Source organism: Panthera uncia, assembly GCF_023721935.1.
Source record: "Panthera uncia isolate 11264 chromosome C1 unlocalized genomic scaffold, Puncia_PCG_1.0 HiC_scaffold_4, whole genome shotgun sequence".
NCBI lineage: Eukaryota > Metazoa > Chordata > Mammalia > Carnivora > Felidae > Panthera > Panthera uncia.
The window spans coordinates 13,666,805-13,807,408 of NW_026057585.1; the positions used below are offsets into that span (position 1 = coordinate 13,666,805).

At 39.1% G+C, this 140,604-nt stretch overlaps 3 protein-coding genes and 1 pseudogene across 3 annotated transcripts; 1 reads left to right on the forward strand and 3 right to left on the reverse strand.

Moving 5' to 3' along the window:
- Positions 1 to 3,594: 3,594 nt before the first annotated feature.
- Positions 3,595 to 60,667, reverse strand: STXBP3 (syntaxin binding protein 3). The gene is made up of 19 exons (XM_049616670.1): positions 60,547 to 60,667; positions 46,965 to 47,014; positions 46,301 to 46,382; positions 41,739 to 41,815; positions 38,982 to 39,060; positions 37,554 to 37,654; positions 33,427 to 33,581; positions 28,804 to 28,894; positions 25,600 to 25,724; positions 22,999 to 23,094; positions 22,807 to 22,864; positions 17,786 to 17,851; positions 16,941 to 17,021; positions 14,197 to 14,335; positions 13,799 to 13,905; positions 13,163 to 13,255; positions 10,702 to 10,787; positions 6,995 to 7,143; positions 3,595 to 6,210 (listed from the first exon to the last, which is right to left on the reverse strand). The coding sequence occupies exons 1-19, from the start codon at positions 60,593 to 60,595 to the stop codon at positions 6,116 to 6,118; spliced, it is 1,779 nt and encodes a 592-aa protein (XP_049472627.1). The 5' UTR covers positions 60,596 to 60,667; the 3' UTR covers positions 3,595 to 6,115.
- A 6,028-nt stretch (positions 60,668 to 66,695) lies between these two features.
- On the reverse strand, positions 66,696 to 95,636 carry FNDC7 (fibronectin type III domain containing 7). Its single transcript, XM_049616669.1, has 12 exons — positions 95,537 to 95,636; positions 94,994 to 95,012; positions 90,389 to 90,643; positions 88,898 to 89,158; positions 84,978 to 85,235; positions 82,309 to 82,563; positions 80,543 to 80,800; positions 79,702 to 79,956; positions 78,255 to 78,509; positions 74,998 to 75,258; positions 70,628 to 70,657; positions 66,696 to 66,727 (listed from the first exon to the last, which is right to left on the reverse strand). The coding sequence occupies exons 1-12, from the start codon at positions 95,597 to 95,599 to the stop codon at positions 66,696 to 66,698; spliced, it is 2,202 nt and encodes a 733-aa protein (XP_049472626.1). The 5' UTR covers positions 95,600 to 95,636.
- On the forward strand, positions 87,009 to 87,104 carry LOC125913806 (uncharacterized; annotated as a pseudogene).
- A 14,300-nt stretch (positions 95,637 to 109,936) lies between the features above and the next one.
- On the reverse strand, positions 109,937 to 118,547 carry PRPF38B (pre-mRNA processing factor 38B). The gene is made up of 6 exons (XM_049616671.1): positions 117,977 to 118,547; positions 115,049 to 115,117; positions 114,610 to 114,761; positions 114,469 to 114,529; positions 111,815 to 112,038; positions 109,937 to 111,518 (listed from the first exon to the last, which is right to left on the reverse strand). The coding sequence occupies exons 1-6, from the start codon at positions 118,256 to 118,258 to the stop codon at positions 110,657 to 110,659; spliced, it is 1,650 nt and encodes a 549-aa protein (XP_049472628.1). The 5' UTR covers positions 118,259 to 118,547; the 3' UTR covers positions 109,937 to 110,656.
- Positions 118,548 to 140,604: the final 22,057 nt, after the last annotated feature.

Below are 140,604 nucleotides of genomic sequence, written 5' to 3' on the forward strand. Positions count from 1 at the left end.
GGCAGCTGCTATTTGTCTAGAGCTGGCTAGAGAATAGGCTATTTTTAACTTTGGAGCTTGGAAACTGGTTAAGAGTGCCCTAGAAGAGATAAAGCAGAGCCAGCCTGAAGATGCTTCTGACTCTGTGGCTACAGGTACTTTAAGCTGTGGCATTATAAGGAAGATAGTGAACACTGGTAGTAGCACTGTAAGAGAAAAAAGGGAGTTTAAACTGTGTATATGCTCTTTCAAGAGGCTTTTAGATTCGGCACTTACCTAAGTTTAATCACCACTTGATAACCTGTTTTATGTGCCAAGCATCACTATCCTGTCCTCAAGTTTAAAATTATACTTCTCTGACTGGAAGGGTTCTTATATGATTCATTAGTTCTTAACCTTTTTTGAGTTCAACGCTCTTTGAGAATCTGATGAAAGCTTTGGAGTCTCCCTCCCCCATACTCCACTCTTGCAGGGAAAAGGGATGTAAGAACGCACAATTTTGCACACAATTTTTAAAAGTTCAAAGACACCTGAAGCAAATCCACGCAATCCAAGTTAGAAAGGACCACCATAAGTGAATGTTCCTAAGCCCTCAATTAACCTTTATAGAAAGTTAACCCCTGTAATCATTTATTTAAAAATATGGCCCACCTCTACTTTATTAAACTATATTCTAAATGTTAATTTTATATTTCCTTAATGACTGAGGATCATTATGAACAATCACTGTGACAGGCTTAATCCAAGAAACAGAAATAGGGCTATGTCCTTAAGAAGTCCTGGAAAAGTGCTAAGCTCTGATTTACAAAGGTAATTTTATATTTACTGATCATGTAGTCTTGGCTGTCTCCTCCCTTGTTTGTGTAAATTCTGACAGATCTCTCTTTTAATTCTGATGCAGTAATAGACCAGAAAAACGAGCTCGTTAACTGTTTATTTCCAATGCTGAGTCAAGGGACTCACCATTGTTGAGGGCAGCGGTGTGGTAAAAAAACATCTGGCAGCTTCCACTGTCCAGAGGCCTCTTCATGTCTACTTCCAATGTGTAGCTGTGCTCTGGCTGCTTCAGGTTGCCAGGAGCAAGCAAGCAGGATGAGGGGGGAATGCTTTTATCTCTTTAATAAAAAATTCTAGGGGTGCCTGGGTGGCTCAGTCAGCTGAGTGTCTCGATTTTGGCTCAGGTCACAATCCCAGGGTCATGGGATCAAGACCAGCGTCAGAGTGCGTGCTGAGTATGAAACCTGCTTGGGATTCTCTCTCCTCCCCCTGCCTCTCTCCCCAGCTTTCATTCTCTAAAATTATACAACTAAATGAAAATAAAATTCTAGGGGGCACCTGGCTGGCTTAGTTGGGAGAGTATGCAACTCTTGATCTCAGGATTTTGAGTTTGAGCCCCAGGATGGGTGTAGAGAGATTATTCAAAAGTAAAATCCTAAAAAAAAAAAAAAAATTCTAGCCATCCACTTTAACTATTAGATTATACAAATGAAAACCCATCTTTTTATCACTCCTTTCTACTGTAATCTTACTGATTTGAATCTTAATGATTTACGTAAAAAAAAAATTTTTTTTTTAACATTTATTTATCATTGAGAGACAGAGACAGAGAGAGCATGAGCATGGGAGAGGCAGAGAGAGGGGGAGACACAGAATCCGAAGCAGGCTCCAGGTTCTGAGCTGTCAGCACAGAGCCTGACGCGGGCTCAAACTCACAAACTGTGAGATCATGACCTGAGTAGAACTCAGACACTTTACCGACTGAGCCACCCAGGCGCCCCTGAATCTTAAAGATTTAAAACAGACCTAATTCATATTAAATATGAATATATTTAATGCCCAAATTGTTGTTTTGGTAGCAGAAATTTTATTGTGGGATGAAGACTTTTTTGGTCCTTTGATTTTAAAAGAAATCTGCCTGCAACCTGACAGAATTCACAGAAAGTTACAAATACCTACAGGAGAAGTGAGTTATGGAGGCATCACATCTTACAAAAATAAACTGCCAGGACTGGGCTTTGGGCTCAAATCCAAGAATTTTTGTCTTTGTGAACGACTGATATTTTTCTTATTTTTTTGTGAATATGGTTGAACAATGTGAATCCACTATACTTTGTAAGCCAAGCACACATCAACAGGAATTAATGTGGGCTTCAGAGATACTGAATAAATGGTTTCATTTAGTTGTAACAGTGAAATGTCTTCTTCAGGGTCTTGGTATCAGAATCTGTAATTGCTAATTCTGAAAGTGGAATTAGCTTATACTAAGAATTTATGTGAGATGAACACTTACATCTTCAAATTCAGTAAGAGATTTAGGAAACAAAGGATCACTCCAATTCTAAGACTAAAATACATGTAAAATGGAGGCCTCAAAGGATCTCACATCATTGTGATAGGACAAATCATCACTGAGGTGTTAAGTGACTCAATGAATGGGCCAGTGTTTGCTGTCATCACACTCTTGGTTCCATTTGTCACAGGGCATTGGATTAGTCTAAATCTCTGTTCCACACAAGTACTAACCTTGGACTGATAGTAACCAAGGCTTACAAGGACCACAAATAAAATGCAGACACCCAAAACCAGCCCTTTCACTGACAAAGTACTGTTCCCACGCTTGATATTCAAAGAGAGCTGTTTATTAATGTCAAGCCTTTCCTCTCCACATAAACATCGAGGTTAAATTACATAACCTTTATGTGCCCTAGTTTCCTCAGCTTTAAAATGGAGATGATAATAATAGTCCCTATCTTCATAGGATTAAATGAGAAGATTAAATGAGGTAATATAAGCACTTCTGCTTGGCACATATAATGCTCTAAGTAAGCACTTGCATATTGTTACTTAGTAAAACAGCAAGTTATGAAATTAATATATCAAAACAATAGCTTTCTTATATAAAAAATGTTTGAAAATAACATAAAAGATCCAGTTCACATGGAATCACAAAAGAAAGATATTATGGAAATATACAGTACCTATATGAGGAAAATAAAGGTTCTGAAGGTTATAAAGACTTAGGTAAATAAAAAGACATTATATATTCCTAAATTTCAAATTTCAATATTATAGGGGTGTCAATTTTTCCTAAATTAACCTACAAATTTACTGCAATCCTAATAAAAATACCAAAATAACTTGTGGTATTAACAAAATGATACTAAAGTTCATTTAGAAAAATGTAATAGCCAGAAAATTTCTGAAAAGTAACAGTGATTTAGGTAGAGATTATATCTATCACACATTAAAATACAGCATGAATTAAAATAGGGAAAAATACAAACTAATGGTCAATAAAACAGAATTCAGAAACAGACCAAAATGCAAATAAAGTCTATGATAAAGGGAGTATTTCAGACTAGTTGGGGAAGGAGAAATTGCCCAATAAAATCTGTACAATATCTGGGTATTTAAGAAGAAAGCTGGATCTCTATTAAATAATTTATCAGTCAGGGTTCACTGTAGGAACAGAAACTCTGCTAGGTATTTCAAAGAATGGGACTGAATATAGGTCCTTAAAAATCAAGAGAAAAAGCTGCAGGGGCAGAAAGTGGGGGCCGACATGTTTTAATTTAAATTTTTAAAAAAATTTTTATTTTGAGAGAGAGAGAGAGAGAGAGAGAGAGAGAGAGAGAGAGAGAATTTCAAGCAGGTTCTGAGCTGTCAGCACAGAGCCCAACTTCACAAACTGTGAGATCATGACCTGAGCTGAAATCAAGGGTCGGACACTTAACTGACTGAGCCACCCAGATGCCCCAGCCAACATGCTTTTAGACTCAAGGTTATATCACCTTCTGTGATCCAGATAATATAAATTCAGTGCTGCTACTGCCACCAGCATTGCCTCGTGCCCATGCAGCAGGTGACAGACACTAAAACATGGAGTCTGGTTGCTACAAACTTCAGGTGGCAGGAGCTTGCTTATCCACTAGCACAGCCGTGGTAGATGGTCTCTACCTTCCAAATCTTGACCAAATGCAAATCTCTGGCAGAACCTAACCTGTTCAGAACGAACCCTACTTACCTTGGAGTCTACAAAACTTCATTTTTGGCCTTTCATCCCCTTTGGTATGAGATGGGGAGGCATGGGACATAATGTCAAGTGCTAAGAGACTGTACCTAGCATATATTCTCACACTAAAGTCAATTCCAGATGGATGAATTATCTGTAAAAATAAAATGAGCTTATTGAAATGTTCCAGAAGAAACAGTGAATGACTTTATAATATTGAGCGTAAGAAGTATTTCTAAGTACAACATATGATACCAAAGCCATAAAGGAAAAGTGATGGATTTACTACATAACGGTCATACCTATCAGCACAGTTGACCCTTGAACAACATAGATTTTTTTAGATAAAAATACAGTACAGTATTGTAAGTTATTTTCTCATGATTTTCTTTCTTTCATTCATTCATTCATTCATTCATTCATTCAGAGAAAGGGAGAGAACGCAGAGGCAGGGGAGGGGCAGAGAAAGAGGGAGAGACAATAGAATGCCAAGCAGGCTCTGTGTGCTGTCAGCACAGAGCCCAATGCAGGGCTTGAACCCTAAGCCAAAATCAAGAGTTGGACACTTAACCAACTTGAGCCACTCAGGCTCCCTGTTTCTCATGATTTTCTTAACATTTTTTCTCTCATTTACTTTATTGTAAGAATACAGTATATAATACATATAACACAAAATGTGTGTTAATTGACTGTTTACGTTATTGCTAAGGCTTCTGGTCAACAGTATGCTATTAGTAGTTAAGTTTTTGAGGAGTAAATGCAGATTTTCAATTGTGTGGTTGGGGAGGGTGGGGGTCAGTGTCCATAAACCCATGTTGTTCAAGGGTCAGCTAGATTTTATTTATTTATTTATTTATTTATTTATTTTTTAACGTTTTATTTATTTATGAGACAGAGAGAGACAGAGCATGAACAGGGGAGGGTCAGAGAGAGGGAGACACAGAATCTGAAATAGGCTCCAGGCTCTGAGCTGTCAGCACAGAGCCCGAAGCGGAGCTCGAACTCATGAACCGCGAGATCATGACCTGAGCCGAAGTTGGCTGCCTAACCGACTGAGCCACCCAGGCGCCCCAGGGTCAGCTAGATTTTAAACGCACAAATACTTTGACCAGCTATGCCATTGCTAGAAATTTATATTATAAAAATTTGAGTGTTTGCGAAGGTTATGTACCCAAATAATGCAGCATTATATATAAGCAAAACTCTGAAGATGAGTAATATATAAAATTATGGTCCATAATGTGACAACACTAGGAGGACAGGTTAAAAGAGATATTTGAAATGAAGACATTCCTTTTGTGTAATACCTGTGCAAACACATCCTTATATTATCCAACCTATACAAATATTACATTGTTTTTACAGAATACCAACCCGGGCTATCTTGATGGGAAGATTATGGTGCATTCTTTTTTTTTTTTCGTAACTCTCTGATTTAGAATTTTTAAGTTCCCAACTTCCCTTTCCTCCCCTGCCCCCAAAAAGATAATTTTTGTAACTATACATTTATTTTCTCTTAGAATATTCACAATTAATTTTGGCTTTCTAATTTAAACATACATGACTCTGAAATTACATAAAATTGTGTTCTTTAGAAGTATCTGGGAAGACAGTATACACTGTGAAATTATTTCTATTAATGACAATACTATTTTACACATAAAAGAAATTATGAATTTCAAATGGAAAAAAAACCTGCACTTATAGAAAATCATTCTATCATACACACAAAGTTTTTACTTTTACTACCTTTTCACTTAAAATAATTCTTTCCCAAAAAACTATATTTCAGTATAAGACAGATAAGCATCTGGTAAGTAATTAATATGTACATAGGTAGTTGTGAAAAATTACCCACAATTCTAATATATTCAGTCCCAAAGGTGAAAAATTTCCTTTTAGAAAGCATTTTAACATTTCTTCTCATCATCTACAAAGCAACACTATTTAAATTATTAAACATGGCAAATCCAAAGATGTAATCATAAAGTCCCTTAAGAAGTATGTTTGAAAAATCATTATTCCATAAAATATTTACAGTGTTAAATTACATGGTAGCAACCTTGTCTTGATCTATTTTAGTTGAACATATTAATAAGAATCTCCAAAAAAAAAAAAAAATCCCTATTCATCCTTAATTAAGGAGACTTTATCCTTGGGTTTATTCAGCATCTTTATATCATCCAAAAGCTTTCTGGGTGTTAAAATATGCGTAGAACCTGGTAGGAGAAAAGATAAATTTTCAGAGGCCAGCACTTAAATAGATTCTTCTTGGTTAATTATATTGCCCTGTCCCTCAAATTTGCAAAGTGCCATAGCTTGGAGCAATTTAGCAAAATTTCTATAGGACACGTTCCTGAAATCTGCCTATACCACAATATTTCAAGTCCTTCCTCTTCATTGAACAGTAGGCTTAATAATTCACTCCTAGGGCTCTGTCTTCTTTGTGCTATATATTGATATGCTGAACAGCAAAACTGGAAGTTATTCTATCCCTGTGGCAGAACACAATAGTCACTGTTCAACCACAGGATCATTAAGCAGTGCTCTAGATTTAGACCTGGTGTACAAATGTTGCATTCCATAGACGAGGAGAGGTTATATATCAGTGGCTTTGATAAAATTCTTAAAACTAAATTCCACACAAGACTTGCCAATGTCACATCCACAAAAACATTCAAAATATTTCTGTAATAAAAATGTATTTATGTCTCAAAATTTACTTCATAAGAGCAGAACATAATATTTTAAAAGATACTTAATATTTAAGTCATATAGTATCTTCAAGCTTATTCCTTCAAAATCAGAGTATTTAAAAATCAAATTATCAAAAAGGTCAACCAGGAAAAACTAGTACATCACATAAAACACACTATGATTAATACCTTTTTGCACTGAACAATTTAGTCTTACATATAAAATACAACATGAAGTTTTACATATATATTCTTGCATTTAGAGTTTGTTTAAAATAAAATTGAAAAGTGGAAAAAAAAGACTTACCAATAATAACTTCACAGGATTTATGTGCCTGAGAAACTTCATAAGCACAACGCATTTCAGAGTATGTAATTCCTCCAATTACAAAAACAATCAGTTTTGAGCCATTTTTCCTGTCCTCTAAATAATTAGCTCTGGGCTTCTGGCGAGCACTAAAAAATAAACACAAACATGTTAGAAACATTTCCAAAACCATAGTGCTTGTAGATTTCTTAAAAAGGCTAATTCAAGCAAACTCAAATTTGGCACCAACTACACTGATTTTATGGCAATGACTTAACTATGGTATGACTGGAGGATCAAGAATTAGATAGGACAGCGTCACTTCAAGTTTAATTTTGATCAGGGGTGCCTGGCTGGCTCAGCTGGAAGACGGTGCAACTCTTGGAATTCTCTCTCCCTCTCTCTACCCCTCCCCTGCTCACTCTCTCTCTCAAAATAAATAAACTTAAAAAAAAAAAAAGTGGGGGGATGCCCGGATGGCTCAGTCAGTTAAGCACCTGACTTCAGCTCAGGTCATGATCTTGCAGTTTGTGCATTCAAGCCCTGCAATGGGCTCTGTGCTGACAGCTCAGAGCTTGGAGCCTGCTTCAGATTCTGTGTCTCCATCTCTCTCTGCCCCTCCCCTGCTTGTACTCTCTCTCTCTCTGTCTCTCTTTCAAAAATAGATTAAAAAAAAAAAAAAATTAAAAAAAATTTTTTTAAAAAGAGTGGTCTCTGAGGGCTCTCATAAAAAATAAAATATAAAATAAAAATAAGATAAAACTCTATATACCTGAAAAGTCTATGACTTTCTGGAGTCTTTAAAACCCTCTTGCTTCAGTGCCACTTTCCCCATTTTTTTTAACTTCACAAAGTCACAGACTTCTCAGGTATATTATTTCTTCATGTGAAATAAATGAGAGTGTCAGCTGTATTTATAGGTATAGGGAGGGAGGCACAGGTATGGATTTGCAGTTGATGTGGTACTGGGACATTCCATGCTGGAACTCACTGAAGTATGATGGCAGGAGATATTGAAGATATATCTGTACTTTTGTGTTACCTGCAGCATTATTCACAATAGCGACGATACGGAAAACACTTAAATGTCTGCTGGTAGAGAAATGGATAAAGAAAATGTAGTGTATATATCCAGTGGAATGTTATTCAGCCTTAAAAAAAAAAAAAAAAGGAAATTCTGCTAATGGCAACATGGATGAACCTGCAGGGCATTACGCTAAGTGAAATTACATTGGACTCAAAGACAAACACTGCATGATCTCACTTCTCTGTGGAATATGAAACAAATTCACAGAAGCAGAGAATAGATTACTGGCTGCCAGGAGTTGGGGGCGGGAAAGGGAAATGAGGTAGTGTTGATCAAAGGACACAAAGTTTCAGTTATGCAAGATGAATTAATTCTGGAGACCTAATGTACTGCCTAGTGACTATAGTTAACAAAAATTATATTGTATATTGAAAATTTGCTAAAAGGTTAGATCTTAAATTATTAAATTAAGCCTTCTCACCCCCCCCCACACACATGCGAAAGAAAATGATAACTTTGTAAAGGTAATAGATACATTAATTAGCTTGTGGTGATCATTTACAATATACATGTATCAAAATACCAAACTGTAGATCTTGAATATATACAGTGTTTCTAAGTCAATTACACCTCAATAAAGTTGTTTTAAAAAAAAAAAAAAGATAAAAGGAGTTAGACCTGGGTTACAATTCTGATTCTGTTGCTTTCTAATTCAGTTGCACTTTTCACCAAGTTACGGAACTTCTTTCTAAACTTCAAGGGTTGTTTCCGGATTAAATGAAAAAATGTACAGGATACACAAAGTATGCAATCTGGTACCAAGGAAACACTCAATAAATAATAGCTATTATTTATATGTCACTTCCTCCCCCAGATTGCTCTAGATCTGCACTGTCCAATACAGGAGCCACTAGCTCCATGAGGCTATTAAAATTTTTTTAAAGTTTATTTATTTATTTTGAGAGAGGGAGAGAGAGGGAGAAAGAGAGAGAGTGAGCAAGCGTGAGTGGGACAGGGGCAAAGAGAGAGAATACCAAGCAGGCTCTGCACTATCAGCACAGAGCCTGATTCAGGGCTCGAACCCATGAACCATGAGATCATGACCTGAGCCAAAACCAAGAGTCAGACGCTCAACCGACTGAACCACCCAGGTGCCCCAAAGCTACTTAAATTTAATTAAAATTAAATAAAATTAAAAATTCAGTCATACTAGCCACATATCATGTGCTCAACAGCCATATGTGGCTAGTGACTATCATACTATAGAGGACAGATATGTGACATTTCCATTACTGCAAGAAAAGTTCTACTGGATAGCACTGCTATTCACAGGAATCATGTTCCCACACTTCACTAGTAAAAATTTTGAGCTTTTACTTCAAAAGTAAATATTTCAAAATAAAATTTTTGTACATCTAGGGGCGCCTGGGTGGCTCAGTTGGTTAAGTGTCCGACTTCGGCTCAGGTCATGATCTCATGGTTTGTGGGTTTGAGGCTCTGTGCTGACAGCTCAGAGCCTGGAGCCTGCTTCCAGTTCTGTGTCTCCCTCTCTCTCTGGCTCTCCCGCACTCATGCTCTGTCTCTCTCTCAGAAATAAATAAACATTAAAAAAAATTTTTTTAAATTATATGTGTATTGGTGCATATTAATAAAGCTTTAATTTCTCCCTCTTTTATAAAAATAAATACCCTCAAATCATCTTGTCACCCACTTTGGAGACCATGTTCTAGAGGACCTCTAAGATCCTGCAATGTAGGATCCCATAGTAAACTTTTAATAATGTTCTTGTTTACATCATTTCCATCTGACATCTTAAGGAATGACGAAGGAGTCAACAACAGGAAAAAAAGTAAGAATCAGTAACTGGTTTTGAAAGATGAAACAGGAATTAAGATACACTCATGATTCCCATAAAAGATACATCAAGGAGATACTAAAAGTGCAATTTTGGTTTAAAAACTGTTTCCAAAGTAAGAGAATTAGAGTAAGGAAGCAAAAAAAAAAAAAAAAAAAAAAGGAAGAAAAATGGGATCATGCTGCTCAAAACAATTATGTGATTCTAACAATTTTTAAACTTCTGAATAGCAGTTTTGAGGGATTATATTTAATTTGTTTCACATATATGTATAAGATGCTGTGCTAGTGTTTTACATTCTATAGATTAAACAAATAGTAATTAAAATCCCTAGATCCTAAAAATCTCACTCTAGAAAGCATCTAGAAGCTTTGGTTAAATAAGAGTGAAACTCTTTTTAAAAGCACAGCTGAAAGTAAACAAGTAAGAGAAATCTCCCAAAGGCCAGCAGTAAAAAGGAAGCTAAAAACTAGGCTGGTAAACTGAGGTGAGGCTTGGTCTGCCTTGTAGAATGTCAGCTTAATCTTGGCAAACAAGGATGTTTACCAGTTTAACGAACAAAGGAGACAAAGCCTTAGGTATTGTGCAAAGTAGGGTCTGGGAGTTGACACCCCTGCATTACATAAGATCATGACATTCATTTGTTCTACAGTATGGTATGTTTTCATATTGCTTACCTAGACTCATTTAAAACAGGTCACAGTTAAAGAAAAACTGTCTTCTAGGTAACTATTCTTCCAGGAGAATTTTCAAAATAAGAGTACTTCTCAACGTAAGAGTACTTTCAATTATTAGTCTATAATATCATACTTCTATAGCTTTTACCTTACAGCCCCTGAGCCATTCCATACTGCTGGACACTGGGAACAATATGGCCATTCTTTTGAATCTAATCTATTATCGATGGCATCCTAGGGAAGAAAAAAATTAACACCATCAAAAAAATGTAAATTCCAGGATTTTTTTAATATTTATTTTTGAGAGACACAGAGACAGAACACGAGCCAGGGAGGGACAGAGAGGGAGACACAGAATCCAAAGCAGGCTCCAGGCTCTGAGCTATCAGCACAGAGCCCAACGCGGGGCCTGAACCCATGAACCATGAGATCATGACCTGGGCCGAAGTGGGACACTCAACCGACTAAGCCACCCAGGTGCCCCCTCCAGGATTTTTTATTTGTATGTTTTACATAAAACTCAAAATTTGTGTTAACAATTAAGGAACCTCAAGATATATAAATATTTAATAAAATAAGGTTAACCCTCTCTCTGAAACTTACAAACCTTACTTGCTTCAAAAATTAGTGCAATCCTTTATTTACTTACTAAATTAATATTTACTGAATGTCTAAGTTTCATTTGGAGGGTCTACTGGTGTAAGGATTACAGAGACTTTATCAAAACCTTTATCTCTAGAGCACTACAGGTTTCTAAATACCATCCTAGTCCTGACATACCTCTTAGGCTACTGGAGAGTCCAGGTTTTGCCCTTCATTGCAATGGCTCTAAAATAAAATGTGCGCTCCTGACCTAGGGGTAATCAAGACAATCCAAGGGGATGAGAGAAGTTTTCCTTTATGTTTAAAAAAAATTTTTTAAGGGTTACATTTTATAATATACTTATATGTATGGGTATACTATATACATACATTATGCTTTATCAGTACAGTAATGCATAGTTCACAGATAGTTCATATGCTATAACTCATGTTCATAATTTTTATGGTTAAGTGTACATGATTAAAACAGTTTGGAGACCACTGCTTTACAGCATGGTAGTATAATAGGTATCAGTAGGTGGGCACAAGGAATGAACACAAGGTACTGAGTAGTCCAAGAATATTTCATTAAGATTGTAAGAAGCCTAACTTGCATGTAAGTAAGTAAGTAAAGTAACTAAATAAATAAATACATAAATAAAAAGATTGTAAGAAGCAAAGAAACCAAGTTTCAGGAGAAATCTTGAAGGCCTTAGAATGTCACTGAGCCAAAAATAGACTATTGTTTAATTAACATGCAAATTCTTGTTACAGGGTTCAGGATAGTCAATTCTCATTTTAAAAGTACTAGCCAAGGGCCACCTGGGTGGCTCAGTCAGTTAAGTGTCCGACTCTTGATTTTGGCTCAGGTCATGAACTCAAGGTTCAAGAAATCAAGCCCTTTGTCAGGCTCTCTGCTGGCAGCGCCGAGCCTACTTGGGATTCTCTTTCTCTGTCCCTCCCCTGCTCATGCTCTCTTGCTCTCAAACATTAAGATATATACTTTTTAAAGTACTAGCCAAGAAAGACTACTTAATTCTACATCCTTGTTATGGATAGGGAAAAAAATCGTATGCTATATAACAAAGTCTAAATTCTTTAAACTTTTCATCTATGTTAAACATGTATGAATGACATAAAATTAGCCAAGCAAAACAGGAAAATCATAGTAATAAATTATAAACATTTAGTTCCCAAAGCAAAATAGAAATTGGGGTTTAAGTCAAAGGAAAATTGGAATAAATAGAACTATATGATTATAACTGAAGAATCAATGCCATGATTTTATTGTTCATAATACAATTTTTATTAGTTCATTTTCTAATTTCCTATAAATGAATATTAATTTCTAAAAGGAAACAGTATTAAAGGCATAAACCATCTGTTGGATATAACAGCAAACTACAATTTACAGTTTAATATCACAAATACATTTCCAAGAATACTAGAGTGTAACTTTTTTTTAATGTTTATTTTTGAGAGAAAGAGACAGAGTGTGAGCACGAGAGGGGCAGAGAGAGAGGGAGACACGGAATCCGAAGCAGGCTCCAGGCTCTGAGCTGTCGGCACAGAGCCCAACGCGGCGCTTGAACTCATGAGCAGTGAGATCATGACCTGAGCTGAAGTCGGATGCTTAACTGACTGAGCCAGCTAGGTACCCCTGGGGTCTAACACTTTCTAACAGTGGTAACATACAAATGTTATTTTGTTGAACTTTCATTCAAATAAATTATTTATATTTATGCTACATAGAGTTATTAAAACAATAGTTTTATTCATAAGGCAGTATGTGTACTTATTTTTATCTTGAGGCCATTAGTGTGTAAGTTTGTTTGATATCTTCACAGAAAGAATCTTCAAGTTTCCTTTCTCCCCCTGACCCCAGATACAGCCTTCTTTTGTGAACTCTCCCAGTAGTGCAGAAAATTCCTGACCCATAGATATGCTCAGACTGACAAATATACAAAGAGTAAAGAATACTCTACAGAAAGGCGCTTAGCGTATAAGTAAAATTTAATGAATTATACCTCCAAAATATCTTTGATAAAAGGTGTCCATCGGGAGAGTTGAAAAGTTTCTTCTGTAGACCTATCCTTTCTTAATGGTTTGCCTTGTTGAGACTAATACAAATAGAGGAAAAAATTAAAAACCAGTAATTTTATTTAATAATATTCACTTATTACATTTTCTTAAAAACATACGTAATTTACACCAAATACTATGTGTATTTGACTTAGAACTAAGAGTGGAAAATGCTTACTCAAAAAAAATCTGAATAGGAGTGGTCACAAAATTTCACAGTATTTTGTGCTCCAATGATACAATTTGTAATAGTGTCAGAAATTATATTTACTCAAAAGTGCTATAAAACTTGATGGTAAAGACTGGGATTCTAAACAGAATTCTTTCAAAATTTGCTATAAATGAATCATACAGAAAAGTATAAGAGCAAATTACAACAGAAAACAAAAGATACAAATTCACTAGAAAATGTACTTGTACAAATTACTCATATACAGAAAATGAAATTAAAATTTTTCTACTTACCAAATCTATCGAGTGAAATTAAGCTATCCACATGGATTTCCCATATGAGGAAACATATTTAATGTAAACACACACATGCATGTATATGAATATATACCAAATGTAAGATTTCTTACTGGGGGGACAATGGGAACACCAAGGTAACTCCAGTTACGGATCATGTCACTCTCATTTTCTATCTTTACATTCTGGATCAACCTGTCCAAATTTTCTTCTGTAGTTCCTTAGATAAAAATATATGAGTGAACAGTCACATAATTGCCACCACAATCATCTCTAGGTTCCAGGTAGTACCCATTAATAAAGCTTTTTAAATAAAAAACAAATGTTTAATTACATACCCCCTTTGGTGTTCTCCCAATTTCCTATTTTTCTTTGTGTTTATCTTAACCAACTTCAGCTACTATCTTTGAATTTTCTAAGACTCTCTTATGATGAATAGTAAAGTACTTAATTATAAAGTGATTTTAGAGCTGAGTATTTCAATATATTCGTGAAATAAAGTCTCAATTACCATTAATACTGAAGATGTAAAGTAGAATCGCTCTTATTTTATCATAATTATCATGATTTTTGTTGAGTAGAACTGGAAGAAGTACTCGCATAGAATCTTTCACTTTCTGTCCTTCTGCATCAGTTCCAAGTGCCAGGTCCTTGATGAAAATTAAATATAGTCAGCGGCCTATAATCCAAATTCATTTTTTTTAATTAAAAACATCTTAAACCCAAGGGTGCCTGGCTGGCTCAGTCAGTAGAGTGTGAGACACTTGATCTCGAGGTTGTAAGTTCAAGTCCCATGTTGGATGTAAAGATTACTTAAAAATAACATCTTTTTAAAAATACCTTAAATTATGCCAAATTTTAATGTAACACTGATGATACTTCACAAAAAAGTAGGCATCACTTGTAAACTACTGACTGTCTAAAATATAAAAAGTCAAAAAATAATTCAAAGAAAATCATTAATCTAAACCTATGCTAATATGGTAGCCTTGAGCCACATGTGGTCAATGAGCATTTGAAATGTGGCTAGACTAAATTAAGATGTGCTTACAAGTGAAAACACCAGATTCTGAAGACTCAGTTTTTAAAAAGGAATGTAAAATATTTCACTAATAATTTTATATTGATTACATGTTGAAATAACATTTTGAATTTATTATGTTAGGTCAAGTATATTACTAAAATTAACTATATGTGTTTCTTTTTACGTTTTAATATGATTACAGCTGACCCTTGAACAACACAGGTTTGAAGTGTGTGGGTCCACTTATACATGGATTTTTCCTTTTCCTTTTTTTTTTTTAAGTTTATTTATATTTAGAGAGAGAGACAGAGAGAGTGAGCAAGCATGAGTGGGGGAAGAGCAGAGAAGGAGGGAGAGAGAATTCCAAGCAGGTTCTGTGCTGACAAAGCCTGACACAGGGCTTGAACCCACAAACCCTAAGATCATGACCTGAGCCAAAATCAAGAGTTAGATGCTTAACTGACTGAGCCACTCAGGCACCCTGGATTTTTTCAATAAATATAGCACAGGACTTTATTTTTATTTTTTTTTAGTTTTTATTTAAATTCCAGTTATTTAACATACAGTGTATTAGTTTCAGGTGTAGAATTATGTGATTCATCATCACTTAAATACAATACCCAGTGTTCATCATAACAAGTACCCTCCTTAATACCCATGACCCATCTAGCCCATCCACCCACTCCCTTCCCCTCGCCTCCAGTTAACTATCAGTTTGTTCTCTAAGTTTCTTGGTTTGCCTCTCTCTATTTCCCTTCCCCATCAATGTTCATTTGCTTTGTTTCTTAAATTCCACATATGAATGAAATCATATGGTATTTGTCTTTCTTGGACTTATTTTGTTTAGCTTAATAGTCCCTCGCTCCATCCACATTGTTACAAATGGCAAGATTTCATTCTTTTTTTTATGGCTGGGTAATATTCCTGTATACACACACACACACACACACACACACACACACACACACACACTTCTTTATCCATTCCTCAGTCGATAGACACTTGGGCTCTTTCCATAATTTGGCTATTGTTGAACATGCTATAAATACTGGGGCGCATTTGGCCCTTCGAATCAGTATTTTTGTATACTGTGGGTAAATACCTAGTAGTGCAATTGCTAGATCGTGGGGTAGTCCTATTTTTAACTTTTTGAGGAACCTCCATACTGTTTTCCAGAGTGGCTGCACCAGTTTAGCACAGCACTTTTGTTTTATTTCATTTTAATTAATTAATTAATCAATTTAGAGGGAGAATGTATGTGTGAATGTGCAGGCACATGAGTGGGGGAGGGGTAGAGAGACCACAACCTGAGCCGAAATCAAGAGTTGGACACTCAACTGAGGCACCCAAGCACCCCAGCACAGTACTTTAAATGTATTTTCTTTTATGATTTTCTTAGAAACATTTCATTTTCTCTAGCTTACAATATCATAAGAATACAGTATATAATATGTATAACATACAAAATATGTATTAATCAACTGCTTATGTTATCAGTAAGGCTTCTGGCCAACAGATGTTATTAGTAGTTAAGTTTTGGGGGAATCAAAAATTTTACATGGATTTTTTACTGTGTGGGCAGTCAGCGCCCCTGATCCTTGTTCAAGAGTCAACTGTACTATAGTATTTAAAATTACATGGGGTATCTGGATGGCTCAGTTGGTTAAGCATCTGACTCTTGGTTTTGGCTCAGGTCATGATCTCACGGTTTGTGGGTTTGAGCCCTACATCAGGCACTGTGCTGATGATGCAGAGTCTGCTTGGGATTCCCTCTCTCCCTGTCTCACTGTCTCTCTCTCTCTCTTTTAATGTTTTTTAATAAACATTAAAAAAATTAAAATCACATATGGCTTGCATTCTATTTCTCTTTGCACTAAATAGTTTGGCGTTAAAGAGGGGCCTCTAAAACAAGTTAAATGTGCCAATGCAGTACTCTGCAGGATGCTGCATTAAATGTTGTACCTACTGAGAAAGGCCTGCCAACAGTGCTACTCTGAAACAATGTTCTAAATACTTAAATTATTCCATTTAACCAAAAACACATAATCACAGATTAGGAGGAACTGCTTACTATGATACTTATAGCTACATGATAATGTTGGTGAATAGTGATGTATTTAAATACTGCCTAGTTGAGTCCCCTTCTAAGAGAGATTTTGTGGTTTAGCACACCTTACAAAGTCCATTCCGGAAATGTATTAGGACATACGTATTTCTCACTCTGCACATACCTGTTCACTTTTGCAGAGCTTTTCTATATTAGGCTTGAATTTATTCATGCAATCTTCTGCTAAGTTAAGATGGACAACTTGCTGAAAAACAAATCAATCATTTAAATCATTTTAATTTCTTTTTAAGCAACTGATAATACTAAACTTGTAAGATGGGCCTGAAGGAAATTATGGGCTTAGGCAGAAAGTAGGTACCATGTAAAGCAAGGAAAATAGCTCAAGAAAAAGAAAAAAGTGACAATTAACATGGTCCACAGGAGACAATCAACAGACAGCAAAAAACAGAAGGGTTGAGTATGTGTTGGGTTTAAGAGTAATGAAAAAGAAGCAGAGAAAGAAAATCAGCTAAGTCCTTAAAGTTTGAATTTATATTATTGGTTCTTGATTAGGGTGCCATATGATAAAAAATGAGTTAAAATTATTCTGATAATGACTCATAAGAAAGAATGATACACCACCACCACCACCAACAAAAGTTTACCTACCAACGTGGCTTAACTGCTCTTAACTACTAACACATAACTATTAAGGAACCAAGTAGAGTAACAACCAATGGTCAATCCAATATTAAATTTTCTTATTAAGTTGATAAATACAAAATTCTCTGTCTGGCTGTTCAAGACAAAGATATAAAAAGTTTAAGCTGGATTTGGATGAATCTACATTATATACAGAGAATACTACTGAGAAGCTTAAGTATTTGGAAAATTTCCCAGACCTAGACTAAAATTTTAGAGGTTAACTAACACCAACTATCCCATGACACCCACTACTAAACCTGACTATAGAACTGGACGACTAATAAACTAAAAATGATAAAGTATCTCATATACAATACTGCTTACCTTAGTAATCTGTTTACGGAAATGGGGCATCTTTTTCATCAGTTGCGCAAGAGCACTAAGTGATGTCTAGAAAAAAATCAAACATTTTTAAAGCAAACTTATAATTCTGGTTTTTTATATAAAAATTGTTAAATCTTGTAGTTTTATTGTTAATTTTCTAAGTATTTGGCAAATTAAAAAAATTCAAGAGGCTTCCAGTTTCAGTCACAATAAAGTAGCTAATTTCAAAATTACTCTACCTCCATAAACAAAAATAGAATTGGACAAAGTAAATAAGACAACTCTCAGGCAATGGCTAAGAAAAACTGCTCACAGCTAAGATACGTAAGCAGAAGAAAGCACTGAAGGCGATCCCTGCACTTACCCTAGCTTTTCCCTTGAGCACTTTAGAAAACATGGTGAAAGGAAATAGAATTCAACTAAAAAGCACTAGTCTCTCCAGGCAGAGGAAAAAGAGGTCAGAGTTTGGGGCTGGTGAGACAGGGTTTGGGGGGCAGGGTGCTAGGAAAGAGGCAGTCACAACATAACTCAAAGATATAACTCAAAGAAGGGTTGTCTTTGGATCCCTGGCCAAACACCAACCTGCACATGTAAAGGGCAAAACTTTTAAAGGTCTAACACAGAGGGGCACCTGGGTGGCTCAGTTGGCTAAAAGCATCCGACTTTGGCTCAGGTCATGATCTCACGGTTCGTGGGTTTGAGCCCCACGTGAGACTCTGTGCTGACAGCTCAGAGCCTGGAGCCTGCTTCAGATTCTGTGTCTCCCCCTCTCTCTGCCCCTCCGCTGCTTGCGCTCTGTCTCTGTCTTTCAAAAATAAATAAAACGTGAAAAAAAAACTTCAAAAAAAAAAAAAAAAGGCCTACCAGAGAACAACGGCTGGGTGCCTAAATGCTGAACAGAGATTTCAGAGGGGTCTTAGTGCTAAGAAAATACTGGCATTCTCTGATCCAAAGAAGACAGTGTTAAGGGAATATCCCCAGAGATTAAGTTCTAGTCTAGGACTATGTCTCTGAACTAAAGGAAATATGCTAACCATAACAGTGCCTGACATGAAGTGGCAACAAAATTAAGATTATTCATCAGCAAATTAAATCCCTGCCAGAACAGAACTCAATACTCTTTGCAGGGAGAACATCATCTAGAGCTTCTGCAATGTAATCTGTGATGTCTAACATACACGAAAATATTACTGGACATATAAGACAAAAAAAGTGATCAATATTGAAGTGATAAAATAGTAAAAGTAGACTCAGGACAAAGAAGATGCGGTATATATACACAATGGGATACTACCAGATGTAAACAAAGAATGACATCTTGCCGTTTGCAACAACATGGATGGATCTAGAGGGTATAATGCTAGTGAAATAAGTCAGAGGAAGACAAGTATCATATGATTTCACTCATGTGGAATCTAAAAAACAAAACAAAAGAACAAAGAAAAGAAGACACAAACCAAAAAAACCAGACTCTTAACTGCAGAGAACAAACTGATGGTTACCAGAGAGAACATGGGTGGAGGCATGGGTGAAACAGGTGAAGGGGATTAAGAGTACACTTATCATGATGAACACTGAATCATATATGGAATTGCTGAATCACTATATTGTATACCTGAAACTAATATAACACTGTACGTTAACTATACTGGTATTAAAAAAAAAAAAAAGGTAGACCCAGGACAATCCAGATGTTGGAGTTAGCAGACAAGGAATTCAAAAATAGCATATTTATGTTAAAGAAAACAGAGGAAAAGATGGACTAAATGGATAAAAAGATACAGTACTTCAATAAAAAATTAGAATTTATTTAAAAAATTCAATGGATGTCTTGGAACTAAATGCAATATTAGAAATCAAAAACAGGGGCGCCTGGATGGCGCAGTCGGTTAAGCGTCCGACTTCAGCCAGGTCACGATCTCGCGGTCCGTGAGTTCGAGCCCCGTGTCAGGCTCTGGGCTGATGGCTCGGAGCCTGGAGCCTGTTTCCGATTCTGTGTCTCCCTCTCTCTCTGCCCCTCCCCCGTTCATGCTCTGTCTCTCTCTGTCCCAAAAATAAATAAAAAACGTTGAAAAAAAAAATTAAAAAAAAAAAAAAAAAAAAAGAAATCAAAAACATAGTGATTCCTTTACAATGCTGGAGGGACTATAAAATAGTACAGCCACAGTATTTTGGAATTTTCTTATGAAGTTAAACATATATTTACTGTATGGCCCAGCAATCTCACCCTTAATGGTCTATCCAAGAGAATGAAAACATCTTTTTACACAAAACCTGAATGTTTTATAGTGGCTTTATTCATAATTGCCAACAACTTGAAAAAAATTTCAATGTTCAGCAAGATGGGAATAGATAAACACAGTGGAGTACTTCTAAGCATTAAAGGGTAAAACCACTGTTACAGCCAACATGAATGTCAAGTGCATTATCGTAAATGAGAAAAGTCATACTGTATTATTCCATTTAGATGACATTCTAGAAAAGGCAAATCTACAGAGACAGAAAACAGATTAGTGGTTGCCAGGAGATCAGAGTTGTATACAGAGGTTGTCTACAAAGAGGCACAAGGGAATTTGGGGGAGGTGGTGGAACTATTCTATAACTTGACTGTAGTTATATGATCATATGAATTTGTCAAAACGAATAGAATTTTATACTATAGAGAGAAAACTTTACAAATCAACTTAAAAATAATAGAATGGGTTTAACAGTATACTGGACACAAAAGAGACAGAAATAGGAGACTCAAAGGTTAACAGAAAATATTCAATTTAAAGTAGAGAGGGAAATATGGGGGGGAAAGAACAGAATGTAAAAGATGTGGAATATGGTAAAAAAAAAAAAAAAAAAAAAAAAAAATCTCTAAAACACAAGTGAATGGAGTCCTAGAAGGAAAGGAGAAAGATTAGGACAAACATGAGGAAATAATGACCAAGAATTTTTACAAATATGATGAAAGTTATTAATCAGTGATTTAAGAAGCCCAACAAACCCAAGGAAGATACATATTTTATATATATATATATTATATACATTATACACATTATAGTAAGAAATATGATGGCCAAATTGTTAAAAATCAAAGATAAAGGGAAAATCTTTAAAAAGCCACTTTATCTTCAGGAAGATAACATGACAGCTGCTTTCTTTAATATAAAATATGGTAGCCAGAAGGTGATGTTTTACAATCTTCACATTGCTAAAAGGAAAACTGCTAACCTTTCATTTTATTTTTTTTTTTTATTAATTTTTTTTCAATGTTTTTTATTTATTTTTGGGACAGAGAGAGACAGAGCATGAACGGGGGAGGGGCAGAGACAGAGGGAGACACAGAATCGGAAGCAGGCTCCAGGTTCTGAGCCATCAGCCCAGAGCCTGACGCGGGGCTCGAACTCACGGACCGCGAGATCGTGACCTGGCTGAAGTCGGACGCTTAACCGACTGCGCCACCCAGGCGCCCCTAACCTTTCATTTTAAATGCAGCAAAAGTGTAGCTGAAAAGCTTACAAAACAAAGATAACCTCAGATAAAACAAAAATTGAGAGAATTCATCTGGCCCTTGGAAAAACTGAAGAGTTATAAGGAATAAGTAACAATACATCTCATAAATATGAGGGCAATATAAAAGTCTATTGAGAATTTAAATAATAACAACTTAAGTTTATAAACACATGTTAAAGTAAAATACACGACGACAATGGCACAAAAGAGGAAGGAGGAAAATGTAGTTAAACTTTTACAAGGCTCTTGAATTCTTCAGGACATGGCAAAAGTATACTTTAAGGTAGACTGTGATAACACATTTAGTAATACCTAGCATAATGACTATAAAAAGGATACTAAAAGATAAAACAAATTTATATTGGAGATAAAATGGAATCATTAAAAAAAATACAATACATAAAGGTGACAGAAAAGAAAAAGACAAAAGGACAAAACAAATAGAAACAAGATGGTAGACATAAACTCAACTATATCAATAATTATATGAAATATTTATGGACTAAACATTTCAATTAAAGACAAAATTGTCAGGGTACCTGGATGGCTCAGCTGGTTAAATGTCTGGCTCTTGGTTTTGGCTCAGGTCATGATCTCACGGTTTTGTGGATTTGAGCCCTGCATCAGGCTCTGTGCTGACAGTAGGGAGCCTGGTTAGGATTCTCTCTCTCCCTGACCCTTCCCCACTTGGGCGTGTACGTGCACTCTCTCTCTCAAAACAAATAAACAAACTTAAAAAAACTATTTTAAATGTATAAAATTGAAAAGGGTCAGGCTAAATTTTCTTTATTCACAGATGATATTATTGTGTACTCTTTTGGAATGATGGAAATGTTCTCTATTTTGATTTAGGTGGTGGTTCCATATATATATATATATATATATATGTGTGTGTGTGTGTGTGTGTATACATATACATATATATGTAAAAAGTTACTCAGTATACACTTAAGATTTGTGCACTTGGGTAAATCACACCTCATTATTAAAAAATCCAACAAGAATGCATTTATGAAATTGACTAAATGGCTTTTTAATTTTTTAAAATATTTTTTATTTATTTTTGAGACAGACAGAGAGAGAGGGAGAGAGAGAGAGAGAGAGAGAGTGTGTTGTGTGTGTGTGTGTGTGTGTGTGTGTGTGTGTGAGCACAGGAGGGGCAGAGAGAGAGGGAGAAACAGAATCCGAAGCAGGCTCCAGGCTCTGAGCTATTCAGCACAGAGCCCGATGAGGGGCTTGAACCCACAAACCAGGAGATCATGACATGAGCTGAAGTTGAACACTCAACTGAGCTACCCAGGCGCCCCAAATGGCCTTTTAAAAATAAACTCAAATGAAACAAGACAGACGAAATGTTGCCAACTGTTGAAACTAGGTAATGGGTACATGGGAGTTCATTTCTTCTACTTTAGTGTGTGTTAGAAATTTCCCAAAGTGGAAAATTAAATAGTTAAAATACACATTTTAAACACACTTTAAAATCCACCATCATTAGTTTGAATGTTAAATAAAATTCTTACCTTTCCTTCTGTTGCTTTCTTTGTTGATGAAATTTCCTTCATTAGTTTGGGAATTTCCCTGTCAAATTTGAGAAAATTATTTAGATTTCTAAGGTCTAACTCTTTACAGAAATATATTAAGATTACAAAATGTACTTTTAGGTACTTAGTGCCTAAAAAATATGGAATAAGAATTAAAATGGGTTCACATACTCTAATACAACTGCAATATGCCGATGTCGAATTCTAACCCAGAGGTCATCATCTTCTTCAAGGACGGCCTCCTTTTCTTTCCCATCTGTTTTGTATCTACAAGCAGACAGAAATATAAAACTTTTGGATTATCTCCCACCTAAAGTGGAAGAAACATCTTTACAAACAATAATTTTAAGACATAGCTCAAGAAACTGAACAATACATATATATATTCAATCCATTAATTTTAGGAGGATAATGAATATCTACTCAAAAGTAAGGCATATTGGTATCCTTACATTCAAAATCAAAGTTGTATGTCTACCAAGACATTTTTGCTTTCAAATGTTAGATTCAGCTACATTAAAGAGTTTTAGCTCAGCAAAATGGTACTTTATGAAATATTAAACATTCTACAATCAACTCTAAGAACAAGACTGAATTTATATTAACAATGTGTTCTAATTGCTTAAAATACTATTTTGATGTGCTAATAACCATCAGCACAACTATTAAACACCTATTAAATGTCACCCCTAATGTAGCCTATTAAATACTGAAGGTGTTCCAGAGTTCACATTTTCACAAACATGTATCCAAGTATATAAAATCATAAACACGTGTCATCTGTTTCTACATTCTTCCCTAATCCTATAACCACATCTCCAATGAAGAATGAGAAAGGATATGAGAGAAAAACTAACGCAGTCATAAAAAATTCTGATTGCCTTAATAAGTCCTACCGAGGTGAGTAGAAATTCAAGAGGTTCATGAAACTACTCAAAATGGGCTTTTTGACTGCCTCCCCAAATGTAACATCTCCCTTCTTTTTTAATGCAGATAGCCTCCTTCCATCTATAGTGCTAAGGAGATTCAATCATCCTTGGAACTGTCAATTTCCTGAGCCAAGATTAGGAAGTACAGCTTTGAACTTTCCCAGCTCTAAACTGAAGATAATAAATATAGATTTCTACTATATGAATATAATCCCACTTCCATAGCTCCAAACATTACAGGCCCCACGTATAAAACCATTTACCTATGCAGTCTTAATTGCAAATACCCAAAGGTAGAATGAGAGCTTAATCAGAAGATACATTAAGGACACAGCAGCCTATCTGCCATTTAAAATGTAACTTTGTACTTACATAATTCTTTTAACCTTTGATTTATAAACAAAGATTAAGACAGCAAGCCTGACAATACTAAAAGATGATGACAACCCCATTTTAAAAGTACATTTAAAGAAATTACTAATATAAAAACAGAGTATGGATACTTTGAATTTCCTGCTTTGTACTGTCTCCATTAACAATTGTAATGGAGCACAAACCATAGGGAGTTCAAACTTTCATCTCATTTTATCCCTGGACTTTTTTGATTCATAAAAGGGAGTATTGCTGGTGTTTTTGTTTTGTTTGTTTGTTTGTTTAATAGGTCTCTCCCTTACTCTTAAAAAAATTAAAACTTTCTTTCCTTGCCAGCAAATTTAAAGGGGATAAATATTTTAAATACTAGGTTAGAACTGCCTGAAATGTCTGGAGCCAAGTCCTTCAGTGTCTACTAGTTTCATTCCTTTCTAATCTCTGGAGCAGTGCAGGCTTACAGACCTAAAGGACAACAGAGGTAAACAGTATTATTCTCTCCCGAAAATTCTCAATAAACTGTTTGAAACTACTTTTATGTTAGAAAAATAAGCTATATTGATTTCTCTATGTCACCAGATGTAATATAAATTACAGGAAGGAAATTCAGAAGCCAGGATTTGACCAGAATGCAAATAAGCATACAATAGAAAATACATAAATATATACAACAGAAAAAAGATCTTTTTAATTTATTAAAATTACTGAAGTAATTTACACAAAATTTCAGAAAACTAATTTTCATTTTTACTACTATGCTCAAGCAGTAAATCTTAGCTGAAAAACGCCAATTTGGACTTAGAGATTATGATATCAAATAACATGTAATATACATATGCCTGTACATATATATATATACTCATAATGACTCACAAAAATACAGTAAAATGGTTCCCTAATAGAAAAATTATTTCACTTTTCATTTAGCTATTTGGCCTCACTTTTAAAGTAAATATGCTTATATCAGAGTTAAGTCAATAGGTACTAAATTAGTTAAGACTATATCTATTCTCAATAGCTATCCTATTCAGTTTTCCAGTATTCTAATCTTCTTAAAGATATTACGTTGACAAGACATACACACAGATACCTTTGGGTGGGTGATTCAGAATAATTACAGCCTAATAAGTTTGAATATGGTTTCCACTTCAATAAATATAATAGTGGGCCAGGTATTTACTCTTAACATAAGCAAGAAGCCCAAATTCCACTGGTTTAAATGTAGCTTTGTTGTAGACATAGTTAAGGAAGCAACTACATCAAAGAAGCTTCAAAGCAGTCAAATTACCCATTAACTTACAAGGTCAAGGTATTTTTTAATACACTATGATTATAGGGGTAAGAGAATAATAAAGTTTCTGAATAACAAAGTTACAGGGGCATTAGATTTCTGGTGCCTACACAAATCATTAAATGCTCATATTCTATATGCTTTTTGTATATGCCCTTTATATGCCCTTCAAAATATACTTGCTTGTATGTATCATTCTCAATTGGCAGTAGATCATATGCCATTGCCTGAAAGGTCAGTTCATGCAGGACAGTGGACACAGGATCAAAGCCACGATCAATTATTATGAGCTGGGAATGAGTTTTACCCTGGAATAACAAGATAAAATTATCTTCAGAAACTTCAATTTGTGTGAACACCTTGTTAATATCTCAGAAAACAAAAGCAGACTTTTCCTAACTTCTGTCTCATTCTTTTTTTTTTTTTTAATTTTTTTTTTTCAACGTTTTTTATTTATTTTTGGGACAGAGAGAGACAGAGCATGAACGGGGGAGGGGCAGAGAGAGAGGGAGACACAGAATCGGAAACAGGCTCCAGGCTCCGAGCCATCAGCCCAGAGCCTGATGCGGGGCTCGAACTCACGGACCGCGAGATCGTGACCTGGCTGAAGTCGGACGCTTAACCGACTGCGCCACCCAGGCGCCCCTCTTCTGTCTCATTCTTAAGAATGTGAAGTTCTATTAAAACAGAAAAATTGGAGTGGCACAATAGGGGAAAAACCAAGACTACAAAACTGAAAACTTATAATTAAGGAGCCAAACTTAATATCACAATATTGTGAAAATTTGTTTTAAAAAAGCAACATCTGCCTTGCACTAAACCCATTTTCTTAGGAATTTAGTTCCATAAACATTAAAACTGATATAAATTATGAACAGCAGTCACTACTTAGGCTCTTTGTATTACACATGTGCTAAGCAAAAAAATATATATTACTCAATTCTTATAGCAACCCTATGAGGCAGGTATTATATCTCCATATGACGAAGGCATTAGAGCTTAAAAGTCAGCAACCTGACTAAATGACATAGCTAGTAAGTAGCAGAATGGAGATTCAAACCCATGTCAGTTTCATTCCATGCCTATGCTCTTAACCATTATGCTATTTAAAAGGATTATACTGATACCAGCTAAGATGGCAAATCAAAATGAAAGCCTTGTTATCATTAATTCACAAACAGCAGTAATTATTAAACAGTGAATAACAGTGCTAGGAAAAGTATTGTTAATACTAGTATCTTTCATATGCTCTATTTTAGAAAATAATAAATTATTTGGATTATTATTTAAAGCAGTCAGAAATAACTACAACTCATTAGATAGATATTTCCTATTTATTTACATATATCAGATATAAGTAAATTACATGAGAAAGACCTTTAAAAATTGTTTTATTTAACATTTGCTCATTTAAACCTTGAGACAGTATGATACAGTGGTTAAGAATACAGGCTCTGGAATCACATAGATCCAGGTATCAGCCCAGTCTTGACCACTTTCTTGCCAAATGACTTTGGACAAATTGCTTAACTTAAATATCTCAGTATTCTCATTTGTAAAACAAAATATAACCAGAACCTCTGCTGTATAAGATTATTGTAAAGACTTAATGTAGGGGCACCTGGGTGGCTCAGTTGGTTAAGGGTCTGACTTGGGCTCAGGTCATGATCTCACGGGTCGTGCATTTGAGTTCCGCATCAGGCTCTCTGCTATCAGCACAGAGCCCACTTTGGATCCTCTGTCCCTCCCCTTCCCCCTCCCCTCCCTCCCTCCCTCCCTCCCTCCCTCCCTCTCTCTCTCTCTCAAATAAACTTAAAAAAAAGAAAAAGATTTAATGTAATAACACCATAAAACACTTAGTGCCTAGGATTTGGCAAGCCTTCAATACATTTAAGTTATAGGTCCTCAAAAATACAAATATGAAAAAGATGGTGCAACGTAAGTGTTATATCAGGGCTTGGGGTTATGACAATACGTGGGAGGAAGTATCATTTGACCTGAAGAGTCACGAAATGCTTCAAAAAGAATGTGACACTTCATCATGTTCTCAAATGAAGGAAAAATACCAAGCATTTGAAGGATGTATAATTTCCCAGGCAGAAAAATGGAAAGTACAAGTTTGTTTTTTTGTGTGGATCTTGCCGTTTTTTGGTTTTTTTTCATTGAAATCATAAAGGACAAAAGGATATTTACTAACATACTGACAAAAGGATATTTACTAACATACCCATCATGTATCTCTTCCTGCATTCAACATACATTGACTATTACTATGCTACACACTGAGCCACTGTCTTCATCACTACACCAGAACAGCTTTCACCAGACCTCTAGCAACTCTTAAAAGTTGTAAGCTAACATTATATCTAAGCTTATACCCTCCTAATCCAGTGCAGGTATTTGTGAATTTCCCTGTTTCACTATGCCTCTGCCAAAGAATCCTGTTATCCAAGCAACAAACCCCTTCTTCCATCATGTTGTACTCATTCTTTAAGTTCAAGAGCCTCCTCTGGGATGCCTTCCAAGACTCCAGTTAGAAGATTAATCCACTGCCTATGTTCCCACTACATTCTATGTATTATTTTTTTCATTTCACTTATTAAAGAACACTGTATCAGTGGTTTCCCTTGCCCATCTCCTCTTCTAAACTGTCAACAGTTTCTTCTGCTCATTTAATGTGGCTTCCGAGCCCCCTGGCCGCACCTCCTTCAGTTTCCTCAGACTCTTCATTTTCCAACGCAAGCCTAAATGCTGCTATTCTCCAGGACTCAACCTCAGTCTCTGATTACTTTATACTGTCTTCATAAGATAATAACAGCTGCCATTTATTAAACTCCTATACGTGCTGAACATGTTAATTCACCTATCTTCATGCCAACCAAGCAAGCTATATGTTTATCGCATCCATTTTATAGATGAAAATACAACTCAGAGTAAATAATTTGTATAAAGTCACAGAGCTAGCAGTAAGATAAGAATAACTATTAAATGTTTACTCAGCAAGCATCATTGTAAGAACTTTAAAAGTAATAACTCATTTAACCCTCTACTTTATAAAATAGGTATCCTTATTATCCCCATTTTACAGTTTAAAAAACTTAAGCACAGAGAACTTACATTATTTGTCCAAACTAACATATCTATGAATTAAAAATGGCAGAACCAGGAGATGGACACAGTCCTTACTTCAAAACTCTTATCTTCCCCACTAAACCACAACATTATTAAGGTTCCCTCTACCATCTATATTAATTATTCTTAAATCAATACTGGGGATCTATATCAATGATTCTCAAATCAACACTGGAAATGAACAATAATTTTTTTGGTTTATGAAGAAATAAGACAGACTTTGTTCATAATCACTATTTGCCTTTTACACATTACCTTTATTAGGCTCTTTTCATCAATCTTGTAGTAGTTTTCAAGTTTTTTTTCAACAAGCTGGGCAAGCTTACTGGCATTATCTAGAGGTTTACTATAAGTGGAAAAAATGTTCAAACAATTATCCTTCTTTCAAAACACATGTTATACTAGCATAAAGCTGAATTCTAAAATTAAACCATGCAATAATTTATTAATTTAAAAGACTTTATAAACACAGAAAAGTTCAAATAATACATCAAATATAATATTATACCAATTTGTCTGGATTTTACAAATGTAAACCTTATCATATGTGCTTCAAATTTTCTTAAAGAAAATAATATATTATAAATAAAACTGCAGGTCCCTTTATTTCCTTCCCAACTCCTAATCTTCTCCTCTACCTCCATCCACTTCCAATAGCAACCACTGTCATGAATTTGGTGTGTATTCTTCCTGTCAATGCTGTTATATATATTTACTATTTTACATATGTTTAATAGTATATGTTATATATGTTTGATATCTATGTTGATATACACATACCAAATTTACTCACTTTAGTTTTACACAATTTTCCATCATATAATTATATTGGATTCTATGTATTCATCCCCTTAAAGATGGACTTTAAAAAAAAATTTTTTTTTAAGGTTTATTCATTTTTCAGAGACAGAGCATGAGTGGGGGGAGGGGCAGAGAGAGAGGGAGACACAGAATCTGAAGCTGGGCCCAGGCTCTGAGCTGTCAGCACAGAGCTCGACGCAGGGCTCAAACTCATGGGCTGTGAAATCATGACCTAAACTGAAGTCAGATACCCACCCAGCCTCCCCTTAAAGATGGACATTTAAATCATTCTCAATTTTATACTATTTCGAACAAAAGTGAAACAAATATCTTTGTAAATGTATCTCCATGTATGTTTTTCTACATCTAAAAGTATAATTGCTGAATCATGAAGAACATTTTTACTTTTCTAGATACTAGCATATTACTCTCCAAATGAGTTGACCAATTATCCTTCCTACTAGCAGTGTGAGATATCCCAATGTGCTAACACCTAATTAGCTTTCCAGTATAATCTTTTGCATAAAGTCTTGTATATCAGTCTTCTAAAATGATAAAATCATAGTTTAAATTACAACTTCATGACCAGTGGCATTAGCATAACTTCTGAATCTACAGGGAAAAATTCTGTGAAAGGCTCCTCAATTAGCACACCAATCTCAAAAATCTCATTGTGACGGCTTCCAAGAGTGAAAGACTCTTTAGGTTTTATACCTTAAAAATAAAATAGCAACTATAAAGAAAAATTTATTACATGTTTAGCTTTAGAGTATTTTCAAAAGGAAATAATTTTATGTCAGAATTACACTTTAACAGTCCATAAGACATAAAGGAATGCTTTGAGAAACTACAAGTAGGATTTTAATGTAAGTTAAATATAAAGTATATGAATTTGAAATTAAACAGCTCAGCCAACAAACATGACACATGCAAATGTTTAAAGAAACTTTTAAAAAAGAAATGAGTGATAATACTTACTAGTAATACCATAGTATATTTACTACTACCATTTTACTAGTGTCATGTACTATCCCGAATGCTTTACAGAGTTCTAACAACAACTTAATAAGGTGGGTACTATCATTCCCATTTCATAGATAAGGAAACTGAGGGCAGAAGGGTCACACAGCTAGTAATTAGCAGAGATTAAAATCCAAGCTGTCTGGTTACATACAACAATATGGATGACTCTCAAAACATAATGTTGAACAAAGAAGGCAGAAACAAAAATTTCATATGATTCCATTTTTACCACGTTCAACACCAGGCAGAACTAAAATACATGTTAAAAGTCAGGATAGTAGTAACCTTTGGGGAGAAAAAAGGGGGTAGTGATCAAGAAGGATTATGAGCAGAACCTCTGAGATGCTGTTTATGTTCTATTTCTTGACCTTGGTAGGTTTAGAGGGATATGTTCACTTTGGAATGATTTATCAAGCGATATATATATCATTTATGCACTTTACAGTAAATTTTTATTATTTTTATTATTTATTTTAAAAAAATTTTTAATGTTAATTTTTTTTGAGAGAGAGCACGAGCAGGAGAGGGGTAGAGAGTGATAGGGAAACACAGAATCCAAACCAGGCTGCAGGCTCTGAGCTGTCAGCATAAGAGTCTGATGTGGGGCTCAAACCTGTGAAATGTTAGATCATGACCTGAGCCAAAGTCAGATGCTTAACGACTGAGCCACCCAGGTGCCTCACAGTACATCTTATTTTTAAAAAGAAGCAAATAAATAAAGGTACACGGTATTAAAGTCAAACTTTAGCTCCTTAAAAAAAACAACAGAAAATCTATTTAAAATGGCCACTGGGGGGCAGCTGGCTGGCTCAGGGTGGAACATCTGACTCTTGATTTCTGCGCAGGTCATGATCTTGCTATTCTTGAGTTTGAGCCCTGCTCTGACAGCAGGGAGTCTGCTTGGAATTCTCTCCCTCTCTCTCTGCCCCTCCCCCGCTCATTCACACATGCTCTCTCTCAAAGTAAATAAACATTAAAAAATAACACTCAGATCAATGAAATAGAATAGAGAACCCAGAAATGTACCCACAAACGTATGGCCACCTAATCTTTGACCAAGCAGGAAAGAATATCCAATGGAATAAAGACACTCTCTTCAGCAAGTGGTGCTGGGAAAACTGGACAGCGACATGCAGAAGAATGAACCTGGACTACTTTTCTTACACCATACACAAAAATAAATTCAAAATGGATGAAAGACCTAAATGTAAGACAGGAAGCCATCAAAATTCTGGAGGAGAACGCAGGCAAAAACCTCTTTGATCTTGGCCACAGCAACTTCTTACTCAACACGTCTCCAAAGGCAAGGGAAGCAAAAGCAAAAATGAACTACTGGGACCTCATCAAAATAAAAAGCTTCTGCACAGCAAAGGAAACAATCAGCAAAACTAAAAGGCAACCGACAGAATGGGAGAAGATATTTGCAAATGACATATCAGATAAAGGGTTAGTATCCAAAATCTATAAAGAATTTATCAAACTCAACACCCAAAAAACAAATAATCCAGTGAAGAAATGGGCAAAAGACATGAATAGACACTTCTCCAAAGAAGACATCCAGATGTCCAACCGACACATGAAAAAATGCTCAACATCACTCATCATCAGGGAAATACAAATCAAAACCACAATGAGGGGCGTCTGGGTGGCTCAGTCGGTTGGGTGTCTGACTTCAGCTCAGGTCATGATCTCACCGCTCCTGAGTTCGAGCCCCATGTCAGGCTCTGTGCTGACAGCTCAGAGCCTGGAGCCTGCTTCAGATTCTGTGTATGTCTCTCTCTCTGCCCCTACCCTGCTCACACTCTGTATCTCTATCTCTCAAAAATAAATAAACATTAAAAATTAAAAAAAAAACACACACAATGAGATACCACCTTACATCTGTCAGAATGGCTAACATTAACAACTCAGGCAACAATAGATGTTGGCAAGGATGTGGAGAAAGAGGATCTCTTTTGCATTGTTGGTGGGAATGCAAGCTGGTGCAGCCACTCTGGAAAACAGTATGGAGGTTCCTCAAAAAACTAAAAATGGAACTGCCCTACAACCCAGCAATTGCACTACTAGGCATTTATCCAAGGAATACAGGTGTGCTGTTTCGAAGGGACACATGCACCTCCATGTTTATAGCAGCACTATCAACAATAGCCAAAATACGGAAAGAGCACAAATGTCCATCGATGGATGAATGGATAAAGAAGATGTGGTATATATATACAATGGAGTATTATTCAGCAATCAGAAAGAATGAAACCTTGCCATTTGCAACTATGTGGATAGAACTGGAGGGTATTATGCTAAGTGAAATTAGTCAAAGAAAGACAAAAATCATATGACTTCACTCATATGAGGACTTTAAGAGACAAAACAGATGAACATAAGTGAAGGGAAACAAAAATAATATAAAAACAGGGAGGGGGACAAAACAGAAGAGACTCATAAATATGGAGAACAAACAGAGGGTTATTGGAGGGGTTGTGGGAGGAGGGATGGGTTAAATGGGTAAGGGGCAGTGAGGAATCTACTCCTGAAATCATTGTTGCACTATATGCTAACTAATTTGGATGTAAATTTTTAAAATAACTAATTAATTAATTAATTAATGTACTTATTTATTTGAGGGGCACCTGGGTGGCTCAGTCGGTTAAGTGTCCAACTCTTGATCTCAGCTCAGGTCATGATCTCAGGGTTCATGAGTTTGAACCCCATATTGGGCTCTGCACTGACAGTGTGGAACCTGCTTGGGATTCTCTCTCTCTCCTCTTTCTCTACCTCCTCCCCACTGACATGCTCTCTCTCAAAATAAACATTTTTTAAAAAGTGCTTGCAAATTATACCAAATTTAAGCTCTGAAATTTAGTAACAGGGGGCTATTAGTTGCTTGGAAATTTCAACCTTAAACTTTAAATCTGCTATTTGAACAGCATAATTTTACATGGAGTTTGCAAAGTAAACCTTGCAAACCAATACACTTTAGCCCAGAGATATTACTTACCTCTATATTGGAGATCAAATAGAAAGCATAACATATACAGACAGTATTGAGTGTTCTACCTTTTATATCTTACTCCAGGGTTTTCATCCAGGGTAGCACATACTGTAACTATCTGCTCAGCCATTGCTTCCATAATGGCATCTTTTCCATTTGCATTACTAGGGTCCGGACTGTAACAGTAATAGAATGCATCCGGTACATCAAGAGTATAAACCTAAGTTAGGCCCCCCCAAAAAAAAATAAGGTCATACTGTGTCAATTGGTGATTTGGTTTAACACACACACACACACACACACACACACACACACACAGAAAAATGTGGCTATTATTTGGGACATTAAAAAAATTACTTGCTTAACCATGCTGTTTCCTGAGACCACTGTGTCTTTACCTTAATCAAATCTCATTTTCTCTCAGTCATCTTGATTTCATCCTTTATTTCTTTTCCCACTCTCCTTTCCTGCTTAGTCTACCTCTCTCCTTCATTTCTTGTTTCATACTGTACTATTTGTTTCTTACCACCTGTGCAACAGATGAAGGAATTTGAGGTAGTCAAACTAAACTAAAAATCTAATACCTGACACAAAGAAATACAACAAAGCCAAAGTTGGTCTATATATTTGACATACATTAAAAATCTTAATCTGTTAGAGAATAACCTAGAAATTTTCCATAGTTGATATGTATCTTCAATTCTTTGGTTTATATTCTTCATGTCCTTAAAATAGAGATATGTTTCCCAAAAAGACACAGTATTGTGCCAGACATAGTAATTGGTCTAATCATAGACCACACTGAAACCTCAAAGACACATTTTTTCAACTAACAAAAACATTTACTTATGTGCAAAGAACTGGATTAGAAGGGCGCCTGGGTGGCGCAGTCGGTTAAGCAACTGACTTTTGATCTCAGGTCAGGTCATGATCTCTCCATTCATGGGTTCGAGCCCTGTGTCAGGCTCTGTGCTGATGGTATGGAGCCTGCTTGGGAGTCTCTCTCCCCTTCTCTTTGCCCCTCCCCCGCTTGTGTATGTGTGGCTCTCTCTCACTCAAAAATAAATATTTAAAAAAAGAACTGCATTAGAAATTTACTATTATTATGTTATTTGAAGAGTACAAAAGTGAGGCACCTGGGTGGCTCAGTAGGTTTAGCGCCTCTTGGTTGCAGCTCAGGTCACAATCGCACTGATAGTGGTATCAGCTCTGTGCTGATGGTGTGGAGGCTACTTGGGATTCTCTCTCTCCCTCTCTCTCTGCCCCACCCCCACTCATACTCACGCAGTCTCTCTCTCTAAATAAATAAACTTTTAAAAAATGAATACAAAAGAAGAAGCTCTTTTACTAGGGTTGGGAGTTAGTTCTTCATTAAACCAATTTTTATTTTTTTTAAACAATGATGATAATCTCTCTTAGCCTAGGATGATGTATTGAGTGTAAAAGTAAGTATGTAATAAACATTACATGCTAAAACTATTGCATTATGAATAAACCTGCTCATGAAAAGTTTCCTTTCACTGTACATTCATTTCTCTGAACATAACCAACAGCAGCAGGCTGCACATGGATTCAGATTTAGCCATAGCTAATCCACTTATGTCTGTGTTGCTCAAAATCTTGGCTATTATATTAACTGCCAACAAGCACTTCTCTTAGTATACTATTACACTACAGTAGATAATATTATCTGTTCAAAAATACTTACTGCCCCTCCCTAAGGGCCTCTCCCTATAAGAGTATACTTCCCACTCACTAAAGTCAGCCTTGGCTATGGGTATTCGAACATGAGTAGAAGTGACACATGCTACTCCCCACAAAAGCTTTAAAAGCCATTGTGTGTCTCCAACATTTCTCTTTTCCTTCTGCTATGTCCCAGACAAGGGCTAGTCCTTCAGCCTCAGTTCCAGAATGAAGAGAATATACAGCAAAGCCCCAGACAAACCACAATGGACAAAAATATGAGAAATAAACTTGGCTACAGTAATGAACTGAGATTTAGGGAGTTATCACAACAGTTTAACCTAAGCTAATACTCCAATGAACCAAAGAGAATATTAGAGCTTATTTTCATTCTACTCTCACATTTCTTCCATTCTTCCATTTCCCTCCTCCTCTTCCTCTCCACTTTCCATTACCACCATACATGTTCCTTCAGACCATTGCCAAATATTTTCTTCAACTTTATGACCCACAGTCAGCTCCTTAAATAAAGACTCCTCCCACCCCTGCCACTTTCATCTACTTTTTTTGCTAATCTACAACTGGCTTAGCTCTATTTCTACCTAAACACCTCCCTACTAACTACACCAGACTCTTTGTACTCTGTAAGATCCACTGTAATCAAATTTCCCTACATTCTTAAATGCTTTCCCTCTAATTGCCTTAATGTATATGTGATAGCACTAATTATCTTAAATCCTGTAAGAAGTAAAGCAAGAGGTTTCTTTAATCTCTTGGACTCATAAATTCAGGAGTGAATCAACCTCCTTCCTCTCCATGCAACCTCTAAATGTGTTTAATGTCCGTCCAACTTGTCTTCTTTGGAACACTATCCTATCTGACTTTGCATCTGGCAGACAGTATCCACTGCACAAGACCTTGATAAATGCTCACACAGGCCTTTGCTCTTAGCTCAAAGCACTTAGTAGTATTTCCTTTATATCTTCACTTGCAAACAAAGTTGAAAACATTTTCACTGTAATTTCTCTGTAACAGTTATAGTTACTAAGTAAACTCTCAGATGCTTATCAAGGAAATAAAAGCAAAAACTTCTTAGGGGAAAAACAAACCAGACAGGACCTTAAATAATAACATTTTGCAAAGACACAGTAAGAAGATTCTCATGAGATTTCTCTATATAGACAAAAACAAGTTATTCTCATCACCAATCAAATTGGTCAGATAGCTACACAAATCTCTCCTTCAAATAGAGCAACTGCAGAATTTTGATGAATTTTGAGGCTAAAACTATATTTACCATCTGTACAGCAGATGCTCTGGATCCGTTTATAATATTTATCACACTACTATTCATATCCCACATCATTTAGAAAGCCCATTTCACCCTATTTTAAAGTTACATATCACATTAAAAGGAACAGGCCTAAAGGTAACCTTTGGCAATAGTGTAACGTTAAACAGATATCTTAAAATTTTACAATCTGGATTATAATCTTTCTTTGCCCAAAATAGCAATAGCTTAAAAGAAAAATCTCTTGGGGTGCCTGGGTGGCTCAGTCAGTTAAGCGACCACTTCAGCTCAGGTCATGACCTCATGGTTTGTGAGGTCGAGGCTGGGAGAACCCTGTTTAGGATCCTCTGTCTCCCTCTCTCTCTGCCCCTCCCCTGCACTCTCTCTCTCTCAAAAATAAACATACACTTAAAAAGAAAAGAAAAAGAAAAATTCCTCTTCTAGGACCCTTATTTCTCTTAAAATATTGACCTTATAGTTCCAAACAACAGTAAACTATTAGAATTCTATGAAATGCTAGAATCCAAACACAGAGAACAGAGCACAACAAAGTTGAGCAATGCACTAGCTGTGTGATCTGGGGCAAGTTACTTAACTTCTTTGATTTCCCCATCTTTAAAATGAAGACAGAATTACCATCCATTCATAGGACTATCATGAGGATTACATGAATATATTTACGGAAAATATTTAGGAAAGTGTCTGGCACATGGAGAATACTACATAGGTGTTTCCTATCACCATCATTATTATTAATTGAAGGACCATAACTATTCCAAAGTCAAAATGAATTTTTAAAACCCTTCATTTTATAAATTAATGCAATCTATATAATGTTATAGAAAAAATTTGTTGAAGAACATTTGTTTTAATATCACAAATGGTTACAGAAGCTAAAGGTTATTTCTTTTGAGTCATCTAACATTGTGTTCAAAATCTTTTCATTTCATAATCTAATAGTTCTGTAAAACTTGACATACACAGCACTTAGTGGCAGCTGTGAAATTTAAGCTCCACTTTCATAATGTTCTGTTCCAATTTATGCTCCTCTCCTTTCCTTCATCATGAGAAATGTTTATTTGTGGATCATTCAAAATCCACCAAATACATAACATATAAAACATCTTTAAGATATACCTTATTAACAATAAGTAAGCTCATAAAACCAAAATTTTAAATCCATTATAAACTAAAATTAAAAGTAAAACAAGAAAGTACCTGAGATTCAAGTGGAATGAAGGAAATATTTATTTCTTTACATCTTCTTATTGATTTGGAGCAAGAAGTCTTAATTTTGTTAAAGAGACTATCAGGGCAAACTGAGAGGGGGGGAAAAATCAAAGCATATAACTCCATCTAAATTTTTATTCTTTGGAATAAATCATTTTAACATGCAAGAATATTTATTTTTTACATATAATTAGTGACTTTCACAAAGCAATTTACTATGAGGACAGAGACAATATGTAAATATTTTTCTTCACTTTACAGAGCAAATGTATTCTAGCCAACAGGGCTGTAACAGAAATTCCATTTTCCCCATTCATAGGCACCATAACTTATGATTATTTCCTTAGAGAGCTGCTTACACAGCAAACTAAAATTGTTAGGAAGGAAAATCAGATCCAAACTCATGGCTTAATAAACTTTCATAGGACTTTCAGAATTTCTTAGGAATTTATACTGCTTTTCAAAATGTGGCACTAAGTGCAACCATCCCACACAAATTGTTAGTTTTTCCTTGTATCTCAAGACCTTCTCTAATGTCAGGAAATCCTGAGACTAATCCAGAGCCTGTTCTCTCCACCCTCCCTTTACCTGTCTATATCTCTATTAAATCTAGGTTGGAACATCAACCATTGGGTCCTAGTGTCTTTTAACATGATGTTCTTTAGCCTCAAGATTCCTTAAGTTAAAAGAGGCTTCACATTCATTAAATTTTATAACTTCTATAAACATGAATTTCTGTGTAATACAGTTACTTAAAACACAAATACTTATGGCATGACATATTTAAAATGGAAACTATTACTAGGCATGAGATAAATAATAACTTCTAGGAAAAACAATATACTGCTTAAAATGAATTTCTAATAGCACAGACTAAGACTACACTTAGATGAACAGCATTTTTATTTTGCAAAATAATTATGTAAGATATAACATAAAGCAGAATTATATGTGTGTCTGGACTTCTCTGTGATGCTTTTGTTTAGCTGCTTTCTATCTGAACATATGGCATTGCAAGAGAAATGTGACAGATTCTCTCCATTAATATTTGCCAAACAGATGGCAATTTCTCCAGTACCGTCCCAAAGGGTCTTATTTTTGATTATATAATCAAATCCCCAATTAAAACTTAGATTTAAAAAAGAATTCCTCCTTCATCAGCATAAAATTTGAGATACAGCTCTCACTACCAACCCCCCACCATTGTATACCAGCAAAAATGACTGGCTCAGAATTTAATTTTCTATCACTTTAATATGAATTAGGATAGATATGATCTTATATTTTTAGATTTTTTTCTAATCTAATTAGAACAAGCAATAAATAGAAAGTTAATATTATAATAGTACTATAAGAAATACTTTATAATTAATAGGATTTTAAACAATGAAGCAATACTTTTACAAAGCTACTTACAGTCAGTGAAGTATATATATGCTGCTTTGTATTTGTTCTCGGACTTACTTGCAAAATCACGTAAAAAACATTCTACAGACTTAAAAAAGGTTAGATGTTAATACACATTTAACAAAATACTAATTTAAACGTGCTAGCTTTTGAAGTAACTAAGATTATTCTTTTTCAATAATAAAACAAAACCTTAACTATCTCAAAGTTTACTTTATAAGCTGATTTTTTTTAAATGCTATGTTGTCTAGCAGTAACAGCTAAAAACCTAAGAAGTAGTAAGGTAATATGTATAAACAGAGTACTGTTTTGGCAATGAGAAGATCCAGGAACGATCCAGTGACTGGGAAGCTGAAGCCACACAGACCATTAGAAGATAACAAATTAGGGGCGCCTGGGTGGCGCAGTCGGTTAAGCGTCCGACTTCAGCCAGGTCACGATCTCGCGGTCCGTGAGTTCGAGCCCCGCGTCAGGCTCCGGGCTGATGGCTCGGAGCCTGGAGCCTGTTTCCGATTCTGTGTCTCCCTCTCTCTCTGCCCCTCCCCCGTTCATGCTCTGTCTCTCTCTGTCCCAAAAATAAATAAAAAAACGTTGAAAAAAAAAAAATTAAAAAAAAAAAAAAAAGAAGATAACAAATCAAGGAACTGAAAAGCCAATAAGCATACTGGAAATGTTATCTACCTGGATGATGAAAGCATTGTGACTGTAACTGGGAAAGTGCTGAAGAGAGTGACAGTGAGCTAGGAGTAAAATTGTTAAGGGATAATGAAAGACCCAGAGGTTGGTAGACGACAGCAAGGAGAGGAATGGCAGGTAATAAAGTCTGGTAGTTCTTGCATGCCTCAGTGCTGGTAATTTTAAAGATACAATGATCTAAAAGCAAAAATGAGGAATACAGAATGTAATGATCTCTCCTCCATCTGTTCCTTTTTCTCCTGGAACTCTAGAACTATTTCTGTTAGACCTCATAGATCAATCCAGCAATCTCTTATCTTTCGCCCATGATTTCCATGACTTTGGGGTTTTTTTTGTTTTTTGGGTTTTTTTGCTTTGAGATATTCCATTTTAACTCGGCTATTAATTCAAATTTGAATAGTGATTATCCTCTTCTGCAATTAACCATTTAACGGAGAAATCACACACTTTTGAACTTCAGGAAGTTTTTTATATGCTGTACTAGACTCTTCTTATGTGTTAACATTTTTCTGTTCAGTTCATCATCCTTCTCTCTAAGCAGCTATATTTTATATTTTCTTCATTCTTACTGAACTTCCTCTTTCTGGCAGCTTGGCTCACTTAGATGTGTTGATGCTTTCCTTTGTTAACTCACTGAAGGTTTAGGTTTGTTGCTGGAGAATCCTAAATACAGGCAGTTCTACAAGAGGGGAAGGCAAAAAGATTTCTCCTTCTCTGGGCTGTAGGTATATAAGCAGACAAACCACCAGGGCTTTTTCACCAAATGACCTTTCCCCTGGGGTTCAGAGATCTCGTACAGCTAAACTCTTCAGAAATCTGTCATTTTATGACTTTGGCTAGGAACACTCTCATGCTGGTGTCTAAGGTGCTTACCCAGCTACTAAGGAAGGAAGTCTCTCACTAGGCTTCTCCACTACTACCCAATAAGCTCAAGCCCTCGCTGGTACCCATAGGGCTATGGGGCCCAATAGGTAATTGATTCAGGACAGAAAGAGAAACTGGAGTTGGTTATAGTAGAAAAAAGAGTCACATCCAGGTACTATTTTCTCTGAGCCCTTTGCTCCTTTACTGAATATACAATTTTGTATCCTGCTTCTGTCACTTAACATTAAAAATGAACATTTACCTAAATCATTAAAATTTCCTAGAAATCTCATTTTCAATGGACACACAGTCTTTTCTGCTATTAATCTATTAATGATAAGAATTAGCATTAAGATATAAAATGTCATTAAAACCCACCAGCAGCCAGCATATAGAAACTAAATAGTGAATATCTGTTTTTTTTCCTGCTGTCTGCTAGAATCAAAAGAAATGAAACTGCAATTGCCAACTTAACATTCTGGATGAATGTAACAGCCAAAGAATGTGTTAGAAAATCCATTCTCAAATATTGTACAGAATAAAGGAATCTGACATGGCACCTGGGTAGCACAACTGAGCCCTGCGTCGGGCTCTGTGCTGACATCCCAGAGCCTGGAGCCTGCTTTGGATCCTGTGTCTCCCTCTCTCTATGCCCCTTCCCCACTCACACTGTGTCTCAAAAATAAATAAACATTAAAAAAAAAATTAGAATAAAGGAATCTGATATTTACTTGGCTCTAAAAGTTTGGCATTAATATGCATTCAATCACAGATTATAAACTAATTCCTTTGACGTAAAAGATATATTTACATATATATGCATGCATATATGTGTATATACACACATGTATGCTACAGGAAGTAACTACGATAAAGGATTAATCCAAGACTATTTCTTTTATGTACATTTCTATCCTCCAAAAATATGGTTGCATAGGAATAGCATGAGTAACAAACTACTCAAACTTCATCATTTTAATACAATTAAATTCTGCTTTCAGATATGAGGGGAGAATTCTTTCATTTATACATTCTCATTAAGAGTGCAAATGAAACAATTTTCTAACACAGAAAAACGTTCCTAAGCAAACTAGTTTATGGCACTATTTTTCTAATAAAGTATGTTTTATTGCTTTGAATTGCCTATGAGAAAATGATGTCAATGATAAATGAGGAAGATACTTTTTAAAGATTCAAAATACTCACCTTTGATGTTGGAGAGATAAAATAAAGAGCTTTCATTTGTCTGACAGGTTCTCGATTCCTATAAATATTCTCCACAACTAATAAAAAAAAAAGTCCATTTTATATAACCAAGTATTTATACACTTGAAACAATTTTAAAATAAAACTATACTTATTTATAATAGGGAAACACATTAACATATCCTGGGTTTAACATTTTTTTGGCCTCCCTTTGATAAATTAAAAAATCCCAAAATTGTATCTTCCCTAAACCTAAATTCTGGGCTAAGTAATCATCATAAGAAAAAAGGATGAAACAGCTATTTCATAGTTACATCTACCAGTGTAAGCAATCAACATGCCATGAAGCAAGAAAATGCATTAAAAATTAAAATTTGTATTTCTTTTTAAAAATATTCTAATGTAATAGCAAATATAATACCAGATATCAGGCTAAGTCCTTAACATTACTTATATGTTAAACTTTCTAATAATTATTATATAACAAACTGGTAAAATAAGTATTTTACAAATTAGGAAACTGAGACTTAAAGAAGTTAGGTAACTTGAAAGCTAGAAAGTAGAACAGGTAGGATTCTAACCCAGATCTGTCTGACTCCAGAACCCAAGTTTTTAACTGCTATAATATTCTTTAAATAAACTGCCAATTAACTCTTACTCTTTTAAAACTACGCAATATTTTTAAAGTATTTTTAACAATGAAATATCACCATAATTTACTGTTATATTTTTATTATTGAAATTAAGAAGTTCATAAAATTAACAAATATAAAACAAAGTGAATTTAAAACTAGTAAACTCTAGGGGTGACTGGGTGGCTCAGTAAGCATCCAACTCTGTTTCGGCTCAGGTCAGGATCTCACAGTTTCAGGAGTTTGAGCCCTGCATCGGGCCAGGCCCTGTGCTGACAGTGTGAAGGCTGCTTGGGATTCTCTCTCTCCCTCTCTCAGACCCTCCCACGCTTGCATTTGCCCTGTCTCTCCCTCTCAAAAAAATAAACTTAAAAAAACCCCAAAACATTAAAAACGAACAAAAACCACAAAAAACTAGTAAACTCTAAATTGTCAAATTAACTATTAAAGCTATATTTTAAAAAAATTAAGCATTATTCTACAAATCAAGAGAACCACTTTTCAAGACTAATGCTGGCAAAAGCCCTGGAAATAATTAAAAAGATTAACCTGATAGGCGAGGAAGGCTACTGTTGAACTTCTCTGGTAAATATGGTGATTCACCTTCTCATTCTTACCTTTATATTAGTAAAGTATAGACTTATCACAGCTTCTATTAGACAGGATATCAAATAAGGTTTCCAAGGAGATATTTAATTTTAATCTCCATTCCCAACTATTGTAATTTCACCTTTAAAAGATTAAAGTTAAATCTGTGCAAACTTACTTTTATTACTTAATACTCAAAATCAAGTGCCTTATAGTCATCTTACGCTATACATACTATTATGCTTGGTGAGTAATGTACATGTTAAAATGTTAAAATATTGTGCTATGATTTATTAGAACACAGACTTTGAAAATAATCTGAAATGTCTGGTTATTAATAGCAGAAAGTGCCACTTCTTCAATTCCCCGAAAAATGGATACATACTAATAAGTGATTTAACAAAAAGGTTTTTACAGGATGCCTGAATGGCTGTTAAATATTAATCTAAAACCTCACAATAGCCCAACAAGATCAAAATACTCATTGCCATTTTACAGATGTGAAAATTGAGATTCAGAAGTTAAATAAGTCAGGGGCATCTGGGTGGCTAAGTCGGTTGAGTGTCTGACTGTTCATTTCAGCTCAGGACATGATCTCGCCGTTCTTGTGTCCTAGCCCCGAGTTGAGCTCTGTGCTGATGGTGTGGAGCCTGCTTGGGATACTCGCTCTCCCTTTCTCTCTGCCCCTCTCCCACTCATGCTCTCCTCTCTCTCTCTCAAAATAAATAAACATTAAGGAAAAAAACAACTCTGGAAAGTCCTAAAGAAACCTGTTTATGGGCACCTGGGTGGCTCAGTTAGTTGAGTGTCCAACTTTGGCTCAGGTCATGATCTCACGGTTTGGAGTTTGAGCCCCACGTCAGGCTCTGTGCTGAAAGCTCAGAGTCTGGAGCCTGCTTCGGATTCTGTGTCTCCCTCTCTCTCTGCCCCTTCCCTGCTCTCTCTCTCAAAAATAAATAAACATTAAAAAAAAAAAAAAAAGAAAAGAAACCTGTTTAGCTTTGTCTAATGCTATATCCCAACTTACTTGGCAATAGAATTTTTTCCTTGAAGAGTATCTATCAACACCAAACACAGAGTAATAAACAATGGTTACAAAAATGAAATAAAACCTCCTTACAGTGCAAAATGGTTCTGTAGCTTCATTATATTTTCATAAATATTATCAAATGGTTCTAGGGGCACCTGGGTGGCTCAGTTGGTTAAGTGTCCAACTTTAGCTTGGGTCATGATGTTGCAGTTCTTGATTTCGTGCCCTGTGTTGGGTTCTGTGCTGACAGCTCAGAGCCTGGAGTCTGCTTCCGATTCTGTGTCTCCCTCTCTCTCTCTCTGCCCCTCCCCTGTTTGCATTCTGTCTCTGTCTCTCAAAAATAAACAAACATTTAAAAAAAAAACCTTAAAAAAATGGTTCTCACTTTAGTTGCTAATTAGAATGGCCTCTGGAACTTAAAAAACTTCATGGCCTGGGGCGCCTGTGGGTGGCTCAGTCGTTTGAGCATCCAATTTCAGTTCAGGTCATGATCTCACAGCTCGTGAGTTTGAGCCCCGCATCGGGCTCTGTGCTGACAGCTCAGAGCCTGGAGCCTGCTTCCGATTCTGTCTCTCTGCCCCTAACCCACTCGCATTCTGTCTCTGTCTCTCTCAAAAAAAATAAATAAACATTAAAAAAAACCAACTTCGTGGCTTAATCAATACTATATTTGTCCAGTGTCAGAAAAATCAAGGCTTCAATCTTTTAATGTCTAATTGAGAGTTTTTCCATTGAAAAGGCCATAAAGACCAGGAAGACAAGCTGAATATATGATCAATAATAAAGTATCATATAGCAAAGATTTTATATATAAGTATCAAAATAATTATTACAAAATTTTTTAGATAATCCTCCCTTTGTATACACTGCTCAGGTTTTCTTGAAAATACTGGTGTAGTTTTTTTTTTTTTTTTTAAGTTTATTTATTTATTTTGAGAGTGACAGAGACATCTGGGGGAGACAGAGAGAATCCCAAGCAGGCTCCAAGCTGCCAGCTGTGGAGCCCGATGTGGGGCTCGAACCCACAAACTATGAGATCATGACCTGAGCCAAAAATCAAGAGTCAGTCACTTAACCAACTGAGCCACCCAGGCACCCCAAGTGTACTTTTGAACCTCACAAGTAGCAGTGACAAGGCAGTACACATACTACACTAAATTCCAAAATATAAAAGAATTGTATTCGACTTTGAGTCTTAGTTTCCTCATTACAAGTGGGGGTATTTAAAATCTCTTTAAACGGTTGTCATGAAGATCAAATGTAAATAAATGAGTGTAAGGATGAGGAATTTAAGGATAATGGTAAGATTATAAATGTTATAAAATATTGGTATCATCCCCCAAAGAGATTAAAATCTCATTAACAATTCTGCCCTAATGAAAGATTATGGCAGTATGGTTTTTTTCATAATGTTATTCTAAAGCGGATTAAAAACAATTTTTTTTAATGTTTTATTTATTTTTGAGAGAGACAGAGACAGAATGCAAGTGGGTTAGGGGCAGAGAGAGAGGGAGACACAGAATCCAAAGCAGGCTCCAGGCTCCGAGCTGTCAGCACAGAGCCCGACGCAGGGCCTGAACTCACAAGCTGTGAGATCATGACCTGAGCTGAAGTTGGACGCTCAACCGACTGAGCCATCCAGGCGCCCCATAAAGCTGATTTAAACTTGTAATTAACTGCTTCATTTCTAGGTAATAAAGAAAAACTTACAAAGTCAGTATTATACACTTGTAAATATGTACAAAAATTGATTTTATAACATAAATCTTACTATCTACTTAAAAGCAATACATGAAAACCACCAACATTAGTAAAAACACTGAGGTAAACATAGTGTCAGCATATATAATCCTTATCAAATATGCAAGAATAAAAATTTAAGTAACAAACTCAACAAGGCAATTGACTTACTCTTGGTCAGAGGCACTGATTTATAATCAAAGCTTAAGAGGGGCGCCTGGGTGGCTCAGTCGGTTAGGCATCCAAATTCAGCTCAGGTCATGATCTCACAGTCTGTGAGTTCGAGCCCCATGTCAGGCTCTGTGCTGACAGCTCAGAGCCTGGACCCTGCTTCAGATTCTGTGTCTCCCTCTCTTTCTGCCCCTCCCCCAATCAAATCTTAAGAAAAAACTTCCAGGGGTTATTCTGAAGATTCAGAGAGAAATGTCCAGTGTTATTATTATGGCTAGGGTTATAAAAATAATGAAATATAACCCCATCAAAAACACAATGACTAACTAAAATTTATTATTACTTCAAACTTTCCTAATCACAATAAAAAAGTTTTTATGATGAGTATTGGTAACACTTACCAGTTATACCCTCTGCTAGAAGATCTGTCATTTTGCAACACGATGCCAAAAGCTTAGTGGTAAATTCATCTAAAAGCATTATCTTAAAATGAATATATATTAAGAAATAGTGTAAGTACCTGATTGCCAAGAATTCACAATAGACACAATTTAATCCATTAAACTTACTCAAACATAAACCTTTTATAACATAAAATGAAAATATTAGGACAGTAAACAAAATTATCAATTCACCTCTTAACTTGTATGACCTAGAGATTTATTTTCTCAATATATATACATATAATATTATACATAAGCAAATAGAAACATTTCCATTTTGAAGCAGAAAACTTGTTCATTTTAAATGTATCTTGTGTTTAACATCAAATTTCTTACAATTATAAAATGTCACTTACAAAATAATAATTGTTCCAGGTGCTGTTCTTATTTTCCATGGATTAATTAATTTAATCTTTACAACTATGCTATGAGGTAAGACTATCCCTATTTTAGAGACAAATAACAGAGAGGTCAAGCAATTTGCCTAAGAAGCCACAGCTATCAAGTGGTGAAGCTATGATGTGAATGCAGTCAGTATGGTTCCAGACTCTACACTCTTACAGAAGTATAATAAGGACAACAGATTGATGTCCTCAATTAAAGGGCAAAATATGCATTCTACCTTCCATTCGCCTTCTTTCTTGCAGTCATCAAACACTGTTGCTTTTATCTCTGCCAAAAAACAAAACAAAACAAAACACAAAAAACACAATTATTTACAAATTTAAATCAACAATTAGAAACATAATAACTACTGAAAGAACAAAAAGATTGGGGAAGTACCCAATTTGAAAATCTGTTAACTTACATAAAAAGTATATATACCTGTTAATCTCTAAGTAAAAATTCAGTTCTCTTTAATACCTAACCTATATTTAAACTGCAATATATTTTTAAATTTTTGAGAATTAAAGTATTATAGGGGCAGCCGGGTGGCTCAGTAGGTTAAGAGTCCAACTTCGGCTCAGGTCATGATTTCACAGTTCTTGGGTTCGAGCCCTGAGTCAGGCTCTGTGCTGACAGCTCGGAACCTGGATCCTGCTTCAGGTTCTGTGTCTCCCTCTCTCTCTGCCCCTTCCCTGTTCCTGCTCTGTCTCTCCTGCTCTCAAAAATAAATAACAAACATTAAAAAAAAAAAAGTTAAGGGATGCCTGGGTGGCTCAGTCGGTTAAGCATCTGACTTTGGCTCAGGTCATGATCTCATGGCTTGTGAGTTCGAGCCCCGTGTTGGGCTCTGCGCTGACAGCTGGGAGCCTGGAGCCTGCTTCAGATTCTGTGTCTCCCTCCCTCTCTCTCTGCCCCTTCCCCACTCACACTGTCTCTTTCTCTCTCTCTCAAAAATAAACATTAAAAACACATTTTTAAAAAAGTTTAAAAAAAAGTACTATAAAAGATTAATATAAGTATATAAATATATCTGGAAAATATTTCCGAAACTATTATCTGATTTACTTTTTTCCTATTCTACTTAAACCCCAAGTAAACAAGATGAAAACAAAAAAACTCATAGGAAAATCCCTAACTAGCCCATTGCTAAATTATATCTGACAATCAAAATTGGGTAAGCACTTTTCTTCCTGGTTTACTGCATTACAATTTTCAACAATTTATATTACAACATTAGGATACAGATATTCAGTCTTGATTTATAATCAATAAATATTAACATGTTCCTTGTAATGATTTTTAAAATTAACCTAAACATATTTTTTAAATTAGTTCACTGATAAACAAAAATTTTTTTCTGATGTATTAAATAACACACATAGGGGGCGCCTGGGTGGCGCAGTCGGTTAAGCGTCCGACTTCAGCCAGGTCACGATCTCACGGTCCGTGAGTTCGAGCCCCGCGTCAGGCTCTGGGCTGATGGCTCGGAGCCTGGAGCCTGTTTCCGATTCTGTGTCTCCCTCTCTCTCTGCCCCTCCCCCGTTCATGCTATGTCTCTCTCTGTCCCAAAAATAAAAAAATTAAAAAAACGTTGAAAAAAAAAAAATTAAAAAAAAAAAAAATAACACACATAGGCAGTCAACACAAATATCTGTTGTTCTACCTCATAATAAGACAATTCCTCACAAAGTTTTACTAATTTTCAATCTTGAAAACTGATATGTAGTATGTAACAAATAAAATATAATTAAAATGTAAATTACAGTAACTTCTAATTTCATTAATTCCTGGTAATGAGATGTTTATATAATTCATTTAAACTTTCCTACTTCTTGGGTAGGCCTGGCTGGCTCAGTCAAAACATGCGACTCTTGATCTCAGGGTTGTAAGTTTGAGCCCCAGGGAGAGTATAGAGATTACTTAAATAAGTAAATAAACTTAAAAAAAATAATAAAAAAATTAAAAGATAAACTTTTCTACTTCTTAATTTAATACCTAAACTTTAATTGTTTTAAGGTAATGCTTGTGGAAATATACCATCAATTTTTGGCATCACATTAAATGACATGTTCAAGCAGAGGGTATATTTAATAAGGATTACTAATGCTCATCATAGGAGGTGTGATCTGGAAGGTTTTATTTGATTGGCAAGGCTTGAAAGTGTTAAGAAATACTAGTTAAGGTGCTTATATGTGTTTGTTAGGAAGATTGTAGCTTTTTTAAATGTTTATTATTTATTTTTGAGAGAGAGAAAGAGAGACTACGTGCGCACACAAGTGCACACGAGTGGGGGAGGGGCAGAGAGAGAGGGAGACAGAATCCAAAGCAAGCTCCAGGCTGTCAGCACAGAACCTGATGCAGGGCTCAAACTCAGGAATTGTGAGATCATGACCTGAGACAAAGTCAGACATTCAACTGACTAAGTCACCCAGGCGCCCCTGCCAGGAAGATTATAATTTTAAATGAGAATTACAGCAAAAGCCTAAAGTGTTTAATATTTGGGAACTTAAACCCAAAGCATTGGTTTCTTCTACTCTATAGGCAGAGATAAAGGATTTTCTCAGGCAGAGTTCAGACACTAAAATACTATGCCACTTCCCTTTCTAAGCTTGCTTTATTTCTGTATACCTCAAACAAGCTGAAAATCAAAGAAATAAATGCTCATGGAATTTATGATGGAGCAGATTGAAGAGTTCCCTAGGAAGAACTCATCTCATTATAGTCTTTAAACCCTCAGAAACTGCACTGATGTATATGGTAAAAACTCATCACATGTTGCCATTAAGCACTTAAAGTACGGCTAGCCTGAACTGAGATGTCCTGTAAGTATAAAATACACACCAGATTTCAAAGACCTAGTACAAAAAAAAGGAATAGAAAATATCATTAATTTTCTATATTTACATGTTTAAATGAGAATATTTTAGAAATTTATTATTAGGGGCACCTGGTTGGCTCAGTTGGTTAAGCATCTGACTCTTGATATCGGCTCAGGTTGTGATCTTGTGGTCATGAGATTGAGCCCCGCATGAGCCTCCACACTGAGTGCTTGGGATTCTCTCTCTCTGCCCCCTCCCCCCAAATAAATATTTTGAAAAATTTATTATTAAAATTATCTTCATCCGTTTCTCTCTCTTTTTTAATGTGGCTACTAGAAACTTTTAAATTATATATGTGGCTTGCATTATATTTCTACTGGATAGTGCTGCCTTGGAATATGAAGATACCTAGACAGTGTTAGTGTTAGCATCTTAACAACAAAGCATAGGGGCACCTGGATGGCTCAATCAGTTGGGCATCCAACTCTTAAAATAGGCTCAAGTCATGATCTCACAATTCCTGGGATGGAGCCCCATGCTCTCAGTATGGAGACTGCTTGGGATTCTCTCAAAAATAAACAAACTTCAAAAAAAACCAATAAATGATAAACAACCAGTTTTGTGGACTAGAAATTAGGTGCATCCAAAAAAAGTAATATGGTCAAAGGTAAGGTATGTGTGGAGGGGAGTCAAAGGAAATCACATCAACTAATATGACAACTTTTTAAAAAAGTATTTCCTCCAAATACTAATGAAAATTATTTGACCTTACATCCATTTCTCTAGCACCCCAAATATGGATATATTTGATTCAATTCTCTTACTCTCTGCTTGCTCTAGTCTCTTTCTCAGAAACCATATTTGTCCTTAAAAGTTTCGTCTATTAGATCTAGCCTTCAATTTTTCCCAACATTACTGAGATACAACTGACACATAACACAACTTCAAAATATATAATGTGTTGATCTGATACACATACTGCAACATAATTACCACCGTAATGTTAGTTAACAGATAATTACCATTCTTTTAGTAATTTTGGGAGGTGAGAACATTTAAGATCTACCTTAGCAACTTTCCAAGTATATAGCACAGTAGTACTGCTACCTGTAATCACAGTACTGTTCATTAGATCTCCAGAACTTACTCCTCTACCAACTGAAGTCCGTACTCTTGGACCAGCTTCTCCTCATTCCCCCTAACCCCCATCAGTCTTCAATTTTTTGCAAATCTAACTCTCCATCATTCAATTATACAGTACAGGTTTAAGCACCTACCTGCCTCAAATTGAGATTATAGTTCCCTAAAAACTGCTTTAGACTTCTCTAAGAGTTTTAGTGACATTTTCTTAGTCATAGTCTTTGTATAGTTCCTCCATCTCCCATATCCAATAATCATGCAGTGTTGATTGTTCTTTCTGGTGACTGCCACAGTCCTCAGCATTGCCTTGGTTTTCATCATCTCTCACTCAACTACTATAATAGCCTCCTATCCGGATTTTCTGCTTTTAATTTTTTTTAAGTTTATTTAATTTTGAGAGAGAGAGAGAGAGAGAGAGAGAGAGAGAGAGGGAGGGAGAGACAGAGAAGGAGGCCATGAGCAGGGTAGGGACAGAGAGGGAGAGAAGGAGAGGGGGAGAGAGAGAGAGAGAGAGAGAGAGAGAGAGAGAGAGAGAGAGAGAGATTGAGAATCCCAAGCAGGCTCCACACTGTCAGTGCAGAGCCCAATGTGGGGCTCAAACTCATGAACCGCGAGATCATGACCTGAGCCAAAATCAAGAGTCAGATGCTTAACCAACTGAGCCACTCAGGTGCCCCTGGATTTCCTGCTTTCTACCTCCAATCCTTTTGCCTGTTCAATCCATTTTCCACATTGCTGTCAGTGATCTTCCTCAAGCACAAATTTCTTAATCAATGCCCACCTAAATTCCCTCAAATGCTCACTCTTGCCTCAGAATAAAATCTAGATTTTACTATTCAACCTCCTGTACCAAGTGGCCTCTGCCTACTAAGTTGATCTTCCACCAGTCCAAATGATATCCAAATAATTATCTATTAATACCAACTACTCTCTTTGCTCATCCTGTTTCTCCTAAATGCAAAAGGAAATGTGTTTAAAACTAATGCCAAAGATGGGACGCCGGGGTGGCTCAGTAAGTTGGGTGTCCGACTTCGGCTCAGGTCATGATCTCACAGCTCGTGAGTTCAAGCCCCGCATAGGGCTCTGTGCTGACAGCTCAGAGCCTGGAGCCTGCCTCGGATTCTGTGTCTCCCTCTCTCTCTCTCCCCCTCCTCCGCTCATGCTCTGTCTCTCTCTGTCTCAAAAATAAACAAACATTACAAAAAAAATCAAAAAACTAATGCCAAAGAGGAAATGAAAACATGGAAGGGAAAAATGAGAACAGAGCTAACCAAGTTTTGTGCAGGATCAGCAATGCAGAAAGTATACTTGCACAACTATCTTAAACCACAGAGAAAGTATTAATAAACATGGTAACGTTGTAAGAGAAACTGATTTGTCTGGAAAATAGTAAATCATCTGTAAATAACAGTTTTTTAGGAAACAAAAATGCCTAGCAACGTTTAAATCATAAATTAGGAAATAAGAGGGGAAAAAAATACTAGTACTAAAGACAATCTCAACAGGGACCTGGAAAAGGTACCCTTTTCTCTTTATCTGGTCTTCCTTATCTAAATCCAGATGTCAAATTCAGCTCCCTTTTCTGTAATTTATACCTATGTATCTCCATCTGCTTTCTAGATACCTCAACTTGCACTTACACTCACTGTATTTTAAACCTAAACTATTTTTTCTCTCCAAAACTGTTCCTTCTCTTTCCCTTTATCAATAAAGATACTACTACCTAGACTCCTAGACCTGAATCCGAGTCTAGGATGACTCTCCCCCAGCTTAAATCCTATTTAATCTTTCTCCAGAACCGCTCTCATACTCTCAGCCATCTTCTACCTCCTTTGCCACATTTTGGCCTTCTTCCTTGGACCAACACCATAACAGTACCAGTCTCTGCCACCCACTCCAATTTATCACCCAAGTGCACCCCTGCTTCTAACATCTGAGTTTTTTCTAATAATCAAATTATTACAACAATGATAATCAACATATATACACTACTCTATCACTTGCTTTTTTCAATAAATATACATCATGGATACCCTTTATACAGCATATAAACATATAGATTTAAATAATTCTTTTTAATAGCTACATAATATTTCTTAGTGCAGGCACACCATTATTTATTCAACTATTCTCCTCTATGAGAAGCAGTCATCCTGTTTCCGTTTTTGCCACTATAATGTCGCAGTGAAGATCTTTATACATATATCTTTATTATCAGTACTTTTATTTCTTCATTTTAGAGAGAGAGAGCGCGGGGAGGGGCAGAGGAAGGAGAGGGGGAGAGAGGGAGAGGGAGAATCCCAAACAGGTTCCATGCACAGCGTTGGTCAGTGTAGAGCCCAACTTGGGGCTCGATCCTATGACCCTGGGATTATGACCTGAGCTGAAATCTAGTCTCAAACAACTGAGCCACCCAAGTGCCCAGACTTTTATTTCTGAAGCAAAGGTTCCCATAAGTGGGAATGCTGGCATCAAAAGATGTGTCTGTCGTGTTACTATACATTGCCAAATGCTTTGTCAAAAGTTTTTAACAATTCACATTCCCACCAGCAAACTTCCCAACGATAGCATGTCAGTCTGATGGGTTAAAAAGAGGAACTGGTCTTTATTTGCATTTCCACTCAAAAAACAATCAACTGAATGTCCTAATCTGCAAGTCACCTGTTCACATCCTATATTTTTCTATTGTGTCATTATCTTCTCTTTATCAATACGCAGATACTCTCTACAGATTGACCCTTTCTCTTCTATGTGTGGTCAATATTTTCTTTGAATCTAGAGTTTAGCTCTTGATTTTTTTGTTAATGGTGTCTTCTACCATATAGGAATTTATAATTTTTATTTAACAAATTTTTTATGGGATTTGGGTTATCAATTTTTTTAAAAGTGTAACCCATGTTACTCTATATTTTCTCCCCATTTTATTGTTTTATTTTACATTTTAGATCTTTATACATATGGAATTCATTTTAACTTGCTAAAGTTGGATTAAGATCATGTCTAAGTAAATAAATAAGGAGCAAAGAATCATGCTAAGTAGATGTCAGAACAAATACCTTAAGACAAAAATTTGTAAAATGTCATTAAACAATGAAAACCTAATATTAAATATTTATGACCTAAACAAAACAACCATGGCATAAAAGAAAACCATGGCATAAGTGAAAACTATCAGGAATCTAAGTGGAAATAAAGAAAATATAACAAAATGAAGATCTAAAAAATGGAATCATGAAGAATTCAAGTTGAAAAAGACTTAGAGAACATGTAGTTCAAACTCTTCATTGTTTAGGCTAGGAAAGTGAAGTACAATCTGGAGTGCAAATCAAGTCTTCCAACTATTAGTCCAATGAGGAGAAATAATAAACCAGCTTTTATAAGTAATGCATAATGAAAAATCAAAAAGCCAAAAATCAAAAGCAGACTTGTAGGCTACAAAGAGTTTACATTCTCAGAAAACCAAAATATATTGTTAAATTCCTAATTATGATTCCAACAGATTCTGCAGGGCTGTGGCCCAAGTTATTTAGTGAACAGGTAAGAATCTTTATAAAGGTAAAGCCAGAGGCCTGGGGCAAAGACAAATGCAATACTCATTATTAGTCAGCTTAATAAAAACAAATTGAATTGTGCATGAAAAAGACCACTTAGGGCTATTAAGGTACACTAAAAATTGTATGAAAAAATAAAAATAGGGGCGCCTGGGTGGCGCAGTCGGTTAAGCGTCCGACTTCAGCCAGGTCATGATCTCGCGGTCTGTGAGTTCGAGCCCCGCGTCAGGCTCTGGGCTGATGGCTCGGAGCCTGGAGCCTGTTTCCGATTCTGTGTCTCCCTCTCTCTCTGCCCCTCCCCCGTTCATGCTCTGTCTCTCTCTGTCCCAAAAATAAAAATTAAAAAAAAAATAATAATAATAAATTATAAAAAATAAAAAATAAAAATAAATAAAAATAAAAATAAAAATTGTATTAAAGTAGAACATATGAAAACTGAGAACTAATAGAAGACCTACTAAAATGTATACAAAGACAAACATTAAAGAGCTAATATTTCTTGGTAGGAGGTTAGTAAATTCTGTATTTACTTCTGTAATGAAAATAACAATGTAAGGTTTAGAGGGTTTCTCTCATAAACATAAAAGTGTAAAATAAAAAGCCACTGTTAGAAAATTATTCATAATGACAGTATGAGTCAGAAGAGTAGTTACTCTGGAGGAGAGGGTAGGATTCAGACTATTAGACTATTTACACTATTTTAGACTATCTAAAAATTTAGGATTTTTAGACGAGAGGGAAGGATTATGGAGTACTTGAAAACGTTCTGTAACTTGATCTAGGTGGTAGTTAACATGGATAAAAATTCATCCAGCTGTACAGTTAGCAGTAGTGCATTTTACCATTACACTTAATGAAATCTTAGAGTCATTTCCCTTCAAAACAGAAACAAGAAAATGACTTCCTTTCAGCACTGCTGAAACAGTGCTGGTAGTGACTGATATTTGAAAGAAAAAAAAAAAAAAAACCCTTTCCTTTTTACTGGTTCCCCACTGCCTAATGTCTACTCTATTTAGCTCCAACCTACCTTTTAGTCTTCATCACCCTATTCCTTGCAACAAATACCCTATACTCAAAAGGAACTATTCCCTCTTCCAAAAAACTCATGCACTTTTTCCTCTTTGGGCCAAATTTGGCTCCAATTTCCCTATGTCTGGCAAAATCTTACCACCTTCCAATGGCACTTCCTCTTGGGAGTCTTCCCTGATCCACTCCCACAGAGGAAATAATTCCTTTTTCTTCTCCTCTCCCTTTCCACAATGCTAATATAGTACTTAGTACTTGTGTACCGTCTCCTCTCACTGAACTATGAATTGCAGGAAGTCAAGGGATATGCACCTGAAATAGTGTACAGCAAAGAGTAGATACTCAATAAATACTGATTTAAATAACTATGTGGGACTGGAAAAATCCAAAAATTAAAGTATACAATTTTTCTCAACAAGATAAACTTAAAGAAGTGACCAGAGGGGCGCCTGGGTGGCTCAGTCGGTTAAGCGTCCAACTTCGGCTCAGGTCACGATCTCGCGGTATGTGAGTTCGAGCCCCGCGTCGGGCTCTGTGCTGACTGCTCAGAGCCTGGAGCCTGTTTCAGATTCTGTGTCTCCCTCTCTCTCTGACCCTCCCCCGTTCATGCTCTGTCTCTATCTCAAAAATAAATAAATGTTAAAAAAAAAAAAAATTTTTTTTTAAAAAAGAAAAAGAAAAAAAAAAAGTGACCAGAATGAAAAAAACACATAAAACTAAAATAATTAAAACAAAAATGCTTTACACATGCTTATATTTGCATAGAAAACTTTAGAAGAATTTGTAAGAAACCTAAGAGTAGTTGTGTCAGAAAAGGGAGGCTGTGTAATCTTTTCTGCTATCTAAATTTCTTTGCCAAGTCAGGTATTTAAAAACACTTAAGGGGGACCTGGTAACTCAGTCAGTTAAGCGTCCAACTCTTGATTTCAGCTCATCATGATCTCACAGTTCATGAGTTCAAGCCCCGCATCAAGCTCTGTGCTGATGACATAGAGCCTGCTTGAAATTCTCTCTCTCCCCTCTCTCTATGCCCCTACCCGACTTGCTCTCTCAAAATAAATAAACTTAAAAAAATTTTTTTAAGTACTTAAAAATGATCATTACAAAGACTATGAAATGGCATGGAAAATGCCATGTCAACATTAGATATTTTTAAAAAGGAAATCACAGAATGACAAATAAAAAAATATATCTGTAGCTATACAAGGACTAAAAGAAAATGTGAAAAAAGGGGAAACATGTAAAGAACTGGCTTAAATACATTCTGATTACTTTTACTTGTAATTTTTCTGGGTTAATTTTCTCTTAACATTTGTCAAATATGTGGTATGAATCACAGACACTAGACTATTGTTTATAGATAAGGAGAAAAAAAAGACTGCACTAAGGGGGAAAAATGCCACAGGTGGCTTGAGCTTGCTTTGTAGTTGATTTAATTACTCTTGTTATTTTTTGAATAAACTTCATCAAATTTTTATTTAAACCCTTTTATCAGTGATATTTTTGCTACCACTTTCCTGTAGTAAAAAGTGGCAAGGGAGCAATATTGAGCACTAGAAACTTCACTGATTTTAAGTATGGAAATTCGTTTTGTAAATAAATATAGCCTTTGCACTCAAAATATTAAAGCTCTTTTTGTTTTTTGTTTTTTTTTAAGTGTTTTGAGATAGTCCCTAAAGGCTGATCCCTTCTCAGGTTTTAGGTCTCAGCTCAAATATCACCTACTCAGAGAAAACCTTTCCTGATCCATCTATCCAAAGTAGCCCCCTCTCTCTTTATATATCACAAACTGAAATAATGTTTATTCTTTGTTTACAGATTTATTTTCTATTATTTTCCACTTGAATGCAAGCTTCAAGAAGGCTGGGAACTTGTCTGCCTTCTATTGCTGTATTTCCACAGGAATTCAGTAATATTTATTGAGTAAATGGGGACTTTAGGTAGCAAAAATGGAGAAAATTATAAAGCTGATCTACTGTTTACTTTTAACAAACATTTCCATTTTTCTAGGGCCTGTTCCAAATTTAAAGCTCTAGAAGAAAAACTGGTGGACCCACCTTTAAGAAGCTTATCAAGATGCTCACATTAGGCAGTAGTAAGAAGTGCCATTTTGGAAGGATAAATCAAATGCTACAGAAATATAAGAGGCTGGGTTAAAATAAGAAGTCACTATGGTGATAGTAGCCCCATTTAAGCCAAGACTTGAAGGCTAGCTAGAGTTTGGATAGGTGAAGAACAGGCATAAGGCGAGCATTCTAGACAGGAATTGGCATACAGATGTAGAGGCAGAAGATTTCAATAAGAGTGACTAGTTGAACATCAAGATCACACAAGGGAAAGGTAGATAACAAGGTAGGTTACTGTCAGGTTGTAAGTCTTCAAAAGCAGACTAAGCATCTGAAATTATCTCTACACAACTGGAGGGGTCTCTCTCTGCAGGTCTTCAAACAGTTGAGCATGATCTCAGCACAGCACTGTTACAGGAAAATTATTCTGGCAGCGACTGGCCAGATAGACTGGAGTGAGAAAGAATAGGTGCTTGGAGGCTTAGTTAGTAGGTTACTTCAACAAAGTGGGCATAAGGCTCTGAACTAAGGTTTAAACATTACAGAAAGTCATAGACACATGACATGTTAACTCTGCAGTCAGAAAGATCTAGGTGTGGGGAAAAAACAAGAAAGATCTGGGTGTGGAATACTAAGTCTATATTTAATACCTCTATCAGTTTTCTAAAAAATAGCTTTATTAAGATATAATTTGCATAGCATATAATTAACCCAAAGCGTACAATTAAATAAATGGTTTTCAGTATATTCAGAGTTGTGTATCTATCATAATAATCAACTTTAGAATATTTTCACTCATCCAAAAGGAAACCATCTCCTTAGCCATTATCCCTGAATCTCCCCACCCCCTACACCTTCCAACATACACAACTCCTCATCTACTTTCTGTCTCTATATATTGTCAATTCTGGATATTTAATGTAAATGGACTCACACAGTGGTTATTTGTGAATGGCTTATTTCATTTGGCACAACTTTTTCAAGGTTCATCAATAGTGTAGCATGTATCAGTACTTCATTCCTTTTTATTGCCTGATATTCCATTTTTGGGATATACCACTTGTTATTTACCTATTCATCAATCTGTGGATATTTGGGTTGTTTGATTTTTTGGCTATTATGATTATTACAGCTATGATAACAGATGTATCAGTTTTAATGTCTATGAAATAAAGATAATAATTCTTATCAAGTTTTAAAAGATGTAAAGAATAATGCCTGGCACAGAATAAATGTTCAAGAAATATTAGTTTCCTTGTCCCTACATTTTAGGTAAACTGAAGATTAAGTAATTTATCTTTCTACCACGACTCAACTGTACTATCTTCAACCTAGCAAAACCTTTCCCCAGTCAAATGTATGCTTCTCCTCCCTCTTAGGATATTCCTTCATCATTTCTTACAGACTCTGTCATCTTTTGCTAACAGAACTCACAGTCCCCCTTCTTTCTCTCTTTCTACTCCCTAAATGCTGAATGAATGTCATCTTGTGTTTTGCTCATGTTTCTATTTATACAAAGATTCAAGGAACTATTTTTTAACCTCAACATTGCTTTCCTTCCCTTCACTCTTCTGTCTTATCTTACACTCCATCTGACATCCTGGTGCTGCTTCAAGTTAATAGCGCTAGATGGAAATTTTCTTTTCTCTAAAATCTCCCTCTTGCCCAGTTTCCATGCTTTCAAAACTGATGTTACTATCAACCTTTTTTCCTCATAAATACTGATGTTAAGGACGATGTACATCTTGCAAACTATTTACACAATGCAATTCACTACCCATTTTCAAAGAAATGTACTTTAAGTACGACTGTGATTTAAAAATATTACCAAATCTTACAGGGCACCTGGGTGGCTCAGTTAAGTGTCCAACTTTGGCTCATGTCCCGATTTCAGGGTTCATGGGTTCCATCCTTCGTGGGGCTCTGTGCTGACAGCTCAGAGCCTAGAGCCTACTTGGGGTTCCGTGTCTCTCTCTCTCTGCCCCTCCCCTGCTTGCACTTTTTCTCTCTTTCAAAAATAAACATATATATATATATATATAACAAATAAAAATCTTACCAAATCTTAAAACTCACCCATGCAAATCTTAAAAAACAGAATTCCAACCTTATAATTATCAAATTTTTAAAAAGATGTCTCATAACCTCTTCCCCCCTTTTATTTATACACTCGTTCTAGTACGTTCAGCACTATGACAGTTACTGATGTGGAGTTCTAATCTTGCACGAGGAACTGTATCTCCCAAAATTTTGTTGACTCAGTCACTTCTGTCCTTTGCTCAACAAGCTGGAGTCAGAGATACTAATTAGATGTCACTCCCTTTCCACTACTAGACCATAATTACTTTCAACCCAGCTGCCAAACAATGATGGTTCTTCCGGTTTGGTGGTTTCATTCCTTCTCTAACCTAGCTGACCTAAGTTTGGAGAGATTTTTATGAAAGCCGTAGGTGACATGGCAGAAAAGCAGAATATCAACCAACAAGCAGTAGTACAGCTCTAACAGCAGTGAGTGGCCCTCAGAGTATAGACAGAAATGTGAAGGTGCAGCTTTTGCCCTGAAATTTAATCATCCAAATGGCTCCTTCTCATGAACTCTTTAGAAAAGTGAGCTCCTCTAGAAACACAGGAAGAAGGATCTGTTCAACAGTCAGCGTTTGTTTTTGTTTTTTCTTCTATTAGAAGACATTGAAAAGTGTAATTCCAGAACCCTGCTTGGTACTAAAATGAAGAAACATAGCAAGCAGTCTTTGGAAACAAGTGTGAGGAGAAGGGGAGGGGCGGGTTACAGAAACACAGTGCCCAGACCGTACTGGGTGCAGAGACATCACCGACTGGTGGGGCTCCGGGGGGGGGGGGGACCAAGGAGCGTCGAGAGCAACGCCGAGGATAGTTACAGGGGCCGAGGGAGAAAAATCCGGACTGGGGGCCGCTCACCCAGGGCGGGGCCTCGGGGCCAGAGCCGGGCCGAGGCGACGGGGTGCCAGACGACAGCTAGAAGGCCACAGGCTCCCGCACCCTGCCCATCCCTGAGGCTAGCAGGAAACAGGGTTGGGAAGGCGAGCACGAAAAAGTCCTAACAGGGACCTGGGTCCCAAAGCAACAAGTGCCCGGGGCGGCTTCCCAAGAGACTGTTGGTCTGGAGCAGGATAGCAAGGCACGGCGCGGCGGCCTCCTGGCCTTCCCTCTCTCAGCCCCTGCCCCACCGCACTCACTCTGCCACACCACGCTCTTCAGCCCCCGTTCCGTCACCGGCGGCGCCATCTTCCCAACACTGCGGAGGAGCAGCCGCCGCCTCCCGCTGGCAACCCACTTTAGGAGAAAGAAGCTCGGAGTGGCCCCGCCCCCACTCACGGACCGCGCCCTCCGGTAACGTCACGAGCGACCGCCAGGGGATTCCCGCCCACGCCTGGACGGAGGCTGCGCAGTGCGGGTGGAATCTGTGTGGGCAGTCGTGCGCCCCCTAGCGGGACTCTGTCAGCCGAAGTTCAAGGACCCGTGACGTCAAAAAGCGAAGTCGTGCCTGTGTGTTACGAGTTAACCTGATATAAAAAATTCCGAATTCACGCAGACGGTATTTGAAAAAGGAATGGGTCATTCTTTCGCTTTGCAAAAGAACTCTTCACCTGGCGAAGCCGTTCATAATAGACTCCACTCAGCAGCCCCCTCAACTACTGAATAGAAAATTTACCCATTAAAGTCTATTGTATTCATTTTTCAAGGACATAGTAGTTGTGTAGAACTCTGAGGTTCCCTCCAGTGTGCCCCGACCTATGCAGGACTTTCAGGAAACTCAAAGAAGTGAGAGACCCACTTCTGAAGAATTATAAATCTCATTGGAGAACTCAATTCCTGGTATGCTGAAGATAGTCAAAAGTTGGTTGAAAAAGCGAATGCCTTCATGATGATAATATACGTAAATGAACCAATAAAACAGTAATTATTTACTCAACAAGCAAAAATTCATGTGCAAAATTGTGTGAGAGAGAACATCAATGCTTTAGGATTTAAAAGAAGGGGTTATTGTTAAGGGATTCACAAAGGAGGTGATTTGAGCTTAGACTTAGCAAGTTTAAGCAGAGAGTTATTTCCTGAGATGGTGCTTTTGAGGTGAAATCACAGTAATCAGTCATGAATGAAATCAGTTTAGTTGCTGAGAGCCCCATCTGTCACTAACCATCATTTACACTGTCAGAAAGTAGACTTTCCCATAGATTTGCAAAGAATCAATGGTCTTAATTCAAGTTGGTCACATAGGAAAGTGGAAATATACTCTTAATGATAATGGCTAATATTTACTGAGTGCTTACTACATACAAGGTATTATGGTAAGTGGATTATAACCCTTAAAGATAAAGAAACTGATAGTGAAATAACTTCCCAAGGATGCTCAGCTTGTGGTATAGTGGGAACTAGGATAAGGCATAAGCTACACAGAAAGCAGCAAAGTAGTCAATGGGACAAGCTGCAGTATTTGCTCTTTAGGAGAGAAAGAGAATGACGAATAAAAGCAGCCATAAAATAGGTTCAAGCACAACATGTGGCATAAATGGTTTTTCCACTCATGGCTTATATGGGAATGGAAGCTGGAGCTCTGGCCTCTTAAACCTACTTTAAATGAACTCAGCTGCTCAGAATTTTAAACAAATGAACGCATTTATTTTCCTCTCCCTTTTCAATTTAAAATCAGGTTCTGCTTAGTATGGCAGGATAGAGCCCCAAGCCATCAGAGAAAGACATGACATTGCTGACTCATCCTTCTAAAATGGAGCTCCTTGCCCTAGACAGTCAAACCAAGACAGAGGAGTGAGGGGGTAAAATTCCTCCATCTCCTACCTTGAGGAGAATGACCCAGTGTCAGAGAATGAAACAGTACAGCCCTTTGGGGCTGGAAGTTTGCCTCGGACCACATGGAGTACAGCTGTGGTTCATGCCCCTGAAGATTCCAAGGTGGGAGTGTGTTATAGGAGAACAAATGTGGTCCTTAGCTGCACAAAGACACAGGTCCACAACCTACAAATCCTGGCTCTGCCTCTCAGTAGCAGTGTGATTGCATTTATGTGTTAAATATGAGTGTAATATCTAAAACCTCACAACAGCCCAACAAGGTGAAATACTTATTGCCATTTTACAGATGTGAAAACTGAGATTCAGAAGTTAAATAAATCATGTAAGACCTCAGGACAGCTCCAAGACTATTGCCCTTTTTATCGTACCATATTGCGTACCCTCCCTTGCCGCCTTAATTTCACATAACCTCCCTGAGCTATATCTCTAGTCTCCTTTACTTTATTTGCCTAAACAAATTGAACAGGGAATTTGAATTCCCTGAACATGACATGGCAGAATTACAGGTAAAATCCAACAACACTGGTCAGAGGCAAAAAATTTGCTTTGCAGGAAAAAACAAACAAACAAACAAACCCAGAACCCAAAAAGCAGAAAAACAGCCAGAATAACCAAGGGCTGAATTAGGGTAGATCATTCACCCAACATCTTATTCTCAGGTCTTCTTTATCAATAACTGATGACTTAATCATGATAATCCAGAGAAATATTCTCCATAAAAATATCATGAAAAAAAAAATCATGGACTTTTACTTGGTGCCCTGAGAATTTGTGTTTCAACTGGTTAGCTATGTAAACATGAGTGAGTTACTTGATCTTTCTGAGTCTCATTTTCCTTATCTGTATGAAAGAATATTATCTAGCTCATAGAGTTGTTCTGAGAACGAAATGAGTATGTGGAAAGCACCTAGAAGCACATGATATGTGCCACATCCATGTTTTGGTTTTATGTTCACCAGTGTGGACCCCATTGTCTTCTGTGGAATTCTGACTGAAGCACCTCAGCCTCAGATGCCTAGTTAAAATAGGCATGGGGCGCCTGGGTGGCTCAGTCAGTTAAGTGTCCGATATCTGCTCAGGTCATGATCTCATGGTTCGTGAGTTTGAGTCCCGTATCTAGGCTGTCAGTGCAGAGCCTGCTTGGGATTCTCTCTCTCCCTCTCTTTCTGCCTCTTCCTCACTCTCTCTCTCTGTCTCTGTCTCTCTCTCAAAATAAATAAACTTAAAAAATAGATAAATAAAATAGTTGATAGATAACCATTTCATTTTCTGTGTTCTGGTATTCATAAGGTATAGGTATATAGGATGCAGTTCCCTGGTGTCCTAAAATCAGGGATTCTGACCTTTGTTTGGCCTTGGCCTTTGGCTCTTTGGCCATTCCAATCAGCCATGGACACAACTCTACTCAGAACATCCTGCTGGCAACTGGGATCAACACACAGTCTCACATGGGCCCTGGACCACAGCTCAGAATGTTGCCCCAGTTCATGGTGCCCTCATAGGGCATGGAACCACTCTGAACCTCATGGACCCTTCTAGATCTTCTCACCAAATCTTTCCTCACATGCCATATCCCTCTATCTTGTGTTAAATTAAACAAGAAATCTATTAAAGCAAGGTGGTTCTAATGCCTTGACATCCTGTGTAAGCAAACCAAAACCTAAGCCTGTAAGCATCTCAAGATTAAGAAATCAAAGTCTAAGGACAACCAAACAGCCAATTAGGTTTTCCCAAATACAGAAACCACTTAAGCTATAGCCAATTAAACAATACACTTGATTTGCTCCTGTCTCTTCTCTATGAAAGTCTTTTCTTGAGATCCTGTCAGTGGAGTACTCCTAACTACTTCTGTTCTGGTGGTGCTGAATTAGAATCAGGTTCTGGTAAAACTCTCAAATTTATTAGTATGCCTCAGTTTATCTTTTGACACTTCTCAGACTCTCATCACTGAAATTTTGCTTCAAGGAAGAGCACACCACTGCAAACCTGTTAAGTTTCCCAAACCTGGCCACGTGTTACTTGGTGAGTTTGTTGAAGATATAGATTCCCAAGCCTGGTCCTAGACATACTGAATGAGAATCTCCAGGGGTGATATCTGGGAATCTTTATTAAGCAATGAGTTCTCCCAGTGATGTGGATGGCTCCTGTTCATATACTGGTGTTTAAGAACAAAAGTAAGAGGCACCTGGGTGGCTCAGTTGGTTGGGCATCTTTTTTTTTTTTTTAAGGTTTATTCATTTTTGAGAGAGAGGGAGAGACAAAGCATGAGTGGGAGAGGGGCAGAGAGAGAGGGAGACACAGAATTGGAGGTAGGCTCCAGGCTTTGAGCTGTCAGCACAGAGCCCAATGCAGGGCTTGAACTCACGAACCATGAGATCATGACCTGAGCAGAAGTTGGATGCTTAACTGACTGAGCCACCCAGGTGCCCCATGGGCGTCTGACTCTTGATTTCAGCCCAGGTCATGGTCTCAAGGTTCGTGGGTTTGAGTACCTCATGGAGCCGCACATCGGGTTCTGTGCTGACAGTGTGGAGCCTACTTGGGATTCTCTTTCTCTCTCTCTCTCTCTCTGCCCCTCTGCTGCACACTTTCTCTCTCTCTCTCAAAGTAAACAAATAAAACTTTTTAAAAAGAGCAAAAGGGAATTGTTATTTTTAAGAAGAAAAGTGAATTAGGAACACCTGGGTGGCTCAATCAGTTGAGTGTCCGACTCTGGCTCAGATCATGATCTCACAGCTCGTGAGTTTGAGCCCCGTGTTGGGCTCTGTGCTGACAGCTCAGAGCCTGGAGCCTGCTTCGGACTCTGTGTCTCCCTCTCTCTCTGCCTCTCCCCTGCTCACGTTCTGTCTGTCTCTCTGTCAAGAATAAATAAGCATTAGGGGCGCCTGGGTGGCTCAGTCGGTTAAGTGGCTGACTTCGGCTCAGGTCATGATCTCGCGGTCCGTGAGTTCAAGCCCCGCATTGGGCTCTGTGCTGACAGCTCAGAGCCTGGAGCCTGTTTCAAATTCTGTGTCTCCCTCTCTCTCTGACCCTCCCCTGTTCATGCTGTCTCTCCCTGTCTCAAAAATAAATAAACGTTAAAAAAAATTGTTTAAAAAGAATAAATAAGCATTAAAAATTTTTTTTTAAAAAAAGAACAAAAGTGAATTAAACTCAGTTCTCCTCTCTGGTGCTCTTTGATGCAGCAAACTCCATTTTTTTGAGACCTGTGTCTTGCCTCCTTTACAAGAGCAGATGCCCTGGGGAGTATCTCTTATCAGTGTCACATTATGTATCTCCCATCAGTCTTACACAGAAAAGGAAAGGAGGCATAGAAAAAAAAAAAGTTCCTTCCCCACTCCCTGCCCCCCCCCCCCCCAGCTTACCTCAAGCCTTAACTCCATGCTCCACTTCCCTTTGGGCAGAGTTTTATGGTTGTACCTAACTACAGACATTCTTGGCTCCATGGCTATGCTTTTGGGGAGTAGCACTATGGTCATGTGTGTTATGCAATCCCACTCACACTATTTTTTAATAATGTTATTGACATTCAAAGGACAAACATTTTTCTAGGTATGACAGATTTATATTAGATATCATTGTCTTTCCTCTCCAAAGGTGAAAATAGCACAGTATGAGTGGGGGATACCACCAGCAAGATCGATGGTCCTCCCCGAAAAAGATGCATGGATGTCAGTCTGCCACAGTGTAAGGCTTTGCCTTGGCCATTCCTCCATCAAAGTCTTTGCTCACTCAAAACCATGACTGCAATCCTCCTAGCAACAGACCGGCAGTTTGGCTTTCCCAGATGCTTGCTCAGAGGTAACATCACACGATGCTTTGTCTCGGCGAACACTACCAGCAACTTGGCTTCCTCCGAACTTAAGATGAGGGTGTTTGTTACTACAGGTTGCCCTGGCAGCTGTTGCTCTCCAAACTATGCCAAGGTCCTGCTGGGGGTCTGTCTTGAGATGAGCAGTGTCTCTGTGTGGTGGCTTGATTTCAAGCTCTCCAAGTGAACATTTGCAGCCTTTGAACGGAGAGAGGGATGCTTGGCAAGGGTGTCTGTGAACTACCTATAAAGTGGATGTGTTGAAGTCTGTGTGGTGTCTGGATGTGAAATTTCAGAAAGAGTTCCTTCTCAGCAGACCTTTCACGTTTCCAGAACTTTCCCAGCATGCTAGCTCACTCTGGCAGTCTTCCAGAGGACTTTCTGGATTCATTTCTCAACTGAGTCCTCTCCACATCAGAGCTTGAACTCCTGCACAGGTGAGGACACACCTGACCTTGCTTGCCTTCAGGAAGTGGAGTCTGAGTTGCGGTCTAAAGGCCAAAGGAGCTTATCCTACCCTAGAGGTATTTTGTATTGTAATAGAGCTTTTCCACCTCTAATCGCACTAACAATCGAGTCAACTCTGCAAAAGATACGGGAAGAATTTTTTTGAACAAAGCCAAAAAATTTTGCCTTGGAATCATACCATTTCAATTGAAGTTACTCACTAGGTCCAGCCTCTGTTTTTGTCTGTGGTTCAGTGTGTTATTCTGCATTTCTTTTCCCTCGGTAAATCACTGAAAGGGCAAGGAAGGGAAGAAGCCACAAGATACATTAAATATGCAGACATTTTCTTAAATTAAAAAGCCCTCAAATATCTCTGAAATCTAGCTTAGTCTTTTGACTTGAAAGGCTGTTTTCGTAGCACTTCACAGCAAGTAAACCGGAAATTAAGACGGTCTGAACTGTTCAAAGGTCAAGAAGAAACGAACCAGCAGGTTCTAACTAACCAGGTTGCTTCAGGAAACGAACCTGCCCAGGATCTCTTGGAGTTCAGACTCCTGACTCAGGACAAAGAACTTTCCACTTCCCCCTCTACCCCAGGCCAATTTGCTGGGCTCTCAGCTACCAAATCTTATTGATTCGGGGGTCTGTGTAGGGACAACATAATAAATCTGTTTAACTGCTGAGGGAGTTTCCAGGAGGAAAATTCCCCCCAAAGTGTGAGTGACAAGGAAGCAGGTTGGATGCTGAGGACAAACAATGCCTCCATGGAGGGATGTCAAACTACTTCTTCTTAGAGCCCCCTTGCCCCAGGTGGTTTTCCCTCTTACCTTCCAACCTGCATCAAATTTCAAGCATCAGAATGGCTGCTTTGAATTAGAGCTGTGGTTCTCAAACTTGAGCGTGCATCAGAATCACTCAGAGGGCTTGTTAAAACAAAGATCCTGGGCCCCAACCCTGGAATTTCTGACTCATCACTCATTAGGTCTATGGTGGAGCCCCACAAATTGCATTTCTAAGAAGTTTCCAGATGTTGCTCATGCTATTGGCCCTGGGACCATACTCTGAGAATGAATCAATTAGGGTATTATGAGGATTGAGGTTACAACGCAAATATCTCACAAGAAGCACATTAAAGTGTTAATAACTGGCACATAATATAATACAGCATGATATGAGCTTAAACCGATCTGAATTAGTAATAACTACCATTTAGGGATGCCTGGGTGGCTCAGCTGAGTGTCTGACTCCTGATTTCTGCTCAGGTCACAATCTCACAGTTCGTGAGTTCAGAGCCCTGTGTTGGGCTCTGCACAGGCAGTGCTGAGCCTGCTTGGGATCCTCTCTCTCTCTCGCTCTCTCTCTTTCTGCCAGTCCCCTGCTCACACGTGTGCACACTCTCTCTCTCAAAAATATATAAACTTTTAAAAAATTTAAAAAATAACTACCATTTATTAAGTAAGTGCTTACTATGGAACTCTCATTGTGTCCAACAGTTTGTATCTTATTTAATCCTTATAACATCTGATGAATTAATTATTCCAATTTTCAGGAAACCTAGGCTGAGGGAGAGTTGAAGCAACTTGCCTAAGGGTAAGTGATAGCGGTGGGATTTGAACCCAGATCTGTCTCTTAAACAATCCATTCATGTTGTTAGAAAACTTCAGGATAATCCAAGAGCCAAGGAAGACCAAAAGTCTTAGACCAACAAGATTCCCAAGGGTTCTCTTAGTGTATCTGGGAGCCCCATGTGCCCCAGCAACCCAATTTGATTAGTCCTGTGTATAAGGAAGAGAAATGCCAAACCGAGAGACAACAGTAATTCCTCCTTAGATAATAATGAATTCTGTATGATGTAGAGACTCTCAAGTGATCTGGCTTACTCTTATTTTTGAAAGTGCTTCAGGATCTACTTGAAGAGAGTGTCAGATTTCAGGCTCAAGCCTGAACCTCACTAAGGAAGGAGAAATGACAACCTGGGGCAGCCCAGAGGGACAGAGGAAGAGGGGAGGGAGAGTATTGACCAGAGCACTACTGCTCAAACTCCAGAGTATCAGAATCACCTGAGAAACTGATAGAACTGCAGAGGCCCAGACCCTATCCCACCTCAACAGGCCTAGACATCTACATTTTTTTAAAGTAATCTCTACTCCCAAGGTGGGGCTCAAACTCACAACCCTGAGGTCAAGTCACATGCTCTACTGACTAAGCCAGCCAGTCACCCCCGAGACTACATTTTGAACAAGATTTCTGGTGATGCTGATGAGTAGCAAAGTCTAAGCGTGATGGTTTTCAAGCATTTTTTTAAAGAGCCATTGCAACTCTTTCTTTAACAAAATGTTAGGAAAGGCCAGTATTATAACATACCACTCCTCTCCTCCGAGAGGCCCCCAAGTCCCTTCTACCACCCCTCTGGGTATCAGGGAAACACTGGTTAAATACTGCCATAATACTGGATATAGGATCCAAAAATGCAGATCCAGGCCTGTGTACATTTCACTGAAGACCAGGGCTCATGGTCATGAGGACTCAGCACAGAGGCTCAGCACAGAGCCTGACACGGGGCTCAGTTTCAAAATGGTGAAATCATGATCTGAGCCGAAATCAAGAGTCAGACGTTTAACTGAGCCATCCAGGTGCCCACTCACAGTTTGTTTTTTTAAAATTTTTTTTTTCAACGTTTTTTATTTATTTTTGGGACAGAGAGAGACAGAGCATGAACGGGGGAGGGGCAGAGAGAGAGGGAGACACAGAATCGGAAACAGGCTCCAGGCTCCGAGCCATCAGCCCAGAGCCTGACGCGGGGCTCGAACTCACGGACCGCGAGATCATGACCTGGCTGAAGTCGGACGCTTAACCGACTGCGCCACCCAGGCGCCCCCACAGTTTGTTTTTAATAAGTCAGGCAGGTTTCCCTATAGTTGCTGGAGACAGAACACTTTTAAAAATTAATAGGGATTGTGCTTATTTCAGATCTGCAGGTGGGACAAGAATTGGAAAGCATGCGTCCTGCTGGGCTCAGAGAGGCATTGGACCTGGAGAACAGGCAGTGGAGAGAGACTCTAGACCTAATCCCTGTCAATGGAAGGAAGTGTTGGATGGGGAGCTAGCCCAGTCTGGGAGGCTCTCCTGTGGTGTTTACTGATGGGAAGGTTTCATTTCCACTCATACCCTCTAAAGTCAGCCATGTCTGAATGGGCATGTGACTCTGTGTGTGTGTGTGTGTGTGTGTGTGTGTATGTCCTGTCTGTAGTTTGGGGTTGATAATACTCCCTGGGGGTTTTCTCAAAGCCCCAAACCAAGCAGGCCCCTGGAAGATGTGGCAAGGATTCCTTTAAAGCAGCACATGCTACTCACTGGGCCAGCACACACAGCTCTGTGGTCATGCCCTGCCCAAGAGTAGCCTCCATCTGGGACCTAGAATAGCCCAGGGGAGGTCAGTTCTGAGCATAGCCAAGGAGGTAGTGAGAGTATCCTTACTCCAACTCCCCCTTCAGCACCCTCTTTTCCTCCACTGGCATAGCCACCCATGTAAATGCAAACCAGACATCCTTGCTCTTTGCAGGCTGTTAAGTTTCCCTCTAACACCTGGCTACTAGGTGGTCAGACCTGCAGCATCAATGTCACCGGCATCACCTGGACCTTGTTAGAAGTGCAAAGTCTCTGATCCTCCCACACCTACCAAATCAGAATCTGGTTTTAACAAGACCCCGGGTGATTTGCATGCACAATAAAGTCTGAGAAGGCCTGCTCTAAAGCTGCAGTTCTCAGGCTTGGCTACGCTGTAGGATCACCTAAGGAGCTTTGAAAAATCCTGATGCCCAGACTTACCCCAGACCAATTAAATCAGACTTTCTGGGGATAAAGCCCAGGCGTCAGTTACTTTTAAGCTCTCGAGATGACTCAACGTACAGCAGAGCTGGGAACCAGTCTCTGAAATGAAGGAGGAAGCAGCAGCCTCTCTGACACGTATTTACATTTTCCCGTGGGATCCTGGGAGGCTGAAAAGACTTTCGAATGCAAAGGAATTCATTTCAACTGGTGGAATCTGAGGGGAGGCATTCTAATAGGGGGAAACGGTTATGGGAGGGGAGGGCAGGAACCACTCACATCACAGAAAGAGTCAGCTTCATTACGTCACCCTAAAGAGCAACAACAAAAATTCTATTTCATCCATGAGAAAAAGGACTTACCCATTCCAAGTGTACTTCCAGAGCAGGTTACTGGAATGAATAACAACAAAAGCATTTATATGTATTAACTGACATATTTAAAATATTAAAGATATTTTTAAAAAAGATGGTGAAACTATAGCTTTAAGAATAGTGGAAAAGTGGGGCACCTGGGTGGCTCAGTCGGTTGAGCGGCCAACTTCAGCTTGGGCCATGATCTCACAGTCCGTGAGTTCGAGCCCCGCATCGGGCTCTATGCTGACAGCTCAGAGCCTGGAGCCTGCTTTGGATTCTGTGTCTCCCTCTCTCTCTGGCCCTCCCCCATTTGCACTCTGTCTCTCTCTGTCTTTCAAAGATGAATAAATGTTAAAAAAAAAATTAAAAAAAAAAAAGAATAGTGGAAAAGTGAACCAAAGAATGAATAAGAACCAGCTTGGGTGATAAGAGGATACAGCTAGCAGTATGACCCTGGACAAGTCACTTTCCTTTTCTGTGTCTTAATTTATCTGTAAAGTGGTAAAGAATAAGAGCACCGACCTCATAAGGTGGTTATAGGAATCAACTGAGTTAATAGGACAGTGCCTGGCAATACACTCGATAAATATTGGTCATTATTATCATTTATAATATCCTAATAATCAAAGGAAGGCATCAATGATATTGAAAAAAAGAAACCCAAAAAACAAAAAGAAAGAACTTTCCTCAGAGGCCTGATTTTTACCAGAGAAATGGAGCAAAAGCAGATTCCCTGAGTCTAAACACCCATCCTTCCTAATATGGAAAGGCTACAGGTTGCGATGGCACCCCACCAGAGGGTATAGAGTTCTTTTTTAAGTTTATTTATGTATTTTGAGAGAGAAAGAGAAAGAGAGCACGAGCAGCAGAGGAACAGAGAGAGATAATCCCAAGTAGGCTCCATGCTGTCAGCACAGAGCAAGACACGAGGGTCAGTCTCACGAACTCTGAGCCAAATCAAGAGTCAGATACTCAACCGACCGAGCCACCCAGGAGTTCCGAGGGTATTCTGATAACAAGGTCTTCTAGTGGCTGACATACTGGCTGTGGAATCATAGGCAAACACATAAACTCATTCATTTTTTAATTTAAAATATATTGGAGATAGTTATGTGCTATATGTTGAGAGTCCAGAGATTACTATTTATTAGGGGAAATAACACATTTTCAACTCACAGCTGTATGGCAGGGTAAAGATAAGGGTGATACGGGGCCACAAAAGAGGGAGCACAAAGACTAATCAGCCTCTAAGAATTGGTGAAGACTTGGGTGACCTGGGTGGCTCAGTCAGTTAAGGGTCTGACTTCGGCTCAGGTTATGATCTCACAGTTCATGAGTTCAAGCCCCAAGTCAGGCTCTCTGCTCTCAGCACAGAGCCTGCTTCGGATCCTTTGTCCCCCTCTCTGCCCCTCCTCCACCTTATGCTCGCTCTCTTCCTCAAAAATAAACATTTTTTTAAAAATTGGAGAAGACTTAACAGAGAAGAGGAAATTCCCTTGGCAGAGGTGGAATCCCAGGCAAAGAGAAGAGTACTGCATCAGCTCAGAAGCATGGTACAGCACGGTATATGTGTGTGGTGAGGGCAGGTGTGTGGGAATGATTCCATGCGGCTATACTAGAGAATAGAGTCCTCTTAGGACAGATATTGTGGAGTGAGCCTAGAATTGTGTTGTTCCGCACAGCAGGCACCTGTCACATGTAGCTCCTGAGGGCTCCACATGTGGCTAGTCTGAACTGAGGTATGCTGTATTACATGAACACCAGATTTTGAAGACTTAGTATGGAAAAAAATAATGTGAAATTTTTACATTGATTTCATGTTGAAATTATATTTTGGAGATGTTGGATTACTAAAATATATAATTAAATTAATTTTACCTGGGGAGTCTGGGTGGCTCAGTTGGTTGAGCGTCTGACTCTTGATTTCAGCTCAGGTCATGATCTCAGGGTTGTGGGATCGAGCCTATGTTGGTCTCTGCACTGATGGGACAGAGCCTGCTTGGGATTCTCTCTCTCTCTCTCTCTCTCTCTCTCTCTCTCTGCCCCTCCCTGCTCAAAATAAATAAATAAACTTAAAAAATTAATTTTACCTATTTGTTTTTAATTTTTTAATGTGGCTACTAGAAAATTTAAATTTTTTCATACGTGGCTTGTGTTAAATATCTATTGAACAGTGCAAGTGTAGGAAGACTAACTATGGATGGACTGTGAGGAGCTTTGAATGCCATGCTCTAAGTACTGACTTTTATCCCATGGGGCAATGGAACACTTTTTGAGGATTTTGAAGCATAGAGGAAACATAATTGGATCAGTGTCCGGAAATGACAACTCTGATAATAGCATGGAGGCTGGCATGAGCTCCAGAAGACAACACTGGGGCAGTAGTCTAGGGGAGAAGTGGTGAGGGCCTATCATATAGCAGTAGGTGTAGGAGAGAAGAGAAGTTAGATTTAAAAACCATTGTGGGGTGCCTGGCTGGCTCAGTCGGTACAGCATGTGACCCTTGATTTTGGGTTTGTAAGTTTAAGCTCCATGTTGGGTGTAGAGATTACTCTTCTTCTTTTAAGTTTTTGAAAAAATGTTTATTTATTTATTTTGATAGAACAGGGGAGGGGCAGAGAGAGGAGAGAATCCCAGGCAGGCTCCATGCTGTTGGCATAGAGGCCAAGGTGGGGCTCGAACTCACAAACTGTGAGATCATGACCTAAGCTGAAATCAAGAGCCAGATGCTCAATGCACTGAGCCATCCAGGCACCCTGGGTGTAGAGATTACTTAAAATGTTTTTTAAAAATATTTTTAAAAACCCCAAAACATCACAAAGTGAATAGGACAGGACTTGGAGACCCCTTAAATATGGAGGGTAAAGGAGAGGCTGAAGCTGACTCCAGGGTTCTTAAAAACATTTTTTTTAATGTTTTTATTTTATTTTTGAGAGAGAGAAAGAGACAGAGCACTAGTGGGGGAGGGGCAGAGAAAGAGGGAGACACAGAATCCGAAGCAGGCTCCAGGCTCTGAGCTGTCAGCACAGAGCCAGATGTAGGACTTGAACTCATGGATGGTGAGATCATCACCTGAGTCAAAGTCAGAGGCCCAACGGACTGAGCCACCCAAGCACCTCTGACTGAAGGATTTCTAGCTTGTGTACCTGAAATAAGGATGTGGGGAGGAAGATTAGAAACTGCAGAAGATCAGGAGTTCCCTTTTGCCCTGAGGAGTTGAAATGCCTTGGGGCACCTCCAGGTAGAGGTATCAAGTTTGAATATGAATTTAGAGGTTAGAAGAGTTATAGATAAGAGATTTGAGAGGCTGGAAGCCTCAATTTTCTCATTTATACGTTGGAGCTAATAAAACGTATTGTTGAATCTACCTTATAGAGTTATTTTGAGCATTCAATGAGATACCGAATGTGAAAACACTTGATAAATTACAAAACAATACAAATATGATGAAACACTGGTATTGAGTCTCTTTTTCCTAAGATCTGTCCCTTCCCATAGGGCAGTACTTTGGGCGAGCTTGTTCTGTGGACAAGATAATGAAAATACAAGGAATCAGAGCATGACAGCCAAGGGCAGCAAGAACAGTATTAAGAAGACCTGGCCTGGTTCTTTCCAGGGGCCATTTGAGCCTTCCTGTTACCTATACATAATTAGAAATTCTTAGATTCTGGTTATCAGTAAAGGTTTCTGAGTCAGTATTTACTCCTCTTCCTGTGACCACCTATAAAGTTCTAGGGCCTTATCTCTTCTCTTAAAATTTATTTTTTAGAAATATATGAAAAATATATGTCTATGCTCTGGGCAAGGTAGCAGAAGGTACTGGAAGACAGAACAGGGGAATTGCTAATGTTTTTCTGCCAGCTCTGGTGAGATGGCAGCTGCTGACAGTCATGTTTTGTGACCACAGACTGCCTGCCCACTCATATTTCCAAAGCTAGCTTCTGATTTATAAATTCATTTTTTCCCCTGATTCTCCAACTTCTCGAACCTGTGCAGATAAAGATTCAAGTCTCTTAATTTCCAACATTTCAGGGTGTTTATCATTATCTCTGAGACTATGTTAAAAATCGATTCCCAAATCTCAAAGCAAAAAATCATTTTAAATCTGCTTTACTATTTCAACAGCAAGCATCTGGTCCTTTTTCTGAAAAAGAAAGGGACAGTGAAGGGAGGAGTGTCTCCAAATCATATAATAAGAAAACATCACAGTTGGAAAGAAGCTTGAGATCCCTGTAGCCAGAATCTGCCTGCCGCATATAGAAATTTCACACCTCTTTGACCTTCCTAACATAGCAAATAAGTGTGATTGCTCTGAGTCTTAACTGACAGATTGAGTTCAGGGTTAGTTTCAAATAAAGCGTTGTAACTTGCTCTACCTGAATAGATTTTTTTTGGACAGAAAGTAAGCTTCAGTCCTGTCTCAGCAACTGGTGAGACCATCACGGTATATACATCCCCACAGGGTATCTCGGTGACATCACAAAAACTGAGGCCAGCTCTTGGGGCACAGGTGAAAATGCCTTTAGAACCGTAGAGGTCAGTGCTATAATTGGTAGAGCCCCTGGAGGCTTGCCAGTAGATTCGGATGCCATTAGGGCTCAGCCTATATAATTTCACTCCCAAAGGGCAGCAGGCACCTGAGGATAAAAACAGACACAAATCACTTATTCCACCATCAGATAAACATGGCCTTTATTACAGTGGGGAAACAAGATAAGTAACCTAAATAATATATGATTAGAGCATTATTCGAAGGGGTACTCAAGTTCTTTCTGTGGTGGGCCACATGATTAGAAATCCATGTGTGATGCTGAGGTGAGCCAAGAATTTTTAATGGAGAACAACAGTGAGTTAAAAAGTCCCCACTTGGGGCACCTGGGTGGCTCAGTCAGTTAAGCGTCTGACTTTGGCTCAGGTCATGATCTCACTGTTCCTGGGTTGGAGCCCTGTGTTAGGCTCTGTGCTGACAGGTCAGAGCCTGGAGCCTGCTTCAAATTCCGTGTCTCCTTGTCTCTCTGCCCTTCCCCCACTTGCACTGTCTCTGTCTCTCAAAAATAAATAAGACATTAAAAAAAATTAAAAAAAAAAAACAACAAAACTCCCCACTTGGTGGGGTGCCTGGGTGGCTCAGTTGGTTAAGCTTCTGACCTCAGCTCAGGTCATGATCTCACAGTTCATGAGTTCGAGTCCCGCATCGAGCTGTCTGCTGTCAACACAAAGCCCGTTTTGGATCCTCTGTACCCCCTCTCTCTCTGCCCCTCCCCTGCTTGCACTCTCTCTCTCTCTCTCTCTCTCTCTCTCTCAAAAATAAACAAATATTACAAAAATCTCCACTTGGCAGCTATGTATTATATACAAATGTGAGCCAAGTGTATAGAATCCTTGTTAAGATCTTTCATAATGCCCTAGTTCCACAAGATTTTAGTGGGATTGAATTTAAATCGTCTGCATTCAGGTTTTTAAAAATTTATTTATTTATTTTGAGAGAGATAGTCAGCATGAGCAGGAGAGGGGCAGAAAGGGAGAGAGAGAATCCCGGGTGGGCTCTGTGCTAACACAGACCCCACAAGGAGCTCCAACTCATGAAGCCAGATCATGACCTGAGCCGAAACCAAGAGTTGGATGCTCAACTGACTGAGCCAGTCAGGTGCCCCATTAACTGCTATCAGCTTTAATTGAAAATACCTATTTTGCTGACCTGAGTAGCATGACACCTGGGGAGTAGTCACTTACACAAGAGTCAGGTGACCAGGCTTTGCTCATCCACACTTTGTCCATGCTAGCTCACTAGGTCCTTCTGTTTTCTTTGCTAGATGCCCTGAGCAGGCTACACACATCAGGTGTCAAGCAGGGCACCGAATGGTGGCTTACTCAGTAACAAAAATTAAAATGTTGTGGTATGATGATTAAAACATTCAGTTATAGATAATCAGGTTCATTTGATTTGTTCTTTCTTTTAAAGAAAGGTTTTTTTTACATGTGAAGATAAGCAGTGGGCCATATTCCCAGAACTGGATATCAGGGTAAGAACGCAGGCAGTAAATCTAATGAAAGATAATGGTCCCAAAGAAAGTATGAAACAGCTTACATATGTGTAGCATGTTATAAATGCTTTCACATTATAATTATTACAATTTCTCTTACCAATGAGGAAACATTAGGGAAGATAAGGCAACGAAGCTTATAAGAAACTTTTTTTTTTTTTTTTTTTTTGAGGGAGAGAGAGAGTGTGTGAGAGGTGGCGTCAGGGTGGGGAGAGGCAGAGAGAGGGAGAGAGAGAATGTCAAGCAGGCTTGCGTGGAGCCCCACGCGGGGCTCCATCTCATAACCCTGAGATCCTGACCTGAGCTAAAACGAAGAGTCGGACGCTTAACAGACTGAGCCACCCTGGCGCCCCAGAAGCTGTATCTTTAGACTCCTAGTTGAAGACCTTTTCTACTGCCCTTGGGGAGGCAAAATTATATTTTAGCTCTCCCATCCCGTGCCCTGGGGCAGACACGGTGAACTAATGATTGTACTTTCTCATTAAAAAAGCATTTCCAGGAGTTTTCTTTTCTTTTTTCAAAAGCATGCCCCAAACAGCCACTTCAGTGGACTAGATTCACACAAGAGAATCAATCTTATTTGCTAACCCCATACCCACTACCTTCCCCTGCTATTCCCTAATGATTTGCTCTTTGTGAAGAACAAGATACAATACTGTCAGTAGACAGTGCTCTTTCAGCCTGTTGAAATAAGAAACCATCAAAGGAGATGGAGTGGTTTAGAAGAGAGAGGTGATAGCACAATAGTAATGAGAAGAAAAGAATTCAAGACAAACAGAATGTGTGACCTAAATGCTTTCTGGAAACTCTGCCAGGCTGAGTTACTCTGTGCAGCGGGTAGCTGTGCCGTATAAATCTGTCCTGCCTTCAGAAAAAGCATACCTGAACCATGTTACCAAGGGAATCAATTCATCAACCACCAACAGAAGCCTCCGACGCTTTGAGGTTCTAAGAGGAAACTTGTAAACATTTTAGAAAATAATCTGAATTTATAATGCTAGCAGAATGGAGATGCAGGATCTTTTTAAATGAGAAGGATGGGCTTACATCTGGATTGATAATAGTCAAAGTCCTGGGGTACCCAGGTGGCTCAGTCAGTTGGGCCCAGCCTCCAACTCTTGATTTCAACTCAGGTCATGATCTCACAGTTCTGTGAGCTTGAGCCCCATGTTGGCTCTGTGCTGGCATCTTGGAGCCTGCTTGGGATCCTCCCTCTCTCTCTCTGCCCCTCCTTTGCTTATGCTCTCTCCGTCTCTCTCAAAAAAATAAAAATAAAAAAACTTAGGGGTGCCTGGGTGACTCAGTTGGTTGAACATTTAATTCTTGATTTCGGCTCAGCTCATGATCTCATGGTTCGTGGATTTGAGCCTCACATCAGTCTCCGCACTGACAATGAGGAGCCGGCTTGGGATTCTTTCTCTCTCCCTCTGTCTACCCCTCCCCAGCTCAAGTTCATGCTTTCTCTCAAAATAAATAAATAAACTTTAAAAAATTATGAATAAGTAAGTAAATAAAGAAGGAAAGAAACTTTAAAAAAATAGTCGAAGTCCATATTGATACTCCATAGCTGGAATTTAGAATTCACTTACTAGAGGAATAACTTTGGTAGGTGCAGTCTGCAGTCAACCCAGTGGCACTAATCGCTTTTAATGCCACTGTGTAATTGACGCCACATGTGATACATCCCAGGAGGCACTGGTTTTGATGGGTGAGACACTTAGACTGTCCGGTGTGTGACTCCAGAACTGTCACATAGGTTTGGGCCCCGGTCCCAACAGTCCAGCTCACGTTGATTACTGATTGGGTGACCTGAGTTACTGTCAGACCAGCTGGACAGCACGGCACTTAGGTGGGGAAGAAGAGAAAGAATTGGGGATTTATTTCCACTGAGGGTTATTTGTGGGAAAATGACAGAGAATGGTATTTTGTCTGTATACCATTCAGTATCCTGCATTTCTCAAATATTTAATTACTAAGCAAAATCTCCTTTTGTTAAGCGCAATCTCATTTCCTCTGATACATCATTTAACATCAACTCTACGTTGGGGTTGCTTTCCCCAAGAAGGCGGAGCACTAACTGGCTGTGGGTAATGTGAGTTTCCTCCCAATGTTTTCAGAATAAGAAAGAAATCCTTTGTTGTTTCCCAACTTTAACAATTCCAGTTGCAAACTTCAAAGCAATGGCTGTATTCACCTCTTCTCCCAATATAACATTTTACAGCCTTTGCAATTGAAAGTATGTTGCCTTTTTCATGCATTTCATAGTACTTAATTGATATAAAAGCTTGCAATATTTTTAGCCACCTAAGAATATCACAGCCAATTCTCAAATTTTCAGAGATTGTTAAACAGGATATAGGATATCTAGAATCTTCCTGAATATTGGGCATGGTCTCTATTCTGCTGCTTTTTACATTTCAACTTTTATAGTCCAAAGTGCCATCCATTGTATATAAGAGAAAATAATGTCCAAAAGCTTTAAGTAATTTGCTAAATTTCACTCACACACAGTGCTTTGAAGCTGTAACAGCTTTCTTTTATCAAGCTCTTACTGTGTATGCATCAGGCACCATGCTAAGTGCTTGCAGCATTAACTAACTTAACATTCGCAACCACCCGAGCAATCCATTCTCCCCTTTTACCAGAAAACTGAAACTCAGAAAGCATTTTACACAGAAAGGTTTTAAACGGCTGAGCCAAAGAAAGAAAACATAAGCCAGCTCATTTGGTTACTTGTTCGTTGTTTCAGGAGATCATGTCATGGAGGAATGTGAATTCAAATCAATGTTTTGCAGCGTCAATGTATTCCTCCTTTGATGTCAGCATAGGAATATATTAGAGTCTTTTGATGCTATTTTTACAGAAACTGTGTCCAAACATGGCAAGTTTTATTTTCTAAGACTGGGCTGTTTGAAAGGCCAGAGAGTATAATGTATTTCTATCACAGTTAGGGTCAACGAAATGAGAAAGTTCATGTCATAACGATTTCTAAGGACCACACTGAAGTCAACGTTCAGGATGGAGGCTGCCACCTACCTGTTTCCAGGGGCACACTGAAGCTGGGCAGGCTCCGCCCTGCCTGTGTTTCAGCCACCGCAGTGACGGAGAACACGGAGCCGCAGGGCAAGCTCCCCATCACGCAGGACTCTCCCGTGCTGCTGCACCGATACAGCCCTTTCTCCCCCTGGGCAGTCACCGTGTAAGTGGCATCGTCATTAGTGGATCGCCAGTGCACACGAATCATGGAGAATGCATCCTTTGAAACGTTTTTTATTTCGGGACTGCAAGGAGCTAAGCGATTTTAGATTATTAATTGAAACAGTGTGAGTCAAAAATATCAGGTGTGCCATCTGGTCTAAATGTGATTCCCACCCCCGCCTCCCCCACCACCCCAACATGAGATCATCCCTGCTTTCAAACATAACGAGCATGTAGCCCAGATTCACAGAGCCTTTGTGTGGAAACATGGTATTAGGTTCCTGTAGCATCAGACTCACCGGAAAATATTAAGGGGCATTTTGAACTCCAAAAGCAAAAGTAATTAAGATGAACATTTGCAGTCTTAACCCTCGTGGTGTGAATACGGAGAGTTCCCTGTCCCCCCACCCCCCAAAAGTCAGAGGAACTGAATGGCTAAAGTAATTACTGAGGAAGCTTTCTACTCTCCCCGTGATCTCCTTTTTTGTTTCCCCCCCCCCCCCCCCCCACTTTCCTTGTTCTACCTACTCTTCTGCCCTTCTGTAGGAAGAGAGGGGCTCTGATGGTCCCCACAAAGAGTGGTTTTACAGTTCTTGCTGAATGCCCATCATGAAGGGCATGCCCATAGCTAGGGTGAATAGTTCAGACAGCAGTGAAGGAAATCATAGCTGTATCGTACCTGTGGTTACAAATCGGGAAGTACATGACATATTGCTGCCCCGGACTTCGCTGAAGGAATACACTGTGACGTTGTACTTGGTGTCACACTCTAGAGCGGAGAGGGTGCAAGCAGGAGCGGTGTCATTGCACTCAACCACTTTGAACCCATCTACAGCCTTGGTTTCATAAAGTTCGGCACCACGGACAGGAGACCAGACAATCTCTACTCTGTCACTGGACACCAACACAGGGTTAATATCGCTAGGACAACAGGGGGCTGAAAGCAGGAGCAGAGAGAGAAAATGGAGGTCAGTAAAGGAACAAGGATGTCAGAGGAGGGCATTGAGTCCTGATCTCCCAGGGCCCAGAGTTTCTGCCACAGCCCTCCTAAGTTGCTCCAAGAACCTCCTACAGGTCTTTCCAGCTGTGATCTTGGCCTAACACCCACTACATAAAGGATAAATCCTCTATGCATGATGTCCAAGGTCATCACAAGCTGCATCCAACCTACATGTTCAGCTGTGCCTCCCCTCACCAATTCCCTCAATTCCCCACCCTACATGTGCTCTCATTTCCTTATGCCTTGAAGACTGCTAACCCTCTACTGAAATGCTGTTCTCTCTTCTGCCTGATAAAAATGATACCTAGTCTAAGTTCCCAATCCTATCAGTCTTTCCAGACACTAACCAGATAAGACTGAGGGCTGCAGGAGGGGGAAGGATCATTGTATTAGTACATCTTAGAACAGACCCTATATTATGTCATGGACAAATTCTGACAAATGTCTAGCATGGCTTGGAGTTTTCTGGATGCCCTTGCCCCACCTCCATTCCATTCATCCTTAAATATCCAGTTCAAGGTCACTCGTTCTGGAAGGCCCTCCTGCTCTTGAGACTTGATTGATAGCCTCTTATTCCATTTTCCAAAGGCATCAATTATTTGCTTCCTTCAACTTGGTAAAATTTATTGTAATCCAGCTAGTCATACACAATGATATTATGTTTTTATTTGTAAATATGGTTAAGTTTAAATCACTCACTCCATTCATTCTTCAAACATCAAGCATTTCCCATATGCCAATCACAGTATAAGAAACATTGAGGATGAAGAGGTAAATAAAACAGTCCTTGCTCCCTAGAAGATCCAAGACTAGTAGAAGAGAATAATAGTAATAATGATGCTAATAAAAAATACTTTGCACTGTGCTTTACCACATGCAAAGACCTATTTCATATTCATGCTCTCATTATTATTTGTCCCATTTTGCATACTAAGGATACTAAGGAACTAGCAAGGTAATGTCTTTATCCCCATTTTTCAAATGAGTTAGAGGTCAAGTTAGGACAATTAGGACAAGTTAGGACAGGTGTCCTGCTGCAGAGCCTTCCACACCAGGCAGTGCCTTTGCCATGGCATCTCTGTTTTCGGTCTTGGGGAAAGGGTGAACTCCTGAGACAGGAGGACTGTGTCCCCTTCAGCACCTTGCACAGGGTGCTGAACACTCAGTAGATCATGGTGGAGGGTTTAATTTTTCAGAGCAGGTATGAACAACTATATTCTTTGCTCTCTTTTCACTTCTATGCCTTGCATTCTTGTTAAGGTTGGGTCCATGAACCCAAAATTTCCTGCTCTGGAAGAATGTGAGAGGAGAGATTCTCTTTCTGTTCTTGACCCTGGAATGACTCCCAGGTAACCTATGTCAGTCAGTTATCGCAAAGGTGATTTATGCTGCTGCTGAGTTCAGGGAACTCAGAACTCCCTTCACAAGCATCAAGTGCAACTTACCTGTGGTATAATTGAACACATCGCCCAGAGGACTCTGCCCTGCCTTGTTATAGGCAAAAACACTAATAAAGTAAGTGAAGCCACATTCAGATAAGAAATTGCACTGGGTGAGGGATGTGTTGCAGTGGACTTCCAAGCCATCATCACTCTTCACAAAGGCCACATAGTAATCACCCAGATCTACATTGGACCAAGCCACAGACAGGTGGCCCGGAGGATCTTCTTGGATGGTCACTCTTCCAGGTGCACAAGCAACTAGGAAACAGTAAATAATGACCAGCTATGAGAGTCCTGCAAGAGATTTTCTTTATAGCTTTGCAATTGTCCAGAATATCACATGCCATGGACAAGGAACAAATCAAACAGTATGTGCAAACCAACAAGGCATTCTCACATGTTGTAAAACTTATCTCACACAATACATGCTAGACAATGTTAGAAACAGGCATGGATGGGGCGCCCGAGTGGCTCAGTTGGTTAAGTGTCTGACATCGGCTCAGGTCATGATCTCACAGTTTGTGCTGACAGCGCAGAGCCTGGAGCCTGCTTCGGATTCTGTGTCTGCTCCTCTCTCTGCCCCTCCCCCGCTCACACTCTGTCTTTCTCAAAAATAAATAAACATTAAAAAAAATTTTTTAATTAAAAAAATAAAAGAAATAGGTATGGATCACCTTGGTTAACATTGCATTCATTTCTGTGTTAAGGCAATGCCAGGATCAGCATAGAATGAAGGGATGACTTCAAATGAAGTTTATTCTTTCAAGCTCTAAGCTTTTAAAATTTTAGCCATCTTTAGTGGAATCTTCCTAAAATATATTTCACAATTCTGGGACCCAGGAAACACATAGCACTTTCGAAACATAGTTCTTTTATTGGTAAGTTGGGCTCTTCCCATGATCATGACTGATTGTTTTACAATTTTTTTAATGTCTACTTATTTTTGAGAGACAGAGAACAAACAAGCGAGGGAGGGGCAGAGAGAGAGGAAGACACAGAATCCGAAGCAGGCTCCAGACTCTGAGCTGTCAGCACAGAACTCGATGCGGGGCTCGAACTCACAAACCGTGAGATCATAACCTGAGCCGTAAGTTGGACGCTTAACCAACTGAGCCACCCAGGCGTCCCATGACTGATTGTTTTATACGCAAACTGATGCCACCCAACTGCAAACATGCAGAATTATTTCAGTGGCACTTTACCCTGGCTGCACATTAGAATTAAGTGAGGAGCTTTTACAAACTAGTCATACCAGACTCCACTCCCAGAAGCTCTGATTTAGTTGATCTTAGGTGGATTTTTAAAAAGCTCCCCAGATGCTCTTAATGTGCCTCCAAGATTGGGAAACACTGGAGGGTTCTCTCCTGCATTAAATGACTAACTTGGATCTGCTATGCTTTTGAAAGTGTATTCTTATCTTTCCCTTCACTCTCAGCTATTCCAACCTCATAACCATTTCTAATAGGCTGTCTGCAGCAAATTATAACTGTCAAAAGAGAAGCCAAATCACCAGGTTTGCTATCAGTGACCTTAATTTAACATAACTATAAGAAATTGTGCATCTGGGCTCCTGGGTGGCTCAGTTGGTTAAGTGTCCCACTCTTGATTTCAGCTCAGGTCTTGATCTCACAGTTCGTGAGACCCAGCCCCATGTTGAGCTCTGTGCCGACAACATGGGACCTGCTTGAGATTCTCTCTCTGTCTCCTCTCTCCTCTTTCCTCTCTCAATAAATAAATAAACTTTTAAAAAAGTAAAAAAAAAAAAAAAGAAACTGTGTATCTGAGGGCTTGGCTTATTTTTTCCTGTAAAATACACTGCATCAGCTTGGTGATGGCTCTTTTCCTCTCTGTTCAGAAGCCTTTTAAACACAGGATGACATAGTTCTCTCTGTTGGGTAAAGTGGACATTATTGTGATTATCTACATTTTCTTTGGCTTAGAGGGCTAAAATCAGGCAAACCTGGGCTTGAATCCTAGCTCTAATGCTTATTATTGGTGTGACTTTGGAAAAATTACATCACTCTCAGACCTAAATTTTTTTTTATCTGAAAAAGGAAATAATAGAGCCTACATCATTGAGTTGTCATGAAAGATAAATAAAATGATGTATTTATAGTGCCTGGTACATAGTAGGTCTTCACTAAATGTTAGTTCCCATCACCAAAACACATAAATGTTTCTAAACAGAGGAGTAAACCTCCACATATGTAAGCCTTCATTTTTCTGATAAGATGAAAATAGGAAGATATTTAAACACATACTCAGAATTATAGACTGCCCACCTTTATTTAAAAAATAGCTCCCTCCCAGCATAGGTCTGTAAAACATGACGTAAGGAAGAGGCCATTGTGTGTACTGCACAGTTAAACCTATGTATAACTCCAACTGGATCCTAGAATTTTTACAGCTTTACAAAGTATAAAGAAAATCAATTAATGAAAGAACAGAATAGGAGCCAGGACTCCTAATTTTCAAAGATGTGCTTTTTCCAATGTGTGATATCCAGTTTTACTATCACATTAAAACTCCTTAGAATGTCCCATTCAATGCTTTCATTTAGATCAGGCTTCTAGAATGTTCTGGAACATCATCAACATTATCAGGTGGTTATTTGTTTCCCTTATGGCAGTCACACTGGCTTGCCAGCCCCACAGTCACTCTTGCTTACATACCAGTTTTTAGGGCCTCTGATGAAGTTGACTTGCTAGACCCAGCATCATTACTTGCTAAAACTGAAATTAGGTACTCAGTCCCACACTGTAGGGAGGAGATAGTACAGGCACTGAGAGTCGTACTACAGCTCAGCTCCGAAGAGTCACTCAAAGCCATCACGGTATAGTTGAAAGCTCCTTCCGTTGGGGCCCATGAAACAGAAGCCTTCAGAGCCCCACCGTCAAGAGAGACTTGAATGCTGGCAGGGGCACGAGGACCTAGATATTTGAGAAACAATTAAGATTTTGCAGTAGCCTCGAAAATCCAAGTAAGATTTGGCCTAACAACATTGCAGAGCTTGGAGGATGACATACCACGATAGAAGGATAATTGCAAGCGTTTAGAGCATAAAATCGGGACTTAGGGTAACACATCTGCCGTTGACTATGCAAACTCATAACTAGCTATCCGACCTTATCCATGTTATTTAATATGTTATTTACTTTTTTTTTTAATGTATGTAAAATGGATCTAATAAGATCAGTCCCTAACACATATTAGGTGCTAAATAAGCATTTATTCATTCACTGAATGAATCAGTGAACACACACTCAACAAGTAATTGAATAATTAAATGAGATTATAAATGTGAAGGGCTAAAAGGGCCCTACGGATATGTTATTCTTAAGTGGTAGGTCAAATATTCTATTATCGAAAGATGAAGCTGAACGGAGTAGCTTCAACAATATCATTTCTTTACTTTTTTTTTTTTTTTTTAAATAGGCTCTATGTCCAGCACAGAGCCCAATGTAGGGCTTAAACTCACGACCCTGAGATCGAGACCTGAGCTGAGATCAAGCGTTGGATGCTTAACCAGCTGAGCCAGGCAGGCACCCCTACTTTTTTTTTTTAAGATTTTATTTTTAAGTAATCTCTACACCAACATGGGGCTTGAACTTACAACTCTGAAATCAAGACTCATATGCTCTACTAGTTGAGACAGCCAGACACCGTTCCCTTCTTTACTTCTGACACCTGCTAAGACTTTTTCTGTAAGTGTTTTTAGGTCATAACTGATTCTAGAAGAGCAGAATTTCATTCCATTCGAAATCAAAGGGAAGAAAGGAAAGTATCAAGTGTGATGGTCATATATTAGAGCAGTCATTTTAGTGTCTCCAAAAACTTCCCTCTACGTTCTTAGAAATATGCCTTCCTCTTTTCAGGGTTATCCTTTTGAGAAAGCTTGAGAAGTATCTTTTTGTGTTGCGGATCTGTGCTGTAATGAGGCCCACCTGGAAGGCATTAGAGAACTGCTTGCATAGCATATGAGCAGAAACCAGCAACTTCTAGACACACGTGGGTTATACAGGCAAGGCCCTGTTTGAGGAAACAGGGACTCAACTCATCCTCTACAGGGCACATCCCTGCCATGTTTCTCCTATAGGCCTTCGAGGTCCTACAGGACCCTTCCCCTGCTTCCTGGTTAGCTTACCTGCAGAGGCAGTTCTGCTCTGAAGTAATTCTGGGTTCAAGGCTAGTAAAAGTAACCTGCAGTATTTTAGGACAACCAGCTCTTTCCACATGGGGGATGGGAGAACCAGGAAAAATGAGTACAGTATTGGGGGTTGCTGGGGGGTTGAATTGAGTCCCCTCAAAATTCATATGTTGAAGCCCTAACCCCTAGTACCTCAAAATGTCATCTTATTGGAAAACAGGGTCATAGTAGATGCAATTAGTGCAGATGAGATCATTAGGGTGGGCCCTAATCCAATAAGACTGGTGTCCTTAGAAAGAGAGAAAATTTTGTGCTTGCTTTGGCAACACATATACTAAAACTGGAATGATACATGGGGCGCTTGAGTGGCTTAGTTGGTTAAGCATCCAACTTCAGCTCAGGTCATGATCTCACAGTTGGTGGGTTGGAGCCCCATGTTAGGCTCTGTGATGAGCTCAGAGCCTGGAGCCTGCTTCGGATTCTGTGTCTCTCTCTCTCTGCCCCTCCCCTGTTCATGCTCTGTCTCTGTCTCTCTCAAAAATGAATAAACATCAAAAAAAATTTTTTTTAATAATAAAATTGGAATGATATGGATTAGCATGGCCCCTGCATAAGGAATGACATGCAAATTCATGAAGCATTAATTAACTAATTAAAAAATAAAAAGAGGAAATCTGGACATAGGCATACACTTCCAGGTAGAATGCCATGTGATTATGAAGGGCACCATCTATAAGCCAAGGAGAAAGGCCTGGAACAAATCCTTCCCTCATAGTCCTGAGAAGGAACCAATTGTGCTGACACCTTGATGTCAGACTTCTGGCCTCCAAAATGGGAGACAACAAATTTGTGTTGTTTAAGTAGGTTTGTGGCACTTCGTTAAGACAGCCCTAGCAAACTAATAGAGAGGCTAAATCTATACTCTAAAAAATTAAAAAAAAATTTTTTTTTATGTTTTATTTATTTTTGAGAGAGAGAGTGAGCGAGCACGGGAGGGACAGAGAGAGAGAGGGAGACACAGAATCCGAGACTGACTCTGTCTCAGTCCAGACTCTGAGCTAGCTGTTAGCACAGAGCCAGATGTGGGCCTCGAACCCGTGAACTGGGAGATCATGACCTGAGCCGAAGTTGGACACTCAACTGACTGAGCTACCCAGGCGCCCCAATACTCTAAAATATGTTTAAACATGGGAAACAAATGAAAAAGGAAAGCTTTAAGAAAACAGTCACCTTTGGAGGTGGCTGTCCCTGACCCCAGCCTGATGGAGAGGTTTCCTCTCATACCACTCTGTGCCTGCAAATCCTTCTCTCAAAGCACTTGTTACACTGAACTGTAACCACTGATTTATGCATTGGTCTCCCCTAAGACACAATCAGTTCTCCAAGTGTAGGGATTACACTTTAATTGATTTTGTGTCCCCATCAGCTAAATGATGCCCAGTACATAGTGGGCCCTCAGTTAACGTTTGTGGAAAGAAAGAATGAATGAATGCATAGAAAAGGGCCGGGGGAGACTGGTTTATCACAGACATCCTGATTCACCAGGCCCATCAAGAATCACCTTAAGGCCACCTTGCTATGATGTCACTCTAGAGAAGTATTACAAAAGGCACACCCTTTCTCCCTGAATTTCTGTCTTGACTCACAGATAATGGGGCTTCCATCCCACCCTCCAAACTTAGGATATGTTGGAAAGAACAGCTCTGGTTTCTTTCCTCCCTTTCCTTGGTCCTCTCCAAGGGATGAAACAGCTTATCTGGTTGGTGAGAGTCTGGCATTAGGCCACATTGTCAGTGGGTGGCTTACAGTGTCTCAAGAGAAAAAAAAATCCTTCTCCTTCCCTCCCTCTCCCTCTCATTCTTTTTGGCTTACTCCAGCAGATCGGTTTGGGTTTCCATGTATCATGCAGTAGGATCCCCTGAGCAGGCCTAAGCTGAGGTTTGGGGCAATATATCTGAAATTCTGATTCCCACCACAGCATAAAGTACCCTAACAACAGGAACTTTGTTTCATTTGCTGCTGGATCTCTAGAGCAATGCTCGCTCAAAGTTGGCTCACACTCACTAAATGGCTACTGAATAAAATGAATTCCTGTTTGTCCCAGTTCTTTCTGTTTATGCTGTTGGTCTGAAGCTAGGAAGGGTCGGGGAGACTCATAAACCTAGCAAAAATCATCTCCTGTTGTGTGATACGGCACGTGTATGCTTGAAATAAGTTAGATATCAGAGACGGAGAAGCCATGCTCTGTGTATTCTGAGCAGCATTTCTTTATACAGGCAGTCAGCATTTAAACTACCGCACTATAAATAAACTCATAATAAATTTAAATATCTACTGCCAGCTGCTCTGTACTTATCAGTTAACACCCGCTTCCAACGGCTACGATGCATAGCCTCTCATTAATCAAAAGGGAGATTGCTTGAGACTGAGCTGGGAAGTCCTTACTTGTTCTCTGATTGCAGGTGGAGTCGTCCCCAGGGGTTCCATTGGCATTCCACGCATAGGCCTTTATGGTGTAGAGAGTCCCAGCATCTAACCTGGTGAATGTCAAGGAGGTGTTTGTGGTATTCTCTTTCCATATTCTACCCAAACCATTGGCTCGCATAATGGACACAGAGAATCCAATTGCCATATATACAGCTTCCCACTGTACAAGAATAGAGTCTGGACTTGGAGAGCTTACTTCTAGAATTGGTGCAGCCAACACTATGAAGACAAAAACACATGCATTTGCGTTAGGAAACTCCAATAGAGGATAATTCAGATTTAGAAATAAGTAATTGGAGGTTGATCATCCATATTATGAAATAATTATTTGCTTTGCAAAAGGATTTACGGTAGGTAGAGTTCCATTAAATAATGGCTATCTAGGGGCACCTGGGTGGCTCAGTCGGTTAAGCGTCCAACTCTTGCTTTTGGCTTGGGTCATGACCTTGAAGTTGGTGAGTTTGAGTCCCACACTGGGCTCCAAGCTGACAGCACGGAACCTGCTTGGGAGTCTGTCTCCTCTCTCTCTGACCCTCCCCACTTGCGCTCTCTCTCTCAAAAATAAATAAATAGGGGTGCCTGGGTGGCTCAGTTGGTTAAGCGTCCGACTTCGGCCCAGGTCACGATCTCATGGTCCGTGAGTTCGAGCCCCGTGTTGGGCTCTGTGCTGACAACTCAGAGCCTGGAGCCTACTTTGGATTCTGTGTCTCCCTCTCTCTCTCTGCTCCTCCCCCATTCATGCTCTGTCTCTCTCTGTCTCAAAAATAAATAAACATTAAAATAAATAAATAAACAAAAAATAATGTGTATTATAATACACATTATTATAAAATAATAAAATATATAATATATATGTATAAATAATGTGACTATCTAAATGTGTATTAATCATAAATGACTCAGCAAAGGAATGGGGAACAGAATAATTCTAACATTAGGCATGACTTTCAACTGGAGGTTTGTAAGAAATTATATAAAATATCTCTGTAATTATAATATGGGGAAATGATGGTTTATAATATTTTTTTAGAAAATTTTTATGTTTATTTGCTTATTTTGAAAAGGGGCAGAGGAGCAGAGAGAGAGGAGTGAGAATTTGAAGCAGGCTTTGTGCTGTCAACCAAGAACCCAATGTGGGGCTCGAACTCACTAACTGTGAGATCATGACCTGAGCCGAAGTCTGATGCTTAACCGAGTCACCCAGGTGCCCTTAAAAGCAGGGATGTTTGTAAAGACGCCCAAAACGGGTTTTATTTTCCAAAGCATCTGGAATTTAAATACCACCACCTCCACAGATATCTGAATTCCTAAAACATTTGGTGGCTTTCACCTCTGGGCCCTGAATCATAGGCACTCAAATGACACAAAATTATATCATGTACTTGCAGCCTGAGTATAACGGATCCAGGTCACAAACAATAGCCCGACAGAGGACAAGTATCCAGCTACCTGTCTTTGCCTGCTTTGGAAGCGATGCTGGGCTTCTCCCAGTGGCACTGACGGATCTGACAGTGATTTGGTACAAGGTTGCAGCCTTCAGGCCTGTCACAGTGCCTGGGGAATTGGCCACCATGGTTTCAATGACAGTGCCTCCATCTTCAGCCGTGAGGAGATAACTGGTGGCCCCTGGCACTGTGGCCCATTCCACAGTGATGCTGGTGCTGATTTTTGAATATGCCTGATCAATAGTGGGTATTTCAGGAGCTGGAAGAGATTTTGAAGTTGTACATTAGCTAGGATATCTATGAAGATTACTTCTTTCACCGTTTTCTTTTTCTTCTTTTTTTTTTTTAAGAGATTTTATTTTAAGTAATCTCTGCACCTAATGTGGGGCTCGAACTTACAACTCTGAGATCAAGAGTTGCATGCTCTCCTGACTGAGCCAGCCAGGCGCCCCTGCCCTCATTTTCAAGATCAAGACAAAACAGAGAAAAAGAAATGCAAAGCTACTCTCCAAAAGAGAGCCAGAAAGCTCAAACTGCTCATTCAGAATGGGATTTCAAAGAGGTTTTTCCCAGTTGCCTCTGGGATAATTTGTATTTTTTGTACTTTTCAAAGGGTTAAATCAGAGTGGAGAGTGGGGCCCCTGCCTGGCTCAGTCTGTAGAGCATGCGACCCTTGATCTCAGGGTTGTGAGCTCTAGTCCCACATTGGGGATAGAGCCTACTTAAAAAAAAAAAAAAAAAAAAAAAAAAAGCAGGGAATGATTGTGGGAAAGAACTCTGAGAGGAAGGAGAGAGTCATTGAGGGGCTTCATTCCAGAGGCTTCCACACTGGTTTGGCACTCTGTGAATTCCCAGGCCTTCTCTGCTGCCACCAATCTCCCCTCCCAGCCCCTCACCTATGCTCCACTGCCTCCACCTGAAGGCCAGGGTCTCACCTCTGCTGTGGCTATGTCTCCATCTCGTGCACTTGCACATTTCCCACAAAATATCTAATCTAATGGAGGAAGAGGGAACATTGAGCTCTTTTTTTTACGATTGCTCTATCGTACTTTCTTTCATATTATCAGAGTGGAACCATTTTTAGATTCTTCTATATAAAACAAAAATAAACATTATTCTCCCACTCTCCATCAAAACATCTGCCCCAGCATAAGAAGGAGGTGCCGTGGTCTCTCCTCACCTGGACCAGGCCATGGTTTGTCTGTGGGACATGAATGCTTATGTCATGAGTTTATATAAGGCATTCCTGCACTTTGGGTAAGGGGTAAGAGATACAGCCTGGTAACAAGATTTACAACATTGTAAAACTCCACAGGCACAAAGATGCCCTGGGTGTAGGAGGTCCAAGTGGAAGAAAAGGTCAAACAGAAATAGCCGGTTTTAAGTTTGGAACTGGCTCTTAGCCTTTTATGTTCAATGTACCTCACTTGCCGGGTAAAATCACTATATACCAACTTCAAAACTAAAGGGCAAAACGAAACTATAGGGCAAAGAGGAGAAAGAGTAACTATAGACCAAATGTGTGATTTACTGGTATCGACTCCCTCCCCTCGGCAGACCCCCACCTGCCAAATCCCTATGTGCATAGACAACTTCTCTTTCTGCACCAATAGCCCAGAGGGTTGGCTTTGGCAGCAACTCAGAAATAGCCAATCTGCAAGACTGAACAAAGTCTCCACTGTGCACTGGCCAGACATTCCTTGAACGTCACCCAGGACTGTCTCTTTTGCCACCGAAAGAAAACTCTGAAAGTTACATATGCTGGGGAAAAGTCGCAGACCTGCTCATCTTAGCCATTGGCCAGCAGAAGGTGACTGCAGGAAGCACCCATGTCCCGTCTCCCCCACGGCAGGATAGACAGCCCCATCAAGGGCCCCCCTCTTCACCCCTCCCCTACCCCCCAAACATCCCCTTTCTGCTATCAGCTATTTGTCCTGTGTTATAAGTCTTCTTTCCTCTAACTAACTTGGTTGTGTCTCTCAACTCCTTTTCCAATAATTTCTACATCTTAAGATTTACTTTGAAATGTAAAATATCTACATCTCAGGATTGTTGTGAGGATTAAGTTAAATATTGCATGCGAGGGGGCTTTGATAGGTGGAAAGGGCTAGTGTGTGTGTGTGTGTGTGTGTGTGTGTGTACTAGGATGAGCAATTTTTGGGTTTAAAAGAGCCGGACCACATGGCACTGCCATGGACAAGTGCTGGAAGGTGAAATCCTGGGGAGTCTGGGGTAAGCACAGGAGAGACAGATTGCCTGCTTCACTGGGTGGGATCTGACCAGTAACAGCAGTGAAAGATCAACACCTCTGTACTATGCTTCCCTTAAAGAAATGAGAAGCCTGACTGGGATGTGTAAGGCTCCATAAATTAACAGGAGTTCTCCCCTCTTTCTCAGTTCTGTGTTTGGCCCACTTACTGCTCTGACGAAAGAGATAACTTTATTCTCTAGATTTGCAATCAACCACTCTGATCAGTCAAAAGTGAAAGAGACCCTTTGCTTCTCAGTATCTGTGCATTCCACCAACTCATAGAGATCTAAATTAGCTCAGGCAGTCCCAGTGGCCAGACACAGATAAAAAGCCTATTTTTTTTAGGGGCGCCTGGGTGGCTCAGTCGGTTAAGCGTCCGACTTTGGCTCAGGTCATGATCTCACGGTCCGTGAGTTTGAGCCCCGCGTCAGGCTCTGTGCTGACAGCTCAGAGCCTGGAGCCTGTTTCAGATTCTGTGTCTCCCTCTCTCTCTGACCCTCCCCCGTTCATGCTGTCTCTCCCTGTCTCAAAAAAAAAAAAAAAAAAAAAATTAAAAACAAACAAACAAAAGCCTATTCCAGAACCCAAAGAGAATCATAATACACACACCCAAAATGGAACCTCCTACATAGTATCAATAAAGCACATGCCATTTATTGAAAAACCAGGATGAATCAATTAATAGCATCATTGGTATCTCAGCCTGCCCCATTCTTTCTCTCAAATACTGTGGATAGTGTGGGACTAAAAATGGCCCCGCCCTGAGGGCTCAGTGTCTCCTGCGACCTTCTAAGGACACAGAAGTAGATTTTATTCTAGTTCTTTGTTCACCCAAAGGCCACTTCTAAAAAAAAGTCACTTTGTATATGGCCAACCAGTCCTTTTCATTGCTTCCTGGTGATCGTGAAGGTTTCTCAAGAATAAGGTAAAGGATACAAATAAAACATGAGATAATTTTTGGAAACTTATTGCACATGCACGGATTTTATGGGTCAACCATCTGTAACACTGTCAAATTTTTATTATTTTGTTTAAGTTTATTTATTTATTTTGAGAGAGAGTGGGAGGGGCAGAGAGAGAGGGAGGGAGAGGGTTCTCTCTCTCTGCAGAAAGACCCCTAAGCAGGCTCTGCACTGTCAGCACAGAGCTGAGGCAGGGTTCAAACTAGTGAACCATGGGAATCATGATCTGAGCGGAAACCAAGAGCCAGATGCTTAACTGACTGAGCCACCCAGGTGCCCCTATTTCATTTTAAAAATTGAGGCACCTGTCTGGCTCAATTGATAGAGCATGTGACTCTTGATCTCAGGGTTGTGAGTTCAAGCCCCACATTGGGTGTAGAGATTACTTTCAAATAAAAATCTTTGGGGCACCTGAATGGCTCAGTCTTTTACATGTCCAACTCTTGATTTCGGCTCAGGTCATGATCTTAAGGTTCATGGAATTGAGCCCTGTGTGGGGCTCCACCCTGAGCCTGCTTGAGATTCTCTCTCCCTCTCCTTCTCTCTTCCCACCTCTCTCCCCCACTCTGTCCCACCCTCCCCCTCTCCCCCTCTCTCTCCTGCTCATGCTCGCTCTCTCTCTCTCTCTCCCACTTTCTAAAATAAAATTTTTAAAAATCTTTTTAAAAATCCGCCCAATTTTTAAATGGCCTTAATTGCACTTCCTTTTCTGTGGCAGACAAAATAATAAATAAAAATTGTTCTCATTTACGTTGAATTGCTATGAGACCTTATTGGTGATATGATCAATATTACATGGGTCCTCTAAATAATCGAAATCTCATTGACTATAAATTTCCTCTAAAGAAATTATCCTTGGCTTTAGTCATTTATTCAGCAAAAATGATGGTAAAATTTTTTTAAAAGACTTTTTCTAGTCCTAAGTTTTCATTTTCTGTATTTTAAGGATGCACTATTACAAGTGTAAAATCCTTTCTTATAAAAGTAGAGAATCCTAAGCTTTTACTCAAAAACATGTCTAGTTTTCTTCTCTAGTTCTTCAGAATACAAATAAGAAAAATTATATAAATTAGACTTTTCACTATTTGTGGCTAAAACTTTATTTCTTTGGCTAGAATGATAATCACCATAATATTTTACTAATGACTAACTGAATTTGAGAAATCCATCACTACATTACTTTTTATACATCTAAGTACTCAATAGGAAGATCTTATGAGGACTTGTAAGTTTGGTCCATGTATTTGTCTTACCAGTTACACTCACAGTGTGAACACTCAGGAGATGTTGAATATTTTTCCGAGATAGCTTTTCTATTTCAGGGTAGCCCAAGAATTAACAGTGGAAATTAAAATCAAACATGGGGAGGGAAAACTTGCGTTTTAAAAACTTTTACCTGTATTTGCTGAAGCAACCTGAAAAGGAAAGTTTACAAAAATTAGAACCATGAAGAAAAATACCACTTGGGGAAATGCAAAACATAAATCGGAACAGTAATAAGTGTATCACAACATTTTCATTCGTAATGTGAGCAATATCTGAATCCATACAGAGCATTTATTTGCACAAATTATTTCCCAAACTCAAATCTACCCCAAAGGAATCCTAAATAGAATTTAGAGGCTGGAAACAGATCACATTACTATTTCATTTTTCTCCCTGAATCTGCCTATTGAACTAAGTCAGTAGCTGTTGACAGATTTTTCAGAAATCTTTGTTCTTAAAATATAATGATAATCTTGTTTTCTTTCTCTAGTAAATTGCATTAAATTTCAAACATGCAAGCATATACAATCTTGGTATGGTCCAAAACTATTTTGTTTTCTATCTCCCCACCCACTAATCTCTCAAAAAGAGAGAGACAGAGACAGAGAGAGAGATAATAAATGTCTTTGTTCCCCCCTAAATAGTTGCAGGTGGGTTGGAATTGTGAACTCACCATTTTAAGACAGATAAGGCTGAATCCAATGAAAGACAAACATTTCTTGGGTCTGCCAGCCATCCTGGTGAATATAAGACTCACATGGCACACAGCAGAGTGATCAGGGTCCTCTTTGGTCCCCAGGAGGGCAGCACTGCCGGTGGCTGGGCTGTTGGGCAGCAACGTTAGGAGCAGATTCTGGGAAGTAGCTCCTCCCCTTTAGTGCGAGCAGACTCGTAACTGGGGGCACCTGGAGGCTGGCAGGGACAGGTGTTTCGAAGACTGAAAAAAAGAAGAGTTGAAAAACCACACCAAACTGGCCAAAAAACTACTGTAATCTGTGTTCCGAGGTATATGTAGAATGTTCTCTTTTTCTTTAAAAGACTTTTTTTTTTTAAGCTTTTTTTAAAGTAATTGCTACACCCAACTTGGGTCTCGAACTCACAAACCCAAGATCAAGAGTCGCATGCCCTTCCGACTGAGCCAGCCAGGTGCCCCTAAAAATTTTTTTTCTAAATAAAATTTTACAAAGCTGTATAGAAAACTATTGATATAAGGGAATGATCATCTTAAACTGGGGGATCCTGACCGGTTTTATTCATTCTTTTTCATCTTTATTTGTTGTTCTTATTGTGGTTTTTGCAATACAAAGTGATCAGTTCTGCTGTCAGGAGCAATTTGCTGCAAAGCTTCAATATCTAGGATGAAAGGTCAGGGGCCTGAGGGGCAGAAGAATCGGGGAGATGTTGTTTAAGGGTATAAACTTACAGGGCGCCTGGGTGTCTCAGTCGGTTAAGTGTCCAATTCTTGGTTTCGGCTCAGGTCATGATCTCAACCTAGGTTCGAGCCCCACGTGCTGACAATGCAGAGCCTACTTGGAATTCTCTCTCTCTCTCTCTCTCTCTCTCTCTCTCTCTGTCCCTCCTCTGCTTTCTCTCTCTCTCTCTCTAAATAAATAAATAAACATAAAAAAAGGATATAAACTTAATAGTGTTGGAAATATAATGGACAATATAGTGATTATAGTCAATAATATTGTATTAAAGAACTTCGAAGTTGCTAAATCTTAATTGTTCATAACGCATACAACAATGATGAGTGTATGATGTGATAGAGGTGTTAACTAATGCTATCATAGTAATCATATTGCCATATATTAATGTACCAAACCAACACATCGTACACCTCAAACTTACACAACGTTATATGTCAATCATATCTTTAAAAAAGTGGAGGGGGGTACCTGGGTGGCTCAGTTAGTTGAACACCTGACTTCAGCACAGGTCATGACCTCGCGGTTCGTGAGTTCAAGCCCCACATCAGGCCCACTCCTGTCGGCGCAAAACCAGCTTAGGATCCTCTCTAGCCCCTCTCTCTGCCTCTCCCCTGATTGTATTCTCCCCCCAAATAAATAAATAAATAAATAAATAAAAAGATGGAAGGGCAGGAGGATGTCCCTGTGCAGAGAAAGATACCCTGAATGAATACCATTCATGTATCCACAGCACCACCCTGTAGTTCCAGCACTTCTTATTTCCAGAGCCATCATCTAGTTCAAACTCTTGATAAGCATTTAATCCAAACACTGTAATATTCAATTCTAATAATAAAAAATATGCAAATGAGTAATAAACATTGTTAATTGACTCGTATGGAATCACACAAGTATTAAATGGTGGATCTGAGGCTAAAACTCATCGCTCTGACATCTGCTTCTGTCCAAAATAGAGTAAAATGGAGTGGATTTACCACCCCCAACTTCAGCTTATTATGAAACCACAATAATTAAGACAGGATTAAATAATTACAAGGATTGGCATCAAATCAGATACGTCAATGGAACAAAATAGATCAATAGTACAGTGTAGAGAGTCCAAAAATAGATCCACACATGGATAGGCAATTAATTTTCAACAAAGGCAAAAAGGCAATCCAAGAGAGAAAGGGTAGTCTTTTCAATAAACGATACTGGAATGATTAAATAACCATACGCAAAAAACATTACATTTGATCCATACCTTACACCACATAAAAAATTACTCAAAATGGATTATGGACCTAAATATAACACCTAAAACTGTAACACTTCTAGAAGAAAAAAAGAAAAGAAAAATCTTTGTGACCATAGATTAGGCAAAGATTTGTTAGATACCACACTGAAAGCATGATCCATTTAAAAAATTGATAAATAGGACTTCATAAAATCAAGTAGTTCTGCACTATTAAGAGAATAAAAAGACAAACCACAGACTGGGGGGAAATATTTGCAAATCACATATTTAATTTTTAATTAAAACGTTAAAAAAATGTATATGTATGTATGTATATACTCTCAAAACCTAATAAGAAAACTAACAACTCAATAAAAAAAATGAGCAGGGCACCTGGGTGGCTCAGTTGGTTAAGTGTTCGGCTCTTGATTTTGGCTCAGGTCGTGATCTCACGGTGGTGAGATCGAGCCCCACATTGGGCCCTGTGTTGACAGCATGAGGAACCTGCTTGGGATTCTCTCTCTCCCTCTCCTTCTGCTCCTCCCTCCCTCATGCCGTCTCTGTCTCTCTCAAAGGAAATAAACTTTTAAAAAATTAAAAGAAAAGAAAAAGTAAAGCATATGTCCATACAAAAACTTCCACACAAATATTCAAAGTAGCATTGGGGTGAGGGGCACCTAGGTGGCTCAGTTGGTTAAGCATCCGATTTCAGCTCAGGTCATGATCTCACAGCTCGTCAAACCCCACATCGGGCTCTGTGCTGACAGCTCAGATCCTGGAGCCTGCTTCGGATTCTGTGTCTCCCTCTCTCTCTGTCCCTCCCCCACTCATGCTCTCTCTCTCTCTCTCTCTCTCTCTCTCTCTCCTTCAAAACTAAATAAAAATTAACAAACAAGCATTATTTTTTTTGGCTATTGTTTTTATTGCTCATGTTTATCACTAAACTTTTGGGGGAAAAAATCCAAATAAATAGAAAATAAAAAGAAAGGGAAAATACATAACCCTGGATTGCTTTTTAATTTCTCTCCTTTATGTATATTTTGTTGTTATTGTCATAATTTCATATACAGAAAATGCTTGTTTTTTGTGCTTGACAGTGACAATACAATAATAGACATTAGTATGTTCTGTGAACATCTTTCTACAACATTAATTACATGCCTATATTATCATTCTTTAGTGCTAATTATAATTTATGTACCAAATGCTACATTATAGGAGTTTAAGATGCTCCCAGGTTTATTTTGCTCTTATAAACAAGCTGGCAATAAACAACAGATAGAAACTTGGAACTCAGTGTAGATGCTCAGCTATAAGAATCTCAAATAGAATTTTCACGCGGCAGTACATGAGAAGTGCTGTCTCACAGATGTCATGAGTTGGAGAAAGAACAGTGGGCTGTGTGTTTAGAAGAATTGTAGAGAAGGGTTTGGAGCTGAGCCTAGGAGATAGTTGGGGTTTGTTTTGTTTGAAAGTAAAGGAAGAGCATTTCGTGAGGGGAAAAACTGTATGATTCCTTTTTATTTATGAAACAATAGCTCCTCTAAAACATTAAAAAATTTTTTTAAAAAAAGAAAGAAAGAGGAGCAGTGCCTGGGTTGCTCAGTCAGTTGAGTATCTGACTTTGGCTCAGGTCATGATCTCATGGTTTGTGGGTTCAAGCCCTGCGTCGGGCTCTGTGCTGACAGCTAGGAGCCTGGAGCCTGCTTCAGATTCTGTGTCTCCCTATTCTTTGTCCCTCCCCTGCTCCACTCTGTCTCTCTCTCTCTCTCTCTGTCTCTCAGAAAGAAATAAAACATTAAAAAAAAAATCTAGCTCCTCTAACAATGATGCATGACCCTGCAAAGGTTTGTTTGTTTGTTTTTTTGAAAATTGCCATCCAGTTCTATTAATCTGAGAGTGGATCTTTTTATATGTGTCCCATCTTACCAGAAACCTGGGATTGTTCTAATTCCTGTTTAAATGAGCTCATACATCAAGCAGAAAGCTTTTATTACAAGACAGTTCATAGTTTTCCAGCAGGTATAAGTTCTCCTGGAGTTACCAGAATTTCTTTTCTCTTTTTGTAAACTTAATTTCAAAGATACCAACATTTTCTTTCTTAAAGAGGCCAGTGAACTATTTAAGGTTAATAGGAATCTTAATTTTGAAAGTTTTTAGTTTTTTTTTTTAACGAATCTGGCTGTGGCATAATTGAACCCATGTTTTTGCCACTGTGAAAACTTGAGAGTTGAAAAAGTTTCCAATGTTTAGAGATAAGTTGCGAAAAGTATGTCCCTTAGTGTTTATTTGATGCACACCATAAGTGGCTACTAGGATACAGGTATTCCCTGAATATGACTAAGACATGGTATTGCTTCATACTGAAACATAAAAAAACCTTTTCCCATGAATGATGAAACATGGAATACTACTCAGCAATAAGAAGGAATAATAAATAAACTATTGATACACGCAGCAACTTGGATGAACTTCAGCAAAATTATGCTGAGTGAAGAGCCGAGTTATATCTCAATAAAGTTGTTTAAAAAAGCAGTCTTGGGGGCGCCTGGATGGCTCAGTCAGTTGAGCGTCCAACATCGGCTCAGGTCATGATCTCGCGGTCTGTGAGTTCAAGCCCTTTGTCGGGGTCTGTGCTGAAAGCTTGGAGCCTGGAGCCTGCTTCGAATTCTGCGTCTCCCTCTTCTTCTGCCCTTCCCCTACTCATGCTCTGTCTCTCTCTGTCTCAGAAATAAATAAACATTAAAAAAAATTTTTTTTACAAAAAAGCAGTCCAGGGAGCACCTAGGGTGCCTGTCTCCCTCTCCCTCTGCCCCTCCCCCACTTGCATTCTCTCTATCTCTCTCTCTCTCTCAAAAATAAAAACACTAAAAAAAAAAAAAAAAAAAAAAAAAAAAAAAACCAGTCTAACTCTAACACTCTGAGATCCTTCCCCTAAACTACTCTGCCTTCTACAAGTTGGCTACTTTGAATTCAAGGCATTTTTTTTTTTGTGCATTCAACAAGGATATATTGATTACTTACTGTATACCAAGATCTATTCTAGACCCTGGGGATATAAACATTAACAAGCCAAAGCCCTATACTCATGGAGCATACACTCTAGTAGGAAAAGACCAAAATAGGCAGCTAAAGTAATAAATGTCTAATATTTTGGTTGTTGCCAAATGTTATGAAGAAAAATAAAGCAGAGCAACAAGAAAGAATATTGAGGTGTAGAGTTTATTTACTGTGGTCAGGGAAGACTTCTCTGACAATGAGGCGCTGGAGCAGAGCCTCTGGGAAGTGAGGATGAGCCCTTCGGAAACCTAGGAAAAGAGTATGCCAGGCAGAGGGCAAAAGAAGGGCAAAGGACCTGAGGAGCAGGAGCGCTAGGCTACAGCAAAGCGAGCACTCATCCCTCTGGCTGTAGGGAGTGTTTGTGATCACGGCTCAGGCTCAGTCTCTCAGACTTGCCCTTGGCAAAAAAAGTCAAAGTCACACCCTCTTCTGGGGCAGCCACATCCAATGAACTGGGAGATGAAGGAAGAGAAGTGCCCCTTGCCTGAATTCAGGACATATCTGGAGGGGAGACGGGAACGGAGCACTCCGGCATCCCCCAGGGCTGGGCGAGGGTGAGGTTGTAAGGGCACTAGCTCTCAGGTTCACATGAGCCCCGGGTTCCGGAGGTTTATGGTCATGAGTTTAAGAGACGCCAGTCAGCATGATCGTAAATTTTCTCCAGTCATGTCCAGCCACTGGTGCTCAGTAACAGAGAAGGCTGAGGGTTGTATCCAACTAGGACTAGGAAATACCTAGGCAAGTATGATGGAGAGAGACTGCAGGAAGGGAAAGGAGGGCGTTTATGAGGAAATGACGCATGATATCAGACTGTGGCAGCCAAGGAAGTGAGGCTGAAGGGGGTGCCGTGGAGAGTGAAGAGCTGGCAGGGACAACAGATAGGAGGCCCCAGTGGAGTCAAAGAATTGTTGGCAAGGGTATTAGAGGAAAGCAAGGAGAAAATTTGGGCGTTGGTAATTAGAGAATGGGATGTTTGAAATGGAAGCTGCGGAGAAATTTCAGTTACGGATAATGGCCAGTTCTTGGATGCAAACGTTGGAATCGGCAGCTGAGGTCGGGTGGAGGGAAAAACCACTGGTGGCCAGGAGATCAAGAAATTGAGAGTCCTGAGTGTTGGAAACATTGGTCAGTGGATACTGGAATCACTAAGAATCGTGGCAGGAGTAGTGAGGAAAGAGGTATCGAGACACACGTTAGACCATAAGTGTTAAAATTCTAGGGGAGTATCTCTCAACGTCTGTGGATGACACAAGCTGAGGGATAGTGGATGGTAGAATCTGATGACATGAACTTGAGAGAAGCTAGGAGGTTCCAAGAGGGAGAAACGGTATCTGGAGGTACAATGATTTTATGTTACCAAACTGGGTTCTGGCTAATGTCAACTTCTTGATTGTTGTTGAAATGGGTTATGAGTGTTACTGCTGAACACTCCACTGGTAAACAATGCCAATAAAGCCATTGTTTTGTAACATAAATGTACTTTAAAACTTCACATTTCTAAATTTGCCAACTGTCTGTAATTCTCCTTTCAGGGCCAGAATTCTGCAAAGCAGTACATGCTGGAGTTTAGGTCCTGAGGAGTATGGAGCCAGGACATCTAGAGGGGGAATGGCTACAAGAGGGAGTCTGTTTAAACATTCTCAGTGTACCAGTTGGGTAATGCTAGGAAAATTAAATTAGCCAATAATCCAAAGGCCTGGAGAGGAGCTGAAAATAAAAAATAAAGACAAAAGTCTGGAATGAAAGAGAGAAAATGTTAGGATTCTGCATATCAAAAGACATCAGCTTTCTTGCCCATAATACCTGTGTCTATGCCTCCTGACATCTGACCTCCTTTGTGGAGCTAATGTTACATATTTTAGGCTTTGTTACTTGGTATATAATTTCAGATATAACAACTGTAATGTCAGGATCATGCTTTTCTGAGAGTGACAAAAAAAAACATATAAAGAAAGTAGCTTAAACAGAAGTTTCTTTAAAAAAAAATTTTTTTTTTAATTTTATTTTAGAGACAACGCATGAGTGGGGCAGGGGCAGAGGGAGAGAAAATCTTTTTTTTTTTTTTTTTCCTTTTCTTAGAGAGAGAAAGTGTGTGACATGGGGCTCCATTTTAGGATTGTAAGGTCATAACCTGAGTGGAAATTAAGAGTCAGATGTTTAACGTTTTTATTTATTTATTTATTTGTTTGTTTGTTTATTTATTTATTATTTAATGTTTATTTATTTATTTAGAGAGAGAGAGAACATGCTTAGTAGCAGGGGAGGGGCAAAGAGAGAGAGAGAATTCCAAGCAGGTCCCATACTGTTTGTGTGGAACCCAATGTAGGGCTCGAACCCACAAACCTAGAGATCATGATTTGAGCCAAAATTAAGAGAAGGATGCTTAACCAACTGAGCCACTCAGGTGCCCCGACAAGTTTCTTTCTGATATAAAATAGTGGAGGCAGAGCATTGAGAGCTGGTATGGCAATTCTGTTTCATGGGGGTCTACCAGACCCAGGATCCTTTCAGTTTTTTAGTTTACCATTCTGAGGATGAAGTCTTCCTTTTCTTGGTCCAAACTAAAGTTCCAGTTATCATATCAAAATTCTAAGCAGCAAGGGGCGCCTGGGTGGCGCAGTCGGTTAAGCGTCCGACTTCAGCCAGGTCACGATCTCGCGGTCCGTGAGTTCGAGCCCCGCGTCAGGCTCTGGGCTGATGGCTTGGAGCCTGTTTCCGATTCTGTGTCTCCCTCTCTCTCTGCCCCTCCCCCGTTCATGCTCTGTCTCTCTCTGTCCCCAAAATAAATAAAAAACGTTGAAAAAAATTTTTAAAAAAAAATAAAAAATAAAAAAAAAATTCTAAGCAGCAAAATTCAGTAAAGGGGGAGAGGAAAAAAGATGAACTTTATGCCAACAAGCTCTTAAGGAAGGTTCCTGCTGCCATTTACATCCCATTGGGCAGAAAGTTGGTTTCATGGCTATATCAAACTGAAAGAAGAAAAAGGCGTACACAGTCAAAAAATTCTATCACTGTGGAAAAAGGAAGAATGGATATGGGACATTTGGCAGTCTGTGCCACACGAATGTAGAAGTATAAGTCTAGGGCAGAATTTACAACATTTAACCAAAGAATAAAAAGTGAGAGAGGTAAGGAGGAAAACAGGATAGATGTGACTGCAGCTAATGTTGTCATTTGAGGGAGAGAGGACAGCAAGTTGAGGGATTTTTTTTTTTTTTAATCTGATAGTCTCTGTAGATGAAGGGAGAATGAGTATGGAGGTGGAGAAGGGGACTTAAGAAACTAGTGAGGATTCCAAAGAAGACCTCCAGATGGCCAACCGACACATGAAGAGATGCTCAACATCACTCATCATCAGGGAAATGCAAATCAAAACCACAATGAGATACCACCTTATACCTGTCAGAATGGCTAACATTAACAACTCAGGCAACAATGGATGTTAGCCAGGATGCGGAGAAAGAGGATCTCTTTTGCATCATTGGTGGGAATGCAAGCTGGTGCAGCTGCTCTGGAAAACAGTATGGAGGTTCCTCAAAAAACTAAAAATAGAACTACCCTATGAACCCAGCAACTGCACTACTAGGCATTTATCCAAGGGATACAGGTGTGCTGTTTCGAAGGGACACATGCACCCTCATGTTTATAGCAGCACTATCAACAATAGCCAAAGTACAGAAAGAGCCCAAATGTCCATCGATGGATGAATGGATAAAGAAGATGTGGTATATATATAATGGAATATTACTCAGCAATCAAAAAGAATGAAATCTTGCAATTTGCAACTATGTGGATGGTATTATGCTAGGCAAAATTAGTCAGTCAGAGAAAGACAAGTATCATATGACTTCACTCATGTGAGGACTTTAAGATACTAAACAGATGAACATAAGGGAAGGGAAGCAAAAATAATATAAAAACAGAGAGGGGGACAAAAACAGAAGAGACTCTTAAATATGGAGAACAAACTGAGGGTTCCTGGAGGGGTTGTGGGAGGGGGGAAGGGCTAAATGGGTGAGGGGCATTAAGGACTCTACTCCTGAAATCATTGTTGCACTATATGCTAACTAACTTGGATGTAAATTAAAAAACAATAATTTCAAAATTTTTAAAAAAGAAACTAGTGAAGATTTGAAATAGACTATAGGAGAAATTAAAAAGTTGTTTCATGATATAGAAGGGACATGGAGTAGGATTAATCGTCCAGGAAAAAACTGGACACTGTGAGATTTACAGTGGCCCTAGTTCATACTTCATTTTCCGTCATACCTATATATCCCCCTTCTGCCCCCGGGCAGACAATTTCTACCAAGGAAAAGCAATTGCACTTAGAGCTGCTTTGTTGACTTCTTTGCCAAGTCCAATCAAGAAGATGATATTTTCTTACTGGTGCCAAGCACAGATAAGAATTAAATGTCAAGGAAATGTCAGGTAGACATCCACTGATCAGGGATCTCTGATGGTTATGATAAAAGAAACCAGAGTTAGGCTTGTGGGTTCCAAGGTAGAGAAACTCAGGCCATCTTAAGGGGAAAAGAATTTGCAAGGATAGCCAATGACCAGACCAAAAAAAAAAGAAAAAACAAAATCCAACTGGAGTCTGCAGGAAGTAAGGGTGCTTCAGGGTATTTAGTGTGCCATCTTTTTCATTTCATCCTCATATAACAACTACACAAGTCTTATCCATTCTTCTAAGGATTGGACAATTCTTAGTTCTCAGTCAAAATTCTGTAAGGAGTCAGTCTGATTCACTTAAAAACTTCGCAGCAAACTTAATGGGCTGAGCCCCTTATACTAGGGGTTATCAACCAACCTAATGAATGAGGTGGGCACCCTTATGACTGTTATCTTATTCCATTGTATCATTCAGGGTCCAGTCCAAAAAGGAGACACGGGAATTTGAACTGGGAAAGTGTGATATAGAGAACTAGTACCTAGTAACAGGGGATTAATTAGTAAGGGTAAGGAGAGCTCATGAATACAGCAGTAGTGGGTATAGGAGCAGCCGATATGTCTAGGGCTGAGTCAAGTGACCCAAGTAAGGAACAAATTTGGAACAGTTTCCCTTGCAAGACTGAGAGTCTGACTTTGTTGGAGAGGGCGTGGCTGTGACCCACTGTTTGCTACTGAAGCCCAGGGCTGGAGAGGAGAGGGTGTCAACAAAACTAGTTCAGAGGCAACCCACTGGGCTGTCACTGAGACTTGCTGCAAGTGGCCCACTTAAGATTTGCTGGGAAGCTGGTGGGGGGACCAGTGCACTCGCTGGGAAACGCCCTCCCACGAGGTGCCACTGGCCCCCACACACTGCCGAAGCAAGAACACACAACCAGGATGAGAAGCTTTTCTTCTGCAGCATCCCTCTAGTATCCTCTACCGACAAGTTTAGTACTGTGCTAGCAGGCAAAAAGAAATGTTTGGAGCGCTGAGCCCCGGTATCACCAAGCAAAGAGAGATTCAGGAACTGAGAAGAAATAAACTGGTAACTGGTACAACCACAAATCCGTGCAGTTCCTGCACAAGGCTCAGCATAACTCAACTTCCCAGAACGGGGGTCAGACAGAGCATTTCATTCAGGAAGGAATGCTCACTGACCCAGTAGCTGGACTGGCTGATTGAGTCCAGCATTTAAGAAATGTCATCTATTTACTATTATTAAGGACACTGGTGACTTCAGAATTTTTTAAAAAATATAATTTATTGTCAAGTTAGCTAACATACAGCATATACAGTGTGCTCTTGGTTTTGGGGGTAGATTCCTGTGATTCGTCGCTTACATACAACACCCAGTGCTCATCCCAACAAGTGCCCTCCTCAATGCCCATCTCCCATTTTCCCCTCCCCCCACTTCAACCCTCAGTTTGTTCTCTGTATTTAAGAGTCTCTGTTTGACTCCCCCTCTGAAACTATTTTCCCCCTTCCCTTCCCCAATGGTCTTCTATTAAGTTTCTCAAGTTCCACATATGAGTGAAAACATTTATCTGTGACTTCAGAATTTCTGAATAGGAGGAAAGTAGAGCGGGCAAGAGAACTTCTCTTGCATTTGCTCAGCAAGCATGTTTTCTCACTTTAATTATATATTTACTAGGGATGTTGGGAGGCCAGGACTGGTGGAATTTGTGGGGGAGCCACTAAATTCAGGGACCCAATGGAGAAATAATTCAGCTTCAGAATGGCCAGAACAAGTACTGACCAAGGAAAACTAGCTTTAGACTAGTGGATTTTTGGTATTTGTACGTCAGGGAAGCTTAAGTGAAGATTTCCTTGTGATGGCTTTTCTTTTCCTGGTACTTGTGATTAAAAAAAGAAAAAAACAAAACTTCATGGTTTGTGTATACGAAATGCTTTAAGGTCAACTGTTCAATTTGAACAAATAGAACTCATTCTTTCAACAGGCTGAAAAGACAACCTTCCCTAACCCGAATACTCCACCTGTGCAACAGAAATTTGACTATGAATGCTCTGAGCAACAATGGATTTTAAGTTGGCTATGAGAATAACATTTTTTTTAATGCATGCTGTCATGCTTCCAACAGTAACAAATGCCAGTGATCCTAAAATGAAAAAATGCCACTTCGATAGTATTCACAAAGCACTGTAAGATCTCATAGGATGCAGTGAAGGAATTTCAGAGACTGAGACTATCAGGAAAAGTGTTTCCTTCTCCATAAAAATACACTCTTCCTGTAATTGGATTACTCAAGGCTGACTTCATCATTTCCATGATGGAATCAGATTGGGACCAGAACCAATTTAAAGTCCATTAACTGGTCAACAGAACCAGTGAGAACTGGCCAACTAAGTCAGTTGTGTAATCAAGGCTGCACATTGGAATCAGTTGAAAATATAAACTGATGTCTGGGCTCATCCCTGCCCAAATTAAAAACTATTTATATTCATATTTGACAACTCTTTGGGGGAGTACCATTAGCTTTTTTCCGTTTCACCTTTTAAGTAACAAAACAACCCCAAAGCTATTGCCTTTGGTAGACTCTCAGGAATTTAAACTTACTATTCCTTCCCAACTACTGTTCACCTAATCACAGTTTTTTTAAAAAAGAAAACATCACAAAAGCCCTGGGGCAATTTAGTTCTTGTGAAATTACAAGCAAGTTTTAAGAGTACTTTTATTTTTGTAGACAGGATTTGTAGCTTTCATTATATTCCTAAAAAGGAACCCATAACTCAAAGGCTAAGAACCATTGCCTTAAAGGGGCAGCGCCTGGGTGGCTTAACAGGTTGTCGAACTCTTGGTTTTGGCTCTGTGCTGCGGGTGTGGAACCTGCTTGGGATTCTCTCTGCCCCTCCCCAACTCATGCACATTTTTCTCTCCAAACAAAACAAAACAAAAAACAAAAACAAAAACCAAACCCTCTCCCCAAACCACACTGCCTTAGAGGAGCTAAGGCACTAAACCCACCAAACATTATAAACTGATCATCAAAATGAAAATTTTACATTCAAATTTCAAGATTGAGAATATACTAGCCCATGTATAGTATTTAATTGCAAATGGAACATTAGAAAACAGGTGAAAGACGTTAATACATGAAAAGGTAAAATCATTTCAGTAAGCTGAGAACACTGGATGGAAGCTATTTATAATTCTATCAAAAGCTTTTCAAGTTTGCTCATGTTCCAAGAAATAATTCAGAAGGGCACCTGGGTGGCTCAGTCCGTTAAGCATCAAACTTTGGCTCAGGTCATGATCTCACAGCCCGTGGGTTCAAGCCCCACGTTGGGCTCTGTGCTGACAGCTCAGAGCCTGGAGCCTGTTTTAGATTCTGTGTCTCCCTCTCTCTGCCCCTCCCCTGCTCACATGCTCTAAAAAATAAATATTAAAAAAATAAAAATTTTGAGAGGTCTTTTTCACAGCCATTTTCCCCCAGTGTTTCAGGAAGCCTCTCTCCAAATTAAATCATATTTGGCAGCAATTAGTATTAACATGTTCCACCACTTATCAAAGTGTTCAAGAGCAAACTTAACATTAAAAATCATATGAAATCAAATACAGCTTGATAGTACTTTTATCTCTATCTGAAATAAATTCTTCCCACATTTTACCTAAAATACAAGGTTAAATTAGTATTTCAGGAGGAACTATATTCAGGAGTAGCACCATAATTTAGGTATGCTAAAAATATTTTCAATGTACATCTCCTTTCATTACTTGAAAATACTTTTTTAATTTCTATGTCATGCCAATTTACTTGAAGCTCAATTGAAAAGGCATGACTGAACTTATTTAAAAGAAAAAAGCATAGCATTTTTCAGAAAGGAATTCCTTCATTTAATGAGATTTTTCTGGAGTTAGGTAGGTACAAATGTTAAGCCGCTACATAAAGGGACTTGTTTGTACATTGAAATGTACTTGTTTGCCCCATTTAACACTTTTGCAAGGTGGCTTCTGAGTGCCCATCAAGCTGGCCAATATGAACAGTGAGATAAAACATGTTAATATGGTATACACTCACTTTGTCTTGGCACTGACTGAACAAATCACCTTGCACCTCCATTTCTTGTTCTAAGAAAAACTAGATGAGTTAATCTTATAAAAGTTACTTCAAGTCCAAATTTTAAAGGATTCTAATATGTGATCCAAGTGCAAAGTATCTCAATAAGCACCTCTGACGTGAAAACTAAGTAATCCTCCAATCCAAAGAACCACCTAGTGACACAGAGAACACCCAATGACAAAGGGAACCGCTGTTATTTAGACCTAGTAAGGGTTACTATCAGGTATGTCCAATTCTAGTCTACACGTTTAAAATTCACTGGTCATCTGGGCACTGAGATAGATATCTAACCCTCTACACAAAATGGGACTCTTAACACTGTTTCAATTTCCACAACAAAAATACTTAAAAAAATGCTGACAAGTGGGGCGAAAGCCAACACCCAGAATAAAGGATTTAATCCAGTATTTATTCCACACTCATGATCGTTCTCTGTAATCAGAATACAAGTCATAAGAACAATCTATCAAATAGTTTGTTGATAATCTTAAATAATGCAGCATAGCATTACTTTTAATACTTCTCTGTTCTAGATTAAGTTTAAAAACTCAAACAGCAATCTTCATTATCAATAAAAAAAGTTTTGAATTTTAAAAAAAGGACACTATATCAAGCGGTTTCATAATTTAAGTATTTCCCATTTATAAAAATGCTTTGGAAGCTTCAGGCTTGAATCTATTTCTCTACTCATCTGCCCCACCCTCTCCCAATTTCACGTTAGTACAGGGTTGCTGCAAGAATGCTAGGCTTTAGACATTATTTTTCTCCTTTAATATAGTACTTTAAAATCTGATAAATTCAAGAAAAAAAGATTACATGTCATGAATTTTTTCAAATAAAAAAGGAAAGCTAAGTGAATAAACTTTAGGCATACTAACAGTGTCCCTTTGAGGTAGAATGCTAAAAGGACTTTTGATCAAATCACAGCCTAATTGAAACCTCTGCATCAGAAACGAACTTGTCATGAATCTCTCTAAAGTTAACTGTGGAGAATATTAAGTGTAACATAGTAACAAGAGCCTTCCAAGATAATATACAGTGGACAAGAATGTTAATCCTACAACTGCTGCCTTCATGAACACTGAAAGCACAAAATTCTCCTATAAAAGACATCCAAGATCCATTCTCAAAGTCTTTAGCATTCTATTATGAAAAGCACAGCCATGCTAACTTCAGTACACAAACCATAATCCCACACCTACAAAACAAAAATAGAATTAGTGGCAGTTTATTGCCTTATACAAATTTAACCAACATGGCAACCATGCCAAAGGAATTAAAACATTTTCAGGACATATGTACAGACTGTACATCTCAAAAACAATTAAACAATAAAAATGCAAGAACAATCTGTGCATCATGTATCAAACTCAACAATTGGGTGAAAACATCAATGCAATAAATGGGATTACAAAGGCACTTCCCTACACAAAAGAGGAAATGAAAATGCAGCCTACAGGGAGCTTGAAGAGTGCGTAACTACTGCACAATCTCAACTCGGGAGGAAGAAAAAGAAAGCAGATTTAATCAAACATTTATAGGATTCAATGTGATCCACTTTTACAAAAAAATTTTCACACAGTCTCGTCTTTGTTTTTATGTTGTTTTTCTTGGCTCTCTGGTTCTATACTTTGGCTCCTTCGACGATCATGTTTGTCAGACTGGTCCTTACTATCACTGTGATCTCGTTTGTGGGAACGTTCTTTGCTTCTGCTACGCTTTCTAGATTTTTCTTTGCTGGGGCTATGTTCCCGTTTTCTTGATTTTTCAACACTGTCAGTTCTTCCTTGACTGCCACTTCTACTTCGTTTATTTGATTTTTCTTTACTTTCATTTTTATGTTTACTTGATTTCTCTTTGCTTCTGCTTCTGCTTCGTTTCCCTGCATTTCTACTTCTACTCCTACTTCTGTGTTTCCTTTCTCTGCTTCTACTCCTACTGTGTTTTTTCTCCTTTTTGGAATCCTTTTTGTCATCTCTGTGCCGCCTATCATCTTTATCTTCTTTGTGTTTCTTCTCTTCTACCTCACCTCTACTTCTCCTTTCCTTGGACCGTTCTCTCGATCGCTCTCTCTCCTTTTCTCGGTCATTGCCTCTTTCCTTATCATAGTCACGATCTCGTCTTCTACCTCTCTCATTTTCTTTCTCTCTTTCCCGATCCCTGTCCCTTCGGTCCCCTTTCCTATCCCGACTTCGACTACGAGTTCTATGCCTTTCCCTGCTTCTGCTACTCCGCCTGCGTTCTAATCCCCGATCGATACTTCGGGATCTTCGCCTTTCTTTCTCCCTTTCTTTGGCTTCACGCTCTAGTCGCTGGCGTTCTTTCTCTCTTTCTAATTCTCGGTCAAAACTAGAAGACCCATGGCCCTCTCGATGATGACTTCTACTTCTTGACCTTCTTGGGGACCTCCGTGGACTCAGTGATCTCCTTGGAGACCTAATATTTAAAAAAGGAAAGAAAAACATTTCAATGAATAAAACATATCCTAAAACTTTAACTTTCATCAGTGTTATTTATTTATATCCCCAGACTTACACAAACACGTTAGGAACAATTAAAGGCCTTGAAAGGCAGAAAATGACCTTTTGGGGTTAAAAGTGACAAACGCATAAAATGAACAGCATAAAAGCTGACTAACATGAACAGCATAAAATTTCCTACGAATTTGCCACTGATTTCCAAGGACCTTTGTATAAAGCCTATTTTTAAAGTAATTCAAGGAGTTACATTACCTCGAACGCCTGCGTTCAACATGTCTGTCTATTTCCTCAGCACCTTCCTTCCCATCTTTTTTGATTTTTCTAGGCCGAGTTTTAATCTGTTGATCAATATTCTTCTGAACTGGAACTGGAATTCTTGGAAACAGGGTAGAAAACCACTCCAGCTTTGTGAGAAAAGACCGTAGCATTTCTCCAATGGTCATTACACAGCCTCCACCAGCCTTCACATCTAGGTCCTACAAAAACACAAAAGATACCCTAGCCGTCAAAAAAAAAAAATAATTTCAATACATATGTGAATACTATAAAAATATTACCATCTTTGGAATCTCAAATACAAAAAATTCTAACAGAAAAATTTTAATTTGTGTACCCTACTAATCTGGCAATGAACGATACAGAGAAATATTTGGGCTTAGTGTGTGCATGCAGGTGAGAACAAATCCTGCAGCCTCGTGGGCATAAAGAGCACTGAGCTCACTCAGTTAAAAGGAGTATGAAACAGCCCCTTAGATTACTAAACTCTGTGGAACAATAAACTTAAACTAATATTCCACATACCTACTAAGTACGTATTTCTTTCTGTGGACACGTCTGCACACATCATTCCTAGCACTGTAGCCTAACTACACGTATGAACTACTTCAGACAATCATGTCTAAAGATATCTTTTAACAGCTCTAATATAAAATGAAGCCCTAATAAAACTGGAAGCAATAGCAAACCAACTGCCATGAAGCAGTGAGGTTTCTAATTTAGAGTTATGTAGAAAATAAATAAATGAACAAATAATTGGAAACGCATAATCCATGATGACCATTGTCTCTGAAAAGGGTCATTACCGCATGAAGGCCTTCTTGCTATGCCCTCTCACAGCTCAGGACATGTTAGTCAGCTATTGTCAGTCCCAAACCTATAGTGCAAGCACACAAGGAAAGTGAGATTTGTTATCTAAACAGGAAAACAAGAGCTAAAGGTAAAACTGCTTGCACTCACACACATTTAAGTGTTCAGATATACAGTATTTCCAAATATAATCGCTGCAGATATCTAAGGAAGAAAACAATAAGTTAGCTTAAATAGAGATCCTCAGGTTTGTAAATACAATAAAAAACAGATTAAATAGAAGCATTCAGAAACAAACCTAATACAATACCAATCATAAAGAGGAACATGCTTTTTAAATATAGAAGGGAGAAGTGCTTTGGCCTGAAAAATCTCATCTAAAAAGAAAAACAATTTTAAAGATTGTGATTTATCACCTAGTATGTTTTTTGCTTCTTCAAAAATACAAACAATTCAGTAAACAGCCCCCACCAAAAAAATGCAGAGAAAAATTCTCATTGTCTATCTACACTAGTGAGATTTTTTTTTAGGTGTGCACGAATTAACAAAAACACACTAGAAAAATCTCTATTAGAATGACCCTTTAATAAATCCTTTGAATAAATGTTTTATAAATTTTTTTTTTCAGCGTTTATTTATTTTTGAGACAGAGAGAGACAGAGCATGAACGGGGGAGGGGCAGAGAGAGAGCGAGACACAGAATCAGAAGCAGGCTCCAGGCTCTGAGCCATCAGCCCAGAGCCTGACATGGGGCTCGAACTCATGGACCGCGAGATCATGACCTGAGCCGAAGTCGGACGCTCAACCGACTGAGCCACTCAGGCGCCCCTGAATAAATGTTTTAAATAGGACTACTGAAACATAGCACTCAAAGGTTACTTTATGGACCTTAAAATACAAAATGGTGGGAGCTTATGTATAGACAATACAGGAATGTTTTAAGTACCTTTTGAGATCTTGGACTTCACTGTGTAAACATATCAATATATGTATATATGATTTAAATCTGACATAATTACGATTCCCAAAGTAACTTTTACTTTCTGAATGTATGTAACAAGCTCAACCTTGTTAAGCTTGAATGGTAAACTAGATTTATAATTAAATAACAAAAAGGGGCGCCTAGCTGACTCAGAAGAGTATGCGACTCTTGATCTCAGGCTCATGAATTCAAGTCCTACGCTGGGTGTAGAGCTTGCTTTAAACATTTTTTTTAGTTAAAAAAACCTAAAGTACAAATTTTAAAAAAGGGTTTTTTTCTGGCCTTATAAATATGCATAGTATATCAGGAGTCAGAAAGCTAGAATTCAAATATTTTGATCATCTTGAATAAGTCATCTAAATTCTCACCCTATTTAACTCCCACTCAGCTCTTTGACTCTGCACTTCTATGCAAGTGGGAGTATTAACATGTGCAAGAAGTTAGAGCATAAAGAACTGAAAAGTTCCAGAAGAAAGTGCTATAATTAGTATTGTATGCACAGGTCTTAACGCCTCAATCTTGAGCATGGCCCACTTAAAAAGTCACTATCAACTGCACAGGTCAGATCAATGCAATATACAAAATGTAATTAGAAAGAATAAATTTTCAATTGTTACCAAAACACACTTAAACAGTTAAGAAAAATAAATTTAAGAAACTTAACCTAAGGTATATAAAGTCCACGAAGCCTTAGTAAAAGGACATTCATTCCAAAAGTATGAGTAAAATAAATTTAACTACAGAAAATTCTGAAAAACACTAAGCCTCCAATAAATAAAAGATATTAAAAACATGAGAATAATCAGAAGAAAACTAATTATTACCCTTGTTGACATACCTCTTCATCATCAAGGAAGGATTCAAACCAGTCCCATAGATCTGTAGGGGGCTGTGTGTACCTAGAATAACAAAAGATTGATTAGGCTTATGTGATTTAAAATGACATATTTAATAGAAATGTAGATAAATGCATGCTTACCTTATATACATAAATCCAAGGGCTCTAATATATGGAGAGTCCGTGTGTGTTATGAGACCCATCACTTGCTTGCGAGTTAACTTCAGGGTAAATAATTTGTATAACAGGCAGAAAGCTGTAGAAACTATTCCTCCTGTTCCAACACCTCGAACCTTTAGGAGAAACAGTTAAGATAAAATAGTAAATGAACAGAGACATTTGACACCAATGATTCATCCCATTAGGTATTAATAACAAGATATAATCCAGAACTGAGAATGGAGCTTTAATAAATAGTAACTTTTCTAACCCCATTCACCAGACACTAGAATCAAAACAAAAAAACAAACTTCTAAGCTTTGTCAACTGCCATTTGGTAACTGTCAGACTTTTAGTTTCCTAAATATTAACTTAGTTATCAGACACAGAAAAACTGAAAAATGCACGTACTTCTACTTACCCCTCCGCACATCCCCGTTTGGCCCGCTGTTTTCCTGCTTCCTTTCTCCCATGGTTCAACATGTGTGACCTGAAATAGAAAAGAGGAACACAACAAACATTCATACTTTGAATTTTTTTTAAAACCACGATTAAAGTAAACCCAATTCCATATCAGAGCAGCTTCTTCCAAATGTTTGGAAGTTGGGTATTCTGACATGATGCATGTATTTTGTTTAAAATCTTTTAAACTTTAAAACATCTTTTAAAAACTGCTTAGATTTTAAAGAGCACCAATAAAACTGCCAGGGCTTAACAAAACCTCAACAGCTTTATGGGCAGAGATTCCATTAAAATAGCTTTGTAGAGAGCGGATACGTGTGGAGCCAAGAGATTTCTAGTAGTCTCATATACTTGTAAAAAATATTTGATAACAGATCAACTTTGTATCTTATTATGAGTTGCCTAAAAAAATAAAATTCTCATTTTAAATTGGATTTAAGGCTCCAATTTAAATAAAAAGGATCAAGATAAATAAATAAAATGAATACATAAATACATAAATAGAATCAATGAAGTTTTAGTATTTATTTCAAAAAAAATTCTTCAACACCCTTGATAATTTTATGGTTTTAAAATTTTACATTATAAAACAAATGACTTGGAAGTATGTACATTAAAACAGTAACAAGTTACTTGTAATGCAAAATTATGGAACTTTGTATGTTTTGGGTTTTTTTTTACCATGAACAGGCATTATGTTCATTCCTGATTAAAGATGAAATTACAAGGACCACGCCTACACAGATCATTCTTGTTAGTGTGTAATTTATTTTCAGCCTAATTACATGAACCAAGTCAATTTTCCCCATAATATAAACTGCCAAAAAACTGAGTGTGACTAGTCATTCATTATATTAAGTGTAATCGATACAATATCGTCTTTGTTGAAGTGAGTACCCTATAAAAACCACATACTTTACCTAAAAATAGCAAAGAACGAATATTAACTCAATAACATATAACTCAAGGTGTTTTGGAAAAATAAGATCCATATTTAGTCTAAAATAAAAACAAAATTAAACCCTGTTCTTTCACTATGCATTTCTAAAACTGTATTTTTACCCATCCATGATTACATTTTATAATCTTTTTCAGTGGCTTCAGACAGAAAAGCACGCATTTAGAGCTCTACACTATTTTCCTCAGCACTGCTTTACTATTTCATTTCGTTCCCCCAGTTTGCTATATTAAAGATGTTTCAATTCCTTCCCAGCTAGCCAAAGGGGTGGATGCAAGACAAAATCCGACTTAAAACTAGAAGCATACATATTTCAGTAATTATTTGATCTGGACATCTTGATAACAAAACCTGGGTCTTTAATTTTACAACTAAATTTAAATTATTTCTAGTATAATCTTAAGTTTTCAAAACACAGTATTTGAAATTTGAAAACAAACTTTTCCTCTATCACAGTAACATTTGCTGTATTGTTAAACAGAACCTGCCACAAAAAGGGCAGGAACCCAATTTTCAATTGAAGTTTACTACACAAAGCTAAGAATTAAATATTCACCATACTGTATTCATGCTGAAAAAGACCTTACCTTTTTAAAAGCTAAAAAAAACCTAGTTCACAGTATTACAATTACTTACAATACTCTTGTAAAAGGATAACAAAATTTCAGTGTACTTTACATACCCAAGGTTGAACTGTATTCTCAAAATATGGCTTTCTATAAAAAAACAACTATCTCAAATCCTTTGATAACCTAATCACTTAAGGGGGGGGGGTAGATTGTGGATAAAATATAACCTAAAAGCAAATAAAGAGAATTTCCTTTTGCTAACACCTCTACAGATATGTTCAGATCACAGAAAATACTTTATGTGGTCTGTCAAGTGTTTTCAGAGTCAAATAAACAAAATGGATGGTATTTTATTAGATGCTCTAGCTAAAATATTCAAAGGTCATTAATTCTATTATTAATATTCCTTAAAATATTAATTAACTGTAAGAGGCCTGGAAGATATTTTTAAACTATATAATTTGCAGGTAAGTGGAGGAAACCTATCTAGTTGGTGAAGAAAAGCCCAAAACCAATGGCCAAAAAATACCTAAATAGCCGTTCATTTAACCAGGGAAATGCATTTATGGCGATTGAGCATGATTAATAGTGCATACCTCTACCTGCGACCCTGGGCTGCTCCGAGCCTCGCTGCAAGACTGAGTCAATCCTGCTAACGAAACAAGAACTGAGACAAGAGTGCAGTGAGGAGGCGCCAGGTGAGCTCCCCAGCACAGCCAAGCCAGCACCGACCCTGCCGCAGAAGCCCAGGGCCCAGATAATTCTAAATAAGCCCAATGCACAAGTTACTGAGACCACTTACTCCTGACTTCCTGCTGGGAAAATTTCCAGGCCTTCTTCTGCACACCTCTTGCACTGGCTCCTCTCCACCCTCAACCCTCCCACCCCCACCCGCAACACGCACTGACCATTTCCCTGTCTGGGTCGGACAGAGAATACCAACAACACGAGGCCAACACTGTAGTCAATACACGCCCTGGCCCAGGGTGAGCGGGAGAAGCACCAACAAGTTGGCGCTGAGTAGATGCACGTCAAAAAGAATAATTTTAAAGCTGTAAACTGGAGAGGATGGTTACTCTTTTCTACCCTCCCATCCAACTCCCCCCAGGGGTGGGCAGGAGGTTGCGGGAGGAGAGTTCGATAGCGACGGGCTCTCCCAGCCCTAAAAATCTGAAAAAGAAATGAGAGGGCGGCCCCCATTTGACCCCTCCCTGGCAGACTACTGGCCACCGCTCCCCTTCCCCACCTTCCCGCACCTACAAATGCTCAGACCTCAAGGGCTGCCTCCGCCCAACCGTATACCTTCCTCCGAGCTTAACCCGACCGCCCCCTGCCCCCCCAAGGCCAAGACTCTTCGTACCTTAAAGTAGATCTCGTCCACCACCTCGTGGTAGGTCTTGAGCTCGTAGAGCTGCACTTTGAAATAAGGCGACGACAGGATATTGGTCAAGATCATGGGGTTGAGGTTCATAGTCTTCTCGTTGCCCCACAGCGGCAGCACATTTCCCTGCTTGCCCGAGACCGCCGGCTTGGTGGCGCCACCGCCGCCGCACTGCTGCTGCTGCTGCTGCTGGGCCGCGGCTGCGGCCGCCTGGTGCTGCGGCTGCGAGTTGCCTGTCAGCGCGGGGCTGTTGTTAGCCATGTTGCGGCGGAAGGAAGGAGGGAGGGAGAAGGGAGGGGGAGGGGGGCCAAGCTCGATCTCGCTCTTCGGGACAACGGTCCGGGACCCTACTCCATGGAACGCCGTCGGGAGAGGGGACCGCCTCGCTGTCCCCCGGCTGGGTGAGGGAGGGCAACGAGGACGCCGACGAATGGACGCTGGATCGAGAGCAAACGCCGAGACGCGAGCTGCGAGAACTCCCGGCAGAAGGCGAGCCGGCGGCCACGGACCGCGATCTCTTCCGCCAACTGCCCCTGGGAACAAGATGGCGGGCCCGGCGGAAGTGACGCCTCACGCCCCAGAGTTCCAAGATGAGCCGGGAGCCAATCAGAGACGCCCAGCTGGGCTGGAAATTCCTCTTCCTAGTTCCGCACGTTCTGTGCACGCTGAGGTCCCCTCGGTGGTCACCGGTGCCCGACTCGGGAGATTTCCCCTGGGAATCTAGGAGTCAGGGGAAGGGGTTATAGGTTCAGTTCCTATGCTTTAGGATCTGGGCTGCGGGCCCAGTTTCTCCTCTTGAAAGCCGGACAGGAAAGGGTTCGCATGGATATATGCTTGCGAATTCGTGACTCTGACTTCTGTGAAGTACCTTCGTCTCTTGAGTTCAGTTTTAAGATTCTCTGTAAGGAAGGATGATCAGGACTTTATTCCTCCATGTGATTCCGATGCAATTGTTACATCTTTCTGTCTGCCGGATGTAGGGTACGACCGGAGGATTTATTGTTTGAGCCTAAATTTATTCAGCTGTAAGATTGGAAAATGTGCTGGGCTGTTAAAACATCTGAACATTAAAAGAGCGACGGTACTTGTAGCGACTAGTAGAGTTCTCCAAGTATGTGTTAGGTGCATTTTCTTTCCTCCTTACTCGAGTTAGTTCATTATGCGGATGCATTCTGAGTGGTAAACATTGGGCGAGGCATTGACGGGGTGGGGGATGGGGTTGAGGAGGCGGGAGGTGTAAAAATGAGTCAGAAATCGGTCTTGTCTCTCAAAAGCTATTGTTAACCTAGAGAGATTAATGGTATTTGGAGTTAAGAGAAAGCTGCGAAAAAGCACTTAAGTTTCTACAGATCCTGTCAGGCTGCTCAGCTTTATCAGCAGAGATCACCCTGAGGATATGTAGAAGCAGGAAAGATCAGGTTTGTTAGAGCGAAAATAGCCCAGTTACAGGAGCAGGGAAATAACGCTTATGGGAGGGAGAGTAATGGCCTGGTTGGAATTGGGCCACTGTTTAATGCCTGGAATGCCAAATTGAAACATTAGGAATTTAATGATGTTTAAATCCAAGGGCTACATAATTAAACCCCTAAATCTGCTTTTAGATGCTAATATTCCTAATATTCTCTGGCTCCAATCCATTCTTCAGTACTCTTCAGAGTACTGCCAGATTCTTTGTTACAAAAGTACAAAACCCCTCCTCAAAACCTTGGATGGCTCACTTAGTGACATCCCAATTGCCAAAATTCAATGACTTTTTCATTCTTCGTCCTATATGATTTCTGTGGCACTTTTTTTTTTTTTTTAAAGTTTTATTTGTTTAATCTCTATACCCAACGTGGGGCTTGACCTCAGGACCCAAGATTGAGTCTCATGCTCTTTGGACTAAGCCAACCAGGAGCCCCTGTGGCACTTTTTATCATTTACTCTTTCCTAGAAACTATTGGGGTTGGAAGTTTGAAAGTGGAGATCTTCACTTTCAGTGGCCTAGACACTGAGGAGGGGAAAGGGTAAGAGAAACCTTGGGAAAAATCCACACCTAGATGAAGATGAACCAGCAGGAGACCGAAGATAAAGCAGTAGGAGGTAAACTGGGAGACCACAGTATGACAATGCAAGGAAAGATAAATGATAAATGAAGGGTTGGAGTGACTAATAGAGTTAGACAGTACATGAATGATCATCCTTTATTTTACATTAAAGAAATGAAGCTTTGAGAGAAGCGGTTTCACTTCCTAGTAAATCTTGTTTTTCTATACATTAGTTTATACCAATGCATTCTCCAAGGAAAACTGATGATCTCAATCTCTAATGAATTACCAAGTTAAAAATACAACGGAAAAGGGGTGCCTGGGTGGCTCAGTCGGTTAAACATCTGACATTGGCTCAGGTAACAATCTCACAGTTCATGAGGTCGAGCCCTGCTTCTGTGCTTTCAGCACAGAGCCTGGAGCCTGCTTCTGATTCTGTCTCCCTCTCTCTCTGCCCCTCCCCCCCCCCACTCGCACTCTTTTCCTCTCTTTCTCCCTCTCAAAAATAAATAAACATAAAAAAATACAATTAAAAAGAATTTTGAGGGGTGCCTGGTAAGCCTCTGACTTCAGCTCAGGTCATGATCTCACAGCTCTTGAGTTCAAGCCCCTTTTTGGGCTCTTTGCTGTCAGCACAGAGCTCACTTCAGATCCTCGGTCTCCCTCTCTCTCTGTCCCTTCTCTCCCCCACCCCCCCAAAATAAATAAAATTAAATAACATTAAAAATTTTTTTTAAAAAAGAAAAAGAATTTTGAACCCAGTTTTTCCTTTACGTGTATTTTTCTTCCTTTTTTAAGACTTCTTTCCTTTTTGTTTTTATTTACTTTTAAAGATTCTATTTATTTAAAAAATTTTTTTTCATGTTTATTTTTTTTTTAAATTTTTTTTTTCAACGTTTTTTTTATTTTTATTTTTATTTTTTTATTTTTGGGACAGAGAGAGACAGAGCATGAACGGGGGAGGGGCAGAGAGAGAGGGAGACACAGAATCGGAAACAGGCTCCAGGCTCCGAGCCATCAGCCCAGAGCCTGACGCGGGGCTCGAACTCACGGACCGCGAGATCGTGACCTGGCTGAAGTCGGACTCTTAACCGACTGCGCCACCCAGGCGCCCCTCATGTTTATTTTTGAGAGAGCGCGTGCACATGTGAGCACAAATGGCGTGAGGGGCAGAGAGAGAGAGGAGACACAGAATCCAAAGCAGGCTCCAGGCTCCACACTGTCAGTGCAGAGCCTATCCAGGGGCTTGAACTCACAAACTGAGATCATGACCCAAGCCGAAGTCAGATGCTTAATTGACAAAGCCACCCAGATGCCCCTAAAGATTTTATTTTTAAGCAATCTCTGCACCCAACATGTGTCTCGAACCCACAACCTCAAGTTCAAGAGTCACATGCTCTACTGAATTAGGTAGCCAGGCAGACAGGTATTTTTCTGTTTGGATAATAAGTTTATTGAATTTTTCTAGTGACACTCCCAATTGCCAAATTCTATGATCTTTTTTATTTTTTACTGTTTATTTATTTAGAGGGGGAGAGAGAGAGAATTCGAGCAGGGGAGAAGCAGAGAGATAGCACAAGAGAGAATCCCAAGCAGGTTCCGTACTGTCAACACAGAGCCTGATGGGGGCTCGAACTCACAAACCGTGAAATTACGACCTGAGCAGAAATCAAGAGTCAGACACTCAACTGACCGAGCCACCCAGGTACCCCCCAAATTCTGTGATGTTTTAATAATTCCTTACTATATGGGGGTGCTTGGGTGGCTCAGTCAGTTGAATGGCTTTTTTTTTTTTTTTTAATGTTTATTTATTTTGAGAGAGGGAGAGAGAAGGAGGCAGGGAGGGGCAGAGAGAGAGGGAGACACAGAATCCTAAGCAGGCTCCAGGTATGACTGTTGATCTCAGATCTTGATCTCAGGCTTGTGAGTTTGAGCTCTGTTTGTGCTGGGCATGAAGCCTACTTAAAGTAAAATTAAAAAATAAAAATAATAAAATAAATAAAAATTCCCTAAAACATAGGATCTAGTCTTAGACACTATTTACCCCTAGACTCTAATTTAATGAGCTCAGTGGAGGTTGAGGTTTAATGTCTAAGTCTCAGTAGCACCAAACTAAGGGAGCCAGGTATTATGATAAAATGCTTAGCACAGTCAATGACTCCTACAACAGCCTGAAGATATTACTATTATTCCTCATTAAAAATTAACCATTCATATTTAAATTAGAAACACTACACTGCATATAGATAAAGCAGATAAGTCTGGTTTGATCTGTTTTGACATGTGCACACCCATTGTCTTAGTCCATTCATGCTGTTATAACAAAATAGCGCAAACTGGGTAGCTTATAAAAGTAATTTATTTCTCACAGTTCTGACTAGTAGTCCAAGATCAAGGGACATGCTCTTCCTGGTTCATAGTTGGCACCGGCTAGCTATAGTCACATGGTTGAAAGGGTGGGGAACCTCCTGGGGTCTTTTTTATAAGAGCACTAATCTAATCTCATGAATGTGGGCTCTACCCTCATGAATTAAATACCTCTCCAAGACCTCACCTCCTAATAGGTTACTTTGGAGGTTAAAATTTCAACACATTGGGGCCCCTGGGTGGCTAAGTCTGACTTCAACTCAGGTCATGATCTCCTGGTTTGTGAGTTTGAGCCCTGCATTGGACTCTGCTGTTGGCACAGAGCCCAAATCAGATCCTCTCCCCCTCCTCCGATTGTTCTCTCTCTCTCTTTCTCTCAAAATAAATAAGTAAACTTAAAAAAAAAAAAAAGAATTTCAACACATGAATTTTGCAGGGATACATTCAGACCACAGCAGTCATTGTCATCACCACAATCAAGATAACACATCACTTCCAAAAGTTCTCATGCCTTTTTCTATTTTTCTAATCCATCTCTCTCTCCAACTCCATCCCCAGGCAGTCATTTTCTGTCAGTTTGCATTATCTTCTATTTTGATGCCCATATCCTTATGTGGTTATTGGTCTTCCTATTGAGTTGGAAGAATTCTTCATATGATCTGAATATAAGTCCTTTGTCTAATATGTGTTTTGCAAGTATTTTCACATAGTCTGTGGCTTGCCTTTTAATTTTCTTAATGGTGGCTTTCAAAGAGCAAACGGTTTTTTATTCTAATGAAATCCAAGTTACCAAATTTTTGTTTTGCTTATGATTCGCACTTTTTATGTTTAAGAACTATCAACGCTAAGGTGGCAATGACATTCTCTTATGTTTTCTAAAAGTTTTATAGTTTGGGTTTTTGTTTTTTTTTTAACGTTTATTCATTTTTGAGAGACAGAGAGAGACAGAGCATGAGTGGGGAAGGGGCAGAGAGAGAGAGGGAGACACAGGATCTGAAGCAGGCTCCAGGCTCTGAGCTATCTGCACAGAGCCTGACATGGGGCTCGAACTCACAAACTGTGAGATCATGACCTGAGCCGAAGTCAGACATTCAACCGACTGAGCCACCCAGGCGCCCCTATAGTTTGGGTTTTGACACTTAGGTCTGTGATCCATTTTGAGTTACTTTTTGCCTACAGTGTGAGATAGAGTTGGTTTTCACTCCCCCTCCCCCCCTAGAGATATTCAAGTGATCCAGTACTATTTGTTGAAAAGACTTCTTTCTGTATTGAATTGCTTTAACATCTTTGTCAAAAATTAATGGACACACCATGTATAGGTCTGTGTCTGTTCTGTTGATCCTTATGTTTGTCTTTTCACCAATACCCAACTATCTTGATTACGGTGGCTTCATAGCAAGTTTTGAAGTTGAGTAGGTTAAATCTTCCAACTTCATTCTTCCTTTTTAAAATTGCTTTGGTTACTCTAGGACCTTTATGTTTCCATCAATTTCTTAAAAAAAAAAAAAGCCTGGCATGTCGGCATGTAGTAGTTGCTCAATAAATATGTATAGTTCACTAATAAACAAGTAAAGAGGTAAAATAATTGCCATGTGTAACTAAAATAAATGTTCTGGCATTTTGAACAATTTACTGCTTAGAACAACTACAAATCGAGGGGTGCATGGGTGGCTCAGTTGGTTAAGTGTCCGAATCTTGGTTTCAGGGTCATAAATTTCAGCCCCATGCTGGGTGTAGAGATTACTTAAAAAACAATCATTAGAGTTAACCAGGCATATAAAAGGGAAAGGATAGTCTAGTTAGGGCTAGCCTGTGCAAAGGCTCTGAGGCATGAAAGAACAAATGATGTATTCGGGGAACTCTTTGTCACTATTATACTACTTAAATTTTTTTCAAGGGTGATATGAAAAATTGGTACAGTCATACAAATGAATACATAATCCTGATTATAATGTAATAATCTGATTTGTCACCTTCAGCCACCAGAGGGAGGGTCTTTCAGTGAATCATTCCCAGCACTAGGCATAGGGATGGACACATAATAGGTACTAAGTAAATAGTTAAAATCATTTTTCTTCTCACAATATTTCTGACATCAAATGTGTGGTTTCACCCCCACCCCCACCCCTACCTTCTGCCTGGATATACACACCAACCAATTTTCTTTTTTTTTTAGATTTTTTTTTTAACATTTTATTTATTTTTGAGACAGAGAGAGACAGCATGAATGGGGGAGGGTCAGAGAGAGGGAGACAGAATCGGAAACAGGCTCCAGGCTCTGAGCCGTCACCACAGAGCCCGACGCGGGGCTCGAACTCACGGACCGAGAGATCATGACCTGAGCCGAAGTCGGCCACCCAACTGACTGAGCCACCCAGGCGCCCCCACACCAACCAATTTTCAAACTCTTTAGACACTGACTAGATATTCTACAATTTAAATCAATTCTGGCACTAACTACTCAGAATTAGCACAGACTGTATGGGTTAAGGGCTCACTCCCACAAAACTGCCCCAATTTCAGACAAAATTACAAATAGCAGGGCCCCAGGTTACATATACTTTTGTCCTTTGGATACAAATTGGGAGTTCCCTTGACCCCCTCTTCAGGTTTGACAATTTGCTATCATAGCTCTATGAATTCAGGGATACACTAGTTGCTGTTATAAATGACACTTAAAGGATGTTATCTTTCATTTATTTTTTTTAAGGATGTTATCTTTTTTTAAAATTTTTTTTAACTTTTTTTTTTTTTTTTTTTTTTCAAGACAGAGAGAGGCAGAGCATGAACAGGGGAGGAGCAGAGAGAGAGGGAGACACAGAATCTGAAACAGGCTCCAGGCTCTGAGCTGTCAGCACAGAGCCCGACGCGGGGCTTGAACTCACGGACTGTGAGATCATGACCTGAGCCGAAGTCGGACACTTAACTGACCGAGCCACCCAGGTGCCCCGAAGGATGTTATCTTTTAATATAAGGGATACAAATGATGAGGAGATGAAGAAGTGACAGGACAAGGTCCAGAAGGGTCTCAAGTGCAGCAGCTTCTATCCCAGAGGAGTTTGGGGTGTACTACCCTATCAGCACATGGATGTGTTCAGCAACTTGGAAGCTCTTTGAAACTCATTACTTAGCATTTTTTTAATGGAGTTTCTATTAAATTGACATTATTGATTATATCATTGGTCATGAATGTCAAGGATGGGACTGAAAGTTCCAGCCCTCTAATCACATGATTTGGTTTATCTGGCAATCAGCTCCCACCTGATGCTATCTGGGGTCCTATCTAGAGTCATCTTATTAGCATACAAAAAGGCACTTTGGGAGCACCTGGGTGACTCTGTTGGTTAAGTGTCTGACTTTGGCTTAGGTCATGATCTCATGGTTCTGATTGAGACCTGCATTGGGCAAGTTGCTGTAGATGGGAGCCCACTTTGGATCCCCTGCCTCCCTCTCTCTCTGCTCCTCCCCCGCTCTCTCTCTCTCTCTCTCACACACACACAAACTCTCTCTCTCTGTTTCAAAAACAAACACTAAAAAACAAAACAAAACAAGACAAAAAAGGCACTTTTATCCCTCTAGAGACTGGAAGGGATTTAGAAGCTCTTGTTTCAGGAACTGGGAATGAAGACCAGATATATGTATATGTCTTATTATGTCACAATATCACAGTATTTATTTATTAAGTGAATAGACAACTCTATGAATTGTTGCTTCTATTTGGTTGGAGAGTGAGACTGATCCAAAGTATTCAATGAATGTGAGAACAGTCCAAGAAAGTCAGTTAATGCCATGTCAGGGAAAGATAGAAAATAATAAGGAGGGATTCGTGTCTCAAAATGCAACAGTTTCTTTCAAGGATGGAGCAGTAATCACAATGTAAGATAACATTTCATAAGAATGAACCTGAATTACTTAAATTATAGTTATTGGGACATGAGATTATATATTTTAGAAAAACTTAAATGAAATTATTAAAGTTATTTAAGTTAAAAAAAATTTTTTTAATGTTTATTTTTGAAAGAGAGAGACAGAGTGCAAGTAGGGGAGGGGCAGAGAGAGAGGAAGACACAGAATCTGAAATAGGCTCCAGGCTCTGAGCTGTCAGCAGAGTCCAATGTGGGCCTCAAACTCAGGAACTAGATCATGACCCGAGCTAAAGTCAAATGCCTAACTGACCGAGCCACCCAGGCCCCAAGTTATTTAATAGTTAACCCTTGGGGCACCTGGGTAGCTCAGTGGTTGAGCATCTGACTTCTCCTCGGGTCATGATCTCATGGTTCGCCAGTTCGAGCCCTGCATTGGGCTCTGTGCTGACAGCTCAGAGCCCAGAGCCTGCTTTGGATTCTGTGTCTCCCTCTCTGTCTGCTCGTCCCACACTCATACTCTGTTTCTCTCGCTCAAAACTAAATAAAACATTAATTTTTTTTTTAATGGTTAAATCTTAGTTTTCTGAAAAAGGCTTTTCTACATCATTTCACTTAACTGTAAGAGATAAGCCCACTGACCCACCCAAAGGATGGACATGGAGACTTGGAGCACAGTGAAGCATGTCTTGCAACGTTCTTGCAAGAGCGGATGCCTGATGCGCAGTTAACAGCAGGCAATTTATCTCCTAGGGTCAAGTCCCTCCCCTGATTCCTCATTGGCTGTGTACTACACAGGTTTAGCCTTACCCTCCCCAACCCAAGTCGGCTATGTCCAGGTAAGGCAAAATGAGGTCTGGGTGGAGCAAATGTACATTCCTTGAGGTGACACAGAGACTTCAGTTCTTTGACATACGCTCATTGCAAAGCCCGCGAAAAATAAGCCCATGAAACAGCGAGGGGGGTAAAAAGAACCAGGAAGTGAAGTATCTAAGGGTTTGGCACTCCATTGGGGGTGGGTGGTGGCGTTGATACATATTTCCAACAGGTTGTAAACCTCCTGTTAACTAGACAGCACAGCTTTTATTTGGTATTTCTGAATATGAATCATCTCACTTCTCACATAACCAGCATGTTGCTGTAAAAAAAAAAAAAAAAAAAAAAAAAGGGCCACAGGCAGCATAGCACTTTGCAGCCAGGACACCTGGGTTTAAATTCTGTCTCCACTATTTTAATTTGGACAAATTGTTTCACCTTTCTCTGCTTTTGTTTTCTCATCTGTTAAAGTAGGGATGTTATTATTACCTACTTTCTCAGGTTTTATGTGAATAAAATTTCTTGATATATATGTAAATGCTTAGAACAGGACTTAGTACATACTGTGACCTTCAGTGTTGTCCATTATTGCTTTCTAAAAAGCATTTAACATTTTTATTATATTCTAAATTCACCTTGAAAATGTTAATGCAGTCTTACTTTCTAAATCTGTTAACTTTTCACTTCCCATTAGGAATCTCAATCCTGATAACAGTTTCTGCCAGAGATATTTTGTGTGGCTGCCGGCCTTGTAGCATGGCCAGGATTACAGATGGGATTGATCTAGTTAGCAGATGGGTCATAAACTTGATACCAGATTTTTTTCAAGCTGTTAACAAGAAATAGGGAATATTTCAGAGGTTGTACTCAAACCTTTGAAAATCATGTAAGAAGAGAATAACTGTGAATAACAGCCCCTTCTCTGTATAGCTTTTGTACACCCATCGCCCCTTCTATGTGTAACTGTCTCACTCCTGGTGCTTTTGGCAGGGCAACCCTATGTGGCCATGATTTATACCAAGTGATGTTGGCTGTCTGGCCATAGCTAGTTGGACCAGAGGTAATACTGATCGACATGCTAGCCAGTGACCTGTGATAATGGCTCCCTCTGAATGAGATGAGCTGGGGCTTCCAGATCCTTGCTGGAATTTGGATGGGGAACATAGGGAAATCAAGCAGTTAGCAGTAGATCCTAAAGCAAAAAGAAAGGAGTGAGATAGAAAAGGAGTCATAAGAGGGGCACCTGGGTGGCTCAGTCGGCTAAGCAACCAACTCTTGATTTCGGCTAAGGTCATTATCTCATGGTTCATGAGTTTGAGGCCCGTGTCAGGCTTTGCACTGGCAGTGCGGAGACTGCTTGGGATTCTCTCTGTCTCCCTTTCTCTCTGCCCCTCCCCCTCTCATTCTCTCTCTCTCTCTCTCTCTCTCAAAATAAATAAATAAACTTAAAAAACAAAAGGAATTATGTGGATTCAGCTGGGTTCATACCCAAATTCTGAAGAAGCAGGGAAAAAAAAAGATGAGCAAGGACCTATTAGAAACAACAGGCCCAGGCTCAGTCTATGCATCAGGCAACTCTTGATCTCAGGGTTGTACATCTGAGCCCCACGTTGGGTGTAGAAATTACTTAAAAATCTTATTTGGAAAAAAAAAAGAAAGAAAAAAAGAAAGAAAGGAAACAACAGATCCAAAATGGAATCACTTTCACTAAGCCTCACCAAGACTTAACAGCTAACCTAACTGCAGTTACAGCCTCTTCTAGGAATGGATTTTTAAATGAATCAGTCTGGAATTTCCTGATCAGCACTAATAAGGTCATCTGTCTGATAAGACCCCCACCCTGTACCCAGGCTTGAAAGAATCAAGTCTTATAACTTTCTTGTCCCACCCTCCTTCTGCCTATGAAAGCATTTGGTACAACTCCTAGGACCTCCCTTGGATTTGCTAGATGGGATATGACTCATTTATGGATCCTTGAAAAAAGCTAATTATATCTTTAAATTTACTCAGTTGATTTTTTTTTTTTAGCAGACCTATCAAGTTGAGAAAAGATTAAGTTCTCAAGCCAGTGTACTATGAAAATGCAGCATTTTGATATAGTTTCCTCTAAAAATTCCTTAAGTATACAATTCATATGGTTTTGTGAGGTTTGCCTGGATGCATGGACATTCATATTGTTTTAAGGGATTCACTTTCCAGATTCCCAATTTCTATATCTGCACTTTCCTAAAACCGACCTTCTTCACATCAGTGGTAAAATACTGGTTCTCTGTTCCCTCCTCCTCCTCTTCCACAATAGGTTTCTTCTCCCACTTTGCAAAAGAAAGGTATACATCTCATCCATCAAAATCTTGTAATGGTGCATTGTCCTGGGGTATAAACACCTCAGGGTGCCAAACAAAGTGCCATGTTGGCACTGGTGTTCATAAAGTAACTGACTCTAATGACTAGGTAAAACATCCTTTTTCAGGTGGGGAAGACAGTTTTTTCAAGGTGAGGTGGTATCCAATAAATAAGAGGAGGGCCTAACAAAATTGTCTATTAAGAGATCATTAAAAATAATTTTTGGGGTGCCTGGCTGGCTCAGTCAGAAGAGCATGTGACTCTTGATCTCAGGGTTGTGAGTTCAAGACCCACATTGGGTGTAGAGGTTACTAAAAAAAATAAACTAAAAAAAATTTTTTTAGTGTAATATCACCAAGTCAGCTTGGCATTGTTAAACAAACAAAAAAAGTCCAACTGAATAAATTTAAAGATCTTACTGGCTTTATTCTATGATCATGAATCAGGCAGCATCCCATCTAGCAGATAGAAAGGAGCTCTAAGGAAGACTTTTATAGGCAGGAGGAAGTGGGACAAGGAAGTTATTCCAGCAAGAAGATGATTGTTTCAGCCAAGCTCACCTTCTTATGGGGGACCACAGGGGGTCTGTCAGGCAGATTACCTCACTGGTACTGACCAGAAAATTCTAATATTTCTTTTTTTTTTTAAGTTTATTTATTTATTTTTGAGAGAGAGAGAGTGAGAGAACACAAGAGCAGGGGAGGGGCTGAGGGAGAGGGGGACAGGGGATCCTATGTTGGGCTCAAACTCATGTACCATGAGGTCATGACCTGAGCCAAGGTTGGAAGCTTAACCCTAAGCAACCTAGGTGCATTCCCCTAAATAATCAAATCATATAGAGCAGTTGGAAGACATTTTCTCACCAAGAGAGAAAATATCAGCCCCCAGCTGTAGCTGGAACATGGTGAGAGCCAGACTGACCTGGGCTCTCAGTCTAGTTCTGCTGCTTATGGAATTTAGATCTTGGATAACTTTATTTATTTATTTATTTATTTATTTATTTATTTATTATTTTTTAACTCTTTTATTTTTGTATATGCGTGTTTCTGTGAGAGAGAGAGAGAGAGAGAGAGAGAAAGAGAGAGAGAGAAAATGTGCCAGCGAGTGGGGGAGGGGAAGAGAGAGAGAGAGGGAGACAGAGGATCCGAAGCAGGTTCCGCGCTGACAGCAGAGAGCCCGACATGGGGCTCAAACTCATGAATTGTGAGATCATGACCTGAGCCCAAGTCAGGTGCTTAACCAATGAAGCCACCCAGGTGCCCCATAATTTTTTAAAGTAGGCTCTATGCTCAATGTGGGGCTTGAACTCAGGACCCTGAGATCAAAAGAGTCGCATGCTCTACTGACTGAGCCAGCCAGGTGCTCCAATCTTGGGTAACTTTAGGTCTCAGGTTTTTTTTTTTTTTTTTTTTTTTTTTTTTTTTTTTTTTTACCTGTAACATAGAATCATTGGTACCCAGCTTGCAGGTTCTTATGAAGAGTAAAATGGATACTATATGTGCAATGTCTAGCATCACATATACGCTCTGCAATTGCTTAATAAAAGTTATCTATAATGAAGTACTAATTGTTGCTTTACTCTTATGGACTTATTTCCTGGAATCTAGCTCTTTTTGATTCTTCTTGTGGCTTTTATGGCCTGAGACATAAAAGTGTGCCTTTTTGAGGTAGAAATTTATCATTTGTAGCTTTGAACGCTTTTTATTTTTATTATTTATTTGTTTTTAAAAATATTTTTTAATGTTTATTTATTTATTTTTGAGAGAGAGAGAGCCCAAGCGGTAAGGGACAGAGAGAGAGCGATGGAGACACAGAATCCGAAGCAGGCTCCAGGCTCTGAGCTGTCAGCACAGAGCCTGATGTGGGGCTCAAACTCATGAACCTTGAGATCATGACCTGAGTGGAAGTTGGACGCTCAACTGACTGAGCCAGTCAGGCGCCCCTGAATGCTCTTTTTAAATTTGGTAATTTCCCACATAATGATATTCGTCTCAAGATAGAATCCTCACCCACACTGTAAGGGTTAAATTGTAGTGTAGGGCTAACCTGTAGCCTTAAGAAATAACAGCTTTGTTTTAAAACTATAGGTTAAGAGATAACAGCCTTATCCTATCAATCAAGGGATGGATTAATGTTTGATTGGATTGGGGCCAGGGCATGTCTGAACTGTTTCCACCCCCATCTGGGAACTATTCCTTTGTTCTGTTCCCAGGTGATGATAAGACGATGTGGTCGGCTATAAAAACTCTGTACCCCGGCTGTTCGAGACCACACTCTGGTCCAGAGTGTCGGTCCCGATCAGTTGGCCTTGCCTCTTATTGCAATAAACTTTGTTGTGACTGTCACTGGTGCCCGTAGCATTCTGTTTCAGGAGTCGTGTGGATGCAACAATACCTCCCCAAAAGCTTGCATACCAATACACTGACTGCCGGATACAAACTCTACTCAACTTATCAGATATACCCATAGAATTAGTTTCAAAAGTGAGCAATGGAAGAAGGTGGCCCCATGTCTAGGGATTAATCTTCTGACAAGTATGGTAGCAGAGGTGGCAGAGGTTCTGACATCCAGTGCGGAGCCTCAGATGGGCCAACTGGTGTTTTTGGTGGTGGTGTTTTTGGTAAAAAATCCCCTTGGTGGTTGGGTCTTATTCTAGGATGTATACAGTAGTTGCTTTCTCTACTTTTCTGAGAGATTAGGTGAGAATTCAGTATCTTATCATAAATTTCTTGCCACTACGAGCTCTGATTTAATACATTTCTAAATAAATAAATATCAGAAAACTTTATCTTCATTCCACCCATCCCATCTTTTATCAGATCACCAGTTTGGTGTTAAAAGTCATTTTGGGGGCGCCTGGGTGGCGCAGTCTGTTAAGCGTCCGACTTCAGCCAGGTCACGATCTCGCGGTCTGTGAGTTCGAGCCCCGCATCAGGCTCTGGGCTGATGGCTCGGAGCCTGGAGCCTGTTTCCGATTCTGTGTCTCCCTCTCTCTCTGCCCCTCCCCAGTTCATGCTCTGTCTCTCTCTGTCCCAAAAATAAAAAAAAAAAAAAAAAAAAAAAGTCATTTTGGGGGGAGCCTGGGTGGCTTAGTCAGTTAAGCATCTGACTCTTGGTTTTGGCTCAGGTCACGATGTCACATTTTGTGGGTTTGAGCCCCACATCAGGCTCCATGCTAACAGCATGGAGCCTGCTTGGGATTCTCTCTCTCCCTCTTCGCCACTTGCTCTGTCTCTCTCAAAAATAAATAAATAAACTTAAAAAAAAAGTCATTTTTGTTTTAAAAATATCTTAGGGGTGCCTGGGTGGCTCAGTCAGTTGAGCATCTGACTTCAGCTCAGGTCATGATCTCATGATCATGGTGGGTTGGTGGGTTCTAGCTCTGAGTCGGACTTTGCAGTGACAGTGTGAGGCTGCTTTGGATTCTGTCTCCCTCTCTCTCTGCCCCTCCCCCACTCACTCTTGCTTTCTCTCAAAAAGAAATAAACATTAAAAAAATGAATAAAATATCTTAAATTTTATTTAAAAAATTTTTTTTAACGTTTATTTATTTTTGAGACAGAGAGAGACAGAGCATGAACGGGGGAGGGTCAGAGAGAGGGAGACACAGAATCTGAAACAGGCTCCAGGCTCTGAGCTGTCAGCACAGAGCCCGACGCGGGGCTCGAACTCACGAACTGCGAGATCATGACCTGAGCCGAAGTCGGCCGCCCAACAAACTGAGCCACCCAGGCGCCCCTAAAATATCTTAAATTTATACCATTCTTTAGATATTTTAATTCTTCGTTTCTCTCACTTTGATAGATCTTTTTAATTCTCATTCTTCAGATAAGGAACTTGAGGGCCACCAAGTTATCTGTCCTACTTCCTCTCCAACCATGCTTCTCTATAAGAAGTCCTGATCTTCCAAACCCACAGAGGGAGCCCTATGTCCCCCGTGAGCTTGAACAACCGCTCAGCCCTTACATGTGATTGACCCAGGAGTGGAGATTTGACCAAAGTGGACCAAACAGATCTCTCCTGTTGAGAGTGAGGACCACCATGTGCCTGAGGTCTTGCCACACTATATTGAGAGTGGGATCAGAGTAATTGTGATGTACAAGCAACTCCTCTAGACCTGATCCTGGCAGGGCAGATCCAGGTTTTGTGGGTTTATACAATGTGGGGGAAAATATTTTTATTTAACTAATTAATTTATTTACTTTTAAAGTTTATTTATTTTGAGAGAGAGAGAGAGAGAGCGAGCCAGCACATGTGTGTGCGCATGAATGGAGGAGGGACAGTGGGAGAGGGAGAGCAAGAATCCCAGGCAGGCTCTGTGCTGTAAGCATGAATCTCATGTGAGGCTTGATCTCATGGACCGTGAAATCATGACCTGAGTGGAAATCAAGAGCGGGATGCTTAACAAACTGAACCACCCAGGCATCCTACATGATATTTTTAGTATCATACAGAGTATAAGCTGGCTCACAGACATCTGCCTTTCTTGAATATTGTAACTTTCTCTGAGTTACTATCTATGAATGAGAAGCCCCAGATAGTTTATAGCCCTGAAGTTAGAGGTTAACTTGTGGAACATTGATAAGGGGGGATAATCTTTTATTTCCTGCTTGATAACAAGGATACTCCAAAGGTGTTTTTTTTTTTTTTTTTAAGTATGGAGTTTCCTCAGAAAGCTAAAAATAGAACTACCCTATGATCCAGCATTTTGATATTTACCCAAAGGATACAAAAATACAGATTTGAAGGGATACATGCACCGTGCTGTTTATAGCATTATCATCAACAATATCCAAAAAGAGGTCAAATTTTCAATGATGAATGGATAAAGAAGATGTGGTACACACACACACACACACACACACACACACACACACACACACTGGAATATTACTTGGCGATCAAAAGAATGAAATCTTGCCATTTGCAACGACGTGGATAGTGCCAGAGTGTATTATGCTAAGCGAAATAAACCAGTCAGAGAAAGTCAAATACCATATGATTTCTCTCATATGTGGAATTTAAGAAACAAAACAGATGAATATATGGGAAGGGGGAAAAAAGAGGGAAACAAACTACCAGAGACTCTTAATGATAGAGAACAAACTGAGGGTTGATGAAGGGAAGTGGGTGGGGGATGGGCTAGATGGGTCATGGGCATTAAGGAAGGCACTTGGGATGAGCACTGAGTGTTGTATGTAAGTGATGAATCACTGAATTCTACTCCTGAAACCAATATTGCATTGTATGTTAATAAACTAGAATTTAAATAAAAATGTGAAAAGAAAAAAACCCAAACAAATGTTACATTTTTATGGTTTGGTAGGGTATTACTCACTTTTACATACAGCTTAAAAATCTTATTTTATTTTTTCTTTCCCTATGAACACTATACACCTCTAGTTACTCAAATCCTTTTTAAGCAGCTCTGTCATTCCATTGGTTCCCTCACTGATGAGTTAAATAAAACTTTGTCCCATGGTCACTATTTATTTGTATGAGAATTATGCTCTTAATAACATGAGAATTATATTTTACACTATGCATGGAAGTGACTGAGGAACAACACATTACATGTATTCCCAAATCAACTTCTTAGTGACCGATCCCCCCAATGCCACACGACCCAAGTGGAATTATGACAAATGGGTGTTAGAGGAAAAAGAGAGCAGTCTTTATCAAATACAATTAAATGCAAAATTTATTTTAAAAAATGACCATGTAACAAGTGGTAGGCCCTCTCAGGACCTTAGAGGGTCTGATTAAGTGAGGGATAAATTGAATGAGATTGTTTCTCCTCTAACTTACTTAACTTCAGCTATTACATATTAAATTACTTTTTCTTCATAATGGCTCCATATTAATTATGTGGTTTAAAAAACTGTATTCCTGGGGTGGCCTGGGTGGCTCAGTTGGTTGAGCGTCTGACTGCAGCTGAGGTTGTGATGTCATGGTTCCTGGGTTCGAGTCCCACATTGGCTCACTGCTGTCAGCGCAGAGTCTGCTTCGGACCCTCTCTCCTTCTCTCTGCCCTTCCTCAGCTCATGCTCTCTTTCTTTCAAAAATAAATAAACATTAGAAAAATTATCTTCCTACTATAACAATCTTCAAACATTCGGTGCAATGCACTTGGGGAGAATCCTTTTATTAAAAGGCATTCTCTTGATACTGGACCACTTGCTTACACCAACAAAAATAAATGCAAAATGGATTTAATGTCTAAATGTGAGACAATAAACCATCAAAATTTAATGTCTAAATGTCTAAATGTGAGACAAGAAACCATCAAAATCCTAGAGGACAACCCAGGCAGAAACCACTTTTACCTCAGCCAGAGCAACTTCTTACTAGACACGTTGTCAAAGGCAAGGGAAACAAAAGCAAACACTAACTGGGGCACCTGGGTGGCTCAGTCGGTTGAGCATCCGACTTTGGCTCAGGTCATGATCTCACAGTCTGTGAGTTCGAGCCCCGCGTCGGGCTCTGGGCTGATGGCTCAGAGCCTGGAGCCTGCTTCCGATTCTGTGTCTCCCTCTCTCTCTGCCCCTTCCCTGCTCATGCTCTGTCTCTCTCTGTCTCAAAACAAACAAACAAACAAACAAACAAACAAACACATTAAGAAAAAAAAGCAAACACTAACTAGTAGGACCTCATCAAGATTAAAACTTCTGCACAGGGAAGGAAACAATCAACAAAGCTAAAAGGCAACCAATGGAATGGGAGAAGATATTTGTGAAAGACATATCTGATAAAGGGTTAGTATCCAAAATCTAGAAAGAATTTACCAAACTGAACACCCAAAAAACAAATAACCCAGTTAAGAATTGGACAGAGAAAGGGGCGTCTGGGTGGCTCAGTCGGTTAAGCGGCCGACTTTGGCTCAGGTCATGATCTCGCGGTCCATGAGTTCGAGCCCCGCATCGGGCTCTGTGCTGACAGCTCAGAGCCTGGAGCCTGTTTCAGATTCTGTGTCTCCCTCTCTCTGACCCTCCCCCATTCATGCTCTGTCTCTCTCTGTCTCAAAAAAAAAATAAACGTTAAAAAAAAATTAAAAAAAAAAAAAAAGAAATGGACAGAGACATGAATAGACACTTTTCCAAAGAAGATATACAGATGGCCTACAGACACCTGAAAAGATGCTCAATATCACTCATCATCAGGGAAATACAAATCAAAACCATGATGAGATACCACCTCACACCTGTCAGAATGGCTAAAATTAACAATACAAGAAACAGTAGGTGTTGGGTTCCCTGAGTGGCTCAGTCAGTTAAGCGTTCAACTCTTGGTTTTGGCTCAGGTCATGATCTCACATTTTGCGGGTTTGAGCCCTGAATTGGTCTCCACACTACTGGTGTGGAGCCTGCTTTGGATTCTCTCTCTCTCTCTCTCTCTCTGCCCCTCCCCATGTCCTGTGCACACTCTCTTTCAAAATAAATAAATAAACTTAAAAAATTTTTTTTTCTTAAAAAAAAAATTAGGTGTTGGTGAGGATGCAGAAAAAGGAGAACCTTCTTCCACTGTTGGTAGAAATGCAAACTGGTGCAGCCACTCTGGAGAATAGCATGGAGATTCCTCAAGAAACGAAAAATAGAACTACCCTATGATCCAGCAATTCCACTATTAGGTATTTACCCAAAGGATATAAAAATACAGATTTGAAGGGATACCTGCACCCCAATGTTTATAGCAGTGTTATCAACAATTGCCAAACTATGCAGAGAGCCCAACTGACCATCGACTGATGAATGGATAAAGATATGGTTGTATATATATACAATAGAATATTACTCAGCCATTAAAAAGAATGAAATCTTGTCATTTGCAACAATGTGGACGGAGCTAGAATGTAATATGCTAAGCGAAACATGTCAATCAGAGAAAGACAAATACCATATGATTTCATTCATATGTGGAATTTAAGAAACAATACAGATGAACATATGGAAAGGTAGGGGGAAGAGAAGAGAGGGAAACAAACCACAGGAGGCTCTTTTTTTTTTAATTAATTAAATGTTTTTATTTATTTTTGAGAGAGAGAGAGAGACAGAGACAGAGACAGAGTATGAGCAGGGGAGGGTCAGAGAAAGAGGGAGACAGAATCCAAAACAGGCTCCAGGCTCCTGGCTCCAGGCTCTTGGCTCCAGGCTCCAAGCTATCAGCACAGGGCCTCATGTGGGGCTCAAACTCATGAACCGCGAGGTCATGACCTGAGCTGAAGTCAGATGCTTAACCGACTGGGCCACCCAGGTGCCCCAAGAGACTCTTTTTTAAAATTAAAATAAATATAGGGGCGCCTGGGTGGCGCAGTCGGTTAGGCGTCCGACTTCAGCCAGGTCACGATCTCGCGGTCCGTGAGTTCGAGCCCCGCGTCAGGCTCTGGGCTGATGGCTCGGAGCCTGGAGCCTGTTTCCGATTCTGTGTCTCCCTCTCTCTCTGCCCCTCCCCCGTTCATGCTCTGTCTCTCTCTGTCCCAAAAATAAATAAAAAACGTTGAAAAAAAAAATTTAAAATTAAAATAAATATTTAATGTTTAGTTTTGAGAGAGAGAGAGACAGAGTGGGAATGGGGGAGGGACAGAGAGAGAGAGGGAGACACAGAAGCTGAAGCAGGCTCCAGGCTACGAGCTGTCAGCACAGAGCCCTCTGAGAGGCTTGAAGTCACAAACCATAAGATCATGCCCTGAGTGGAATTCGGAAGCTTAACAGACTGAGCCACCCAGGTACCCCAAGAGACTTAATGATAAAGAACAAACTGAGGATTGGTAGAGGGAGGTGGATGGGAGATGGGCTAGATGGGTGATGGGTATTAAGAAGGGCATTGGTGGGAATGCTAGCTGGTGCAGCCACTCTGGAAAACAGGGAGGTTTTCCAAAAACTGTATGGAGGTTCCCAAAAAAACTAAAAATAGAACTACCCTACGACCCAGCAATTGCACTACTAGGCATTTATCCAAGGGATATAGGTGTGCTGTTTCGAAGGGACACACACACACCCATGTTTATAGCAGCACTATCAACAATAGCCAAAGTATGGAAAAAGCCCAAATGTCCATCGATGGATGAATGGATAAAGAAGATGAAGATGTGTGTGTATACACACACACACACACACACACACACACACACACACACACACTGGAGTATTACTCACCAATCAAAAAGAATGAAATCTTGCCATTTGCAACTACGTGGATGGAACTGGAGGGTATTATGCTAAGTGAAATTAGAGAAAGACAAAAATCATATGACTTCACTCATATGAGGACTTTAAGAGACAAAATAGATGAACATAGGGAAGGGAAACAAAAATAATATAAAAACAGGGAGGGGGACAAAACAGAAGAGATTCATAAATATGGAGAACAAACAGGTTGTTGGAGGGGTTTTGGGAGGGGGGATGGGCTAAATGGATAAGGGGCAGTAAGGAATCTACTCCTGAAATCATTGTTGCACTATATGCTAACTAATTTGGATGTAAATTTTAAAAAAATTAAAAAAAAAAAAAGAAGGGCACTGGTTGTGATGAGCACTGATTGTTGTATATAATTGATGAATCGCTGAATTCTCCTAAAACCAATTTTGCACTGTATGTTAACTAAAATTTAAATTAAAAAAAAGGCATTCTTACTCATTTCTTTGTGACTTGATTTATTTCCTTTCCTTAGAACTCCCTTTTCGCCATTTCACCGTATACAGCCCAGCTGAGAAGCCACTTCTCTGTAGATTTCTCTGACCCACTCCTACCAAAGGCAGAATGAATTGTCCACTCATTTATGATCCCACTAGTTTTTACCTATCTCTCTCATAGTACTTATTTCACCCACTATAATTCATATTTTTGTCTCCAGCCAGGGTCAATGGAAACACTAGGGAGAACTTGTTCAATAATACCAAGAGATATCAGGGAATGCTTCATAGAGAAAGTATCCTCTGCAAATGCATAGCTCCTGAATACTTTCATTCTATAAATATTTTTTAAGTATTTATCATGTACTCCAGGAATATGTGGTTGAAGTAAGATATTATTCCCACCCTTAAAGCACTAGGTAGTGCTTTAGGTAACAACGCTAATCAACACACATTTGTTGAAAAGCCGTATTCAAAACATGAAAAAAGATGAATGGCAATGCGTACCTTATTTTCTTAAGTGGTGAGTAGACTGCTGAATAATTTTAGCTTGTCCCCCCCCCCCCAATTTTTAAAAGTAATTCTACACCCAATGACCCTGATTCAAGAGTCACGTGCTCTATGGAGTGAGCCAGCTAGGCGCTCTAGCTTGCCCCTGCAAAAAAGCTTGTATTGGCTAGGTAGATTAGATGACTGTCCTGGCACAATTCTTTCCCATGCAATGTTTTCCTTACCTTGGACAATGTAGATAGCTAAAGATTAATGGTTTCTGACAGTACTGTTTTTGCAGCACTTTACGCTTCTTTTAAATCCATTAGCTTTTTTTTTTTTTTTAATATCATGGTAAAATGTGTGACAAGTGGTGTGATTTAATCAGGAGCCATCTAATGTCTGATATGAAGAGGGGCTGACAAATAAACAAAGATCTAATGAAGTCACATTTAACTCCTCTGCTATTTTTCCACAACTTTTCCTTTTTGGTGGCCTTTATTTTTATATTTTTTTAAAGGTTTATTTATTTTTGAGAAAGAGAGCGCATGCATGCGAGCGGGGCAGGGGCAGAGAGATGGGGGACAGAAGATCTGAAGCATGCTCTGTGCTGACAACTGTGAGCCTGATGTAGGACTTGAAACCAAGAACTGTGAGATCATGACCTCAGCCGAAGTCAGACACTCAACCAACTGAGCCCTTTCTGGTGGCTTGTAAATGGCTTTTGTACTCAATTGGAACAGGGGGAAAAAACAGACTTTTGGTAACTTAAGGATCTAACCAACAATCATTTTTATTTTTCCCAACAATAATTTCTTGAAGGCCAACGAAGTAGCCAACACTGTTAAGTGGGGTAACATTTATCAGAGTGGGTCATTAGTAAACATTTACTGAACACAATTTTTCTATTTTTTAATTTTTTTGTTTTTGTTTTTTTGTTTTTGGAGAGAGAGAGAGGGGGGGAGGGGGGGGGGGGGGGGGGAGGGGGAGGGAGAGAGAGAACGGGCGCTGGGGTCATGATCTTATAGTACATGAGTTTGAACCCCATGTTGGGCTCTAGACTTACAGCACTGA

Bases quoted from the DNA above. Each gene is read 5' to 3' on its own strand.
- PRPF38B (XM_049616671.1), bottom strand. From the start codon at position 118,258: ATGGCTAACAACAGCCCCGCGCTGACAGGCAACTCGCAGCCGCAGCAC. The intron at 115,118-117,976 runs GTACGAAGAGTC...TTTCTATTTCAG, and splicing joins TGGACGAGATCTACTTTAAG to GTCACACATGTTGAACCATG. The intron at 114,762-115,048 runs GTAAGTAGAAGT...TTTCTCCTAAAG, and splicing joins AAACGGGGATGTGCGGAGGG to GTTCGAGGTGTTGGAACAGG.
- FNDC7 (XM_049616669.1), bottom strand. From the start codon at position 95,599: ATGGCTGGCAGACCCAAGAAATGTTTGTCTTTCATTGGATTCAGCCTT. The intron at 79,957-80,542 runs GTACGATACAGC...AAAATCGCTTAG, and splicing joins TTCCCGATTTGTAACCACAG to CTCCTTGCAGTCCCGAAATA. The intron at 66,728-70,627 runs GTAAGTCCTTTT...TTGCCCTTTCAG, and splicing joins TGGAAGTACACTTGGAATGG to TGATTTACCGAGGGAAAAGA.
- STXBP3 (XM_049616670.1), bottom strand. From the start codon at position 60,595: ATGGCGCCGCCGGTGACGGAACGGGGGCTGAAGAGCGTGGTGTGGCAG. The intron at 25,725-28,803 runs GTAATGTGTAAA...TTGTTATTCCAG, and splicing joins ATGAAAAGAGCCTAATAAAG to GGTAAAACTCATTCCCAGCT. The intron at 14,336-16,940 runs GTATGTGCAGAG...ATTTTCATCAAG, and splicing joins AGCTCTGCAAAAGTGAACAG to GACCTGGCACTTGGAACTGA.